The 144,179-nt window shown below is 39.8% G+C and overlaps 9 protein-coding genes, 2 long non-coding RNA genes and 1 pseudogene across 17 annotated transcripts in view; 2 read left to right on the top strand and 10 right to left on the bottom strand.

The window, feature by feature from the left end:
- Positions 1–24,701, bottom strand: part of LOC104424559 (transcription termination factor MTERF8, chloroplastic) — an 87,502-nt gene extending 62,801 nt beyond the window's left edge. Inside the window, exon 1 of one of the 2 annotated variants that reach the window (XM_039304797.1) lies at positions 24,019–24,701. In XM_039304797.1, coding sequence (XP_039160731.1) covers positions 24,019–24,168 — 150 coding nt within the window. In that variant the 5' untranslated portion in view covers positions 24,169–24,701. The remainder of the gene's footprint in view (positions 1–24,018) is intronic. The other variant, XM_039304798.1, reaches the window with a different exon arrangement.
- Positions 24,702–40,900: 16,199 nt separating this feature from the next.
- On the bottom strand, positions 40,901–42,158 carry LOC104427016 (rust resistance kinase Lr10). The gene is given in 4 exon segments (XM_039304700.1): positions 40,901–41,115; positions 41,118–41,159; positions 41,162–42,052; positions 42,131–42,158. Coding segments are annotated over 3 exon segments (1,116 nt in total). The 5' UTR covers positions 42,021–42,052; positions 42,131–42,158.
- A 19,517-nt stretch (positions 42,159–61,675) lies between these two features.
- LOC120289595 lies at positions 61,676–66,889 on the top strand (annotated as a pseudogene).
- A 306-nt stretch (positions 66,890–67,195) lies between these two features.
- On the bottom strand, positions 67,196–69,879 carry LOC120289624. Of its 3 annotated transcripts, XR_005547723.1 has the most exons (7): positions 69,557–69,879; positions 69,253–69,477; positions 69,065–69,170; positions 68,651–68,731; positions 68,275–68,403; positions 67,690–67,993; positions 67,196–67,468 (listed from the first exon to the last, which is right to left on the bottom strand). It is a non-coding gene; the product is annotated as an uncharacterized LOC120289624 (long non-coding RNA). The 3 variants fall into 3 exon arrangements; XR_005547722.1 differs by lacking the exon at positions 67,196–67,468 and having other exon boundaries at positions 67,564–67,993; positions 68,500–68,731; XR_005547721.1 differs by lacking the exon at positions 67,196–67,468 and having other exon boundaries at positions 67,564–67,993.
- Positions 69,880–71,339: 1,460 nt separating this feature from the next.
- LOC104428675 (E3 ubiquitin-protein ligase At1g63170) lies at positions 71,340–73,651 on the top strand. The gene is given in 11 exon segments (XM_039304800.1): positions 71,340–71,467; positions 71,736–72,013; positions 72,016–72,111; positions 72,114–72,143; positions 72,145–72,256; positions 72,259–72,362; positions 72,364–72,440; positions 72,604–72,683; positions 72,686–72,716; positions 72,782–73,073; positions 73,334–73,651. Coding segments are annotated over 10 exon segments (1,254 nt in total). The 5' UTR covers positions 71,340–71,467; positions 71,736–71,761; the 3' UTR covers positions 73,514–73,651.
- A 1,475-nt stretch (positions 73,652–75,126) lies between these two features.
- On the bottom strand, positions 75,127–78,663 carry LOC104429770. Its single transcript, XR_722475.3, has 8 exons — positions 77,729–78,663; positions 77,142–77,273; positions 76,867–76,923; positions 76,514–76,611; positions 76,360–76,418; positions 76,167–76,278; positions 75,955–76,055; positions 75,127–75,647 (listed from the first exon to the last, which is right to left on the bottom strand). It is a non-coding gene; the product is annotated as an uncharacterized LOC104429770 (long non-coding RNA).
- Positions 78,664–81,218: 2,555 nt separating this feature from the next.
- On the bottom strand, positions 81,219–82,371 carry LOC104427010 (rust resistance kinase Lr10). Its single transcript, XM_039304801.1, has 2 exons — positions 82,259–82,371; positions 81,219–82,225 (listed from the first exon to the last, which is right to left on the bottom strand). The coding sequence occupies exons 1-2, from the start codon at positions 82,366–82,368 to the stop codon at positions 81,247–81,249; spliced, it is 1,089 nt and encodes a 362-aa protein (XP_039160735.1). The 5' UTR covers positions 82,369–82,371; the 3' UTR covers positions 81,219–81,246.
- Positions 82,372–85,920: 3,549 nt separating this feature from the next.
- LOC120289623 (transcription termination factor MTERF8, chloroplastic-like) lies at positions 85,921–87,941 on the bottom strand. The gene is made up of 2 exons (XM_039304803.1): positions 87,813–87,941; positions 85,921–87,713 (listed from the first exon to the last, which is right to left on the bottom strand). Exon 2 carries the CDS (start codon positions 87,457–87,459, stop codon positions 86,848–86,850), a length of 612 nt encoding a protein of 203 aa, XP_039160737.1. The 5' UTR covers positions 87,460–87,713; positions 87,813–87,941; the 3' UTR covers positions 85,921–86,847.
- A 9,126-nt stretch (positions 87,942–97,067) lies between these two features.
- Positions 97,068–101,296, bottom strand: LOC104426907 (LEAF RUST 10 DISEASE-RESISTANCE LOCUS RECEPTOR-LIKE PROTEIN KINASE-like 2.1). Its single transcript, XM_039304699.1, is given in 5 exon segments — positions 97,068–97,251; positions 97,322–97,440; positions 98,529–99,211; positions 99,214–99,621; positions 100,546–101,296. Coding segments are annotated over 5 exon segments (2,145 nt in total).
- Positions 101,297–105,960: 4,664 nt separating this feature from the next.
- On the bottom strand, positions 105,961–111,126 carry LOC108956383 (transcription termination factor MTERF8, chloroplastic-like). Of its 4 annotated transcripts, XR_005547719.1 has the most exons (3): positions 108,579–111,126; positions 107,160–108,109; positions 105,961–107,078 (listed from the first exon to the last, which is right to left on the bottom strand). XR_005547719.1 is itself a non-coding variant. In XM_039304799.1 (2 exons), the coding sequence occupies exons 1-2, from the start codon at positions 110,982–110,984 to the stop codon at positions 109,425–109,427; spliced, it is 1,461 nt and encodes a 486-aa protein (XP_039160733.1). In that variant the 5' UTR covers positions 110,985–111,126; the 3' UTR covers positions 108,850–109,424. The 4 variants fall into 4 exon arrangements, 1 of the variants encoding a protein (XP_039160733.1); XR_005547718.1 differs by having other exon boundaries at positions 105,961–108,109; XR_005547720.1 differs by having other exon boundaries at positions 105,961–108,068.
- Positions 111,127–131,880: 20,754 nt separating this feature from the next.
- On the bottom strand, positions 131,881–133,201 carry LOC120289622 (rust resistance kinase Lr10-like). Its single transcript, XM_039304802.1, has one exon. It carries the CDS (start codon positions 132,823–132,825, stop codon positions 132,070–132,072), a length of 756 nt encoding a protein of 251 aa, XP_039160736.1. The 5' UTR covers positions 132,826–133,201; the 3' UTR covers positions 131,881–132,069.
- A 730-nt stretch (positions 133,202–133,931) lies between these two features.
- Positions 133,932–134,693, bottom strand: LOC120289594 (putative RING-H2 finger protein ATL21B). The gene has a single exon (XM_039304698.1). It carries the CDS (start codon positions 134,691–134,693, stop codon positions 133,932–133,934), a length of 762 nt encoding a protein of 253 aa, XP_039160632.1.
- Between the last annotated feature and the right edge of the window lie 9,486 nt (positions 134,694–144,179).

Raw genomic sequence — 144,179 nt, 5'->3', positions numbered from 1 at the left:
TGCAGAGCACCATTGGCAGGAACTAATCGCCTTAAAGAGATTCGGATATCCGTACCTCACCTCCATTATATTGATTTTCTGATTATAAGAAATAGTGTGTTTTCTCTAGATTAATTTCCAACAATCTTAAGGCGATTATATCACTTATTGTTTGTTGTTCTTGTCAGATTATTGAAATGGCTGAAAACAATCAAATGTCATTCAATGTCCAAAATGTTTCAAGAGACATTCCTATGATTGATTCGACTATTGCTATGGGAGATGTTCAACCCTCAGGGTCTGAATTGGTAGCAGTCAATTCTACGAGCCCTTGGGCCAACACCAATTCTGGTGATGCGGGTACAAGTCATATGATTGATATGCCTGGGACTATTTTTCAAAACGGTATAGGCCAAATGGCTTTTGGCTTCATTTCTGGAGCGATAGTTTGACGAACTTTGTCCACTGTGATGGCAACACCTCTAGTTATAGCTAATGAGAGACCGGAGAAATTCACCGGAGTCGTCTTTAAATAGTGACAACAGAAGATGTTCTTCTATCTTACCATGCTAAATTTGACAAAATATTTATCTGAGGTGTGCCCAGTAATTAGTCCAGATGAACACGATGTCATGACACTCGGTGCATTGGAGGTTTGGAAGCATGGGGACTTCTTATGCCAAAATTATATTAGTAACTGCTTAGTGAATTCTCTATATAATGTTATTGTAATATTGAATCTGCTAAATAGTTATGAGAGTTCTTATGTGACATCCTGATTTTTTAATTCTGTTTTTGATTGAATGAGTTGGGTTTTTCATCGACATGCCTATGGTTCTTTTCTCTAAGTTGATCACTCACGAGATAACTAGTCTATCAGATGAAGCCATTAAGGGATTTTAACACAATATACTTGAGAATTCGACTAGAAATCGACTGCTCGATCATGCTAATCTGTAAGGGTCAATACGACACTGTCAAAAGCGACCAAAGACTGGAGATAGGTTGATTCGACATAGGTATGTGATTAGAGTGTGGGTGATTCCACCTGATCGCAAAATTTCTGTCGAACGGCACTAAATCGATTTTTCTATCATTTATGTATCTTGTGCTTATATTTGAAACCTTGAGATTTTCACGACAACCGAGAGTCGCCAATGAGTCAAAGATGTATATGAGTCGAAGATGTACAGTGTGGCTCAAAAATAATCGATCACAAGTTAAATGCGCTAAAAATTCCTAAAAGTTATCCGATATGTTAGGTCACGCTAAAATTGCGTAAGGTTTAAATTGAATCTGATTTCAGAAATTGAAAATTCTGTCATGTCACAATTCTTTTAAGAACATCGACTCATCTTCCAGAGATTTTTCTGCAAACTTGAGATTTTGGCGAAAATTCAAATTTAGGCATTTTTGGACGGGGAAAATTAAAGGACCGTTTTTTAGCGCATTTTTTGCCATCAAATTGGTTCAATTGATGAGGAAAAATCATGAGATGGATGAGGGCACCTTGGCTGGTTTTATGGGGGCAAATTTGAGCTTAATTGGAGAAGAATGGAAGTAGAATTGGAGGGCAAGAGCTCAAAATGCGTAGGTCCATGTGGGGTGCAACATTTGGGGCCTCAATTAAGGCTTGTTGAGGAAGATTGAAGTGGATAATGGCTGAGGATGACAGCCATGAATGGCCGGGCATGAAACTTGAGTGTTTGGGATATTTGTGAGGGCATTGAAGGCTTGTGGACCCCCTCTTGCTGCAGCATCCATCTTCTTCCTTTTAGTAGCTCCCTTCCCTATTGTTGAAACCATTTGAGAGCTTAAGAGAACCAGAGAAAGCAAGCTGCAGCCCCCGACTGTTAATCGCTTCCCCTACCGTCGTCATGCGCCATCCAGCACCCACACGCCCGCCGGAGCCACTTGCTCACGCTGTGCGCTCGTCCCGTCATGCCTGTCATCCAAACCATCCGGGTTGTCGTCCTGAAGCACCTAACCACCGTCGCAATTCCCCTAGTTGCCGTCCAACCGCCGAAGCGAACACCATTTTCGGCTGTAACCACCTGGCCCACCTCCTCACTGTTTCCAGCCAAGATGAGCTTCGGTCCAACCTTTCTTAGCCCAAAGCAGAAGCCAAACTCCCACAGTGGGATATGGGCTTCGTGAGGCTTTTTTGGGCTCATCTGAACCTCTGTTGATGTCGCTGCAGGCTTGTTTGTCGCTTGCCTCCACGTCGCTATCGTCGTAGACTCACTAGCCCGCTAAACCGGTAAGTTTACTTGCTAAACTCTGCTTAAGGAGTTAATGATGTTTAGTAGATAATTAGTTTAGACTAAATATGAATTATGTGGTTGGTTAGTTTAGATTAGCGTTTTAATTACTTAATTATGCTTGTTAGGTGGTTAGAATAGATTGATTATGGGCTAAATAAAGTGTACTATTTATCTAGATAGGTGCATTAATTTTCTAGGCCCATTTAGGTAGTTAGATTAGCATTTCCAAACTAGGTTAGCATTTATTGGATTTAATTTGTGTTATTTAATTATTTTTGCTAATTATTTTATTATTTAATATTTTCCGGAAATTATCCCTGATAGCCAAGGACCGGAATTTCATGCTTTTTACAGTGGTGTGCTTAGTTTATACAATTGAGTGTTAATTTGTGCAAATTGAGTTGTGATTGTGATTTTGAGTATTTATTTCAAAATTACGAAATTTTGGTAATTAATTAGAAATTATTGGGTATCGATTTTTGCCACCGAAAATATTTTTAAATACTATATTAAATAGTGGGATTTTGAAAGGAATGATATCAATTTTTAAAGTTCGATTTGACCGTGTACCCACACACGATTATTTTCATCGGGTGATTTTAATACGAAGAAAATAGACCAAGTGCATTATCTTAATTGAGACATTTGAGTGCAATGCACGATGTCCTTAGCCGGAACTGAATGATCATGTGTTGGTTAAGGGAACCCATCCCCGATGTGCGTCGGGTGGACAATGCCCCTATATGAGATGCCCTAACAATGGATGCCATATCGCAATAGAGGCTAGACCGAAGTTCCTTCGGGAATGCCAACCCCGATGTGTGTTGGGTGGACGTTGCCGTACTTGAGAAATGAGATGAACCTTGGCTATGCCAGAGGACCAATGTGTGTCGAGTAAAACTGAGTGGTGTGCTTAGTTTATACAATTTAGTGTTAATTTGTACAAATTGAGTGGTGATTGTGATTTTGAGTATTTATTTCAAAATTACGAAATTTTGGTAATTAATTAGAAATGACTGGGTATCGATTTTTGCCACCGAAAATATTTTTAAGTACTATATTAAATAGTGGGATTTTAAAAGGAATGATATCAATTTTTAAAGTTTGATTTGACCGTGTACCCACACACAATTATTTTCATCGGGTGATTTTAATACGAAGAAAATAGACCAAGTGCATTATCTTAATTGAGACATTTGAGTGCAATGCACGGTGTCCTTAGCCAGAACTGAATGATCATGTGTTGGTTAAGGGAACCCATCCCCGATGTGTGTCGGGTGGACAATGCCCCTATATGGGATGCCCTAGCAATGGATGCCATATCACAGTAGAGGCTAGACCGAAGTTCCTTCGAGGTTCGGGAATGCCAACCCCGATGTGTGTTGGGTGGACGTTGCCGTACTTAAGGAATGAGACAAAGCCTGGCTATGCCAGAGGACCAATGTGTGTCGGGTAAAATTACATGTGCAAATAGTAATTAATTGGAACGTGTGATTGATTGAGATCGATGCGCCAAATAATAGGACGAAATTGTGTGGCACGGAATGGGATGTGATTTGGCCATATAATCAGGACCCCTATGATTGATTGAGAGGTGATTGAATGAGACGTTCCAATTGATGTGTGAAATTGCTATATGCATTGATTATACGAACTACACTAGCGTGCAGGAAGGAACTAAGGCAAGTAAGTCTCTGTGGTTATGTAGTTGTGTGGTTAGATTACCTCTTGGCGTATTTCCTTCTTAGTCGGGTTTAGGGGGTGAACTTGCTGAGACGTTGTCTCACCCCATCGTGGGCTCATTCCTTTCAGGTCCTTAGATGGCGATCCCTCCAGTGCGTTTTGGGAAGCCGAGGGGGAATACAGAGCAGAGTACTAACGTCCTTGTCCCCGAGAGTCCCTGGCTCCATGAACTCATAGTGGCCATTATCTTGGTCGATGAGGGCTGACCTCAGTTGGTATCTCATCGATTTAGGTCGTGGTTTCACCATTGGATCAGGGAAGATCCCCTGTCGGGTTCTAACATCCTTGTCGTTGCGATCAACACCATAGCAGGTGAGGGGGTAGCTGACCCTGGGGTTATGGAGGACTCGAAGTCCCTAGAGCTTATGGAGGTGGAGTCCGAAGGATCGACGAATATGTCCGACTAGTAGGTCGTAGGACAGCTTCTTTTTTAAAGCGGATCTTTTTGTAGACTTTTGTAAATAAACCTAGTGTGTTTATAAAAAGTGTTTTGTGAAAATTTTATATTTTCTATCCCATATTTGTGTTATTTGGGGATTTGTTTATTCGCTTCCGCATGTACAATAAAATGAATAGATCGGCGACGTGTCCTAGGACATCGCAATTTTATCGACTATCGAGGGATGTGCGCGCGCTCGAGATTTAAGGCATGACACCTTAGGGAAGAAATACAAGACTGAGGACGCTGGCACCAAGAAATTTACAGTTGCCAAATTCTTGGACTACAAGATGGTGGATTCTAAATCTGTCATGAGTTAGGTTCAAGAATTGCAATTAATTTTAAGTGACATCTCTGTTGAGGGAATGATACTTAGTGAATCATTCCAACATGATAGAAAAACTGCCTCCGAGCTGGTCAGACTTCAAAAATTATTTGAAGCACAAATAGAAAGAGATGAGCCTTGAAGATCTCATTTTGTGCCTCAGAATTAAGGAGGACAATAGAAGGAGTGTGAACCCTCCTTCTGAGCCAAAGGTCAACGTTGTGGAATCTTCCAACTCCAAGCAAGATAGAAAAAAGAATATGACTTTTCAAGGAAAAGGCAAGCATAAGGAATAGTTCCAAAAATTCCAAGGGACAGGTTTTATATGCAACAAGCTTGGCCATCATGCTAAGGATTACAAGAAGCACCCAAAAAAGGGTAAGAACAATGGTGCAGCCCAACAACTGAATTTGACAAAACATGATAATATTGAGAGACTGTCTGCTGTGATAATGTTTGAAGCATCTCTGGTGTTGAACACTAATGGCTGGTGGCTAGATATAGGTGCCACAAATCACATTTGTGTAGATAAACACATGTTCTCAACTTATGAGAAGGTTGAAGAAGATGAGAAGCTTTATATGGTTAACTCTGCATCCAAAGATTGCTAAAGAGGAAATGTGATCTTGAAGTTTACATCTGGCAATGAGTTCGCCCTGTTGAATTTGTTGCATGTACCAAAGATTCGGAAAAATCTAATTTCTAGCCTCATACTTGTTAAGAAGAGTTTCAAAGTTATATTTGAATATGACAAGTTTGTACTTTCAAAAGAAGAGATGTATGTGGGGAAAGAGTACTTTTGTAATGACCTATTTAAAGCCAACGTGGCTGTCATTGATATAAACTCGAATTATGTGTACCCAAAGACTATTAATAAAGAAAAGTCTTCAGTTTATATTGTTGTGTCTCATTATCTATGACATGGTAGATTAGGACATGTAAACTATGGTACAGTGAAGAGAATAGCAAACTTGGGGTTAATTCTAAGATTTGAGTTAGATGCTCGTTACAGGTGTGAGACTTGTGTTAATGCCAAGTTTGCCAAGAAACCTTTCAAATCTGTTGAAAGAACAAGTGAACCTCTACAATTAATCCATAGTAATCTATGTGATTTAAAGTTTGTAGAAAGTAGAGGTGGAAAGAAGTACTTCATCACATTTGTGGATGACCGTACTAGATTTTGCTATATTTATTTACTAACTAGCAAAGATGAGACTGTGAGCATATTTGTCAAGTATAAAAATGAAGTTAAAAACCAACTTGATAAACAAATCAAAGTGCTTAGGTTTGATAGAGGAAGAGAATACATTTCAATTAATTTCAAAGAGTTTTGTGCTAATTTTGGAATAATTCTCCAAATGATTGCACCTTATACTCCACAACAAAATGGAGTTGCTGAATGATTATGAGATGGCTAACGCCATGTGTTTGAGTTCAAGTTTACCTCAGAACTTGTGGGGGAGGCAATTTTAACTGCAAATTATATTCTTAATAAAATACCCTACAAAAAGACAGGTAAAACTCCATATGAGTTATGGAATGGAAAGTTGCCATCCTACAATTTTCTAAAAGTGTGGGGTTGCTCGGCCAAGGTGGCAATTCCTCCTCCTAAACAAACTCGGTTGGGACCTAAAACGGTGGATTGCATATTCATCGGTTATGCTCAAAATAGTAGCGCATATAGATTTTTGGTTCACAAATCTGACAAGGGATGCTGAATTTTTTGTGGATATATATCCTGCAAAAAGAAATGAAAGAGAACTTTCTCAGAAAAGGCTTAGAGAATCAGAATCACCAAGAACATTCTCAAAAAGAACTTTGAGATGAAAGGTTTAGGTGTAGCGGATATTATACTCGACATCAAAATTTTAAGGAATTCTGATGGCTTAGATTTAATACAATCTCATTACATTGAAAATGTAATTGAGAGATTTAAAGGATTCGGCATTAAAGATGCAAAGAATCATTTTCTTCCACACCTAACTTTAAGAAAGAACACTGGAAATAGTGTCAGACAGCTGGAATACTTTCAAGTAATCGGCATCATCATGTATATCACGAATTGCACTAGACCTGATATTGCGTACTCAGTAAGCAAACTGAGTAGATATACCAGTAACCTAGCTCACGAGCACTAGAATGATTTGATAAGAGTATTAGGATATTTGAAAATGACAAGAGACTATGTTCTACAATATGGAAAATATCCAGTTCTTTTGGAAGGTTATTGTGATGCTAACGAAATCGACTAGCGGATATGTGTTCATGCTAGGAGGTGATGCAGTGTCATGGAAATCCTCTAAACAAACTCTAATAATGCGCTCTACGATGGAATAAAGTTTGTTGCTTTGGATAAAGCTGCTGAAGAAGTAGAATGGCTTCGACATTTTTTAGAAGATGTTCCAGTGTGGCCAAAACCTATGCTTGCAATTTGCATATACTGTGACAACCAAGCAGCAATTGCAATGGCGCATAATGTGATTTATAACGGTAAGTCTAGACACATTCGTCATTGACACAATACCATAAGGTAGTTGCTCTCAAATGGAATATTTTCTTTAGACTTTGTAAAGTCAAACAAAAATATTGCGGATCCGCTGACAAAAGATTTGTCAAGAGAGCAGATAAACTGTACATAAAGGGGAATGGGTTTAAGAGCCTTAACCAAATAAAGAGATCCCAAGGTGGAAACCTAACTTATGTAATTGGAGATCCCATGGTCTAGGTTCAATATGACAACGCAAATTCTGAAAACTCTAGTGTAAGCACTGTCTCCCATTCCTACAATACAACAGTGCTTTCCTACAATGTTATTAAGGGTATGCTATGCGTTTAATGATTCCTCTAACTTGGAATGTAACATTCAAGTGAGATATGGTAGGATATCTTTAATAGGAATGCACCTATATGCATGGAGCTGGCTGACTCTATGAAAATCTTTAAAGGCTAGATTTTCTAAAGCATGCATGAATCCTGAGAGGTTCGAGGCCGAAAAAACGAACACAACCGATAACCAATCTTAAATTGGAAATACTCTGTGTGAGGTTTATTGTCTAGGCTTACACAAACAACTGACAATTCAAGACTTAGTCCATTGACTAGTTAAGTAAATCCGACAGGTTTTCACTAAAGAAGGTTCAAAGCGAAAGTTACCTATTTTGATGCAGTGTATTTCAACAGGCATGCTCAGATTCCTTCGAGTCAAAAATGTTTTGTTGATCCATTAATGTGGGGGATTGTTATAATTATGGTTAATGGATCAACAAAAGCCAATAAACTAATATACGTCTTTTTTCTGTTCACGTATCTATTGAATTCATGAATTTCCTAAACTTTTCTGTTCACATATCTATTGAATTCATGAATTTCCTAGATTCATGTATTTTTTAGTTTATGTATTTATTGAGTTCACGAATCTCTTGAATTTACATGTCTCTGAATTCATGAATCTCTTGGATTCATGTATCTTTTGATACATGAGTTTCGTGGATACATGCATCTATTTAATTCATGTATCTCTTATGTATACGAACTAAAAACTCTATAAATATATGAGAGCATAGAGCTTCAATAGAGTTTTGGTTTTTCCGACTTGATTTCATAAGAACTTTGATATACTTTTCTTCTTTTCTAATTTTTCTAAATGTTCTAGTTCAATTGAACAATTCGACTAAGTCCTATTTGCATAATGGTAATTCAAACAGGTTCGAGGTATTGTATCTTGAAAGGCATAATTCGTGAATCTACGAAACACCATTGGCAGGAACTAATCGCATTAAGGAGATTCAAATATCCGTACCTCACCTCCATTACATTGATTTTCTAATTACAACAGTGTGTTTTCTCTGGATTAATTTCCAACACTCTTGTGTGAGTTTCCTGACAGAGCCGCAGACCACATGATTGCAATGATGGTGAAATGTGCTTTTGTTATCTTTTTTTTTTTTTTTTTTTTTTTTTCTGTTTTTCCTTTTTCTTTTTAGAGAACATTATCTGCGTTACCCTTTATTCTTTTCTTTTCAAATTTGGTGTTTTGGATGGCTAATATTTTGAAAATTAGAATACTTTCTTATTAAGTGCTCGAGTTGAACCTGCGCAGATTTTCATAGATACATAAAAAGAAAAATTTACTAGATTGAAGAGAGTTATCCTTTTGAGGGAAACAAACTTAGGGGTCCTCGGATGGTTGATGAAATTTAATGGTTAACTCTATTTTACGAAAAGTAGTTTTGAAAAGATAAAAACATGCGATGAAATCGTGCTTGTTTTTACATATATATATATATATATTTATAAGTTGATATTTTATAAATTCTTGGTTCGGATCAATATAGCATTATTGCCCCTGTCCCATGCTCTCCCCGGTCGATTATAGTAGGGGTCGCAATCCCAACAATTTACGGAGAGAACCCATCCGAAAAGACGATTTCTGTCGGAGCTGATTCTAATGCAAATTCTATCCCCCTCGGTTTCCGGCTCTCCTTAGGCAGCAATAGAAAAGGGGAAGTATTACGAGACTCGTTTAAGAAAATCCTTAACAAGTTCCAAGAACATGAGTATCATCTCGAGATTGTGTTTCCACGAGATGGCACCAGAACATTGATGCAAAACTTAAGAATCACCGAACCAGCCAAAACTCTGCTACATGAATCAATCTGCATTACGGAATTCAGGTTAAGGCCAGGTCGGCCCACCGGTACTCGAATTAGCTCCTGTGAGAGGGAATTGAGGATCTCTGTTGCATAAGACGAGTAAGATTAGATAGAGCTCCTTACCTGAGGGAGCGTTTCATCTTATATAGGCGCTCCCCTTAGTGAGTTGTCAAGTCGTGGTTGATAGATTGCAGCTTTGGGTGACGAATGGCAATGTAGACGCACAAACATCCATTAGTAAAGACACTTGGTACTCCAACAATCTATAGTGTTCTCCAGTGGTAAAACTGATTTAAAGATTGATGCATGCTAGACTTTTAGTAAGTGGAGGCACAATGTGTCTATTGACTAGACAAGATTTAAGTATGTCTAATCTAAAGATACTTAGTATTCCAAGAATATAGTGGAAGCACATCTGTGTCTGTTTTCCATCTTTTAAATTTTCTTTTCTTTTCTTTCTCTATCTTCTTTTCCCCTTTCCCTTCTTCCTTTAGCTAGTGGCTAGGCCTCAATGACCAGCTAAAGGCAATGGCCGACGAGGTCGACTAGTGAGGCCTACTAGCAAGGCCGACCTCACCTAGCCAAATATGGTGAGGTTAACCTTGCCTAGCAACAATGAGGTGGAGCCATGCCAGAGTGGGTGAGGCTCACCTTCTCCAATGGCCAGTAAAGGTGAGCTTCAGAAGGAAAGGTTGATCTTGCTAATCCTTGCCTTTAATCAATTGCCAAGACCCGACAACTAACTAGAGGAAAAAGGGAAGACAAAGAATAAAAAAAAAATCGAAAAAATATTTAAATATTATTAAAATTATCCACATTAGCATCGATCATGCCACTTAGGACAATCGGTGTATATATAATGTTAACTAAAAGTTAGAATTTATTACATGAATAATAAGACGAAGAAAGAGATAACTCAATACAACTGTCTATACATTTAAGGTAAAGATGAGATTATGCCCTCATTTACATCTTTGCAATTGACAACTTTCCCATTGAATGCATTATATTGGAATTTACCTTAAGCAACCGACATGGATTTTGATATGCTTTTTTTAAAAAGAAAAAGTTGGAGCATGAAACTAAATATGAAATTAAATTCTATAGCACATATTTGTAATTTTTATTTTTGTGGGAAATTTTCAAATGTAGATCTAAAGTGTAAATATTTTCTTTTTAAAAAAAAGATCTAGATTGAATCTTGTTTTATATAAAGTCAAGAAATAACCAATTTAGTCTCAAAAATTTATTTGAACTCACTGTCTTGTTAAATGTTGGCATGGCAATTGTTTCCAAAGACTAGAACAGGGGCAATTTTATATTAAAGAAAATTGATTTTACTCTAGATCGTCATCTTGAAGAACAATTGCTAAACAAATTTTGTCCAAAATTTCCAACCCTGAGGTCTGTCCCGCCCATAACGAATCGCTTCTCACCCCTTTCAAGTTCTTCCTCGGAAGCTCCATCCTCCTCAGCTGGATGAAGGAGCGTTCGATTACATCTAAGGAGCTTAAAGAGGCCACGCTTCTTCGACTCTACTTCTTATTCTTCGGGTTTGCTCGATTCACTCGATTGGAAATGGAGGGTCGACAGTGTAGGTGTGGAAGTAGGGCAATTTGTTGGCGAGGTAGTTTTCACACACGTCCAAAAACTGGCGCAAGTTTTCTGATTTGTTAGAATTTCGTGCGCCCTCTTTGTTTGTTGATTGTGGATCCCTTGTGGAAATGATGGCTTCTCTCAAAGAACTCACGCTTAATGATACTGGAACAGAAGACGTACCTGATTCGGTGCGGTCATTGAGGAAACTTGAATTGTTGAGAACTATGAAGTGCGTCTCCCTGACTGAACTTCCTAAATTTGTTGGTGACTTAGAATTTCGAGGTGCGTCTCACTACCATGGTCCATTATGATATCGCAGAGCTTCCAGAATCAATAGGAAAATTGGAAAACATCGTTGTCGTGAGGCTCAACAAATTTAAGGAGCTCGAGTCTCTTCTGCCTCTTCCATCGAAATTGGTCGAGGTTAATATTGCAGACTGCATGGCAACAGAGACGGTCTTTGATCTGTCTGAATTGGAGAACTTGGAGGAGATGAACATGGTGAATTGCGAGAAAGCGGGGGATGTTCCAGGGCTTCAGTGCTCGAAATCCTTGAGAAGACTATACCTGACTGGATGCCACGTGTGTTCTTCAGTAATTAAGAAGATAATTTCTAAGGTTCTCTATCTCTCTCTCAAAAAGAGAAAAAAAGAATGCATCTACAAGTCCGAGAACTCTGGAAAAGGAAAATTTTATGCACAAAACCTCATTGCACGAAAAAGTGGTGAATCATGCCATGCCGGTATAGCAGTCACTTGTAATGCACGTTTTATATAGTAGTCATGACAATTTGATATTTTGCAGGTTTCTTTGAGGAATTATGCGTTCTTATTCTCAGTAAGCGAGGGAGTGAAATTTCAGATTCGCTAAATGAAGAGGAAGTGAGCTATGCGCTCCATGAAAACCCTGTTCGCATAGGTGAAGTCATCTTCATCGCCAGTGACTTTCCCAAAATATTTGAGAGATTATATTTCCACAGTTGTGGATAATCCAGGCAAAGGTACCTAAAATGAACATGCCTATCTCCAGCACTGCTTTGCCCTTGAAGGGAGTTCCGAAATTGGATGAAGATCAGGTTCAATTATGCCGGTTCTAGGATTTTCACCCGTTGATTTCCAAGCTGAAAGAAGGGCACAAAATTCAGGTGGCAAAGCAGAACCCACTCTTCATTCCCCAAATTCAGCTGAAGAAATGCGGGGCATGTCTCATTTTCGAGAAAGACAATGCCTTTAATGGAGATGAGCAGCAACAAGATGATGGCTGCCAGTCTTTATCCAAAAGCTTGCCTGGTTTTTAACTCTGCGTAGTTGTCACTTCAGTTCAGTTCATAGTAAGCCTCTGGAAAATAGAAGCAGAAAGGATCGAAGAGAAGGGAACAGGCTCGTGCCTATCAATTGAAATTTCATTCTTGAAATGGAATCTAAATATACCAGAAGCTCCCTTGTAAACTTGTAATGAAGATGAACTAGAGGATCCTTACATCTTGTTCAGTTGTTTTGAACTCTCTTCTTTTACCTAGAGTGCTCCATTATATACATATCCACCTTTCTTCTATTGCCAAGTACGAGCAGGTCTTTCTCAAATAGCTTTTATACTCGCTCTTTCTCAGTGGTTCTATCGATTATTCCCCTTAATACAAGCTCAGAAAGAACTCCGGAGAGGAGAAATCAAAACTCAGGCATAATTTGTTAACTGAACATGTGATGAAGAGAAGAAGAGCCAAATGATGATAAAAATTCTAACAACAGTATAACTAATGGCTTTCCAACAATTCTAACAGCAAGCATTAGTATGTGAAAACATCCATTGATCACAGCAAGCGTTTGGCCAAGTAACTGTTAATAACCATCATCACCAACTCATCATTAAAACAGCAAGTATTTGGCCAAGCAACCATCATCAACTTATCGTTAAACACTTGAATATTTTTATTAGAAAAAAAAATTGAGTTTACAAAAATTTTACCCCCAATGATCACATCCATTACTCACTACTGCAGTTTTTGAATGAGTAGTTACCGAAACTAGGATTACCAACCATGATTTCCACTACTGTAGTTGTATGCCAAACACCCAAAGCAGCTCGAACAGCGAAGGCCCTTAAAGGGCTCCACTTCCTTGGGTATTGATACGCTTTTTCGATCTCCATGGCCCAGAACACCAAAGGTGCCACCACCGAAAGCAAGTAACAGACCAGCAGAAGTGACAGCTACAGTGTGCCAAAGTCAACAGGAGAGGGATGTGGCATATACCTTCCCAAGGGTCCATTCACTCTTTTTGGTACCCAGTGGCTCACTTCATTCCCATGCCCGAGAAGACCAAAACTATAAGCTCCATACCCCCAGGTGTATAAATCACCAGAAAGACTTACCGCGCATGTATGATACTCGCTGCATATGTGTTGCTGAGAGATCTATTAGCTTTGGATGCAAAACATAAGAGTCCAGCCATGCCCAAGTCTCTCACCCAATCTCCCCTGGGAAAAGATCTCTCCTTGCTTGGTCAATAAAGCGGTACGTCATCCACCACAAGCAATATTCTGGCCATCAAGTACAACTGCAGACTCTATGGCCTTAGAAAGCGAGGAACCCATGCCTACTCCAACATTAGTTCGCAGTCCATGAAGTCCACCACCAAGAACACCATCACCCGTGCCTTCTCCCCAGATAGAAACGTCCACATAGCATCACCTTCATCATGATTCATGACCAGAACGAACTCCGGAAACTCAACTCATTCACGATCCCGCACCATCGCGCTCCCTCCGCACCTACGCTGTCGACCCTCCATTCCAATCGAGTGAACCCGAAAAACCAGAAAAACCAGAGGTAGAATCGAAGAATCCTAGCCTCTCTAAACTCCTTGGATGTAATCGACGCTCCTGCTCCTCCAGCTGGGGAAGGATCTTGGGAGGAAGAACTTGAAAGGTGTAAGGAGCGATTTGTTGTGGGCGGACAGAGATAAGGTAACGGGAAAATTTGTGACGAAAACTGTTCAGCAATTGTTCTTCAAGTCAACGATCCTCTAGTTCATACAGCTGTTCAGCATAAATATAGAGGTAAAATAAAAAATAAAAATTGGACGAAATTATCCACCGATTGGAAATTTGACCGGACGACGGTTCACTCATCTAAAATTATGTCGGCTACTCTGGGCTCTAATCTAAAACAAACTTCATTCTAGGCATTTTTGAAAAATTGCCCCCACTTTAGGTCCGTAATTAAAAAATTTCTTAATTTTTTTGGCAGGCAGGGGTTGCCACTCCTTCTCCCCCTTCCCTCCATGGCCGATATCCGGTATATAAGTCAAGTTGATGAATTTTCATTAAAGTGCCTTGAAATTTTTAAAACCTGTTAATTGAAGTCACTATAGTGGATGATATAAGAGAAAATTGTAATCTTTCAATATTATTACTCGTCGACAATTTCATGTCAACTTTAAAGCGGATTATGAGTTCTTTCATATATAAACTTCATCAAATTATTTCATCTGAAATCATTTTTTTTCCATTTTGATAAAAATTGTTTCTAGCATAGATAGATGGTGTCCACTTCATAAAACGTATAAATATATGTTCTTTGATGACGGATTCATAAGTCGAAATCAGTTGTTTTTTATATCGAGAAATCATATGGTGGCAGTGGTGCCAATAGGAGCGAGATCACGGGTTATCATTAGTTTTTTCATTAGCATTATCCAAAATCACGTAACAAGGTAGGACAATTCACAATAGCGGTCACCTTCCTCCTCTATTTGTGTACTTGCTTTTGGACCAATTCTTTGTCCTTTTAAGGTGCAAGAGAGTAAAACTAAATAAGCACGATCACACAACATTAATATAAGAGCCACAAGAAGACAATCTCAAAGTAATTAGGGTCGAGATAAACTAGCTCACGTCCCTCCCAACATAGTATTAGATTGTGGGAAAATATACGAAGCTTTTCCAACCAAATAGTGCATGGTTCTCTAAACAACATTGCTATCACTAAAAGGAAAATTAGATGAAACTACTGAAGCATTCGATGAAGTTGAGAGTGTTTCTAGTTCCATCTCGGATTTGTCCTTGTTAACTAACACATCTAGTGGGTAAATAAGCACTTTTGGAAGCATACCTAGTTTACCAATATCTCCTTCCAGCATTTCTAGGACTTTGTTCATTAGAGGGCGATGGTCAGAGTTTAATTGTATGTACGAAAGTGCAACTATTATCATTTTTTTATCACCTTCCTTTCCTCTTCTACAACTTCTTCCATTTCAACACTTGTACCATCACTAACTTGGTCATACACCCATAATGGAAAATAAATTTGGCTCGAGTGTCTTGCATTTACATTTATATTCTTCCTTCTACTTGCCATTTCCATGAGTTACATCCCAAAGCTATAGACATCCACTTTATAAGATACACCACCTATGTTTTTTGAAGAACTTAGGCGCCATGTATCCCAAGGTTCCTCTTGCAATAGTTAATGAAACTATGCTATGATCCGTGGGATAAAGTTTCGGGAGTCCAAAGTCAGAAATTTCTAGAGTGAAATTCTTGTCTAAAAGAATGTTATGAGACTTGATATCAAAGTGTGGTAGTTGCATGTCACACCCCCAATGTAAGTATTCAATCCCCCTCACCACCCCAAGAGCGATCTCATATATTTTTATGTAATCAAGAAACTTATCACCTTCTTGAGCAAAAAAGTGCTTATCCAAAGATTCATGTGTTATAAGATCATACACAAGAGCTTGTTTCGAGCCTTCAAAGTAAAAACCGATGAGTTGCACTACATTATCACGGTGAAGCCTTCCAATAGTAGCCACTTCACCAATAAAATCTTAGCTATTGGCCTTGGACTGCTTTAAAATCTTGATGGCCACTTCATTGTTGCTTCTAAGTACTCCTTTGTACACAAAACCATACCCCCTTCACCTAGTTTGTGTTTAAAGTTTTTGGTGATCTTCTTAATATTAGAGTAAGAGTAGCTTATATGCAAAAAGTTGTTGTGAGCTTGCAAAAATTCTTCAATATTCTTATCCATTGCTAGGTGCCTTCTTGTATACTTGCATATTAGAAATATCGTGACAGATAGCATCCTGATTACAAATTTCGCTATCCAAAAAAGCATTGAAGAAATTGTTATTGGCTTAGAATAAGTTATTTTTATAAGGAAATGAATTTATAAGTCAAAATCAGTTGTTTATTATATCAAGAAGTCATATGCAGGTATTAGCACGTTAAGGAGCAAGATCACGAGTTATTGTTGGGAATATCCAAAACCACACAAATAAGGAATTAAAATTCACAATGTCCATCACCTTCCTCCTCTATTCGATTCTTGCTATCTAACCAATTCTTTTTATTATTAAGGAGGATGAAAGAGAGTAAAACTGTACGAAATACAGTAATGCAACATTAAGCTAAGGACCACAAGAAGACCATATCAAAAGTAATTAGTGTCGAGCTAAACTAGCTCAAGTCCCTCCCAACATAATACTAGAATGCGGATAAATACACAACTTTTACAATCAAACTATGCATGGTTTCTCTAAACATCATTACTATCTCTAAAAAGGAAACCAGCTGAAATTACCGGAGAGCTCAATGACATTGAAAATGTTTCTAGTTCCATCTCGGTTTTGTCATTATTAATTGGCACATCGGGTGGGTAAATAAGCGGTTTTGGAGGCATTTGAAATTCCCTAATATCTCCTTCGAGCATTTCTAGGACTTTACTCATTGGTGGCCAATGGTCAGGATTTAATTGTATGCACCAAAGTGCTACTATTATCATCTTTTTTATGACCTTCCTTTCCTCTTCTACAAATTCTTCCATTTCAACATTGGTATCTTTAGTGACTTGGTCGTACACCCTTAAGGGAAAATAAATTTGGCTTGAGTGTTCTGCTTTTTCTTTTATATTCTTCCTTCTGCTTGCCATTTCCATGAGCAACATCCCGAAGCTGTAAACATCCACTTTATAAGACACCCCACCAATGTTTTTGTAGAACAACTCAGGCGCCATATATCCTAGTGTTCCTCTTGCAACAGTCAATGAAACTATGCTATGATCCGAAGGATAGAGTCTTGCAAGTCCAAAATCAGAAATTTTTGGAGTGAAATTCTCGTCTAAAAGAATATTATGGGGCTTGATATCAAAGTGTAGTGTTTGCATATCACACCCCCAATGTAAATATTCAATCCCTCGCCACCCCAAGAGCGATCTCATACAATTTCATGTAATCAAGAAACTTAGTACCTTCCTCAGGAAAATGTGTTTATCCAAAGATCCATTTATCATGAGATCATACACAAGAGCTTGTTTTGAGCCTTCAAAGCAAAAACCGATGAGTTGCACTACATTAACATGGTGAATTCTTCCAATTGTAGCCACTTCACTAATAAAATCTTCGCCATGGGACTTAGACTTCTTCAAAATCTTGATGGCCACTTCGTTGCCACTTCTGAGCATTCCTTTGTACACATAACCATACCCCCCTTCACCTAGTTTGTATTTGAAGTTTCCAGAGATCTTCTTAATATTCAAGTAAGAGTACCTTATGGGCAAAAAGTTATTATGAGCTTGCAAAAATTCTTCAACGTTCTTGTCCATTGCTAAATGTCTCCTTTTGTACGTGTAGATTAGAAATATTGCGACAAATGGCATCCCGATTACGAATTTCGCTGCACAGAAAAACACTAAAGAAAATTTTAATAGATTAACATATATTTGTTTTCAATTATTGTAAGAATAAATCATTGCGGCTTACCTAGTAGTACTATAAAATCTGCAGTTGTCCATATTGCAATATCATCGTGGACATCTGTGGAAGGAATGAATTTGTGTGAAAAGGAATTGAAGTAAAAGAAGTTTGGAACATAAAACTCATGATGAAACAGAATAGTAGTAACCTACTTTGTCCAGGAGAATATAAGAAGTGGGATGTGTGCATATGCAAATCGGTGAAACTAATAAGTTTCGTTTCACATAAATGATAGACGATAGAAGAAACTCCTTTCGCTTTGTTAGTGGTCAACAAATATAAAGAAACAATGATTTAATTAATAATTTTGTTCCTCCTATGGATGCATGAATACAATTTATTAAGGAATGTTAACGAGTGTCTCTCGTATTATTAGTTAAGTGACTAATTAAGAAAAAAAAAATGTAAACTCTAGGACAGCAAAAAACTAGTCATTGAATTGCTGGCACAATAATCTTTTTTTTTTATATAAATAAAATTGGAGTTCCGACCACCTTTTGTGAAAGGAATTATAATCTAGACGCATGTACATGTGCAGTCGATGTGGGTCTGTTTGGGGGTGGCTTTCTTCTATCACTTCTTCTTTTTCCTTGCCTCTTTCCACAAATCCTGCAACTCCTTTAATTCGATATTAATAAGTAATACCAACTTCCCAAAACCTTTCAAATACACAACGTTGATGTACACTATCTTGTATGTTTTGTCATAATTTTCTTGGATAATAAATATTCCTTTCATTTTCCGTTTTGAAGAGAAAGTAGCAAGGGAAAATGTGCAGAATCATGCAAAATTATGGTAAAATTATCTGGCATTTGGTGCTTACCGTTGAAGTAAAGCTTGGATCCGCAAACCTGACCTCCGTATAAGCTGTAAAGATGAAATCTATCGGAATGAAAGTAGTTACGGAGGTGAAAGTAGCCATAGAAATCAAAGTAGCAATAGGAAGTTTTCTTCGGTATACGACTAAAGGAGAGAGTGAATCCATCGGCCATGATGTTATGGATTAGCTCGTAGTTGTAGGAGCTCACATTAATCTGCTTGTAAGGCTCAAAGTCATGCGATACCCACGTCCAACCGCTAATGATGCAAAAATCCCTAACATCCAAAGTTTTTGGATTGATCAAAACATATAACTTCCAATTCAATGACGTGTTGGAGGAGTATGAACCCTTAATGCATGAACCGGTACCAATGTAAAATGGAGAACTAACCAGCTTTGAGCAATTCACCATGACCAATAACAGCATCAATGATGTAGTATGACCCGCCTTTAATTGTGTGGGACGAGATTTGACCGGAGTTTATGATCTCCCACACAAATGAATGACAGGGGAGAGATGAGCTATTATCCTTTTGTAGCCCATCATCGACCAATCTGATTTCACTAATGGAATAATCGATAGACTGCACATAGTATCAGCCATCATGGATGTATAGAAAAGTGCGATTATCTTCACAAGTCAGCTCATAATTCGAAATGCCACATCCCTTTGGATTGCTCTTCAGTTGAAACGGATAGTTTATATTGCTAATATCACCACAAGATGAAGTGCACCGTCGATTGCTTGGCCTAGCATTGCTAGTCATCACTTGCAATAGAAGAAGAATAAGTAGCAAGACTTGATAGATATTCATGGAGCTGAGAGCATTATTCATGTCTCTGTTTTTCTTTGGGCAAAGAGGAATTGGTAAAGAATTGCTTGGTGTATGTGGAGAGGCACCCTATGAGAAGAATGAAAAGAGTTTGGATGAACCTTGTTTGATTGAAGACTTGGAGTCACCTTGTCCTATAGAAAAGCTCAAGTCAGCCAATGGAAAAATTGCATCAGGTCAAGAAATCAAAGAGGTTGACCCAACCCAAAGTCAGTCTTGGGCATGGTGCGGCGGCTAACCTTGATGGAGACCCCCCTAACCATCCAAGACGAAGTCCCATTTGATCTTTCTTCCTCCACATAATTGTTGGGTCCACACCCCCTTCAACAAACAAGTCAACTAGAAAAAGGCAGCACAAGTATCATAAATTTCATACGACGTTCACTTGAGAATTATAACTTTTTTTGATCATTTAAGTGTAATAAAACTTTTTAATCATTTACTCGAGTCTCATAACTTTTAAAAAACGTTAACCACAAGTGCTTCGGATTTTTAGCACTTTGGTGAACTATTTAAAAAAATGGTCATTAATGATCTATTAAAAGTTATGGCACTCAAATAAATATTTTTTAAAATTATAATACTTAAGTGATCGGAAAAAAAATTACCACCCTTAAAAGAGCACCATACAAAATTTCTAACACTTGTGTTGTTTCTCCTCCCCCTCTTCTTTGTTTGTTATCTCCCCTTATTCTTCCCCAACTCCCTTCTTCACCACGCGAGTCACGATCATGGGAAAATTGATGCATTGTTTTGAGGAACAAGATCAAAACAAAACTAGTTTGCCTCATAACAACTTGTCCCCATGCCACGGTATAGTACATCAATTTTGACACAATAACTTGAAACCTGTTATATAAGTCCGCTCATCTACTCTTTTGAGGACAACGATAAGTCCATTGCTTGTTAGATAAGTCCAACAATCTGTTCTTGTCTACAATGATTTATTATGTTTTTTCAACACTTAAATAGATTAGAATGACAATGTGATAATATGCAGAAACATAACCATCACAGACTGAAATGCAATGAGAATTCATATTCAATTAGATTGGAAAATAGGCTATAATAAGGACTCACTAAATGGGCATCAAAGGATTCCCGCCCCATCTGTCATTGGGAAATATCAAGAAAGTTATACGGTTAATTTGACACTTTTACGCATGTGCAGGGCATACTACCTCAATGCTTTGTTTGGGAGAGGCAGAAGAGAGGAAAAAGGAGGTAGGTGAAGAAATTTTTTCTTTTTTCCTCCTATTCACTGTCATGGAATATTCAAAATTAGTTTTTTATGTCACGACAATAATTTTCATTTTTAATTATTTCTATTTTTTTATAGCACATTGATATGGCGTAGTACAATGAACCCATCTAAGCATACATCGAAATATTTTATTCTTATCTCTTCTCCAATGACATTTATTTATAGAATGTAGTAATGCAATGCGGGATTCCCAAACTTAAGATAATACTTAAACAAGAGGTCGTACACTAAGAATATCTATTAGGTTACATGTGCGAGTTGTATTAGAGAAAATCTCATAGGAAAATTTGTATAGTGTAAAGTACTTAATATATTTTAGTTAGCTCATAATTCATTAGCTTAAACTCGTAAAGAAAGATGGATCCAATTGGATATGCTAACTTGCTCGAATTTGAGCTCCCTCTTATCTATCTCCCTAAGTGAAATATCTCCCTAAGTGAAAGGTATTGAATTTTTACTACATACCCTCAACAATATCAATATCTAGAGGATAATTGATCCTCGGTTTTGTTGACAATGAATATATCCTAAAAGGTGACAACTGACAATGTGCATGGGATAGATGTCCATTATTGAAGACATTTGCAGTCCGACGGTATGTAGTGATCTACAATGATAAAATTGATATGAGGACTACATGCTAAACTTTTCAGTTAGTGGAGGCATAGCTGTGGCTATCAATTAAACGAGGTTTAAATAATGTCTAATTTATATTTGATACTGTCAACATTAGGAATGTTCAGCTTCGCGATGGTTTGATCATGAAAATCTTTTGAATTTTCGATGGGTGTAAATTTTCAAGATGTGCTATATAAGTAGGTGAAGTTTGGGTCCACCATTGAAAATTCAAATTTATAAGTGGACTCAAACCTCACCTACTAAATTTGAGTTTTTAATGGGTGGATTCAAACTTCACCCACTTACGTAAATTTGAATTTTCAATGGGTGGACCCAAACTTCACCTACTTATACAGTGCATTTTGAAAATTTGAAAATTTACACTCATTGAAAATTCAAAAAATTGAGGTTAAAAACTCAAATTTAGTAGGCGAGGTTTGAGTCCACCTGTAGAATTTAATTATTAAAGGGTGGACCCAAACTCCACCTACTTATACAACACATCTGGAAAATTAAAAAAAAAAAAAAATTGTTTCATATGAGATCTTTCTCCTCTTTCACCGGGTCCTTCCGCTTTTCCCGTGATTGTTGGTTCCACATCCCATCACCAAATAAATCAGTCTCGCTTCCACTCCCCCATCACTTGCTTCTCATACACTATCCTTTTTTTCTTATTTTCTTCTTCATTTTTTTCCTCCTCCCTTCTTCTACATCTGCTTTATTCACTGCACGAGTCACGATCATAGCATGATTGATGTACAGTTTGGAGGAACGAGATCAAAAATAAAAAAACCAGCTTGCCTCAAAACCTCTTATTCTCCATGTCATGAGATAGTATATCAGTTTTGACGCAATAACCATGAAACCATGTTATATGCCTCCAGTCATCCGTTCTTTTGAATGCAACAATAATTTTGTTGCTTGTTAGACAAGTCCAACAATTTGTTCTAGCCTGCAATAATTTCTTATGTCTTTTCCGTAAGACTAAATCTAAATAAAAAATGATGATCCTGATTTATAAATTCATACAAAATTTGGGGTTGATTTTTGGAAATATAATGATTGACGTACCTTCAACCATTGATGAAAATCTCCAAAGGAAGAAAAATCCTAAAACCTAAAACAGATGCATGAAGCGTGATCGATCCGCAAAAATGGAAACATCAAATCTCTATGTCCTGTTTCATTAGTCAATACTCCTCAAACATGATAGTGTGTTTTTTTCTATAATGATAAGATTTGGACTAAACGACTTGACGTTTTATTTCGTTTCTTATACGACCAATGTCTTCCATCAAGAGAATTATGATAATATATTAACAGGTAACTATCACGTAATAAACGTGGGTAATAAATTGGGTAATAAATCGAAATCAATTAGAAAAACAAAATTTGGATCACATTGAGAATAATAAAATATATTATAACATTCTCCTACTTAATCCCAATATTCCATCAAATGAAATATTAACCTAAACTCACTTAAAATTCATGCTAAAATAAAACACATGAATCATGATGATGAGTCCTCTTAAAGCAAATATTATCTTCCATATATCACAATGCATTTTACCAGCTCATATGTGATAACATAACTTAATGAATAAACATTATGTTTACTACAAGTCAAACATAATTGTTTCTCTCAGAATAATTGAATGTATACGATTGTATTGAGAAAAACATTACAAATGGATAGAAGTCTCACAAATTCTTCTATATAAAGAAAACTTTACATAATTGGACCAATGCCCATTCTGAATACATTATTCTTATAACTCAGTAGTGGCATGCCTTTAGTTAAAGAATCGGTTATCATTAATCCAGTACTTACATGTTTTATAACCACTTTATTCTCTTTAATATATTCGTTAATGGCTAAATACTTAATGTTGATATATTTGCTTGGACTATTATTTTTTTGGTTCTTAATCATGAAAACTACAGCTAAATTGTCACAAAATATTCTTAATGGCCGAGCAATGAAATCCACAACTCTACACCCCAATATGAAATTTTCAATCACATCATATGAGGTGGCCTCAAAATAGAAAATGAACTTTACTTCCGTAGTGGAAGTAACAACCAAGATCTATTTCGTACTTTTCTAGGATACAACTCCACCAGCAAATATAAAAATGTATTCCAATGTCAATTTACGGAATCAACCCAACCAAATTAACAAATTAACCTTTTCCTCGAATCCGACTGAGAAACGCGGCTCAGTTGACATAAAGAGACGCTTGAGCTGCGTCGGGTCGACCTTTCCATCTAAATTGTCACGCATGAAGAGTATAAAGGGATCGATTTCATCTGCTGCAAACACAGAAGGGCATTTCGCAACCAAATGGCAGAGCTCAAGGCTACTGAGTCCGACAGATTTCAAAGAGGCAACACGAGCCCTCAACGAACCGATTGACTTCAGCCTCAAATCCAAGTCTCAGGTCACGAGAGATTCGGTCTCTCTCTCTCTCTCGTGTAAAGACGAGTTCTCGAAATAATACATAGAACGCCCCCGAAAAGGAAAGACTTTAACAAGGAGTTCAATCAAATATTCAAATTGCATTCAAGGACACGAACTGTTTGACAATTTGTCTCTGTGAGTCATTCACCCGATTCGAACTAGACATTAGATGATGAGTTGACGATTAGATGATGAGTTGACGCGGCGGCAATCCGACGTGAAGTACGGTTGACTCTTCAGTCCGACCTGGGGGAATGGATGGAGCGAGGGACTGAAGCTGAAGATGGGGAGCGCTGCGAGTGGAGAAAGAAAGCGGGAGGTCGAGGGCTCACACCATTCCTCCCCGAGGAAAAGATCTCTCCTTGCTTGGTCATTAAAGCAGGCATGTCATCCACCACAAGTAATATTCTGGACATCAATTCCAACTGCAGACTCCAAGTCCTTAGAAAGCGAGGAACCCATTCCTACTCCAACATTAGTTCGCAGTCCATGAAGCCCACCACCGAGAACACCATCACCTGTGCCTTCTTCCCCCCAAACAAAAACGTCCCCATAGCATCACCTTCATCATGACCAGAACAGACACCGGAAACTAAACTCATTCACGATCCCGCACCATCACCTTCGCTCCACACCTACGCTGTCGACCCTCCATTCCAATCGAGTGAATCGAACGGGCCAGAAGAAGCAGAAGTAGAATCGAAGAATCCTAGCCTCTTTGAACTCCTTAGATGTAATCGACGCTCCTGCTCCTCCAGCTGGGGATGGAATACACGAGGAAGAACTTGAGAGGAGTAAGGAGCGATTTGTTGGGGGCGGACAGGCTTGAGGTAACGGGGAAATTTTGGACGAAAATTGTTCAGCGATTGTTCTTCAAGGTAACGATCCTCTAGTTCATACAGTTGTTCAGCATAAATCCGGAGGTAAAATCATAAATTTTGGATGAAATTATCCGCCGATTGAAAATTTGGCCGGACAACAGTTCACTCATTTGAAACTGTGTTGGCTACTCCGAATTCCTATTTAAAACAAACTTCATTCCGTTTTTTTTAAATGCATCTACTTCAGGTTGTAATTGAGATTTTCCTTAACGTTTTTTGGTGGGCAGGGGGTTGCACCTCCTTCTCCCCCTTTCCTCCAGCCGATATCGAGTATATAAGCCAGGTTGATGAATTTTCATTAAAATGCTTTGAAATTCTGAAAATCTGTTAATTGAAATCACCGTAACCGAGTGATATAAGAGAAAATTGTAATCTTTCGATATTATTACTTGCAAATAATTTCATGTCAACTTTAAAACGAATTATGAGTTCTTTCAAATATAAACTTCATTGAATTATTTCATTTAAGATCTTTTTCTTTTTTTTCCATTTTGATCAAAATTGTTTCTAGCATAGATAGACGGTGTATACGACATATATAAGCCAAAATCAGTTGTTTTTTATATCGACAAATCATATGGTGGCAAAGGCACATATAGGAGCAAGATGTTAGTTTTTACGTTGTCATTATCCAAATCACGTAATAAGGGAGGACAATTCACAATGGCTGAGGACAATTCATAAGTTGAAATCAATGGTTCTTGATATTGACAAATCATAAGTCGATAGTAACCCGTTAAGCAGCAAGATCGCATGTTATTATTAGCTTTTCAATTGAAATTTCCCTAATCACATAATGAGAGGAAAATTCTTGATGTCTATCACCTTCCATCACCGTTTTTGTCCTTGCTCTCTTACCAATTTATTTATCCTATTGGAGGATGCAAGAAGAAAAACCACAAGATATACAAGGACACAACATCAACCTAAGAGCTAGAAGAAGACAACCTCGAAAATAAGTCCCTCCCAACATGATACTAGGTTGCAGGCACAAACAACGAGTACATAAAAATCTTTTCCGATCAAACTGAGGATGGTTCTCTAAACATCATTGCTACCTCCAAATAGAAAATTAGTGAAAATTGTCAAGCGCTTAATGGAGTTGAGAATGTTTATAGAACCATCTTGGCTTTGTCATTGTTGGCTGGCTCATCCGGTGGGTAAATAAGCATTTTTGGAGGCATTTGAAGTTTACTAATATCTCCTTCAAGCATTTCTAGGACTTTGCTCATTGAGGGCCAATGGTCAAGGTTAATTGAATATACCAAAGTGCAACTATTGTCATCTTTTTTATCATCTTCCTTTCTTGTTTTGCAAATTCTTCCATTTCAAAACTTTTTCCTTCATTGACTGGTCCAACACCCACAACGAATTTGGCTTAAGTGTTCCACAATGGCATTTACATTTTTCCTTGAACCTTCCATTTCCATGAGCAACATCCCAAAGCTATAGACATTTGATTTATAAAATATGCGACCAATGTTTTTGTGGAACAACGTGAGCACCATCTATCCCAAGATTGCTCTTGCAGTAGTCAATGCTACTATGCTATTAGAAGTGGAGTAAAGTTTCGCAAGTCCAAAGTCAAAGACTTTTAGGGCGAAATTCTTGTCTAAAAGAATATTGTGAGGCTTGATATAAAAGTGTGGTATTTGTATGTCACACCCCTGATGTGGGTATTTAATCCCCCTCGCCACCCCAAGAGCAATCTAATATATTTTCATGTAATCAAGAAATCTCATATATTTCATGTTATAAAGAAACTTATCACCTTCCTTAGTGAAGATCCATTTGACATGAGATCATACACAGGAACCTATTTTGAGCCTTCATTCACTACATTAACATGGTGCATTCTTCCAATAGTAGCCACTTCACTAACAAAATCTTGACCATGAGCCTTGGACTATTTTAAAATCTTGATGGCGATTTCATTGCCGCTTCCAAGCATTCCTTTGTACATAGAACCATACCTCCCTTCATCTAGTTTGTCCTCAAAATTTCTAGTGATCTTCATGAATTTGAGTAAGAGTACCTTATGGGCAAAAAGTTGTTAGGAATGTGCAGAAATTAAGTTTTGTCCAAAAGAATATGAGTGCATGCGTGCATTTGCAAATAAATGGAAATAATAAACTCGTTTACATAGATGATAGACGATATAAGAAACTACCTTTGCTTTGTCAACAGTCAACAAATATTGAGAAACAGTAATTTTCATTATGAATTAATAATTTCGTTCCTACTGTCGTGACCCTCCAGCAAAGTCTCAGTAATTTGGCGTGACTACTGTCGTGACCCTCAGTGGCAGATTCACTCCGTGGGGGCAACCAGCATGTTACACCTCGGCAGTAACGATGGTTCAGCAATAGCAGCGATCATGCTTGATGAGGATTGAATGAAGGCGGTGAGAAGGGGATGACCACATCTTCAAGGGGGCAAGAAAACACCAGCAGAAGCATGAATGCCACCGTAGCTCTTATCTAATGTGGAATAGACAAACTGAATCCATCTTCTGTTGACCTGTACAATTAGAGAAACAAACTACTTAAACCCTTCGGGGACATCACCACATAACATGCTTGCTCTCTTGTAAAGCAACGACTTAGAAACTCGGCAAACCTATGAGCTCAAGCGGCCACCCGCCAGACAAATTCTACTCGCTCAAACCAAGGGCAGTTAGCTCGAAAAAAGATCACTCCAACCAACTGGAATTGGCTCCAAGAATCTATTTCCACTGAAGTCCAGAATGATCAAAGATGCTCATCTCCATTGTTTGCTCCAGCAAACTACCAATGAAGTTATTGCTTCTTAAATTTCAAAGCTTCAAGTCCCCATGAGAGATTACTGATACTTGCAGGAACTAAACTGGAGAAAAGATTACCTTCAAGAGACAAACAAATTCTCAAACCTCTGAATTCACCTAAGAATTAAGAAACCTTCCTGGTAATTCCATTCACTTCGAGATAAAGCATTTGCAAAGCACTGCAGTTTCGCATCTCAACAGAAATGGGCTCCACTAAAAAAGTCATTCCTCATACTCAGGTCCTTCAGTCCGTGTCTGCTCCGAGCGAAGCTATTCCTCTGAGGCATATCATCAAACAGTCACCGTGCAGTATCCATTTGGCCTCATTGGATCAATAGCTAAGAAAGCCTCCTCATACCTCATCACATAACAGAGAGAACAAGAACAATGTCTTCCCCTGAAGGAGGCATATAGATTCCTATAGTCGCGGTATAGACGTGCCCCGGTTCAATCAATAGAGCTGTACCCGTTTCGAATGTCCACAGCCGCTTCATTTGCCACTATAATAACTTCCGCCTGAAGGTTTGATAAGAATGGATAAATCATGCGATGGTAAGGATCATGGAGTTGTGAAGATCCAACCGTTCAGGTCACTTAATCATTTTTCGCCAATGCCAGAAGGCCGAACCCGCTGGCACAGAGTCGCGATGCCACGTCGGGCAACATCAGGCGCGTAAGAGGCGAAGGAGAATAAGGATATCGGCGGCTGGAACGCGAGAACGCTTGAGCGTGCGATGAGCGTGAGCCGCGGATCGTCAAATTCCTACCATTGAGCTCGAGAGCTTCGTCTATGGAGGCTGAGCTTGCTGAGGAGAAGATGACTTCTATAAAAAAGGAAATTTTCAGTCCTGTAACTGAAATCCGGCGATGGAGAGAGAGCTTGAGTTGGAGATGGTGGATGGTCGTCCTTGTCTGGGCTAGGGCTACTATGCTTAATGGGCTTAACGGAATTGGATCTCACCATCTGCGTTAAAGCCCAAATGGAATGAATGTGGCCGGACTCCATAAATGAATCGTTCCTTGAAAATGTATATTCGATTAGTTCGTAAAAATTCAGGTGTCAATACCTACTATAGTTACATAAATACTATTTTTCAAGGAAATTGTCAAAAGAGTGTCTCATGAATTATAAGTTGAGCGACTAGTTAAGGAACATATTAAGACAAAAGGAAAATCTAAACTCTATGCCAACATGAAAGTTGTCATGATTGCTCCCGCTGATGAAATACATTGCTCAGAAACAACATGACAGTTACAGTGCGCATTCTAGTCCACTACCTTCGGATTATATGCAGACGTTTGCTGAGTGAAAACTAGTGATGAAGACCTATTGCTTTCCCTGCTCTAACAAGTGCAATGCCGTATGAGGAGAAGCCTTGCAGAGGAACAATATGGAGCTAAGACGTACAGCAGGAACGATGCCCCATTTGACAGAAAACATCTTCCTAACCAAAAAGTCGATGCAATACTTGCGAATGCTTGATCATTGCATGAACTCCTCAAGGATCATGCCTCCTGGTTTCAAAACCGTTGTTTGCTCACGAAAGCTGCTCTTGTTTCTTCTCAATCACCAATTTATAAATTTATCCACTCCGCAACAGCCTGAGAAATGTTGAAGCAACATATGGCATGAACTCGCATGGTTGAACTTGACAATGTAAAAGCACAAGAAATGGCCACATCCAAAAATGTAGACTAACTATAAGTTGGAGGCATTACAAGCTAAATTGCCAAAACAAAAACCACACAGAATATTCAGCTAATGAATGAATTATGGGGCATCAGGACTGCATATCGGGAGCGCTCAGGATACAACAGAACAGACATATCTAGTGTCTAAAAACTGCACATTCCAGGAAAATCCAAAGGCAAAGCATGACTGTTTTCAATTCCATGAATCATATTGCTGAGATATTGCGAGCTTCATTTGAGGTCTTCTGCTTGGTATTCCAACAGTAGGAGTACCAAATCTATATACATTTCAGGACATGATATTTACATTGTTGGGCTTGCTAGGGAAATAATAGAATCCCAGTTCAAGTAACATAGGAACAAAGGAGAAAATCTAAAATGGAGATTCACTTTACACAATGAATGAGACAATTTAAGAAGCATCCTCTTCAGTAGTCATTGCACGAGCATGTTTAGTCCCTAAAATGGTGGAACTGGTTTGCATCCCTTAGGACCATACATCTTCTGGTTGCCAGGGAGACATACTTGATCGCAGAATGACAATCTCCGCAAATGCAGATATTCTTAAACACCCTAATGGATTTTGGACTGGAGTGCTTATAAAGCTAAAAACAACAACAATTTTTTCACTGTTCTGGAGCAAATATTGTTCCTTTTGTCCCTTCTCCACATCATGAAGAACAAATTCAGTAGTCAGAACATAAACCAGTTTCTTTATTCGACTAGCCAATCGGTTTTGTCATAAATCTCCTGTGCCTTTGGGCATGAAGCGTCACCCACGTATGTTACTTGTGAATATTATTTTTCACTTGAATCCAACTACAACTGGCTTCTTTTGTAAGATATTTCAGTTTCATCTTCTTTCTGATTGCTGCTGCATCTTCCCAAGACCAGCCGAGGCATAAATATTTGATAGCAAAACAGAAGCAGCAGGGTAGTCCCGTTCCTACTAAAATATCATTGCTGCAGCTTGTTTTGCAAGTTCATCATTGCCGTGAACTCAGCAAGCTCCAAAAAATGTACATCAGACCTGACTAGTGTATCTGCCCTGAAAGGCATTGAATTTATAATCTCTTGGGAAGGATTCCGATCAACCCAATAAGTCCACCATGCATGCATAGTGGTCAATTCTCTCATCTCACGGAAAACTTGAAAAGCAGCTTCTAGGTTTCCCCACCTTGAATGCGCAGTGATCAAAGCATTGGAAATGCACTGATTTGAGTCAAGCCCTGATTTTACCATCTCCCATGGATTTGCTCCCCTTCACCAATAGCACAGATACAGGCAGCTCCACCTAAAAGGGCTGGCAAATGTAGAAGCACCCGTTCTGATTCCTCTCTCCTCAATTTCATGTAGCAGTTCAAAGGCTTCATTGGACTCCAAGCCCTTGGCATAGGCATCCGCAAGGGCATTATAAGAAATTAAATTATTTTCAAATAGTGCATCAAAAGCTCTCTAAGTGTCTTCCATGTGGTGCGACTGAGAATATGTGCTAATAAGAGAATAACCCACGCAAGTATCACCAGCAAAGCCCAATCTTGTAGCTAGCGTGTATATTTGTATCCCCATATCTACATCACAAGTACTTCCACGTGCCTTGAGAACACTAGCAAATGCAAAATGGTTTGGCCTCATGGGACCTTTTATCATTTCCGAAAAGAGTTTGATACTTCCCGTGATTATCTCTGTCTAAGACATCACGTTATGATCTTGCACCCGATCAAACACCTTTCACCAATCATTAAGCAATCCACTAGCTACACACTTCACGTACAAGTCCACCGAGCTGCATCTAACACAGACATCCGAAGTGAATCCAGACTGTATAACCCAGCATTGCAACTGCAACCCCAGCGATTGCAACTTTAACTCCGAACTTGCTGACAAAACAGCTTCGAGTGTAGATCTATCTGCCACAGTCCCACTCACAAGCATATCGAGAAACAAATCAACAGCTTTCTTGGACAACCAACCAGAGTACATCTTGTCATCATCAAAGTCCAAGCAACCACACTCCTCTCGGGCCTTTTCTCGAACACCTTACGAGCTGAAACAAATCAGCACTACCCTTCGCAAACATGTCAATTAAAATGCACACCCAACGCACACATCATAATTTACGTAGCCGCTTTCGATTATAAACCCGAAAATTTTATCACCAACTGATGCATTCTCCGGAACTGAACAAGCCTGAATAACCGCCGTGAAACAATAATCGTTAGGTTAAAAAAACCATCTTCAAGCATATGAAGGAAAGTTTCGACCGCTTCAAACTCCAAGAAACCAAGTCCCTTTTCTGACCCATGTCCATAAATATCCTCTTAGAGACTAATGAGCGAGATGAGAATCCCCGAGTGGGCCTCGAGCTGCTACGGAGCCAGCGCGCGATGGACCCGCCTCCGAGAGCGAACAGACTTGAGGATGAGAGAGAAGGTGCGGAGGTCGGGATGGGACCCGTCACGGGACATGAGGTCGGGGTGGGAGATTGCTCCAGGGAGGTCGCTGCCACGGTGGTGGGGGTGATGAGGCTGCCGTCGAAGGGCGAGAGGGGGAGAGGTTTTGGCGGGAAGGAGGGAGCTTTGATATTGGACGGTGGAGGGAAGAGAGAAAGAGACGCATTGCTCCATGTCAAGAGAGCACACTCAGGAAACGAGAAATGTAAATAGATAGCCACGAAGGCCATTCTTCTGTAAAGTACAGGAATTAAGAAACTACGCTAAAGTCAATCCGTTTATTTTGCTTTTCATTCGTACGTGGAGAAAAAGAAAATCAATCAATGCATGATTTCGTCATTGTTAGGTGATGGTAGTGTTTTGTCATTCTTTTGATCGATCGATTCCACGAATTTAGTTCACAAAAAAATCAAGAGGAATGGCTTTCTGACGTCAAAAGTATAACTACCTGATGTTCTCAATAAAAATGCAATCCTCTTAAAATCTTAAAAAGAATAAATCAATCTTTAAAATTATCGAATTCGTATGTACATGTGGGCACCACATCATATGACTAACGAAAACTAAAAGGAAACAAAAAAGATAATCCAAAAAAAAAATGAAGAATGAAAAAAGTCAAAAATTAAAATGAAAAGGAAAAAGGAACATAGAGATAGTTGGAGAAGTCTTGAAGAGGCATCAAGCCCTAGAAAAGACTCCTACTCAACCAGAGGTCTGAGTTGTTGGTCATCACCAAGAGTAAGCGCTTAGATCGACGAGGGTCGGCCAACCCTAGCAAGGTGATCGCAAGGGCCAACCAATCCTCACACGATGGTAACGGAAGATGAGGTTTTTATGTTTTTCTTAGTCTGGCGCATGTAGCTTCTCCAATGTACCAAACCATTTTCAAGCCTATCCAACTAATCGTATGCCATCAGCGGGTTCCATGAGCAGGTCGGGTTTGGGTGCCATGCCACCAGTGGCGCTCACGGGCTTGCATTCCAATTCCCCTTCTCCCTCTGATGCAACCCAAACAGAAGAAGATATGTTTCCCTTCCCCAAGATCCATTTATCACGAGAACACCACCCCAAGATACACTGTGTGATTCACCCGTTGCATTTTTTCTTTTTTCAAAACCAACGTGTCATCGGTGTCACATTGATAAAATGGGAAGGATCATCCCCTAATTAAACTCAATCTCATCTTCACATTAGGATGAAGAAGAAATTATTGGAATACCGGATAAAGTTGACCAATTTTCCAATTCAATCAAGGTTTCACCTTTGTCATACGCAGGCATATGATGGCTTGGGTATTGAAGTGGCTTGGGAGGCATTCGCAGCTTAATGGAAGGATCATGCACACCAAGATACAAATTTTAAGACTTCCACGAACAAAATGAAAGTGTTAATACTCATATGCATTATGTTGATAATTTACAGGGCTTTTCTAAATAATTGTCCCATTTTCTTTTGATCGTTTAAAAAATTAGAGCTAATGTGACCTTCAAGACAATATGATTGTCCCATCACTATTAAGAATTTGATCAATTTTCGATCCATGTAAATGAATTGTGAAGAAAATAAAATTTTGTCGCAATTGGTGAATAAAGAATTTGAATCTGGGCGAGCCAAATGATGAGCGATTTCTAAATGCAATTACCACTAATAGAAACTACTCTACGACTTGAGCAATCAAGGAAAAAAGATTGATTTACACCGAGTCAAAAAGGACACTGTTTCACTAGCAAGTACATGTAAGATGGCACGTTTTGCAGCCCTCTTTAGCAAATATCCTATAGAAAATGAGTGACTTGGTTTATAGATGATTAACTGGATTAGCTAGAATTCACATTGGATGAACATATAGAATACGCTTCCCAAACATGGTTATTTTAAGAACTTAAACATACGTCCTGTGTATGAGATTGTATGGACCACACATTGTGAAACTATAAATGAAGTACAATAACACTTCGAGCAAAAAAAAGAAAAGTACAATAACGCAACAGAAACCTAAGAGCTAGAAAAGACAAAATGTGATCACCGGCAAACTAAACTAGCTAACCTCCCTCCCAAATAATACGGCAGAAGAACACCACAAGTGCCATAACTTGGCACGCCGGGACACTTAAGTGCCATAACTTCCAAACGGTACACTTAAGTGCCACTTTTTTTTTCAAGTGGGACACTTAAGTGCCACCTCCGGCGACCCTTGCCGGAAATCATACGTGGCACTATTTTATTACTATTTTTGCCAACGTGGCTCGCCGGAGAGCCGAGTCGGCGCTCGATCACCGAAACGACGTCGTCTCCATAATAAAAGCCCCAAATCTTCCAAAAACGACGTCGTCTCCCCAAATGCCCCAAATCTAAAACCCCAAATCGGCCAAAATCCCTATTGAAGTGCTCGAATTGAAGTCTCGAACCCTAATTTTCATTTGCCCAAAATTCCTTCGTCGAATCTTGGAAATGGAGAGCGGGACTCGCGACGGCGCCTCAATTTCCTCTCATCGAAGCGAAGGAGAAGGCCAGCGTTTCTGTTTTTGTGGGTTACCGAGTCCAAGAAGAACATCGTGGACTCAAATCAATCTGGGAGAAGATTTTATGGATGCGCCCGATATAAAGAAGCGTCGAAGTGCAAATACTTCAAATGGATTGATGAGAAGTTCTCGACCGAGCCACGAGGGTGATATTGGATCTACTTCATAAAAGACAGCAATCTTCATCTGTGTTCGTGGACGACTTGGACGATGTTGACTCAATGCAAGCTCAAGTGTCTTCAGTGAAACTTTCGAAGAATGAAGTGTCAATGCACGCTCAAGCATCTTCAACTAAACCTTTCAAGAATGAAGTCCCAATGATGAAGATTGAACGAAAGTGTTACCAAGCGTGTATTATGGTGTTGTTTTGTTGTCTATTGTACTTTATGATGAAATGTAAAGTACTTGAGAATGAGAAAAGTTTCTGCGATTTGCCATAGTTAAAAATGGTGTTGTTCCGGGATTAAACGTTGGGTTTTTTCTTTTTGAAAGATGCGAAGAAGTTTGTGTTGTGGAACAAGATCATTGTTGCTTTGTTGTCGTTTGTCTGTGGTATGGACTTGCCATAAGTTTACCATCATCTTCTCTGTTTTGATGCGAGTCATCTTCTCTTTTGCAATGCGGGAATCATGTTCTCTGTTTTGATGCGGACCGACATATACACAAGACAAACATGAGTCATTACCCGAGTGCCATAAGTTGTATTCGGTAATCACGTAAGTGCTAGTCGCGATGAAAAAGGATCACTTTAGTGTCAAGTTATTGTTAAAGTGATCGGTTAAGTGTCACTTGTAGTTAAAAGTGAACAGTTAAGTGCCAAGTTTTTTTAGAATAGGATCGGTTAAGTGCCAATTTTTTGTCGGTTTTCTGTAAAAATTGCGCCAGCCACTAGCACCGGCGACACCACCAACCATCACCACTATCCACACTACACACTAGGCGCTCCAGCCACCACCATGCTGGTGGTGTTGCTGCACAAGATACTAGTGCAAGGCTCAGCTTGCACTAGTTTGCACCAAGACACATGGTGTAAGATGTGCAACCGCACACTTGTACCCAGTGTAGGTGCAGCTGCTTAAGCCTATAACCCCCACCACAAACCAATAATCACCAGGCATCACCATCAGCCACACCAGCACCCCAGCCACGACATTAGCACCCCACCAACAAACTGACTACCACCTACCACCAAACATCACCATCCACCATCACTAGATACACCAGCACTCCAGCTATCACCACAGAACACCAACAGCAGCAGCAACAAGTAAAAGCCAGAATCCATGATAAACAACAACATAAATTGACAAGCAAGCACAAGATCATTTCATTGATATTAATATCATCAAGTCTCGAGTCGACAACATTCATTTCATTGATATTTCATCAAGTGTGAGTCTCGAGTCGACAACATCAATGAATGACAAACTAAAGAAAAAAACAAAAGATAACCATCGATGCATAGACTTTCTATATGCACGACAACATCATCGTTTACATAACTGTTTTTTACTCCTAAGCTCCACAAATCCTATCACATCTCATCTCATCAATCAATATGCACGACACCCCCTGTTCGTCCTCCTTTCGATGGGCCTTTCACTTGATTCATAATTCTGGCACTCTTTCTAACTGGACGTGCAACTTCTTCTTCAACCTTCTCAGTATCCACTGACTCAGATGGAGCTGCAAATGTCATAGGCCGAATTGAATCAAAAGGAGCTGGAGCTGGAGCTGGAGATGGAGCTGGAGCTCGAGCTCGAGCTGGGTTCTTTCTCTTATTTTTTTGGCACGCTTGATGTTGATGTTTTCTTCTTTTTTGTTGGTGCAGCCGTCGATTCTTGAGTTGGGCCTGAGATAAGAACTTCTGAACTTCTCCCAGGCTACAAAAAAACAATAAATTGTTAGCAAAAATCTACAGCATAAATTAAATTAAATGCAGCCAATAAAACTTACATTGAGAATGACTTCCGGTAGGCTCATTCGTATACGTGCCATAGCCATATTGTCGAACCTCTTCCCAAGTGCCCTCTTGTTTGAATAGGGGCGTCACTTTCTCAGGAACTTGTGATTTGTTGCCCCTTTGTCCCGCTTTCTTGGGCCCTTTAACTACAGCCCGAGGCTTGTTCGACCCATTGTGTTGGGCGTCTTCTAGATGGCCTTTGTGTACCCGCCCCTTCACCGGCCTTGTTCTAGTTGTCCTTCGTGTAGCCCTTCAACTTCAGGTGACACCTCCTTCGTTTGGCCTTCTCGTGGTACTGGTGGTGGTACTTGTGGTGCCCCTTGCGGTGATTCTTCCGGTGGCTCTGTGATGATCCTTGAGGTGGCTCTGTGATGATCCTTGAGGTGGCTCTGTGATGATCCTTGAGGTGGCTCCCGTGATGGCCCTTCGGTTGGCGTTGAGTTCGAACTTGCTTTCTTCGAACTCGAGAAAGAGGCGAAAAGATACCATAAATATAATATCGAGACATATAATAATAAAAACTGAATACAAATTGATTGAATTTAGCACTGGGTATTTCTTTATTTCTGAAGAACAATCGGCTACCTTTGGCCGTGATGCTGCTTGGGTCAATCCTTCAGCTGGCCGTGATGCTTTGCTTGGGTCAATCCTTCACCTGGCCGTGATGCTTGCCACTTGGGCCAATCCTTTACCTGGCTGTGTTCTACCTTGCCTTCTTCGAACAGGCTGTTCAGTTTCATGACTTACTGAGGTTCTTCTTGTGACCTAACAAACACATTACATACAAGGCCAAATAGGATATCATTATGTACATTTTTATGATAAACGACAAGAAAGCAACATAAACATAAAATAAATTTCATGACTTACCGGGGTTCTACTTGTTGACTCAAGAAGAAATCGACTCACTTGGCCCTGCTGTGTGCATTTCTCCAACTGTCTCTTCACTAGGCCCTTCACCTTGCCTCAACCGTTGTTGCTTCCTCAATTGACAACCTTTAATATTGTGGCCTGTTAGGCGACAATAAGAGCACGTGATCTTTGCACCCTCCCCCTGCTCATTCTTTGCTGACCCGAGACCTCTCCCTCCGCCATTCTTCGTCTTCGTTTTGTCCTTCCAATTGTCTTCTTCAGTGGCAAAGGTAGAGGTGCTTCACGATCCGTGGGCTCCCAAAACTTGCTACTTCTAATTGGCTGCATCATGAACGATAGGAAGCAAGATACTTTGATTTATGGTACCAATCATCGATGTAATCATCTATATTGTCGCCCTTCAACTGGATGGCACATATGGCATGTGCACATGGAATTCCACTTACTTGCCATGATCTACATGAACACTTCCTACTTCCTAGATTGACAACATACTTATCTGCACCCTTCATTATCTCATATCCGTCATCTCCATTCCAAATGGGATGACAATGCGTACTTGCAGCCAAGTTGTCATCCAATTTCTTCACAATCCTAGGACCATATTGTCTTGTCCACTTTGCAGCCTCATCTCTTTGTTTCTGCAGCCGAGTCATAACCGCAACTCGTATATCTTCAAGCATTGAGATGACTGGTTTGCATCTGGCATCTATTATCTTCGAATTAAATACTTCACAAATGTTGTTGTCGACGTTATCGCACTTGAACTCCTCATCAAGAATGCCCGCACCAATGCTTCGGTTCTAGTTGAAATAGGGTAGCACAACCTTCCTTTGTCAACCAAGACAGTCCTTCTTTGGCTATTCTAAAGTCAGCCATGTTTGCACTCTTTGCTAATTGCCAAAATTGCAATTGTAGCTTATCCCCTTTATAGTTCTTTGCCCAATTTCCGTATATGTGCCGCGCACATTCGATGTTCAGCATGGGGCAACAACTCGCTCGCCGGAACCAATCCCTGCAATAATTCAAAGTAAGAAATATTATAGCAAATTACATGTTCATATTACAAAGCAAAGCAAAGCAAACTATTGACTAAACTTTTCAAAAGCAAGCATTACCTTCATTTGGTCACTCGTGAATGCCCACCCTTCCCCGTTTGTTATCTCCAAGTCAGCCATCAGATTTTTCAAGAACCAAGACCAATTGTCCTTGTTCTCAATCTTTACAATAGCCCAAGCTAGTGGGAACATTTGGTTATTCGCATCTCTTCCAATCGCTGCCAACAATTCTCCCTTGCACAAGCCCTTCAAGAAACAGCCGTCCAATCCTATAATCCGTCTACAACCAGCTAAAAAACCTCGTCTCGCATGCATCAAAGCACACATAGAACTTATCGAACTTGGTCCCATGATCGGAAGTGGTCTCTCAATCACCTCTACATACACTCTACTTGTAAGGTTTTGCAGCCTACACTCCCAAGCATACTCCCACACCTCGCCCATATTCCTTAGCATACCGACCAATAAGTACCTTTATCACCTTTTGCTTTGCTCTTTTGCACTGATTCCTAGATACATTGATGCCTACACGCTCCTTCACCAAATCCTAAAGTTAGCAAGTTTCAAGTTGGGCATCACCTTGATCGATCGAAGAAGTGCTTCGACAACCATGAACTTGTTACCCTTTTGTTTTGAAAATTAATGGAACAAGTGTGTTCCTCTTGGTAGGCTCTAATCGAAAAGACCCACTCTTCTTAACAAACGCACCGTAAATCTTCCATGGACAGTTTTGCTGCGAACACCTAGCTCTTACAAATTTCTTGGTATTTCTAATGAAATCAATATTTCTTTGTGCAGCAATGGAAGAACTCAGTATAGCTTCCCTAAATTGTATCGCATCATGGAATTTCATACCTACGACAAAGTAGGAGATGCAACAGATGGATCATAGGAAGGAAACTTACTTTTCCTTCTACGCACAGCTCGTTGATCTTCTTCAACTTCGTCTACAGGGAAGTTGCGGTGTCGATGCTTTCTTCATAATCTGTCTCCGGGACCGGCCAGCAACACCAACATCTGCGGGGCCTTCGTCTCTGTTTGGATGAACAGCTACATGCAAAGTTGCAAATCTATCGACAAAAAGTCCCTTTGTTTTTCCTTTGACCGTAAGCTCCTCATCGTCGGCGTCACTTAAGATTAACAAATTTTCAGCTTCAAAGACCAACCCTTCATCGTCATCGTCACCCTCACCGGATTCAGCTACTTCCCAATCTAATTCGGTGATGGTGACATCACCCATGTCACAATCGCTTCCGGTGAACAGACATGCGCCCCTCTCCTCCCCATCCCGTCCATCATGACCTACTTCATCTCCTCCTTCTCCTACTTCGGTGGTATCCGTGTCATCATGTTCGTCCTCACTATTGTTTTCAACAAACACTTTCGCCTCTTCGCCATGAAGATAATGATATAAGACATCCCTAAAACCATTATCATCTTCCAAAACTCTCAAACCATCTCTCAAGCCTTTCCTGGAACACAAGACAAGAACTTTTGTACTCTACAAGGCAAAAATGTCACTATATCCCTAACAAATCCAATATAAGATGCCTTCTTTATATCTACAAAGATAGTACCCTCATTCCCCCTCATACTCCCACTCATCCTCCCCAATCACAAAATCTCCACCGTAGTAAACGATGACAAAGAACATAGTCTTTATGCGCCATTTCGCAACAAAAGAGGACAAATATACAATTAACTATTTTGGGACCACATTCACAAAGAACAGACAATTGCAAGTGGAGGTCCCCACACTCTTTATTAAAGAAAAGAAAAGAAAAGAAGAAGAGAGAGGGAAGATGCGGTCGTCGACACTGCAGCTTGAAAACAACGCCTCGGGACAAGGACAAATAAAAATTAAGATGGGACCCGACAACCGCTTTGATTATGCCGTCGCATTTCTTTAAAATATGGAGAGATTCCTCGGCATGGGTCCTCAACAATGCAATTTATTAAACAAATATCCAGAAGTCCCCATCCCCACAACCTTCGATTCTCACATGTGCAAAGTCCAATACTCGAACCCTAACAATCACCAATCATCGCACATTTCACATCCGACCACTACAAATTACTTTCGCACATCACAATTCAACACCCTGAATGAATCACACATCACAGTGGATGAGGCGACGTCGAGCCCTACACTGAGCCCTAATTTCCCCCCCCTCGAGCCCTACACCGAGCCTATATTTCAATGCCGCTCCTAAACTGTCAATTTGAACCCCCAATAGGATTGTAGCACTACATCTCAGCCATTAAATCTCACATCAAGCCTCGACCTTTCCCAAATGACCCCCAAATTTGAAGTCCGAGCCCTAATAAACGAGTCGGAGCCCTAATTTCACCACAGGGGAGAGGAAGAAGAGAAAAAACCTGAGCAAATCGACGACGGCGAGCGATGACGGCGCTCGACGACGGCGACCGACGACGCCGACCGACGACGGCGACCGACAAAGGCGGCGGCGACGGCGAGCGATCACCTGCGAACGGCGAGCCGTGAACGGCGATGGATGGATGGAGAGGACGTCGGACCTACGAACCGACAAAATGTTAAATTCCAAATAAACGAACGACGTCGTTTTGTTTGGCCAAGTGCACACAGTGGATGGGGCGACGTCGTTTTCCTCCTCCACGTCTGCTTTTTTAAAAAAAAAAAAAATTGCCACATCGGTTAAGCTTGTCGCCGGAAAATGCCACGTCTGCATTTTGGCCGGTTTTTACCGGATTGGCACTTAAGTGTCCCATTTTACTCCGATGATGGCACTTAAGTGTACCATTTTAAAGTTATGGCACTTAAGTGTCCCGGCGTGCCAAGTTATGGCACTCCAGGTGTCCCGACCTCCAAATAATACCATGTCGTGGGTAACAAAGCTTTGCCAATTAAACTAAGCAAGGTTCTAGACATCACTACTATCTCCAAATGGAAAACTAGTGGAAATTGTGAGAGCGCTTGATGAAGTTGAAAATGTTTCTAATTCCTTTTGGATTTTATCACCGTTGACTAGCTCACCTGGTGAATAAATAAGCAGTTTTGCAGGCATTTGAATATTACCAATATCTCCTTCAAGCATTTCTAAGACTTTGTTCATTGGAGGCCGATGGTCGGGTTTAATTGTACACACCAAAGTGCAACTATTATCATCTTCTTTATCACCTCCTTTCCTCTTCTATAACTTCGTCCATTTCAACACTTTCTCCTTTATTGATGTGGTCATACACCCACAGTGGAAAATAAATTTGACTTGAGTGTTCCACATTTGCATTTACATTTTTCCTTCTACCTGCCATTTCCATTAGCAACATCCCGAAGCTATAGACATCCACTTTATAGGATACACCACCAAGGTTTTTGTAGAACAACTCAGGCGCCATGTATCCCAAAGTTCCTCTTGCAGCAGTCATTGAGACTATGCTATGATCAATGGGATAAAGTTTCGCGAGTCCAAAATCAGAAACCTTTGGAGTGAAATTCTTGTTTAAAAGAATGTTGTGAGGCTTGATATCAAAGTGGAGTATTTGCCTATCACACCCTCGATGTAAATATGCAATCCCCCTCGCCACCCCAAGAGCGATCTCATATATTTTCTTGTAATCAAGAAACTTATCACCTTCCTTTGTGAAAATATGCTTATCCAAAGATCCATTTGACATGAAGTCATACACGAGAGCTTGTTTTGAGCCTTCAAAGCAGAAACCGATGAGTTGCACTATATTAACATGGTGAATTCTTCCAATAGTAGCTACTTCACTAATAAAATCTTGGCCATGGGCCTTGGATTGCTTTAAAATCTTGATGGCTACCTTGTTGCCACTTCTCAACGTTCCTTTGTACACAGAACCATAACCCCCTTCACCTAATTTGTGCTTAAAATTTTTGGTGATCTTCTTGATATTTGAGTAAGAGTACCTTATGGGCAAAAAGTTGTTATGAGCCTGCAAGAATTCTTCAATGTTCTTGTCCATTGCTATGTGCCTTCTTCTATACTTGTAGATCAAAAATATCGCAACAAATGGCATCCCGATTATGAATTTCACTACACAAAAAACAACTAAAGAAAAATTTGATAGGTTAGAATAGGGTTTTTTATATTTCATAATTATTGTAAGAATAAATCATTGCAGCTTACTTAATGGTACTAGTAAATCCCAAGTTGTCCAAAATGTAATATCATCCAAGACACCTGCGGAAGGAATGAATGATGTGAAAAAGAATTGAAGGAAAAAAAGTTTGGAAAGCAAAAGTCATGAGGAAACAGGATAGTAGCAAGCTACTTTGTATAAGTTGAATTTATTGTCTACAAATCAAGAAAAACATAGCTCTTCATTTTTAATGAATAATTTTGTTCCTCCTATCAAAACATGACTACAATTTTTTTTATGGATTATTAACGAGTGGCTCTTGGATTATTGATGAAATGACTAATTAAAGAACTAATTAAGAAAATTTAAACTAAAAATGTAAATTCTATGCCAACAAAAAACTACTCATGTGGTTGGTCGTGCAAGAATCCTTTCTCTTTTTTTTTTTTTTACAGTATAGATTTAGCCCTTCTGTGGAAGAAATTATAATCTAGACACATGTATACATTGACGTACACTGTCATGTGTATTTTGTCATAATTTTCTTGGATATTACATATTCCTTTCATTTTCCAGTTCCAAAGAGAAAGTAGCAAGTGAAAGAATGTACGAATCATGCGAAATTACAGTGAAATTTCAATGTCAATCAATACTTACCGCCACGATAGTACATGGATGTGCAAGCCTGACGTCCGTTAACGCTAGCAGATAGGCGCTTCGAATAAAAGTAACGACCAAGCCCAAAGTAGCCATAGATATCAAAGTAGCAAAAGAAAGTTGTCTTCCATGAAGATATATAATAGAGGAGATCGAATCCATCGGCCATGATGTTATGGATTTGCTTGTAGTTGAAAGAGCTATTATGAGCTAGGCCACCCCCAAAATCGCGTGACGCCCATGTCCAACTGCTAATGGTGCAAAAATCCCTAACATCCGATACATGTGGATTGACCAAAGCATACAAGTTCCAATTTGATAACGTGTTGGTAGAGTATGACCCCTCAATGCATGGATCGATACCGATGTAGAATGGAGAAGTAATCAGTTTTGAGCAGTTCACAATAACCAATATATCAAGGGTGTACAGGAAAAAGTATGGGAAGGACTGTCTATAGAAGTCAATCAGTGACCATGGATGATGGGGGAGAGATGAGCAATTATCCCTTTGCAGCCCGCTGTCAACCAATCTAATTTGTTGTCCTGTATAATTGATAAACTGCACATAATATTGACCATTAAGGAAGTTTAAAACAGTGTGATTATCTTCACAAGCCAGCTCGAATCTTGATACACCACATGCCAGCGGGTCGCTCTTCAGTTGAAATGGAAAGCTTATATTACGAACATCACCACAAGATGAAGGAACGCACTGTTGATTGCTCGACTCGACATTGCTTGTCATTTCTAGAAATAAGACGAGTGAGTAGCAACGCTCGATAGATATTCATAGAGCCGAGAGCATTAATCATGCCTCTGTCTCTAGGCAAAGAGAAATGGGTAAAGAATTGCTTGGTGTGTGTGGAGGAGGCGCAATATAAAAAGCTTGGACAATCTTTGTTAGATTTGGAGACTTGGGAGTCGCCTGGTCTTTATAGAAAAAGCCCAAGTCAGTCAATGGAACAAATGTAAAAAGTCAAGCAATTAAAGAGGTGGACCCAAACTGAAGTTACATTATTAGGGGTACTTGGATAACGGTTGATTGAGGGACCTCGTCGTAAGCGGTGCCACTGAGCAAAGGGCCTTTCACCCTCCCTAACTCATCTCAAGTATGAGAGGCTATTATACTTGCCTACCTGCCTAATGATAGCCAAAATCGAAGTCCCGATATAGTGTCTACCTTCACCACCCTGAGGCCCCCAAATTCCCTCTTGTTTCTTTGTCTTCCTCACGGGTAGAGAATACATGGGTGACATTATAGGGTCTCCCATCCTAGGATGGATCTCTGCCTACTTCTTCTCCTTGAGCTTTTTAAGAACTTGCTCATATCCAAAGTTTCATTATCAAGGTAACCTATTCAAAGGATCTTCTTATACATTTGATCTTTCCTTCTCCACTATCTCTACTTTGCTTCCACTTTCTCCGTGTGATTGTTGGGTCTACATCCCATCACTATCTTTCCACTTCTTCCCCACATTCTTAGAAATTATTACATTTCATCCCCGGTGCTTGATCACTTAGATATCTATTCCATATTCGCTAAATTAAGTCTTTTGATGTAATCCTAATTTCTTACAAGGTCGAATCATTTCATGAAATAAATGATCTCTATTAAAAAAAAAAAACATCTCATATATATATATATAGACAGCATCATCGACGACCTAGCCATGAACGAATGCATATTTGTAGATTGTAAGATCACTGTAGATCACTACATACCTATCGATATTAAATCTTAGATTATATTAAATCTTATCAAAAGATTGAGCGATGTAATTGTAGATTCCGTGCTCTTTCATCAGTTGCAGGACATATATTAGCCCCCTTGGAAGCAAAACTCTGTAGATGATTCCCGTCCAACTTTATTTTTGGGTGCTTTTCTTCCCTCAACTTATGACTCTTAAGGGAACGCCTTAAAAAAAAAAAAAAATCAAAAATTTTGAGAAGTCAGCGCGTTTGCTTTAACCTTCCCATCAAAAGTTAACGTACTACTCGAATAATTTAAGAAATATCATGAAATGATTATATATGAAATTACGTGTCAATGTTTGTATGCCATGAAAATTTAAGGTATTTAGAGTTTAAATAATTAAAACTAAGCGCACCGTAGAATTAGATTAAGTAACGTTATAGACATTTAGATATCTTGTAAAATGTAAAAGGTGTAAAGTTAATCTCCCTACTGCAATTATCTTGTGGCCAAACCAAAGAAGCACAAACCAGATATTTTCTTCTGCGATACGGCTTGTGAGTAGTTAAGGAAAAAACCGTTGGCCATCGCGTTAGGGAGTTGCTTGTTCGGTGCAAGCATACAATCATGACATGCCCATGTCGTCATGGGTGATGGTGTCAGATTCCTCAATAACCGATGAGTTTTCATCCATCACAGCCCATGAATACCCATTCATTTTAGATATGTTAGACGATACGTCCGAGGAGTATGCTCCTTCGATATATAAAGGAGAAAGCAACGGGTCTTCAGCACTTCACAAAGACCATTGAATCTACCAGAAACATGAAACTCTCGTAACTAAAGTTCGAGTTCGTTAACGAATAAGTAGGGAGGGAAGAGCAATTGGCCCTTTGCCATCCCACGCTAAACATGTAGATATCACCAAAATTGATGGTGTCATTACTTTTATAGATGGATGTGAAAAAATAGTTCGTATGATTATTTTCACATGCTAACTCAAGTCTTGAGTCGCCGCAACCTTTCACATCACTCTTCATTTGAAAGGGATAGGTCATCTTGGAAACTTCACTGCAGGAGAGGCTGAACAGGGTCATTCATTTGGGGCATTAATGTCCCCAGTAGCATGGCAAGAAAGACCAATGACACGAGGCACACAAGTCTGGAATTGCGAGGAAAAGTCTTGAGTCGCCACAACCTTTCATATCACTCTTCGTTTGAAAGGGACAAGTCATCTTGGAAACTTCACTGCAGGAGAGGCTGAACAGGGTCGTTCATTCGGGGCATCAGTGTCCCCAGTAGCACGGCAAGAAAGACCAATGACACGAGGAACACGGGTCTGGAATTGCGAGGAAAAGTCTTGAGTCACCACAACCCTTGAGTCGCCACAACCTTTCATATCACTCTTTGTTTGAAAGGGACAGGTCATCTTGGAAACTTCCTTTGCGAGAGGCTGAACAGGGTCGTTCATTCGGGGCATCGTGTCCCCGGTAGCACGGCAAGAAAGACCAATGACACGAGGCACACGGGTCTGGAATTGCGAGGAAAAGTCTTGAGTCACCACAACCCTTGAGTCGCCACAACCTTTCATATCACTCTTCGTTTGAAAGGGACAGGTCATCTTGGAAACTTCACTACAGGAGAGGCTGAACAGGGTCGTTCATTTAGGGCATTAGTGTCCCCAGTAGCATGGCAAGAAAGACCAATGACACGAGGCACATGGGTCTGGAATTGCGAGGAAAAGTCTTGAGTCGCCACAACCTTTCATATCACTCTTCGTTTGAAAGGGACAGGTCATATTGGAAACTTCACTGCAGGAGAGGCTAAACAGGCTCGTTTATTCGGGGCATTAGTGTCCCCAGTAGCACGGCAAGAAAGACCAATGACACGAGGCACATGGGTCTGGAATTGCGAGGAAAAGTCGTGTCGTTCTCAGCTCGTGGGCGATGGAAATTCGGGCAACAAAGATAAAAAGACGTCCATGTAATAATGGCGAATGAGAGAGACCGTAAATATGAAGACTGGGGATCTTCTATTAAAAAGCCCATGTCAACCAATAAAACAAAGTCAATCAAGTTGAGAATACTACAGGAGTAGCGAATAGGACCCAACACCATCACCATTTCTTTGTGGCAAGAAACCATCGTATTGACAACCCATAAATGTAGCCGTCCAACAATATTATTCATGTTTAGAGATTTTTGTTAGATAATTAAGTAATTTTAAATTGCCAAAGATATTTAGGATGTCAATGAGTTTCCTTTTTTCTAATATGACAAGAAAGCCGTCTTAGGATTCCATTGCAGACTTTGAATTGAAGTCAACGCAAATGAGTTAAGAATTGAGTGCATCCTGATAATTAAGGATTGCATAAATTCAATTCAAAGGAAAAAGAATGTTAAGAAATAAAAAGAATTATTCACTCTATTCTATTTTTATTGAAGAAAATTCTCCATAAGTTGTTAAAGTAACTTTATAGTTCCCTCACTATCTTTAGGGAGAAAATTTACCAAACGCATTTATGTTCTATTTTTGTTCCGGGGAACAAAAAAATAAAAACAAGTGTTCCCCGAACGATACCAAACAGCCCCCTTAGAAGACTTGAAAGTCACCAATAACAAAAGGTATTAGGGTTCTTTGGGAAATTCAAGTTCGACTTATTTTTACTCGAGAATTGTGTATAAAGCAACACTATATAAAGTGTATATGGTCATTAACAAGTTCAAGAAAATGCAAGGTCAATTCGAAATTTTGTAGGTTTTGTTCTTAATTCTTTATGATAACCTAAATCGGTATTGGGACAAGAGAATACTTGATGACGGTTGAAATTATGTCAAATCTTAAGTTTTTTCTTTTAGCTAGAACTTTTCCACTATAATTAAAGTTGGCTTCATCCATATTATATTTTTCTAAAAGATATAACTAAACAATGAATATTTTGCATACAAGGCGCATATATAGTGTTAATTAGAAATCACAATTTCTTAAACAAAAAATAATACGATGATGGAAATAATACAATGTCAATACATAAAAGCTGAGATGAGATTATATCATCGGTGGACATCTTTGCCCACTTAATCAATCGGCAAAAGAACGTTTCAAGTGCCAAAAGTTGGCACGGATGGACACTTAAGTGCCAGGAACTTACGAAAGTGACACTTAAATGCTACTTTTTATGAAAAATAGAACACTTGAATGCCACATTCGGCGAACTCCGCCGGAAATCCTACGTTTACATTTTTTTTTAATTAATTTTCTTGTTTACGTGGCTCGTCAGAAAACTAATTAAGCAAAACACACACAAAAATGACATCGCTTTGGTATAATTTGAATTTTAATATAAAATTAATTAAATTTAATTTAAAACATAATAATTATAATTATAATTATAATTATAATTATAATTGTAATTGTAATTATAATTATAATTTTTTTTTTTAAAAGGTGGAGGGAGGCGGGCGAGGTCGAGCCCTCGTCCTCGCCTCTCAGGAAGGGTCGGCGAAGGAAGGGAGAGGGTCGGCGGGGTCGCCGGGCCACGGCCAAGGGCCGGGGACCTCGATTGATCAGCAACGAGGGCCCGCGAGCCCTCACCCCAATGCTGGGCAAGGGTCACGACCCTTGCCCGGATCCAACGAGGGTTGCAGCCCTCACCTAAATCTAGCGGGGTCACGGCCCTCACCCCGGTTCGACAAGGGTTGCAACCCTCACCACCGATCGGCCGGGGTTGCCAGCCCAGGCCAAGGCCCGGCGACCACGGCCGACCCTCCCCCTCCATCGATAGCCCTTTTCGGCGGCGGCGAGGGCTCAACCCTCAACCGCCTCCCTCCCTTTTTTAAATTTTTTTAAAATTTTTTATTTTTAAATGTTTTAAATAAACTTAGTTTTAATTTTAATTTAATTAAATTTTATATTAATTTTTTGCCACTTCAGCACCAAAACAACATCATTTTTGCATTGTTTAGCCACGTTAGCGTGCAAAACGACTCAATTTTGCACTTACTTCGCCGGAAAATCACCACGTCAGTATTTTGACTGGATCTTGGCCGGATTAGCACTTAGGTGATCCATTTTGCTCTGATTTTGGTACTTGAGTGTCACTTTCGTAACTTTGGGTACTTAAGTGTCCCTTCATGCGAACTTTTGGCACTCCAGAAGTCTGGGTGTCGAATACAACGATAGTGATCTACCTTAAGCAAACTTATAGGGGTTTTGATAGAAATTTCTGAAAAAAAAAAAAAGTTTGAGCATCAAAATGAAGATGACATTAATAACAGTTTCTTACATGGAAAAGTCGCGTCACTCTCAGCCAACGAGCAGTGGAAATTTGGGGCTTGATATGTGGTGGAGGATCAACAAGGATAAAATGAAGACTAGGGGTCGTCTATTGAAATGCTCCTATCAACCGATAAAACAAAGTCAATCAAGTCGAGATTGTTACAGAAGTAAACATGACAATTGACAACCCATACATTTAGCTGTCCAATGACACCATTTCATTGTAGGACCCAACATCATCCCCAATTTTTCTTGCAAGAAAACGTCACAGTTAACAACCCATATATTTAGCTGTGCAATGATACAATTTCATAGTTTTGGAGATTTTTCTTAGATAAGTTATTTCAAATTCCTTGAGATATTTATGCTATTGATGAGTTTTCTATTTTCTAATATGACAAGAAAGTCATCTTAAGATTAGATAGTAGACTTTGATCTGATTTGGTGGGTGGAATAATTGATAGACTGCACGAAGTATCAACCATCACACAAATATAGAAGTATGCAATTATCTTCACAAGCCAGCTCATTCTTCTGCTCACCACACCCCTTCGATTCATTCTTCAATCGAAATGAGTAACTTATATTGCGAATGTCACCATAGTATGAAGCGACGTACTGCGAATTACTTGGAGTGGCACTGCTAGTCATGGCATGCAACAGAACAAGGAGGAGCAGCAACGCTATATAGACATCAGTGGAGCTAAGAGAATTAATCAGGTCTTTGTTTGTCTTTGGGCAAAGCAAAATTCTTAAAGAACTGCTTGGGGTATGTGGAGATGGCACCATATGAAAAGATTGAAAGAAAATTGGATGAATCTTGTTCGATTGGGGACTTTGGAGTCACCTTGTTCAATAAAAAAGACCAAGTCAGTCAACGGATCAGGTCAAAAAATTGAAGCCGAAGTTAATATTACTAGTGGAATAATGGGCACGGTCCGGCGGCCAACCTTGATTGAGACCCCCCCCCAATTACTTTCTAAGCAATAGTCTTTACATTTTCTATAAAAAATAATGAATAATAATAATCATAATTAATTAACCTAATGATTGACGGGCACGATACGGAATATGTCTTTCTTAGCTAGAATCAAAAGGGACCCATACTTTTAGAATTATTGACGACAAAAGCAACGATAATCGTGTTTGATGTGGATTGGAGATTTGTGCGTGCAATTGGTGCAATCACTTCAAACTATTGATATCACTTTTGGTCTCCACTTCCATTTAACTATGGTGGATTGATATAATGAACCAATTTTGTTTCAAAAAGCTATATAGATGCAGAATAAAAAAACCCAGGTTTGGCTATTAAATAAAATTTGATAGGGATAATTTACTTTGCGCAAAAAAAGTGGTTCAAAGGTAAGAAAACAAGAAGAATTGACAGACTTGCTTTTTGGAAGCTCTCGTGAATCATGCTTTCTCACTTTTAGATATAAGTAGTCACAAGACTCTTGCCGTGTCTTATGTTGCGTTCCCTTTGCGCTAAGAAAAAGATGACATTGAAAGAATCATATAAGTGCATTCTTGACACTTGCTAGAAATGTTGAAAAAGCAACTATACTTTATGTACAAAGTACATGTTGTAAATTGATCAAAAAATGGGACATATATATGTTCCTATTAGCACATAACCGAACTATTACCTTATTCGAACAGGCTCATACAATTAATAAATCCTAATCGATACATTCTAAGAAACTTTTAACATTTACCATACGAAATTATACTGATCTATATTGGCTATTCACTAAAATAGTAGTTGGAGACTCTTTTGGGTTTTGAGCATCATTTTTGTTAGAGTTATTTAGGAAAATTAGGATGGTTTTTGTATCTTTCAAGATTATGTAAATATCCTCTATGATTTTACGTATCTTAATTGATATGTTATCTTGTTTCGTCTTTCATAAAACCTACAAAAAGGCTAATAATCCTCATTATGAATATATCAAAATATATAGAAAATTCCTTATTTCTCTCTTTCGCATTTTTCTTAACTTTTTTTTATGCTTTGAGGCACGGTGGCCTGAGTGGCAAATCTGTTTCGAATATGATAAGTGTGTTGTTGTTGGCATTATATTGATTTGCTGAATTTCATCTCGAATTATGGGTGTTCATAACGATAGACCATTTGCATCTCTAATTACAGTGGCTAAAGCGCTTTAGCAGAATATGGCGAAGAAGCTGCAGACTGAAACGGCTGCTCGCGTCGACGCTGATACGGTGGCAAAAAGCGCTGTTGAGGAATTCAGCCAGTCGGTTCGTTTTCAGGAACTCTTGTATGAGATTTTTCTGACAAAGCCACAGACCAGATGATTGCAATGACGGTGAAGATGTGCTTTTTGTTATCTTCTTTTTCTGTTTTTCTTTTCTTTTTAAAATACATTTTCTGTATTACCCTTTATTCTTTTCTTTTTCAAGTTGGGTGTTATGGATGGCTGATAGTTTGGAAATTAGAATACTTCCTTATAAAGTGCTGGAGTTGAGCCAGCGCAGGATTTCATAGATACATAAAAACAAAAAAATTACTAGATTGAAGAGAGTTATCGTTTTGAGTGAAACAAACTTGGGGGTCCTCGGGTGGTTCATGAAATTTAATGGTTAACTCTATTTTACGAAATCGTGCTTGTTTTTACATATGTAAATTGATATTTTATAAACTCTTGGGTCAGATCAATATAGCATTATTGCCCCCATCATTGCTCTCCCCGGTCGATTGTAGTTGGGTGCAATCCCAACAATTTACGAAGAGAACCCATCCGAAAAGACGATTTCCATCGGAGCTGATTCTAATGCAAATTCTATCCCCCTTGGTTTCCTGCTCTCCTTAGGCAGCAATAGAAAAGGGGAATTATTACGAGACTCGTTTCAGAAAATCCTTAACAAGTTCCAAGAACACGAGTATCATCTCAAGATTGAGTTTCCACAAAACGGCACCAAAACTTTGATGCACAACTTAAGAATCACCGAATCAACCAAAACTCTGCTGCATAAATCAATCTGCATCACGGAATTCAGGTTAAGGCCAGATCGCCCATCGGTACTCGAATTAGTTCCCACAAGAGGGAATTGAGGATCTTAATTGCACAAGAAGAGCAAGATTAGATAGTGAGGGAGGTTTCATCTTATATAGGCGTTCCCCTTAGTGAGTTGTCAAGTCGTGGTTGATAGATTGCAGCTTTGGGTGACGAATGGCAATGTAGATGCACAAACGTCCATTAGTAAAGACACTTGGTACTCCAGCAATATATAGTATTCTCCAGTGGTAAAATTGATTTAAGGATTGATGCACGATAGACTTTTAGTAAGTGGAGGCACAACTGTGTCTCTTGACTAGACAAGATTTAAGTATGTCTAATCTAAAGACACTTGGTATTCTAGAATATAGTATCGCGGCACCACTATGTCTGTTTTCCATTTTTTTTTTAAATTCTTTTCTTTCTCTCTCTCTCCTTTTTTTCCTTCCCTTCTTCCTATAGCTAGTCGCCAAGCCTCAACGACCAATTAAAGGCGAGGGCCGACGAGGTCGACTAGCAAGGCTGACTAGCAAGGCCAACCTCACCTAGCCAAATATGGCGAGGTTAACTTTGCCTAGCAACAACGAGGCGGAGCCATGCCAGGAGCGGGCAAGGCTCACTTCACTAGTGGCTAGCAAAGGTGAGCTTCAGACAGAAAGGTTGATCTCGCCCGTCCTGGCCTTTGATCAATTGCCAAGACCCAACAACTGACTAGAGGAACAAGGGAGGACAAAGAATAGAAAAAAAATAATAAAAAAAAAAATATTTAAATATTATTAAAATTGTTTACGTTAGCACCGAACACATCACTTAGGACGATCGGTGTATATATAATGTTACCTAAAAGTTAGAATTTATTACATGAATAATAATACGAAGAAAGAGATAACTCGATACAACTGTCTTCGTTTACATCTTTGCAATTCACATCTTTCCCATTGAATGCATTATATTGGAATTTACCTTCAGCAAACTGACATGGATTTTGATATGCTTTTTTTTCTAAAGAAAAAGTTTGAGCATAAAATTAAATATGAGATTAAATTCTCTATTAGTAGATATTCGCAATTTTTATTTTTGTGGGAAAATTTCAAATATAGATCTAAAGTGTAAATATTTTCTTTTAAAAAAATCTAGATTGATCCTTGTTTTAAATAAAGTCATGAGGTAACTAATTTAATCTCAAATAATGATTTGAAATCACTCTCTTGTTAAATGTTGGAATGGCAACTGTTTCCAAAGACTAAAACAGGGGTATATATATATATTTAAGTTGACTTTACTCTAGATCGTCATCTTGAAGAACAATTGCTAAACAAATTTCGTCCAAAATTTTCCCGCCCTCAGGTCTGTCCCGCCTATAACGAATCGCTTCTCACCCCTTTCAAGTTCTTCCTTGGAAGCTCCATCCTCCTCAGCTGGATGAAGAAGCGTTCGATTACATCTAAGGAGCTTAAAAAGGCTAGGATTCTTCGCCTCTACTTCTGATTCTTCGGGTTTGCTCGATTCACTCGATTGGAAATGGAGGGTCGACAGTGTAGGTGTGGAAGTAGGGCAATTTGTTGGCGAGGTAGTTTTCACACATGTCCAAAAACCGGCGCAAGTTTTCTGATTTGTTAGAATTTCGTGCGCCTTCTTTCTTTGTTGATTGTGGATCCCTTGTGGGAATGATGGCTTCTCTCAAAGAACTCACGCTTAATGATACTGGAACAGAGGACCTACTTGATTCGGTGCGGTCATTGAGGAAACTCGAATTGTTGAGTATCATGAAGTGCGTCTCCCCGACTGAACTTCCTGAATTTGTTGGTGACCTAATATTTCGAGGTGCTTCTCACTACCATGATCCATTATGATATCGCAGAGCTTCCAGAATTGATAGGAAAATTGGAAAACATCGTCTTCATGAGGCTTAACAAATTTAAGGAGCTCGAGTCTCTTCCGCCTCTTCCATTGAGTTTGGTAGAGGTTAATATTGCAGACTGCATGGCAACGGAGACGGTCTCTGATCTGTCTGAATTGGAGAACTTGGAGGAGCTGAACATGGTGAATTGCGAGAAAGTGGGGGATGTTCCAGGACTCCAGAGCTTGAAATCCTTGAGAAGGCTATACCTGACTGGATGCCACTAGCGTTCTTCGGTAGTTAAGACGATAATTTCTAAGGCTCTCTCTCTCTCTCAAAGAGAACAAAAGAATGCATCCACATGTCCGAAACCTCTGGAAAAGGAAAATTTTATGCGTCAAAACCTCATTGCACGAAAAAGTGGAGAATCATGCCATGCGGGTATAGCAGTCAATTGTAAATTGTAATGCTCGTTTATATAGCAGTCATGACAGTTTGATATTTTGCAGGTTTCTTTGAGGAATTTATGCGTTCCCAGTCTGCGAGGGAGTGAAACTCCAGATTCACCAAATCAAGAGGAAGTGAGCTATGCGGTCCACAAAAACCCTGTTCACAGAGGTGTAATCTTCTTCATCACCAGCGACTTTCCCAGAATATTTGAGAGATCATATTCTCACAATTGTGGATAATCCAGGCAAAGATACTTAAAATGAACACACCTATCTCCAGCACTGCTTTGCCCTAGAAGGGAGTTTCGAAATTGGACGAAGATCAGGTTCACTCATGCCAGTTCTCAGATTTCTACCCGTTGCTTTCCAAGTTGAAAGAGAAGGGCACAAAATTCAGGTGGCAAAGCAGAACCCACCGTTTATTGCTGGAATTCAGCTGAAGTAACGTGGGGCACATTCGATTTTCCAGAGAAACGATGACTTTGATGGAGATAAGCAGCAACAAGATGATGGCTAATGGTCTTTATCGAAAAAGCTTGCCCAGTTTTTAAATCTCTGTAGTTGTCGCTTCAATTTGGTCTATAGTAAGCCCCTGGAAAATAGAAGCAGAAAAGATTGAAGAGAAGGGAACAGGCTTGTGCCTATCAATTGAAATTTGATTCCTGGAAACGAAATCTGAATATACCAGAAGCTCCCTTGTAAACTTGTAATGACATGAACTAGAGGATCCTGAGCTCTTGTTCAGTTGTTTCAAACTCTGTTATTACCCAGAGTGCTCCATTCTATACATATCCACCTTTATTCTATTGCAAAGTGTGAGCAGTTCTTTCTCAAATGGCTTTTCATGCTGATGGATGTATAGAACTCGCTCTTTCTCAATGGTACTATCGAATATTCCCCTTAATACAAGCACAAAGACAGAACTCCGGGAAAGGAGAAATCAAAACCAGGCATAATTTGTTAACTGAACATGTGAGAGCCAAAAGATGATTGAAAATGCTAACAACAGTATAGCTAATGGCTTTCCAACAATTCTAACAGCAAGCATTTGGCCAAGTGATTGTTAATAATCATCATTATCACCTCATCATAAAATAGCAAGTGGTTGGCCAAGCAACCATCATCAACTATCATTAAACACTTGGATTTCATTAAACTTGAATATTTACATTAAAAAAAAAACGGAAATGAGTTTACAAAAAAATTAAACCGCCACCGATCACATCCATTTGTCACTACTGCAGTTTTTGAATGAGCAGTTACCAAAAGTAGGACTACCAACCATGACTTCCACCACTGCAGTTGTATGCCAAACACCACAAGCAGCTCGAACAGTGCGAAGCCCTTTCAAGGGATCCACTTCCTTGGGTATTGATACACTTTTCCAATCTCCATGGCCCAGAACACCGGAGGCGCCATCACTGGAAGCAAGTAACTAGCCAGCAGAAGTGACAACTACAGCATGCCAAATTCAACAGGAGAGGGATGAGACATCACATATACACCTTCCAAGGGTCCACTCGCTCTTTTTGATACCCAGTGGCTCACTTCATTCCCATGCCCAAGAAGACCAAAACTATAAGCTCCATCACCCCCGAGTGTATAAATCACCAGAACATGTATGATACTCGCTTCATATATGTATTGCTGAGAGCATCTATTAGCTTTCGATGCAAGACATAAGAGTCCAGCCATGCCCCAGTCTCTCACCCCATCTCTCCCCTACGAAAAGCTATCTCCTTGCTTGGACTTTAAAGCAGCATGTCATCCACCACAAGCAATATTCTGGACATCAAGTCCGACTGCAGACTCCAAGTCCTTAAAAAGCGAGGAACCCATTTCTACTCCAACATTAGCTCGCAGTCCATGAAGCCCATCACCAAGAACACCATCACCTGTGCCTTCTTCCCCCCCAAATAGAAACTTCCACCATAGCAACACCTTCATCCTGACCAGAACAAACACCCGAAACTAAACTCATTCACAATCCCACACCATCGCCCTCCCTCCATGCCCACACTGTCCACCCTCCAATCCAATCGAGTGAATCGAACGAACCAAGAAGAACCAGGAGTAGAATCAAAAAATCCTAGACTCTTTAAACTCTGTCCCGACCTACTTTGCCTAAAGAACGGCCTATGACCCATGATTAGGCGTAGACTCTTCCAAGCTCATACCTCACGTGACGTTGGGGTATTTTTAAGAATTTTGCAAAAAGGAATCGCCACTAGCCTATTGGGGTCGGCGAAAAACCAAGTGAATAGTATCCTACACTTTCTACGCAAAATCTAGGTCAGGGACTTGATTATACTAATTAACCAATTAGTGCCCTTTCGATATCTAATTTTGTTCATTTTAGAAAAAATGATTTTTTTCAAGTAGTTTGAATTGATTTTATACCTATCCACTAACATGCGAGGTGATTATGCGAGTACACAACCATTAAAATAACAATTAACAATCAAGGAAAATGTTTAAATAAATTGCATGGGAGAGCAAATATTTAACATTAAGGAAAAGATAAATGCCAATCTTAATTGGATTAAAGGGATCAAAACAGTAAAAGTATGCAAACAAGGGTAATTATCTATGAGAACAATTGAAACCCTAAGGTAAAATCCTAAGGGTTTACTCAATCTTTTAGCATAATTTTAGAGTTAAGAAACTTCTAATTTTTGAGAAAATAGCTCATCAAGTCTTTTTGTAAAAATTTTCAAAAGAAAATTTGAATTTCCTGACATTTTTCAATTTTCAATTTTTTTATTTTTCTAATTTTTATCATTTTTTATTTTTTTATTTTTTATTAAAAAACTGGAATTTTCAATATTTTCTAAAAACAATTTCAATTTTTAATGTTTTCTTAAAGTTATTGACCTTTCCGAAAATTTTGAATTTATATTTTTTTTCCGATTTTTTTAATTTTAAATTTTAAATTTTAAATTTTTTAATTATTTTTTTCGTTTGTCCTTTCCTCTTTTGTCCTATTCACTGCAGTCTCCCGCCCTTTTCAGCGACTCCTATTCCCGAAGCCACTTCTTCTTCTTTTTTTCCTTTTTTTTTTATTTCTTTTCTTTTCTTTTATTTTCCTTTTATTTTTCTTTTGCCTTTTGGAATTCTTCTTCTTCGTGCGTTCTCTGCACGCCGGACGCTACTTCTATGCCTTCCCCCAAACTTCACCCAGACAGCAAAACCAGCATAGCAACTAGCGACCCTTCCACCGCCGAACCGCCAATATCTATCGGTTGTCCACTCCGACCGGCGACGACCACCATCAGCCACAAACGCCGGCGGCCAAACCATTTTCGAGCACAAAAAACCCCTTCGGCTCAAGAATACACAATTGCTCCACGAAAATCGTATGAAATCGCAATGGAAACATAAAAGGCAGGCACGGTCCGACGTATATAAGAGCAAGCACGAACCAAACCGAGATTCAACATGGTTGCTTCGCAGTTCTCTCTGGGACATTTTGTCAAACACGAGGTACGCTACTATAACGAGGGGTTTTGGGCTCAACGAAGCTCGAACCATAACGGGATCTTCGACACACGACAAACAAGACATCAGAAACAAAAAGTAAGGCGATGCAGGCCGGAGCTCGCGTGAACTGAACGGCCACGAGCCTCGGTCTGGTATACCCGAGAAAGAGAGCACACACAAAGACCCAGGGGACTTACCTGATTCGGGTGGGCCGCGGTGGCGGACGGCGGCTCTCGGGCGGACGACTGACGATGGCGAAGCTTTCCTTCGAGATCTCTCTCTCCCTTCGAGTCGTCCTCTCCTCTCTCGCTCTCCCTCCCTCCCTCTCGGTTTCTCTCTGGTTCCTCTCGGCTCACATTAAGAGTATAACACAAGATATGGGTCTTTGATAGAAACAGAGGAAAGAAGAAAGAAGACTTCAAGAACGAGAGGAAAGGAAGAAGGTGAAAGTGAGTTCGGTAGCGGCAATAAGAAAGCTGATAAAAACGGAGAAGTTAACAACAAAGATTACAGAATTCGTGAAATTGATTTACCTTTGAGAAATCGGTTTCAATTTTCAATTTGTAAAGTCAAACTCTTTCTTTAATTCGATTAGTTTGTTAGTACTTGTTAAGCTAGTTAGTTTTCATTCGGTTTAGAGCATTTCAGCGGATATAAAAGCTGATAAGAGAAAGGCAAGAGTATGTACTTTCTTATTCATTGAAACAGGCACTCGGTTGAATAATAGACGATTTTTACTCTCGAATCATCTTTCCTTCTTGCTTCCATTCATTGTTCTGTTCATCAAAATCCTTCATGGTATCGGAGCAGTCTTCCCGAGTATGAATCCACCTTCTTCTCAATGAAAAGATGATGAATCTACAGCGAGATTGAAGCTTCATCGATTGCTGTCTTCTGGTGTTGATGGTGAGCATCTTCACGAGAGTATGAATCCACCTTCTTCTCAATGAAAAGATGATGAATCTACAGCGGATTGAAGCTTCATCGATTGCTGTCTTCTGGTGTTGATGGTGGTATGTACTCGTCATTTGAGGATCTGGAAATCGGTTTTCAATACTAAAGAAGAACAATGAGTTGTTTCTTCTTCTAAATCAAGTTCTTATCATCATTGGTAATAGAATCACAACTCTGTTCTCTGTTATGCAAAATCAGTAGGGGATTAGTTTCAGTAATAAAGAATCCTCAAGAATCTGAATGTGAAAATGGCAGCAAGGGTGCAGAAGTATCCATTCCCTATTCATGTTAACATCTCAAACTTTGTTACCATCAAATTAGCCGAAGAAAATTTTCTTCTTTGGCAAGCTCAGTTTCATAGGTTTTTAAGAAGTCAAGATCTGTTCGGTTTTGTTAGTGGAGAAAGTCCACCACCTGCCAAATCATTGCAAATTGAAGGAGAAGAACAGTACTGAAATTATAAACCCTGATTACAATGATTGGATTAAGACAGATCAACTTGTGTCGTCATGGATTAGTGGTGCTGTCTTAGAGAACATACTTAGCCTAATAATTGGTTTAGATCTTTGCGTTTGAAGTTTGCGAGACACTACTTAACCGATTCACACAAAAGTCTGTGGCCAGAGAATTTGAGTTAAGAGGGAAGTTGCAAGGATGTCAGAAACGTGATCGAGCTTTGGCTATATATCTTAGGGAATACAAGTCTATCTGTGATCAACTCAAGGCCATAGGGAAACCTATTGATGAAATAACAAAATTGTTTGGAGTTTTGGAAGGTTTAGGTCAGTATGAAAGTTTTAAGACCACAATATATTGCTTAAAACCACAACCTGAATATGATGAGGTGATATCACATTTGGAGAGATTTGAAGCAAGATTACGAACTACTCGTCAAATCGGTTCGGTCTAATCTAGCCTATTATGGCCAAAGGAAAACTGAACTTCTACAAAGAGAAGTTTTTGACGAGAACCAGCACAAATGTCGGTTTTGGAGAACCAAGAGGATATATTCGTGGAGGCAGGAGTTATGGAAGAGGACGTCCATTTAATAATCGATATCGCAGCTATGGATATTCTGGTAGAAGTATAAGCTACAGACAGAATAATCCAAGTTATGATCAAGGGGAACAACAGTTCAAGCAATTCAACACTATCCCTGGCATTGGTTCTGGTCAAGGTTTTAGACCGTATGCTGGTTCCACACAAAGAAATCCAGATATCAAGACATATCCCTCTAACTCATCAAATCCAAACCCTTCATAAAAATCTGCGGGAAAATAGAGTGACGAAAACACTCGATTAGAGTGTCGAGATCGCAAACGTCCTGGACATGATGCTCTTCCTTTGTTGGTATAGATTCGACAACTCTTATCAAGGCGAGGAAATACCAACAGCACTAGCAGAAATGCATCTTGAAGAACCAGTGGCAATGAATGGTATCCGGACACCGGCGCAACAGCTTCACATCACCGCTAATGCTGGTATTCTTCACAATTCCTCTAAACACATTGGTAATGATACTATTATGATTGGTAATGGCTTATGCTTACCTATTACTCATATTGGTGATGCCTTCCTACCTACTATAGTGGATACTTTACCTTTGAATGATGTGTTAATTGTTCCAGAAATTAAGAAAAATCTTCTGTTAGTCTCAAAATTAACTGATGATTATCCTTGCTCATTTGTCTTTGACAAAATCGGTGTATATATAAAGGATCACTCATCCAGCAGAATCAAGATGCTCGGAAGGAAAGTTAATGGACTCTACCGAGTAGACCCGCGTGTTACAGAAGTCCTCTTTACTCAAAAACACAGGACAGTTGGAGAAGATGTGTGGCACCAACGTTTAGCCCACACAAACTTGAAGGTCTTGGAGTACATGAAGAATCAGCAGTTCATTCACTTTTGCAATACAAAGCTGCGCCTATATGCGGGAGTTGTAAAATAGCTAAAACCTTTGCTTTACCCTTCCCATTATCGAGACTCGTAGCTTCTAGACCCTTAGAACAGATTCATTGTGACATCTCGGGACCTTCTCCGAGTTAATTCATTTCAGCACTTCAAGTATTATGTGATTTTTGTGGACAACTTCTCTCGATTTAGCTGGCTTTATCCGCTGAAACTAAAGTCAGATTTCTATAATGTCTTTCTCATGTTTCGAAGTTAGTAGAAAATCGGTTTGATTGTAGAATCAAGGTCTTCCAATGTGATGGTGGAGGAGAATTCATCAGCCACAAATTCAAGTCTCATCTACAGAATTGTGGAATTCAACAACGTCTGTCCTGTCCTTACACACTTGAACAGAATGGCATATCCGAAAGAAAACATCGACACATTATTGAGATTGGTCTGGCTATGCTTTATCATGCAAGACTTCCTTTAAAGTTTTGGGTTGATGCATTTATAACAGCAAACTACTTGGTTAATCTACTTCCCACTCCAAAGTTACAAATGAAGTCGCCCTACACTATGCTATATCAGCAACAACCAAGTTATGATCATCTCAGGATCTTTGGGTGTGCATGCTATCCATGTCTCAGACCCTATGCACAAAACAAGTTTGATCCAAGATCTCTTACTTGTGTATTCTTAGGTTACAGTGATCGCCATAAGGGATATCGGTGTCTTATTCCCACCACTTTGGTCATATATACATTAGTCGCCATGTTGTATTTGATGAAAGTTTCTTTCCATTCACTCGAAACCGACGGCGACTATCCTCATCATACAAAACTATATCAACGTGGACAAAGGAAGCTCAATTCTTCAACTCTCCAAATGAAGAAGGCAAACAATCCACATTATACGAACATACAAACCATTTACGAACAACAACATCATCACCGCAGCTCACTTACGGGACTCTCCTAGTTCGAATCACATTCAGCCTTGTCTTCATCTCCATTGCCCATAACATCTGCTGATTCTTTAAATTCAGCATCCTCCTCAACCTCTTCTTTGGATCATTTGTCTCGAACTAACTCTGTTAATCGGGAGCTCCTATCTCCACCACCGAATCACCCGGTGATCCTACATTGCTCGAACTTCTTCTTCCCCAATTATCTCATCACACATATCATCTACTCATCCTATGCAAACTAGATCCAAATCGGCATTGTAAAGATCAATCCTCGATATGCCCGCTTAGCTGAATATCAAGTGCCTCTGAGCCACGCTCACTTAAATCTGCACTAGCGAGATCAAGGCTGTATAGAGCCATGAAAGATGAAATGGATGCATTAGATGAAAATCAGACTTGGATACTAGTTCCTCGCACTAGCCAGATGAATGTTATTGGCTGCAAGTGGGTATACAAGACAAAACTTGCACCAAATGGCAGTCTTGATCGTCTAAAGGCTCGGTTAGTAGCCAAGGGCTTTCATCAGGAAGAAGGAGTGGATTTTACAGAAACATTTAGCCCTGTTGTCAAGCATGCCACTATCCGTGTTGTGCTCTCGGTTGCAATAGTACGAGTGGCGAGATCCATCAACTTGATGTGAAAAATGCATTTCTTCATGGCAACTTGAATGAAACAGTCTATATGCGGCGACCTCGGCTTTGTTCATCCACACAAATCTCGGCATGTCTGTCTTCTTAAGAAGTCCCTTTATGGGCTTCGCCAAGCACCACATGCCTGGTTCGATAAGTTCAGCAACTTCCTCCTTGAAGTTGGTTTCTTAAATAGTACCACGATCCATCTCTCTTTATATTGAGAAATGGCCAAGAGATAGTCCTGCTGCTATTATATGTGGACGACATTATCTTGGCCCAGCGGCTCGGACACATTACTACATAGTACGATTCGGTCTCTCGGTCTTCACTTTCATATGAAAGATCTTGGCCATCTTCACTACTTCTTAGGAATTGAAGCAAAACGTACCACTACAGAATTGTTTTTGTGTCAAACTAAATATGCTCTTGACCTACTCAAACGAGCACACATGGTCGACTATAAACCAATCTCCACTCCCTTGTCCACCAACCGGTTATCCTCAAAACCGATCACACCCTTCTCTCCAATCCAGTTGAATATCGAAGTTTAGTTGGTGGATTACAATATTTGACTATAACACGTCATGATCTTGCTTTTGCCACAAATCTATTATGCCAGAAAATGCAACAGCCTACTGTAGGCGATCTTCATCGATTCAAAAGGGTCCTTCGGTATGTTAAAGGCACAATTCATCTTGGCCTCTTCATTCGTTCCCACGGCTCTATGCATTTATATGGCTTCTCGATGCGGGCGGGCTGGGCGTTGTGTAGAGACCAGGACGATCAACAAGCGGTTCTTGTACCTTTCTTGGATCAAATCTCATTTCATGGGCAGCTAAGAAACAATCTCACGTCTCTCGCTCCTCCACGAAGCCGAATATAGAGCACTTGCCTCGGCTACTGTGTTCTAACTTGGATTAGTTTTGTTCTCCGTGATATTGGCCAACCTTTGCATTCTCCAACTCTTCTCTTACGTGACAATCGATCTGCTATCTCACTCACAGACAAATCTTGTTCTCCATGCTCGCACCAAACATATTGAAGTCGACTTCCACTTTGTCCGTGAGAAAGTTTCTTCTAGTTCTCTTCGAGTTCAATATGTTCCGAGCAAATGTCAACTTGCTGACATTTTCACTAAAGCCTTAACACGGCTCACACATTCTACTCTACGGATCAAATTGGGTATCGGTATACTACCTCCTACCAATTTGAGGGGGGATGTTAAGAGTATAACACAAGATATGGGTGCTGATAGAAACAGAGGAAAGAAGAAAGAAGACTTCAAGAATAGAGGAAAGGAAGAAGGTGAAAGTGAGTTCGTAGCAGCAATAAGAAAGCTGATAAAAACAGAAGTTAACAACGAGATTATAGAATTCGTGAAATTGATTTACCTTTGAGAAATCGGTTTTCAATTTTCAATTTGTAAAGTCAAACTCTGTTCTTTAATTCAATTAGTTTGTTAGTACTGTTAAGCTAGTTAGTTTTCATTCAGTTTAGAGCATTTCAGCAGATATAAAAGCTGATAAGAGAAAGGCAAGAGTATGTACTTTCTTATTCATTGAAACAGAGCACTCAGTTGAATAATAGACGATTTTTACTCTCTGAATCATCTTTCCTTCTTGCTTCCATTCATTGTTCTATTCATCAAAATCCTTCAAGCTCCTCCTCAGCTCTCTCGGTTTCTCACAGTTGCAGAAGAAGGGCGTCGGGGAGCCGGATTCCGTGCACGGTCGAGCCTCTCTTTGGCTCTCCACCCTCTCTCAAGTACTTCTCTCGCTCTAGCTCTCACTCTCGAGCACCTCTCTCGCTCAAGCTCTCTCCGTCTCTTCGGCCCCCTTCTCTGCTCTCTCTCCGTTCTCTCCCACCGTGCTTCTGTTCTCACCCTTTTTTTGTTCTTCCCGTTCTGCTTTTTCCTTGCCCGATGCCCCCCTCTGCCGAGAAAATATTGGGTGGTCCGGGAGCTCCACGTCAGCGTGGTCCCCGGCCACTCACGAGGTGCCATGTGGAGGGATGGGCCCATTTGGTGTCTTCTGCGTCTTCTGCCTTCTTCCCCTCTCTCTCTCCCTCTTCCTAGCTTGCCGAGCCCTCTCTCCTCCTCCTAGCCTGCATACTCTCTCTCCTGTCGAGCATTTATTGCGGTTTAAGCTTTTGTCTTTCCTTCTCAAACGAAGGAAAGAGAAGCTCCGTTCGTTCCTCTGTCCCTCTCCATTTTTTTCCTTTCGAAAATTTGAATCTGAAAATCTCTCTCTCCGCGCTCGTTTCTGCTCCGCCGTGCATCAAGCGGCCGTTCTCCTGCCGTCGCCGACGAACCACATTACGGCCGCCCCAACCCCGGTGCTCGCTCGCTTCTCTCTTCGGGCTCGTTGCTGCTCCGTCGTGTTCGTTCCGGCGTTCCCGGGATCGCAGATGCAGCACGCGGAGGAGAAGCAGGCCTCTTCGAGCTCCCCTCAACGTCGGCGAGCATCGCCCACCGAGCGAGACCCCCACACACCGGAAGGCTCGGAGGCGAGGTTGCTGGAGAAGAAAGGTTGAGCCCCTCCGCCTCCGCTGGTTGCTTCCATCGCTCCCCACCCTGACGCCGACGCCGCCGACGCTCCTCCGCCTCCCTCTCGCGACGTCCGCTCTGCTCTCTCTTTCCCCCTCCGCGAAGTCGTGCCTCTCTTCCAGCGAAACGCGACGCCGACGGCCCTCCACCTCCGCCTCCGCCGGTTCACTCCGTCGCCCTCGACTCCGACGCCGCCTCCTCCCCTGAACCCGACTCTGACGCCGACGCCCCTCCGCCTCCCTCTTGCGACCTCTAGTCCGAAGAAAAGCCGACTAGAGGTCGTGAGAGAAGGCAAACAAGCTCAAGTGGGAAATGTCGCTGGAAATCATTCCAGACGCCAACCGAGTGCCTGTCAATGCCAAGATACCAGCTGAGCTCTACAGTTTGACTAAAGGTACCACAGATTATGCGTGGTTTACGAAAAGGTTAGCATTGATGACTTTTCTTCGGTCAAGAGAGCAAAATTTTGGTAATAGCAATTTACTGAAGCAAAAATTTGGAATGCTGCACCGACTCATTGCAGCTTAGATTTGGGAGTCCGTGATCTGCCAATGCGAAAAGACATAAAGCCAATTCTCCGCGTAGCCAGTCTCGGTCATGCAAATGCTTGCATTTGTAAATGGAGAGTTCATCGGTAAGCAATCTCACTCTTAGAATAACAACTGACTTATTAGGCACTCAAAACAGAGAATGGCAACCGCTAGCCAATTATTAAGCAAATTAATAGAGCGTGTTGATGATATTGTTCAGGATCTGCCCATGGCAGTCACGTCGACAAGAGCTTTGTCCTGCAAAAGCCTATCGACTTGAAGCCTGGAGTGAACCATATTTCTCTGTTGGGTTCAACAGTGGGTCTCCCGGTAAGAAGCTCTAATCGATTCCATTTGTGCTTTTTCCTCTAACTCGAGAACTAGGCTGATGAATCTTGCCCAGTCGTGTAGGACAGCGGAGCCTACATGGAGCACCGATATGCAGGGCCTCGTCTAGTGATGATCCTAGGTTTGAACACCGGGACACTGGATTTGACACTTAATGGCTGGGGTCATCAGGTACAGATAGATGACTCGAGAAAGGAACATTGGCTGTGGCCGAAAGTAGACAAACCATCCTGTTTTCGTAAATAATATTGATCAAAATGAAATTGGATTTGTGATGCAGGTGGGCTTGGATGGAGAGAAGGTCCGAGTGTACACACAGTCAGGGTCGTACCGAGTGCAATGGATGGAAGCTACTAAGGGAGTTGGGCGTGCTCTTACATGGTACAAGGTAAGGCATAAATGATCTCTCTTTAACAACATACCATGATATGGCATCCTGAATTTTCGCACTTCAGGTCATCGTGAGATTGGAATTTACTAGTAAAATGCAGAGAATATGACAATAGATCCAACATTAGCATCCCATCAACACTTGGCTAGTTTCTGAATTCCTGAGGAGAGGCCCCATGAGAATTCAGTGTAAATTTGACTAGCTACATCTTTTCGAATCGTCTGAAAACTCGATTGTCATGTATAAGACTGTCTAAATGCAATCGCCTACTGATCATTGCTTTTGCAGACATACTTCGATGCTCCAGAAGGAGATCAACCCGTCGCCATTCGCTTGCCTCAAATGACCAAGGGAATGGTTTGGGTCAATGGCAAGAGCATTGGCCAATACTGGTACACTTACCTTTCCCCGAACTCAGTCGGAGTAAGTACCTGCAAAAGTTCACCCAAGAAAGATACCGCCAAGTAAAATGTAACGCAATTTTGATTTATCCGGTTTTCCCTTCGCTTTATCAGGTACCATATCCCAAGATCCTTCATAAACTCAACCGACAATCTACTCGTTGTGCTGGACGAAGACGGAGGCAACCCTGAATCAATAGAGATCCTCAGTGTCGACAGGGACACGATCTGCAGTTACATCACCGAGAACCATCCCCCCAGTGTGAAGTCATGGGCAAGAAAGAACAGCCACTTCCGCACGGTCTTGGACGAAGTGAAAACAGCAGCACACCTGAAATGCGCCAACCACAAGAAGATTGTGGCCATCGAGTTTGCGAGCTTTGGCGACCCTTACGGCATCTGCGGGAACTTCAACTACGGAAAGTGCACATCACCCATTTCCAAGGACGTCGTCGAGAAACATTGCCTGGGAAAAACTAGCTGCACGGTTCCGATTGAGCAAGGGCTCTTCGACAAGGGCAATGATGGCTGTCCCGGTATAATGAAGACATTAGCTATCCAGGCCAAGTGCTCCCACTAGAAGCACAGGGTGGCCTATAATTTTCCTCTACAGATGGTTTTAAAAGCATTACTTAGCTAACATTTGTAATTCTTCACGACACATGAATAAAATTTTCATCCTCTACAGGGTGACCTTCCTTCAAAGGCCTACCATCTACGATGAACTTATGAACCCTATGCTGACAATATCCTAATGCGAACATGTTCAAGCACAACACCACAAAGTCCCTTTAAAGACTAGGTCTTCTGGCTCATCGGAGGGGTTACGAGCAGCTTATTCTCTTCATTACCATGAAAGCATCTCGGAAAAGAACAGTCGGCACAAGGATCAAACTCATCCACAGTACATTTTTTGAACATGAATTGGCAAAACATCCAACATAATTAGCACGGATGGTTCCACCAAACTAGATATTCTTTCTGCATTAGAAACCACAAATGCAGACGCCACACATCCACGAGCAAACCAATTGAACGAAATCGCTTCCATTCGATTATGCAATAATAGAATAAACATCGAAAGTAGGTATAGAAGAGGATAAAGCTATTTTTGTCGTTTCTTACTCCCTTCAAATCCATCTTTTATGACATACATGTATGATAGTTAAATAGAGCAAGTTGAAATGGAAAGGGGGCAAAAACAAATGGGCACTATTTATTTACACGCTCTAGTAGGCTGCAAGGGTAGGCTTCAAATTCTCTCATTACAGCTCCGGGCTTCCTGAATAAAATCCAATCAAAATCTGAAAGAAGAAGATGCAAAGGCTTAGCAACAGTTGTCAAGAAAAACAGAAGCTGCCAACAAACCAAGACTGCAAAACCTTACATGGGAGACATTTGGATTGCCTATATTTAGGACAAAAAATGATGCCATTTCTTGGGAAATCTGCAGAACATGATGCTACTTCCAACACCAAGATCATCAAAGACCAGATATTGACCCCATCTTCTAATTTACACAGACCTTTTTGTTAGTCTTAAAATCTCACGATAAATCAAAAGATCCTTGCCCTTCATTGATAGCGTAAAGCAATTTCTTGTACGTAATCTCCTGTTTAAGTTGCAGCAAATAGTTAGCGATAGATGCAAATGACTAATGACAGTGAACAGACAGAATAATGAACTTCTACAATTATATATGGTACCTTTGAAGAATATGGGGGAAGTTTTAAGTAATTAGCACAAGTCATCACGCTTGGCAAGTCGTCATCTGCCGACTCTGAAGGACCAGTTCCATTAGTTGGTACAGTACTGGCAGTAGAAGAATGCTGCACAAATGAGAACAAAATTATTACGGCTTGAATTACTTTGGTGATCCACAACTAAATCAGCACATGCAGCTAGATCTTCATAAAAATGAGTGATCGAAAAAGCATGCACATAAAATTCCAAATGACACTGTATCCACATGAGCTAGGAGCCTAATTACACCAAATGCTACAGTGTACTTGTAAATCCATATCTGATGCTACTTGGCAAGTTCACGAAGTAATGCAAAGATCAAGAGTGCCCCTTCGATATGGATCCATGTTATCTAATCATTTCATACCTTCCGCACAATTGTCAGCTTTGGATTCAGTACAGCCAGACCACCTGGAGGAAGTCTTGGAGCCCCGGTAACAAACTGGCAGAAGGCCCGCTGCTGCTCAGGTGTGAACTATCCCATGATCTCAAGTAACTATTGTTAAAAAAAAAAAAAAAAAAAATCTGTGAGCTTTTAAGAAGCCAATAACCACAACCAAAACAGAGCTCCAGATCTACTGAAGAAACACACATATAAAATTGCTGGGCTCTTAGCAGTGTAGCCATGATCAAATTTTATGTGCTCCGCAAGTGTCTCTTCCTGGGAAAATTTCTATGGACAACTAAAATACATTTGCCGAGTGTCTGGTAAAGCTTGATGACAATGCCAATGCCAAATTTACCTCCCACATCTCTCTACAGCCACAGGGTAGATAGTCCAGTGCATGTGGAGTAAATATTTGTAGAGATGAGATGTCAAAAACCTGACCAACATATACCGCAAATCAGGTACAATTCTAAAGCGAGAAAAGAGAATCACGCTCACCATTATATTTTTAGTTTTAAAGCATGAGTTAACTGAGCTGCCATGCAAGAATAAAGCCATGACAGAATCATCAAATCAAGATGTTTGGTATAACTGCACAATACTTTATGCCATTCTTATCAAAGCTGTATGGCCTAAAGCCCTCTTGTTTTCATATCACACATTTTTTTAATAGAGGATTATCCCTTTCAGGCAACAAAGTTGGCGAAGTTATCACAATGGTTTCATAGCACACGAACTTATTTCATCAAAGACCATGAAGGCACTTAACCTGATTGAACCCTGCTCTGAATGCCTCCCATCTGTCGAGCAATTCCCGTTTTGACAGTCGCATCAACCACCAAGGATAAGAATTCCTCCAGGTTATTTATGTCAACCTGAAAAATAACAAGGAAATAAATTCCAAATAAAAAACAAAAGCTCTAGACGCAATTAGTAATGTAAGTCACAAAGCCATACAGTTTCGTCCCCTGACTTCAGGACATAGTTCGGATAACCAGGAAGTATAAAATCGAAACAGAGATCTTCAATTCAGGCCCCGCGAAAATGTAAATCAGCAATTGCATCACGATTGTCGTCACTGCTTGATTCCAGAAATCGTTTATGGCAAACAAGAGCATGCAACTCTTCCTATACCTTCCCAACCTCGGCATCAAAAGAGATGATATCATGCAAATCAAGCTCCTGGATCAAATGAAGTAGAGTTATATCACTTTATGCAAAATGCAGCTTTCACAAAAGAGATCATGAGGAAGGTGCCTACTTGTCCAAGCACAAGCTTATAGAACGTTGGAGACATTGGCAGGTCCAAAAGCCGTCCATCTTGAAGAGCTTTAGCCATTACATGTCCCACCAACCGGAAATACTCAACTACCTTGGAGAACTTACTGCTATTGGAAACATCAGCATTTGGAGGCCAAGGGCGAGGGAACAAGAAGAAAAGGGGACTAGAGGTCGCGAGAGGGAGGCGGAGGGGCGTTGGCGTCAGAGTCGGGTTCAGGGGAGGAGGCGGCGTCGGAGTCGAGGGCGACGGAGTGAACCGGCGGAGGCGGAGGTGGAGGGCCGTCGGCGTTGCGTTTCGCTGGAAGAGAGGCACGACCGCGAGAGAGAGAGAGAGCAAAGCGGACGTCGCGAGAGGGAGGCGGAGGAGCGTCGGCGGCGTCGGCGTCAGGGTGGGGGGCGATGGAAGCAACCAGCGGAGGCGGAGGGGCTCAACCTTTCTTCTCCAGCAACCTCGCCTCCGAGCCTTCCGGTGTGTGGGGGTCTCGCTCGGCGGGCGACGCTCGCCGACGTTGAGGGGAGCTCGAAGAGGCCTGCTTCTCCTCCGTGTGCTGCATCTGCGATCCCGGGAACGCCGGAACGAACACGACAGAGCAGCAACGAGCCCGAAGAGAGAAGCGAGCGAGCACCGGAGTTGGGGCAGCCGTAATGTGGTTCGTCGACGACGGCGGGAGAATGGCCGCTTGATGCATGGCGGAGCAGAAACGAGCGCGGAGAGAGATTTTCAAATTCAAATTTTCGAAAGGAAAAAATGGAGAGGGACAGAGGAGAGAAAATATTGGGTACGTCTTATGTAGACAGCCTGGCAAACAAGAAGGCGGTGGGAGCGCGACACGTGTCCTCGTGAGACCCATAAGGTCGGGCGCCATCTTCCTCTCCTCGATCTCGACTCGGCGCTTCTTTCTCTCTCTCTCTCTCTCTCTTCCAAATAACTCGGCTGTTGGCTCGGCTCGGCTCGACTCGGTTGGCGTAAGAAAGGACGGGTAATAAATGCGCAACACTCCCGCTTAAATTTTCTCTCTCTTGCTTGAATTTTTTGATTTTGTCTCTCTTTCGTGGAAGAGCGAGACGGAGCGAGCTGCACTTATTTCCTCCGTTTCCTTCTCGGCGCATCCCACCCCCTCCGCCTCCGCCTCTCAAAAAGCCTCGCCGATCATCTACCTCGTCACGTCGCCTCCTCCAAGAGCCCCGCCGTGTCGCAACTGGTTTCTCAAACCTTCGCCTCCAAGCTGTTTCCAACGTGGAGATCGAGGTTTGTGCTGCGTGGTCTCTCGGCAACTCACGGGCCTCCCGTCCGGTGCCTCCCTCCGACGAACTCGTCATCAACTCCGACTCCGAGCCGCCGCCGCGCCGATGGCGTCCTCCGTCTCTGGTATCTACTCGTCCTCCCCCTCCCTCGGGCCGAAGACGTCGCCCGCCTCCGCCGCGAAGCCGTCGGCCTCCCGGCGGAGGGAGGCGGCCTCGGTCTCGTTCCGGCGGCGCCCGGGCTCCCGTCGTCGGCCGGGTGTTGTCCTGTCGGCCGCTGCCCGATCGGTCGCGAGGGGGATCTCGGTGGACCTAGGTAGGGCCGACGGCGTGGCGAAGAAGGAGAGCGCGGGCTAGAGGGCCGGGAGGATTTGCGCTCGCGTGGACGAGTACGTGGACTGGCTACACCGGCCACCGGAGCTAGGGCTTTTCCTTGGACGTGAGCCAAGTCGGGTCACGGACGAGTTCGTGGAGGAGATAGAGCCTTGGTTCCGAGGCGCGTTCAAGGCGATGGAGGAGGAAGGGCGCGATCGCGAACCTGGCCCAGACGAGGGCCGCATGGTCGGGCACTACTAGTTGAGGAAGTCGGAACTCGCGCCGGCCGGGTTCCTGAAGGCGCATATTGAGAGCACGCTTGACGCGGTCTGCGGTCTGCAATTTCCCCCTATTCTTCTTTAATTGTTGTTTCCTGAGTTTAATGAGCTCGTGGTAATGATAATAATGATATCTATTGCTCCTATTCTAGAGGATTCTTAGAAGAGAAGCTTGACGATCGGTTTATTTGTTGACATTTGCTGAATGCCAAGTGTCGGGAGTTCTGTTGAAAGATGATAAAATTTTATTCATTGGAGCAAGTTCTCAATAAGACAGGAAGCTTGTGACTTTTAACTTACAATGTTGGACACTCTGTCATATAGGTTTGTCTTTCGGTCGACTTAGATGGATGTTAGAGCTCCCGAACGACAGAGATAGTCAGATAGATCGGTATCCTTTGCTAATGGAACAAGTGGAGAGTAGTAGTGGTCATCAGCACATAATTGATGTAGAGAGAAATGGGGACGCCTCATTGACAGCATCTCATGGTGATCAGCAACGTAGGGTAGACTCGACAGAGGATGAGGATGGACTTTCGCCTATCATGCCAGCCCTTGCGGATCAAACAACTGTAAATTCATCAAACAGATTGAACTGCAGAATTCCTCTAGCACGAGAAGAAGGAGTGATGATTACCACCAGCATCAAACAAGTCCATTGAATTTTGGACTATGGATTTCAGTGGAGTTAGTTGTCACTTTGTGGGTCAAATTATAGCATCCATAGTGGTTTTTGTCATTGTCAAGACATGAAAATCCAGAGGCTCCACTATTTGCATGGGTTGTAGGTTATGCATCTGGTTGTGTGGCAACACTTTGCCTATTCTTTCTTTGGCGTTATCATTCGGCAACCGTAGTAGTGATCAGCAGTCCGGTCGATCCCATCGAGGGACTTCTCATAGTAGTCAATCGAGCCTAGCTCTTATACAGCTATCTGTCACACAGTCCACGAGATGAGGGCAATCAACATTCTGAAGAATTGGCATCATGGAATGGCCAAATTGCGAGACACTCTCGAGTTCACGGTAAGTTCAATCGTTTCTTATGCTTCTCATGGATGATGATTGCTTCTCATCTATTCAAATTGAATTTCAATTTGCGTTGTGGGATTGTTGGCATCATTCAGAATAACCTAGTCTATACAATCTATGATAGATGGAATCAACAGCTAATTTCGTTTTTGTAGAATTAGTGGGCTGGTGGACCATTTCAAGATGGCCTTAGACTGTTTTTTTGCTGTATGGTTTGTTGTCGGCTATGTGTGGATTTTTGGATTCACTCTTCACCTTCTGATACTCCGAAACTGTTCTGTTCTGTCTATACATGTAATTGCTGTGCTTGATGAAATATGTGTTGTGGCCCTTTTGCAGGTTATGTATAGCATTTCTAACTTTTAGCTGTATTGGATATGCCATGCCTTTTATACTATGTGCAACAATTTGTTGCTGCCTACCTTGCATAATATCTGTTCTGGGCATCCAAGAAGACTTTTCGCAGACAAGAGGAGCCACCTCAGAAACCATCAATGCTCCTCCTATCTACAAATTCAAGGTGAAGCAAGACTTAAATGCTGACGGTGAGGAATTTAACACAGGAGGAAGTGAAGGCGGGGTCTTGGCTCCAGGGACAGAAAAGGAGTGTTTCTTGTCAGGAGAAGATGCGGTAAGCATAAAATCCACTTATGTCCTCCCATTCCAATTCTGGAGTTCAAGCACCCTCCTGCTGAATTTTGACCTATAATGTAGGGCTAGCATTTGATTTCGCGTCCTAAAAAGAAAGGCCTCGCCTCACATCTGCTTGTACGTTCCTTAACATGGTGAAACTATCATGATAGCAGCAAGTCGCAAATGCTTACTATCGGCAGCTAGGCATGATATTTATCTTCAAGCAGACAAAGTGATGTTGCCATTGTATTTGTGCAGGTTTGCTGTATTTGCTTGTCAAGATATGAAGATAACGATGAACTTAAAGAGCTACCTTGTCACCATGTCTTCCACGTTGAGTGCATTGATAAATGGTTAAAGATCAATGCCTCATGCCCCCTCTGTAAAAGTGAGATTAGCGAGAGCAGTGGGCTTTCGCAATCTGACAGAGACAGCTAGAACTGAGGACGAGTTTCAAGTAGCTCAAGAATTTGCATAAGGGAGCTGCCCATGAATGTGCCAACTACAATGTTTGCTCATCGGACTTACGATGAAACAGGGCCTCTTCGCAGATACGTGTATTGACTTGGCACAGGTAGCAGAGGTTATATCTGCAAAGAGGTTCTCTTGTGACGCATCGGATGATTTACCATTGCTACACTACACTATGTAGAAGTGAATCTCTTGCTTGGGAGTGGTCCCACCTTCTCAGGACATGTAAATGTGAGGTCGAAGTTGAATGGTCGGCTCATACGCCGGGTCCCGTGAAACGATCTGGGGTGCTGCAATGGCAAAGGAATCTTTGCGCACAGATCCTATCTCGGGATAATGGTAATGATGTATATAGCTTGTTCGAAAATACAGCACATGGTGTATTCAATCATGTAAATTGCGATAAACTGTAACTATTCATCGTGTCATGTTCTCCTATTTTAGAGCCCTAGAGTGGGCATGCTTAAGATAAATGGAGGACCTCAGTACTATTGCTGTTACAGACAGTTACCAAAGGCTGATCAAGAAATAGCTAGCATAGTGCGTAATCAAAGTTGTAGCAATATGCTAAAAAATTGCTGATATTTGCAGAGAACAACTTTAGTTTTATCTTTCCTCTTTTAAATAAAAAGATTGAAGACAGATGAGCAATAGAATTTGGAAGAACGTGATGGACAAAAACTGATCATGGATAGAGCAATAGCAATTTAGTCTTTGGTTTTGTTTTAGATTCTATTTGTTTCATAGATTTGGAAAATATTTTTTTAATATTAATCACTTAGATCAAATTCAACTAATTAGTTCATGAAAAGTTCTCTCCATCCCTTGCAATTATGTATGTCTAAATATTTTTATGAACGTTAAAAATATCTTATTCATTAATTTTTTATAGGCAATACAAGTAATATTCATTTTTAAAAGTGATACAAATGCATAATTTTTAAGATACACTGTACACAGTATCAAAGATCATTCCACACCATCCCTCACAAGATATGAGAGCATTGCGCAAGTGATCGGTTTGGGACTCAGAAAAGAAGAAAAATGGCTTTTTCTTGAACTTACATATTTCGTGCCATTCATATTACTATTCTGGTTGTGGTCTCAGAAGGGAGATGAGGCTACATAATTTCAACCTCCTTATTTTGGTGCGAAAACAGCAAAAATGGCATACCGTTATTTTCGCATTTTCTAAATTTATTTTTAGAGTTTCAGACGACTTAAAAGCAGGAGAAATTGCCAAAGGCCTCAAGAGATAATTTCTTTGAAGGTTGTTTCAGGGAAAACTAGAAGAAAAGAAAAAGAAAATTAAACATTTTCCCTACAATCTAGGGAAATTTCCGTAACAGAAAAAGATAAAGTCCAGCAAAACATATGGCTCCTCTACAACAACAACCCATTAGGAGACCACTTGTCTTCATCCATTTCATTAGTGATACGAAAAAATCAAAGAAGATAAATTAGAAGATAAATTAGGAGGTTCATATTAGCAAGGATAACATAGAGCCAAGGCCCGAATCACTCACTTGCATACCAAAAAATAGAAAACTTTCATGACCTGAAACTAGAAAACGAAGAACAAAAACCAACCCAGGAGAGCATGTCTTATTGATGCAAAATCTATCATTTGTAACATCTCATTCCAAAATTTTTCACAGAACGCAATGTTTATACAAAGGAAAAACAATGGTGGACATAAATAAGGGAAGTACAACATGTCTCCAGAAGTAAGTTTGCAGAGGCCACTTGTTCTTAAGGCTGATGAAGCATCCGTTCTTCAAAATTTCTCCTATGGCTCCACCTCAGGATGTCCTATAGATTGTAAAACTAACAATGCAAAAAGGGAAACCTTAGCTTAATGCATATTCCCATTGCCCAAAATGAGCTTTCAACTCCACTTGTTAGATAGAGAGGTCCTTAAAAGCTTCCAGTTTTCCATTTGACGCAAGAGAATCCATGCTTATGCCACCCGCAGGATGGTTGACTCCATTTTCAGGATTACTAGAAATCTGGTTGTACGAGGACTTTAGAACTGCAGAACTGCGACTTCCTTCAAAATATGTGGAGTGCGGGAAGTATTCAGCACAACGTAATTTCCATCCTGTTGAAGATGTATTTTACAAGTGTCAGAGACACCATCTCAAAAGTCAAATCTAGCTTTATCCAATCATAATATCCCATCTTTGTATTCAGTAAAATGAGTAGTCCAATAAGGAAGTAGGGATAGAAGAATGGTCATCAGTAACGAAATTCACCGACGAGATCCCTCCCTGACTCTCACACCCCAACACACACCCACCCAGCCACCCACTTGCTACCCTATACTGCTGCTACTCCAATTATTTCAACAGATACTCCACATTTTAAGCATAACTTTACCAAAAACAGTTGATGAGATCAAAACTTACTTGATGCAGCATCCATATCAACCACTGCTGAGGAGAGTAGCTTGTGAACCGCAATACAATCCTTGAGTTTCCATTCCTTAACTGATCTGAGTGCTCCATTTCTATGCAACATAACGTGGACATGCTCAACAGATTATCAAGGGGATGGCAGCGTAAAACGGTCCAAAACAAATGAAATGAAGACGGTAGACCTTCGTTGCACCAAACAGTACCTTTGCACCAAGTTGTTGCTTGAATCCTCAATTAATTTCACAGCCTTGCCCTTATTGCTGGGTTCCAAAAGATACAGCATTTCTGCAGCAGCTGCCTTGTGCATCAAGGAATCTGCACACACAAAAAAAAAGACCAAGCACACTTAGAACCTGTTATAACACACATAAGAAAATTGTCTGATGTTGAGGATACCTTTATGCTTATTGAGGAATGACTCATTTGCCTCTAACAGAGACTTCCCATGCAAATGACTGCAAGATGAACAATTGTATGTGTTAAAAGACTGCCATATTGAAAAAACAAACAAGAAAGATATAGCAAGTCCAAAAGACAGGTTGTAAAGAACCTGATTTATGGTCGTTCAGCTTCTAATACAGTGCAAATAAGTTTCTCAGAGTCAGTAGCTGGGGCAGCCATGGAACTAACTACGTGGAAAAACTTTAACTGCAGCATAAGAAGCACCCATCAGGAACAACACCAAGCCGTCAAAATCTCTAGCAACCGGGGAAACAATATAGACCACCACTGAAAAGAATTGAGGAAAAAGCAGCAGCAACACAGATCAACATACTATGACTTGCATCAAAATTTACAGACACCCAAAAGATGCAACAAATATATCAACAGCTCAACCCAAGGAGTTAAGAGGACATATGAGAATGATAAAATATCTCGAGTGCAAACTAGAGAGGAACTAACCAGGCACCTATGTGTGTCAGGGCTTTCTGCGTCCAACCGGAGCAGCTGCTTCACCGCCTGGGTTTATGAAAAGAGCAGCATATAAAGATGCATATATTAAAATGGAGGTAAGTAGAAAATTAAATTGCAAGCAGCACATATATAGGAAAAAGAAACAGAACATTTATCAGCTTGTCATTAAGTTACTCCGAACAATATGTTTCAAGAAGTTTCAAGAGTAAGAAAGTCACTGGACAAAAGAAAAAAGAAGCAAAGTAACCCCCAGGCAAAATTACCTGAAAAGCAAGCAAAGTTTTCCACTTTCTCATATTTACTTCAAACGAAAGAATGTGTGTTTCCAAAGAATCAGGTGAGCTCCTTTGAAGCCGCTTCAATTACTTTGTTGCCTCTGATAGTGGATCCTCGACCTACCACCACATATACATAATGGAATCCTGGTCACAGCAGCAACTTTTAATCAAAAGGAAGTTACATAATATATGAAGCCAAAAAAGAAGATTGCGCAGGAATATTACATACACTAATTTATCAGGAAGAAGCTGCTCATTGGTACATATCATGCTCTCTCTAGAAACGATAAAGCACATTTTTTGGCAAAAGGAATGTAATCACCAATTCCAATATTAGTATTTTCATGTGCTATTCAGAATCAAAATGGGCAGGCATTCGCGTTTATGACAGAATGCCTATCCCCCCTCCTTTACGAGACACTTTTTTTTTAATCGTAGCCTAACTATTTCCCATTTCATAGATGGATATCTAGGGACTCAAGTCTAAATAAAATTGATTGTACACAATTGTAATTTGCACCAGACATATTTTACTTGAGTAATTATGAAAATTGAATCTGACAAGAAGATACCTGGTAAGTCCAGCTAACTTGGTGCTATAATTTGACCCACGGTGACAACTAACTCCACTGAAATCCATAGTCCAGAATTCAATGGACTTGTTCGATGCTGGTGGTAATCATCACTCCTTCTTCTCGTGCTAGAGGAATTCACGGAGTTCAATTTGTTTGATGAATTTACAGTTGTTTGATCCGCAGGGGCTGGCATGATAGGCGAAAGTCCATCCTCATCCTCTGTCGAGTCTACCCTGCGTTGCTGATCACCATGAGATGTTGTCAATGAGGCGTCCCCATTTCTCTCTACATCAATTATGTGTTGATGACCACTACTACTCTCCACTTGTTCCATTAGCAAAGGATACCGATCTATCTGACTATCTCTGTCATTTGGGAGCTCCAACATCCATCTAAGTCGACCGAAAGACAAACCTATATGACAGGAGTGTCCAACATTGTAAGTTAAAAGTCACGAGCTTCCTGTCTTATTGAGAACTTGCTCCAATGAATAAAATTTTATCATCTTTCAACAGAACTCCCGACACTTGGCATTCAGCAAATGTCAACAAATAAACCGATCGTCAAGCTTCTCTTCTAAGAATCCTCTAGAATAGGAGCAATAGATATCATTATTATCATTACCACGAGCTCATTAAACTCAGGAAACAACAATTAAAGAAGAACATGGGGAAATTGCAGACCGCAGACCGCGTCAAGCGTGCTCTCAATATGCGCCTTCAGGAACCCGGCCGGCACGAGTTCCGACTTCCTCAACCAGTAGTGCCCGACCATGCGGCCCTCATCTGGGCCAGGTTCGCGATCGCGCCCTTCCCCAGCTCCTCCATCGCCTTGAACGCGGCCTGGAACCGAGGCTCTATCTCCTCCACGAACTCGTCCGTGGACCCGACTCGGCTCACGTCCAAGGAAAAGCCCTAGCTCCGATGCTGGTGTAGCCAGTCCACGTACCTCATCCACAGCGAGCGGGAATCCTCCCCAGCCCTTTAGCCCGCGCCTCTCCTTCTTCGCCACGCCGTCGGCCCTACCTAGGTCCACCGAGATCCCCCTCGCGATCGATCGGGCCAGCGACAGGGACAACACCCGGTCGACGACGAGGAGCCCGGCGCCGCTCGGGAACGAGACCGAGGCCGCCTCCCTCCTGCCGGAGGCCGACGGCTTCGCGGCGGAGGCGGGCGGCGTCTTCGGCCTGAGGGAGGGGGAGGACGAGCAGATACAGAGACGGAGGACGCCATCGGCGGCGGCGGCTCGGAGTCAGAGTTGATGACGAGTTCGTCGGAGGGAGGCAATCGGACGGAGGCCCGGGAGTTGCCGAGAGACCAACGCGAGCACAAACCTCGATCTCCACGTTGGAAACATCGGCGAAGGTTTGAGAAACCAGCTGCGACCGGCGGGGCTCTTGGAGGAGGCGACGTGATAGAGGTAGATGATCGGCGAGGCTTTTTGGAGAGGCGGAGGCGGAGGGGGTGGGATGCGCTGAGAAGGAAACGGAGGAAATAAGTGCAACTCGTTCGTCCGCTCTTCCACGAAAGAGACAAAACCAAAATCGTTCCGTCTTGCTCTTCCACGAAAGAGAGACAAAATCAAAAAAATTCAAGCGAGGAGAGAGAAAATTTAAGCGGGAGTGTTGCGCATTTATTACTGTCCTTTCTTCTGCCAGCCGAGTCGAGCCAAGCCGAGCCAACAGCCGAGTTATTTGGGAGAGGAGAGAGAGAGAGAGAGAGAAAGAAGCGATGAGTTGAGATCAAGGAGAGGAAGATGGGGCCTGACCTTATGGGTCCCACGAGGACACGTGTCACGCTCCCACCGCCTTCTTGTTTGCCAGGCTGTCTACATAAGACGTACCCAATATTTTCTCGAACAGAGGAACGAACGAAGCTTCTCTTTCCTTCGTTTGAGAAGGAAAGACAAAAGCTTAAACCGCAATAAATGCTCTGACAGGAGAGAGAGTGTGCAGGCTAGGAGGAGAGAGGGCTCGGCAAGCTAGGAAGAGGAGAGAGAGAGGGGAAGAAGGCAGAAGACGCAGAGGACACCAAATGGGCCCACCCCTCCACATGGCACCTCGTGAGTGGCCGGGGACCACGCTGACGTGGAGCTCCCGGACCACCCAATATTTTCTGCCCCTCTCTGCTCTAACCTCTGCTGCCTTTTGCCCTTTTTTGCAGGTTTTGCGCGCGCGAGTTGGAGGAGGGAGAGGCTAGCGTGGGCCGGGCCGAAAGGGAAACGGGCTGGGCGCGCGAGGAAAGAGAAGCGGGCGGTGGGCCGAGGCCAATGCCGAGATCCGGCCCCAACTCGACCTCAAGGCGTTTTTTTTTGTTTTTCTATTTTTTGTTGTTTTGTTGTTTTGTTTTTCTTTTTTTCTCTTTTTTTTAGTGAGTAATTCCTAATTTTGTACACGATTAAATCTTAAATAAAATCGTAAAATTTAGATGTCAACAAACTCCTTAGATGTAATCGACGCTCCTGCTCCTCCAACTAGGGATGGAGCTCGTGGGTTAGAACTTGAAAGGTGTAAGGAGCGATTTGTTTTCGGCGGACAGCCTTGTGGTAACAGGGAAATTTTGGTCAAAAATTGTTCAGCGATTGTTCTCCAAGGTAATGATCCTCTAGTTCATACACCCATTCATCATAAATCTAGAGGTAAAATCATGAAATTTTGGATGAGATTATCCGCCGATTGAAAATTTGGCTGGACATCAGTTTACTCATTTGCAATTACGATGGTTACTCAAAGTTCTTATTTAAAACAAACTTCATTTCCCTCATTTTTTATAAATAAATAAATAAATAAAGGCCTACTTCAAATTCGTAATTGAAAATTTTGTTAATTTTTTTGGCAGGTAGAGGGTTGCCTCTCCTTCTCCCCCTTCCCTCCATGGCCAATATCGGGTATAGATGAATTTTCATTTATTGAAATCACCTTAACTGAGTGATCTAAGAGAAAATTGTAATCTTTAGATGTTATTACTTGTTGATAATTTCATGTCAACTTTAAAAAGGATTATGAGTTCTTTCAAAAATAAGCTTCATTGAGTTGTTTCATTCAAGATTATTTCTTTTCCATTTTGATAAAAAAAAAATTAGCATAGATCGATGGTGTCCACTCTACAATGTATACATATATGTTTTCTTTGATAATGAATTTATAAGTCCAAATTAGTTATTTTCTATATCAAGAAATCATACGGTGGCAATGGAGCATATAGGAGTAAGATCCTAGGTTATCGTTAGTTTTTTCGTTGGCATTATCCAAAATCACGTAACGAGGGAAGACAATTCACAATGGCCATCACCTTCCTCCTCTATTTTTGTCCTGGCTTTTTGACAAAATTTTTGTCCTTATGAAGGTGCAAGAAAGTAAAACGATATGTACAATAACACAACATTAATATAAGAGCCAAAAGAAGACAATCTCAAAGTAATTAGGGTCAAGATAAACTAGCTCAACTCCCTCCCAACATAATACTAGATTGTGGGCAAACATACAAAGCTTTTCCAATGAAACAGCACAGGCTTCTCTAAACAACATTGTTATCTCTAAAAGGAGAACTAGTTGAAATTACCGAAGCACACGGTGAAGTAGAGAGTATTTCTAGTTCCATCTCGAATTTGTCATTGTTAACTGACACATCTAGTGGGTAGATAAGCGGTTTTGGAGGCATATGAAGTTTACCAATATCTCCTTCCAGCATTTCTAGGACTTTGTTCATTGGAGGGCGATGGTCAGGGTTTAATTGTATGCACCAAAGTGCAACTATTATCATTTTTTTTATCACCTTCCTTTCCTCTTCCACAACTTCTTCCATTTCAAGACTTGTACCTTCACCGAATTGGTCATACACCCACAACGGAAAATAAATTTGGCTTGAGCGTTCTACATTTGCATTTATATTACTCCTTCTACTTGCCATTTCCATGAGCAACATTCCGAAGCTGTAGACATCCGCTTTATAAGATACGCCACCAATGCTTTTGTAAAACAACTCAGGTGCCAAATATCCCAAGGTTCCTCTTGCAGCAGTTAATGAAACTATGCTATGATCCGTGGGATAAAGTTTCGCAATTCCAAAGTCAGAAACTTTCGGAATAAAATTCTTATCTAAAAGAATATTATGAGGCTTGATATCGAAGTGTAGTATTTGCATGTCACACCCCCGATGTAAATATTCAATCCCCCTTGCGATCCCAAGAGCGATCTCATATATTTTCATGTAATCAAGAAACTTATCACTTTCCTTAGCAAAAATGTGCTTATCTAGAGACCCATTTGTCATGAGATCATACATGAGAGCTTGTTTCGAGCCTTCAAAGCAAAAACTGATGAGTTGCACTACATTAATATGGTGAATTCTTCCAATAGTAGCCACTTCACTAATAAAATCTTGGCCATGGGCCTTGGATTGCTTCAAAATCTTTATGGCTACTTCATTTCCATTTTTGAGTGTTCCTTTGTACACGGAACCATACCCTCCTTCACCTAGTTTGTGCTTAAAATTTCTAGTGATCTTCTTGATGTTCATGTAAGAATACCTTATGGGAAAAAAGTGGCTATGAGCTTGCAAGAATTCTTCGACATTCTTATCCATTGCTAAGTGCCTTCTTCTGTACTTGTAGATCAAAAATATCACGACAAATGGCATCCCGATTACAAATTTCGCTGCACGGAAAAACATTGAGGAAAATTTTGATAGGTTAGAATAAGTTCTTTTTTTAATTATTTTAAGAACGGATCACTGTAGCTTACCTAGTAAGGCTGTAAACTCTATAGTTGTCCAAAATGCAAAAAAGTTGACACCTGTGAAAGGAAGGAATTATCTGAAAAAGGAATTGAAGAAATATAGTTTGGAAAACAAAAATCACTAGGAATCATAGTAGCAAGATACACTGTATAAGTTGAATTTTGTCCTAAAGAATATGAGAAGTGGGATACGTGCATTTTCACATAAATGGAAATAATAAGCGTCATTTCCCATAGATAATAGCTGGTAAAAGAAACTCCATTTCTTTGTTAGCAGTGAACAATCATAGAGAAAGTGATTTTCATTTTTAATTAATAATTTTCTTCCTCATATTGATACATGAATATAGTTTTTTAAGGACTTTATTAACGAGCGTCTCTTGAATTATTAGTTAAGTGACTAATTAAGGAACGAATTAAGAAAATGAGAAAATATGAACCCTATACCAACGAAAAACTAGTCATATAGCTGTTCGCACAATCCAGGCACATGTGTATGTGCAGCTGATAATGGGTCTTTTCGGGATGTCTTCTACAGTCACTTGTTTACATTTTGGCGAATCTAACAACTCCTATATTCCGATTTTAAAATGTAACGCAAAGCTCCTAAAACCTTTCAAATACGCAAATGTTGATACTATAACATGTAAATTCTGTCATTATTTTCTTGGACTTTAAATATTTCTTTCATTTTCCAGTTAAGAAGATAAAGTAGCAAGTGAAAGAGCATCCAGAATCATGCAAAATTGTGGTAAAATTTCATTGTCAACCGATGCTTACCACCAGTGTAGAGAAAGGATCTGCAACCCTGATGGCCTTTGTAGATGCTATAGAAATCAAAGAAGCAAAAGAAAGTTGGCTTCCAAATTGCATTTCGAAAAGTTCGACCAAAGTAGACATCAAATCCATCGGCCATGATGTTATGGATGCGCTCATAGTTGTAGGAGCTACTATTAATTTGCTCTTTATCCCCAAAATCAATTGATACCCATGTCCATCTACTAATGGTGCAAAAATCCTTGACATCTAATACTTTTGGATTGATCAAAGCATACAAGTACCAATTCGATGATGTGTTGAAAGAGTTCGACCCCTCAATACATGGAGCGGTGGCAATGTAGAGTAGAGAGCTAACTGGCTTTGAGCAATTCACAATGATCAATAAACCACTGCGGGCCATGTAGTATGGGCGGGCCATGTAGTATGGGTTGTTTGGATCAGAAAAGATCTTAGAATTGTACAACGCCCATGAAGCCTGTGAATGACTGGGGAGAGACGAGCAATTATCCTTTTGCAACCCCATGTCGATTAATCTGATTTGGTGGGTGGAATAATTGATAGATTGCACATAGTATCGACCATCACGGAAGTGTAGAACAGTGTGATTATCTTCACAAGTCAGCTTATACTTCGAGTCACCACACCTCTTTGGATCGCTCCTCAATCGAAACAGATATCTTATATTGTGAATATCACCACAAGATGAAGTACATTGTCGATCACTCGGCTCGACATTGCTAGTCATAGCCAAAAATAGAACAAGAATGAGCAGCAACACTTGATAGATACTCATGAAGTTGAGAGCATTAACATGACTCTTTTCGACTTTTGGGAAAGGAGAAATTGGTGAAGAATTGTTTGATGTGAGTGGAGGCACAATATGAAGCGAATGAAGAAGGATTGGATGAATCTCGCTTGATTAGAGAATTGGAGTCGCGCCGTCCTATAAAGAGAAGCCCAAGTCAGTAAACTGAACAAATGCATGGAAAGTCCAGAAATTAAAGAGGTGGACCCAAACCAAAGTTCAACCACCCATATATAGAACGCATCTTGGAAATTTACACCCAGTGAAAATTCAAAAGTTCCGTTTGTCACGGGGGATTTTCTTTCTCCTCTCTCTCCCTCCCCTTCCACTTTTTCTCCCCGCAATTGTTCGTTCCACACCCCGTCAACAAACAAACCCATCTCTCTCCCTTTATCCCTCTCTCTCCCATTAATTCCCCTCTGACACACGGTCTTTCTTCTCATTTTTCTCTTATCTTTTGCCTCCGCCCTTCTTCTTCTCCATCTTCTTTCTTCACCGCACGAGTCATGACCATAGGAAAATTGATTTACAGCTTCGAGGAACAAAATCAAAAATAAACACCAGCTTGCCTCGAAACTTCTTATCCTATATCAGTTTTGACACGGCAACCACCAAAACTGTATTACATGCGTCCACTCCTCTATTGCTTGTTAGACAAGTCCAACAATCTATTCTTGTCCGCGATGATTTCTTATGTTTTTGGGCACTCAAATAGATTAAAATCAAACTAGTACATTGCGCAAGGGAGGCCAACTGCATAATGGACTGGGTTATTAAAGCCCAATGTCTTAAGATTTTACCATGTAATTGGATCTCTAAGCCTCCTCAAACCTTGTGTGACCTTTTATGTTCGAAGTCCATCTTTCTTTTCATTCAGTTTTTACTTATAAGTAATGAAAGCTAATTTTTTTCCAACAAAAAAAAAAGGATTAAAATTACAATTCAATAATCTACAGAAATATAACTATCGCAGACTGAAGTACGATAAAAATTCTTATATGGTTAAGAGTAGAAAATAGGGCAGTATAAGGACTCATTAAATGGGCATAGGAGGATTCACACACCCCATCTGTTATCTGGAAACATCAAGAAAGATATACGGTTATTTTTTAACTTTCACACATGAGCGGGACATGATCTTTTGATCCTACTTTAATGCTTTGTTTGGAAGAGGGAGGAAAGAGGAAAAAGGAGGTGGGTGAAGCAAATTTTTCATTTTTCCCCCAATTCACTGTCACATGATATTCAAATTTTTTAAAAATTAGTATTTCATCATGTCACGACATAGTACATCAATTTTGACAATACCATGAAACCATGTCACCATGCATCGGAAAATTTTGTTCTTATTTCTTCTGCAATGACATTTATTTATAATATGCAGAAACGAAATGCAGGATTACCAAACATAGGATAATACTTAAGAAACACAGTAAAAGGAGGCCATGCGCTAAGAATAATCAATGTGCAGACCTGAATATGATGAGTTTGCATAACTCAATGACCATTGCAATATCGCAGATATAGGAATTCTTACCTTGCCATGGTTATATTCCACCATCAAAGCATTATGCCTACATCTTAAGATGTCTTGGAATTCGACATTCCAAAGCCGAACCTGTGTCAACTTACGTTGCATGGGAGAAAGAATGGAGTTGCCAATGGCACCTTTTATGCATAAATGCCTCACCTTTGCAGATCTCGAGGATAATAGATCCTCGGTTCTGTTGATGATCAAAATGTCCTGTGAGGTAATCCTGAACTCACAATCGTAATGTTTCATGGAATGTAATTTAATAAAAGAACAGACTGGATTAGAACAGAATTAACACTCAATTATATGTTGTAGTGAAATGACTCTCCTGATCATAGATGCCTTGCAATCATGTTGACTTATTGATTCTGACCATCACAGTTAGAAAATCTATCTGAATTGCATAACAAAGGTAACGATGTCTTGATTCATGCACACTGACAGGATTATTTTCAATATCAGATCACTTTTTTCAAGATTTCAGGACTAAGAACAGAAAAACGTGCGAGCAACCAAGGAAACATTGCTATCGACTCAAGGTGGATTCCTTTGTAATGGACGGTTACACAAATACAAAGATCAGCCACTTTTCTTCTTGCTTTAACCTTAAAATGGAGCATACTCAGTCATTTCATTCAACTGGGCATTGACCATTTTCTTCGAACTTAAAAATGGCTTTGCAGGTTTAGGGATGAAAAATATGACTTTCTATCTACACCTAAGGAAGTCAAGCTAGAATTTTGCCTGAAAAAACCAAAAGCCTTCAACTGATGAAGCTTTGAGAATACTCGGTAACTATGCAATTTCCATCAATTTTGCCATGAACTTCTGCTGATGAAATTGAGCAACCCCTAATTTTCAGGCTTTGTGCACCAACTTTTCTACCTTCTTCTTTGCAAATCTCTCAGACGAAACATTAAGCAGCTTGTTGATTGACATCCCTTCACCTATAATCTTCTTCTTCACCTCGTACCTATGCTTTATTCTACTGTTGAGTTTGTAACCAAGAAATGCAGGGAAATCCAATAGCTCATCAACGTCACGTCCCATCTCCCCTACCAAATATTCCACTTTTTCCTCCAGAGAATCAGGATTGTATTTAAGTATCTGAGGATGCTTCTTACTCATGAGAAGCACGTCTTCACAAGAAAACCCATAACTCAATAAGAGCTCAATCACCTTCTGCATATTCTCACAACTTGTCCTAGTCACAGCGCCTATTGCAACCGCGAATTCCTTCGTTCTGTACTTGTAACCAATCTTCACCAAAAACCCAGCTTATAAGCAATGTTCCCCTCAAAAGATAGACCCAAAAACAAAGGGGCTTTTGTCAAGAACTTGAAAATCTCATTGGAGTTGAGTCCACATTCTTTGAGAAAACTAATTCTGGGATGCAATTTCCTCTCCCTACTCGCGCTAACAATGTTAGGAAACACAAGAATGATCCTGAATATTTCTTGATCATCTAATCCCGCAAATGACCTCAAGAACTCTACATGGCTTTCCAAGTGTTCCATGCGGTATTTCAAAAAGGTAGGCAGTTTGCGCAACACTGCCCCCGTTGCATCCTCATCTCCTCCACTAAGTTCTAGAAGAAACTCCACTCTCGGAATCAATTGGGTATCCATATCAAAGTTAAGAATGGGGGGATGCCTCACAATCAAATCAACCCCACCATAGCGGCTCAAGAAATTAAGGAGCCTTTCAATCTCTTCAAACGGCTTAAGAGACAAAGCCTTCGTTAAATTCACATTGTTGAGAACATGAACAATCTTTTCTCTAGGAATCCCACTGCCGGTCAGCAAATTAACCTTTTCCTCAAATCCAGCTAGGAATCGCGGCTCAGTTGACATAAAGAGACGCTTAAGCTGCATCGGCTCAACCTTTCCATCTAATTTGTCGCGCACAAAAAGTATAAAGGGATCGATTTCACCTGCTGCCAACACAGAAGGGCATTTCGCAACCAAATGGCAGAGCTCGAGGCCACTGATTCCGACCGATTTTAAAGAGGCAACGCGAGCCTGCAACGAACCGATAGACTTCAGCCTCAAATCCGGGTCCCTGGTCAAGAGAGATTCAGTCTCTCTCTCGTTGAGCCCGAGTTCTTGAAATAACACATTCAGCGCCCCTGAAAAGGCAAGACTTTCAACGAGGAGTTCGATCAAACATTTCAAATTGCGTTCAAGGACCTCAACCATTTGACGAATTGTCTCTGAGAGCCACTCACCCGGTTCGAACTCGACATTAGGTGACGAGATGACGCGGCGGCATTGCACGTGAAGCGATGGCGCCCTCAATCCGATTCCGGACGGTTGACTCGAATCCAGCAAAGGGGACGACTTGGGGGAAGAGAAGGTGGCGGTAATAGGCTAGTCAACTACAAACTTTCAGCCCAGGTGGTGCAAAATAATTGTCCCTCAAAATCAAACACTTCATAATGGATGTGGAAACTATTATAGCAACGTCTAGAGGGAGTTGCTGCATTGGTTACTCCTTTTGTCTTGACTGTTTAAGCATAGGAGTGAGGTATCAATAGTTCCTAAACTTTTATAGAATGTCAATCGTTGCATTTACTTGATAATTATAAATGTTAAAAAAATGTATCACGAGATAAATATTTTTAAGATATCAAGAAAAGCAAATGTTTTGAAACCACATAAACAAAGAGAGATTGGCGAGGTAAAGGTGCTGTCGTGGCGGATGTGGTGCCTCCGGCACCTAACTGGGTGAGGGGCTGACGATCACAATGCACCCCAGCCGCCACCTTCTGTCGAACACGAACGCACATAAACTTGACGGCTATCGAATGCCTCTTTTGGAATTCGATATTAATATATCAAAGGTCTAGATGTTAGAAAAGCTCGTGAATATTCTTCTGACCCTAGTTCTATGGGTTTTCAACGATGCACCCGTCATTAGAACCGACCACTGGCACCATTCACCACTATGAACAAACCCACTAGCTCCCAACTTTCCAAGCGCCACCGTTATGGCGGCAGCCGCACCGAGTTAGCCTAAGGTCGACAAGGGATGCTTGGCCCCTCGCCAATTCATGGGTGGCGCCACCAGCATCGCCCAGCATCGCCCAGCTTCGCCCTTGACTCGCTTCTCTTGTCTTTCTCTCTCTAGGGTTCCTAAACTTTCACTATAATTTTCTTTCCTTACATCCATACTCAACAAATAATCTAGTCGGTGGTCCAAAAAATATATAGTCATATATGATGCATCAGCTATGCAATTTGTACCGTCTGTATTTCTTTCCAGTAAGACTAACTTCAACAAAAATCATATAATTCAAGGATCAAATTTGGAAAAAAAAAAAAAAAAAAAAATTGGGACTTGACTGAACATTGAACTGAAGGCGCATTTATCCCTTCAAACATGAACCACAAGCCTAATTTTCAAGGAATGTGAACATCGAAATGCAATGTTGAAAACATACTTACTGATTAAAATAACAACCTTGTGGACATGAGAACCGCTTGTCTTTGCTAGTCTATCTGAAGGGAGTTGGTGAATAATAATACAAAGAAAGAGATAACTCAATACAACTATCTATACATTTAATGTAAATAGGAGATTATTTATTTGTTTACATTTTTGCAATTGACATCTTTCCCATTGAATGCATTATATTGGAATTTTCCTTAAGCAAACTGACATGGATTTCGATATGCTTTTTTTTCTACAGAAAAAGTGTGAGCATGAAACTAAATATGAGATTAAATTCTCTATAGCAGATATTTGTAATTTTTATTTTTGTGGGAAAATTTCAAATATAGATCTAAAGTATAAATATTTTCTTTTAAAAAAAGATATGGATTGAACCTTCTTTTAAATAAAGTCATGAAATAACCAATTTAATTTCAAATAATGATTTGAACTCATTGTCTTGTTAAAAGTTGGCATGGCAACTGTTTCCAAAGACTAAAAAAGGGGCAATTTTATTTTATTTTATTTTATAAATTGACTTTACTCTAGATCGTCATCTAGAAGAACTGTTGCTAAATAAATTTCGTCCAAAATTTTCCCGCCCTCAGGTCTGTCCCGCCCATAACGAATCTCTTCTCACCCCTTTCAAGTTCTTCCTCGGAAGCTCCATCCTCCTCAGCTCGATGAAGGAGCATCCGATTACATCTAAGGAGCTTAAAGAGGCTACGATTCTTCGACTCTACTTCTGATTCTTCGGGTTTGCTCGATTCACTCGATTGGAAATGGATGGTCGATGGTGTAGGTGTGGAAGTAGGGCAATTTGTTGGCGAGGTAGTTTTCACACATGTCCAAAAACCGGCGCAAGTGTTCTGATTTGTTAGAATTTCTTTGTTGATTGTGGATCCCTTGTGGGAATGATGGCTTCTCTCAAAGAACTCACGCTTAATGATACTGGAACAGAGGACCTACCTGATTCGGTGTGGTCATTGAGGAAACTTGAATTGTTGAGTACTATGAGGTGCGTCTCCCTGACTGAACTTCCTAAATTTGTTGATGACCTAGAATTTCGAGGTGCGTCTCACTACCAGGGTCCATTATGATGTCGCAGAGCTTCCAGAATTGATAGGAAAATTGGAAAACATCGTCTTCATGAGGCTTAACAAATTTAAGGAGCTCGAGTCTCTTCCGCCTCTTCCATTGAGTTGGTAGAGGTTAACATTGCAGGCTGCATGGCAACGGAGACGGTCCCTGATCTGTCTGAATTGGAGAACTTGGAGGAGCTGAACGTGGTGAATTGCGAGAAAGCGGGGGATGTTCCAGGACTCCAGTGCTTGCAATCCTTGAGAAGGCTATACCTGACTGGATGCCACTAGCGTTCTTCAGTAGTTAAGACGATAATTTGTAAGGTTCTCTCTCTTGAAAAGAGAACAAAAGAATGCATCTACAGGTCCGAAAACTCTGGAAAAGGAATATTTTATGCGTCAAAACCTCATTGCACGAAAAAGTGGCAAATCATGCCATGCGGGTGTAGCAGTCAATTGTAATGCTCGTTTATATAGCAGTCATGACAGTTTGATATTTTGCAGGTTTCTTTGAGGAATTTACGCATTTCCCAGTATGCAAGGGAGTGAAATTCCAGATTCACTAAATGAAGAGGAAGTGAGCTATGCGGTCCACGAAAACCCTGTTCACAGAGTTGTAGTCTTCCTCATCACCAGCGACTTTCCCAGAATATTTGAGAGATCATGTTCTCACAATTGTGGATAATCCAGGCAAAGATACTTAAAATGAACACACCTATCCCCAGCACTGTTTTGCCCTAGAAGGAAGTTTCGAAATTGGTTAAAGATCAGGTTCACTCATGCCAGTTCTCGGATTTCTACCCCTTGCTTTCCAAGTTGAAAGAGAAGGGCACAAAATTCAGGTGGCAAAGCAGAACCCACCATTTATTGCTGGAATTCAACTGAAGTAACGTGGGGCACGTTCGATTTTCCAGAGAAACGATGACTTTGATGGAGATAAGCAGCAACGAGAGGATGGCTAACGGTCTTTATCAAAAAAGCTTGCCCAGTTTTTAACTCTCTGGTTGTCGCTTCAATTTGGTTTATAGTAAGCCCCGGGAAAATAGAAGCAGAAAAGATTGAAGAGAAGGGAACAGGCTTGTGCCTATCAATTGAAATTTGATTCCAGGAAACGAAATCTGAATATACCAGAAGCTCCCTTGTAAACTTGTAATGAAGATGAACTAGAGGATCCTTATCTCTTGTTCAGTAGTTTCGAACTCTGTTATTTTGCCCAGAGTGGTCCATTATATACATATCCACCTTTATTCTATTGCAAAGTGTGAGCAGGTCTTCCTCAAATGGCTTTTTATGCTAATGGATGTGTAGAACTCGCTCTTTCTCAGTGGTACTATCGAGCATTCCCCTTAATACAAGCTCAAAGACAGAACTCCGGGAAAGGAGAAATCAAAACTCAGGCATAATTTGTTGACTGAACATGTGATAAAAAAGAGAAGAACAGCCAAAAGATGTTTGAAAATGCTAACAACAGTATAACTAATGGCTTTCCAACAATTCTAACAACAAGCATTTGGCCAACAAGAGTATATGAAACATCTATGATCACAGCAAGCATTTGGCCAAGTGATTGTTAATAATCATCATTACCAACTCATCATAAAACAGCAAGTAATTGGCCAAGCAACCATCATCAACTTATTATTAGACACTTGAATTTCATTAAACTTGAATATTTGCATTAACAAAAAAGGGAAATGAGTTTACAAAAAAACTAAACCGCCCACTGGTCACATCCATTAGTCACTACTGCAGTTTTCGAATGAGCAGTTACCAAAAGTAGGATTACCAACCATGACTTCCACTACTGCAGTTGTATGCCAAACACCACAAGCAGCTCGAACAGTGCGAAGCCCTTTCAAGGGCTCCACTTCCTTGGGTTATCGATACACCTTTCCGATCTCCATGGCCTAGAACACCGAAGGCGCCATCTGTTGGAATTATCTCAGCTGCTGTTTTTCAGTCATATTTCCTCTGTTTTTTTTTTTTTTTATATAAAAACAGCCAAGTAAATTAAGTTATGCAGTTAGTGTTTTTGCTATTTTCTAGGAAGTTAATAGCACGTTTGTGTGCAGTTATATGTTGCACGTATGTGAGCAGTTTCTACTTTGTATTTAGTTGTTGTACTCGACAGTTTTTTCCTTTGCACAAGACGTATGAAGTGCTATGCTCTGTTTTTTTTTATTATTATTATCTTTTCTCTCTCTCAAGCAACAGAAATTTTTCTATTTTGATTGTTGCTTTATGAGCTTTAACATTGGTATCAGAGTGTTTGTGGGATCTTAAGGGACTGTGAAGTGAGGGTAAGTGAATGAAGATTGCTTCCAATCTGCAAAGAAAAAGCTGATGGAGGCAGGATCGAGTGGATTCTCTACAATGGCTGCTCCAATCTTTATTGGGGAAAATTATTAGGCTTGGGCTGTCAAGATGACGGCATTCTTGGAGGGTCATGATTTATGGGAGGCTATGGAGAATGATTATGAGGTTGCTCCACTTCCAGACAATCCGACTTTGAATAAGATAAAGTACCATAAAGAGAGAATCACAAGGAAGGCCAAGGCAAAGTCTTGCCTGTATGCTGCTATTTCACCCACTATCTTCACAAGGATCATGAGATGTGATTCTGCAAAGGCAATATGGGATTTCTTGAAAGATGAATATGAGGGAGATGAGAAGATAAGAGGCATGAAGGTGCTGAATCTCTTGAGGGAGTTTGAGAGACAAAGCGAGATGAAGGATTCGAGTCGGTGAAGGAGTACTGATAGGTTGGTTGGGATAGCTGAAAAATCAGAGTTTTAGGTTGAAGGATGAAAGGCTTGTTCAAAGATCCTGGTGTCTCTTCCAAAATACAAGAAAATACAAGAGACTTAGCTGATATAAAGCTTGCAGAATTGTTAAATGCTCTGCAGCACGGAGCACGAAGACTAATGAGAAGAGAAGAGTTTGTAGATGGTGCGCTGCAAGCTAAAGTGAAGTCAAATGATGGAGGCAAAGGGAAGAAATGGATTCAGTCCAAAGAAAATGCTGGTGACTCAGTTTGTAGCAAAAGAAGAAAATTCTGGTGGGTCTAGCAAATGGAAGAAGAACAAAAAGCCTTGTCAATGCTGTGGTGGAACTAATCATAAGTTTTTTAGATGTTGGAGAAAACCTTATTCTAGATGCAGAAGATGTCACAAGTTGGGTCACATGGAAGCCATCTGCAAAGAAAAAAATTACCAGCAAGCAGGAAAATCACAGGTAGCAGTGAATGAAACTGAGGAAGAGCACTTGTTTATAGCTTCTTTTTCTGAATCTTCTATTGGGAATGATGCATGGCTGGTGGATAGTGGCTATACCAATCATATGACTGGCCATTCGAAGCTATTTAGGAGTCTAGACAGGTCAGTCGGGTTCAGAGTCAGAATTGGCAACGGACAGTATATCGAAGTGCAAGGGAAGGGCACAGTGGCTATTGAAGGAAATCAGGATGTGAAGTTGATCAGTGATATTCTTTTTGTGCCAAACATTGACCAGAATCTGTTAAGTGTTGGTCAATTAGTTGAGAAGGGCTATAAAGTGAAGTTCGAAGGGAATGAATGTCTTATTAATAATGCATATAGCAAATAAGTGCTAAGAATGCCCATGAGGGACAAGAGTTTCATGTTCAAGCCACAAGAGATGCAACAAATGGCTTTAAAGTGCAAAGAAGAAAATGCAGAGCTATGGCATAAAAGACTTGGTCATGTTCACAAGAAGAGCATGTCGTTTATGCAGAGAAATAGCTTGGCAAATGACTTGCCAAGTTTAGAGGAGGAATTTCCATAGTGCAGAACTTGTCTTCTTAGCAAGCAAGCCAGATTTCCTTTCAAAGGAGGAGGCTGGAGAGCATGTGAGAAGCTGCAATTAGTCCACACAGATCTATGTGGACCTATGTCTGAGTCTTCTCTCAATGGTAGCAGGTATTTCATTACCTTCACTAATGATATGACTAGGATGAGTTGAATTTATTTTCTGCGAGCCAAGTCTGAAGTTGCTAATGTGTTTGTGAAGTTTAAAGCCTTAGTTGAGAATCGTAGTGGGAAGAAAATTAAAATACTCGGTGTCCGATAATGGTTATGAGTATACTACTTACAAGTTTAAGTTGAATTGTGAGTAAGATGGAATTGTGCAGCAGTTCATTACTCCCTATTCACCTCAACAGAATGGGGTCAGTGAGAGGGAAAACAGAAGCATTATGGAGATGGCTAGATGTATGATACAGGAGAAGAAGTTACCTAAGAAGTTCTGGGCTAAAGCAGCTAATACTGCAGTGTTCCTGTTGAACAGATTGCCCACAAAGGCCTTAGAGAGGTCAATACCTTTTAAAGTCTGGTATGGTGTTAAACCTTCTGTAAAAAAATTTGAAGGTTTTTGGGTGTTTGTGTTACACTCATGTTCTTGAGGTCAAGAGGGACAAGCTGGATAAGAAAGCAGAGCTTGGAATCTTCATTGGGTATAGTCTCCAATCAAAGGCTTACAGAATTTTTCACCCTATGACAGGGAAGGTGACTATAAGTAGAGATGTTGTTTTTCTAGAGGAAGATGAGTGGAATTGGATGGAGGGAAAGAGTGCAAAACAACAGCAGTTCGAAAAACAACCTGCAACAGATGTATAGATTGATGAAGTTATAGATGGATTGGAAGACAGTGTGGATGATTTACCAATGAGAGGCACAAGGTCACTTGCTGAAATCTATGAAAGAAGCAATGTGGCAATGCTTGAACCATCTAACTTTGTGGAAGCTAAGGAGGATCAGAGGTAGATTACAGCAATGCATGAGGAGATTGCAATGATCCCAAAAAACCACACATAGGAGCTTGTTGACAGACCATCTGATAAGAATGTGATTGGGGATAAGTGGGTGTTTAGAACAAAACTTAATCCTGATGGTTCTGTCAATAAACACAAAGCTAGACTGGTGGTGAAAGGCTATGCACAAATATGGGGAGTAGACTATTCTGAAACATTTGCTCTTGTTGCACGACTTGATACAATAAGGCTACTATTAGCTATTGCAGCAGAGAATGGGTGGCCTATATTTCAGTTAGATGTCAAGTCTGCATTCCTGAATGGAGAGCTTGAGAATGAGATTTTTGTTGAACAACCTGAAGGCTTCAGTATCAAAGGCCAAGAAGAGAGTGTATACAGGTTAAGGAAAGCTCTATATGGACTAAAGCAAGCTCCAAGAGCTTGGTATGAGAAGATAGATCGATATTTGCAGGATTTTGGCTTTGTAAAAAGCTTAAGTGAGTTCACTCTTTATGTCAAGAAGGTGAATCATAGTGTTGTAATTCTGTCACTTTATGTAGATGATCTATTAGTGACAGAGAATAATATGGAATTGATAGAGAAGGTGAAGCAAGATCTATTTGCAGTTTTTGAGATGTCATACTTGGGAAAGATGGCTTATTTTTTAGGTCTATAAGTCAAACAGGCTTCATATGAGATCTTCATCTATCAGAAAAAATACATGAAGGAAATTCTAAAGAAATTTCAAATGGAAGATTGTCGAAGTGTAAGCACTCATATGGCTGCTAAAGAGAAGCTGCAGAAGAATGATGGAACAAATGCAGTAGATGCTTCTATGTATAGAAGTCTCGATTGGGTGTCTCATGTATCTTACAGCAAACCAACTGACCGGATATTCTATTTGCTTTGTGAGTGTTTTATCCAGGTTTATGAGTAGGCCTAGTCAGTTACATTTGATTGCAGCAAAAAGGGTATTGAGATATCTCAAAAGAACATTGTTCTTTGGTGTGAAGTTTAATAAAAAAAAAAAAGGTCATAATTTAATTTGCAAGGATTTTCTAATAGTGACTAGGCTGTTTCAGTAGATGACATGAAGAGTAAGTCTGGATATTGTTTCAGTTTTGGTTCTGCTTGTTTCTCCTAGTGTTCTAAAAAGCAAGAAATTGTAACTCAGTCTACTGCAGAGGCTGAGTTTATAGCAGAACTGCAGCTGCAAATCAAGCTTTGTGGCTGAAGAAGATAATGAAGAATCTGTGGTTGAATTCTAGTGATTGCATTGAAGTTAATGTGGATAATCGACTGCTTTAGAAATATCACGAATCCAGTTTTCCATGGCAAAACCAAGCATTTCAAAGTCAAATTTTTCTTTCTGCGTGAGGTGCAACAAAGTGATGAAGTTAAGTTGGTCTATTACAAATCTGAAGATCAACTTGCAGATATTTTCACAAAACCACTTCAGGTTGGAAGATTTGAGCTGTTAAGAGAGAAAATAGGAATCTGCAGCAGCAACTGATCCAAGAAGGAGTTTGTTGGAATTATCTCAGCTGCTGTTTTTCAGTCATATTTCCTCTGTTTTCCTCTGTTTTTTTAATTATAAAAAAACAGCCAAGTAAATTAAGTTATGCAGTTAGTGTTTTTGCTATTTTCTAGGAAGTTAATAGCACGTTTGTGTGCAGTTATGTGTTGCACATATGTGAGTAGTTTCTACTTTGTATTTAGTTGTTGTACTCGACAGTTTTTTCCTTTGCACAAGACGTATGAAGTGCTATGCTCTGTTTTTTTTTTTTTTTTAAATCTTTTCTCTCTCTCAAACAACAGAAATTTTTTTCTGTTTTGATTGTTGCTTTATGAGCTTTAACACCATCACCAGAAGCAAGTAACTGGCCAGCAGAAGTGACAACTACAGCGTGCCAAATTCAACAGGAGAAGGATGAGACATATACACCTTCCAAGGTTCCACTCACTCTTTTCGATACCCAGTGGCTCACTTCATTCCCATGCCCGAGAAGACCAAAACTATGAGCTCCATCACCCCCGAGTGTATAAATCACCAGAACATGTATGATACTCGCTTCATATATGTATTGCTGAGAGCATCTATTAGCTTTCGATGCTAGACATAAGAGTCCAGCCATGCCCAGTCTCTTACCCCATCTCTCCCCTAGGAAAAGCTATCTCCTTGCTTGGACTTTAAAGCCGCATGTCATCCACCGCAAGCAATATTCTGGACATCAAGTCCAACTGCAAACTCCAAGTCCTTAGAAAGCCAGGAACCCATTTCTACTCCAACATTAGCTCGCAGTCCATGAAGCCCACCACCAAGAACACCATCACCTGTGCCTTCTTCCCCTCCAAATAGAAACTTTCGCCATAGCAACACCTTCATCCTGACCAGAACAAACACCGGAAGCTAAACTCATTAACAATCCCGCACCATCGCCCTCCCTCCACGCCTACACTGTCGACCCTCCAATCCAATCGAGTGAATCGAACAAACCAGAAGAAGCAGAAGTAGAATCGAAAAATCCTAGCCTCTTTGAACTCCTTAGATGTAATCGACGCTCCTGCTCCTCCAGCTAGGGATGGAGCTCGCAGGTTAGAACTTGAAAGGTGTAAGGAGCGATTTGTTTTCGGCGGACAGCCTTGTGGTAACGGGGAAATTTTGGACGAAAATTGTTCAGTGATTGTTCTTCAAGGTAACGATCCTCTAGTTCATACACCTGTTCAGCATAAATCTAGAGGTAAAATCATAGAATTTTGGATGAAATTATCCGCCGATTGAAAATTTGGCTGGACATCAGTTCACCCATTTGAAATTACGATGGTTACTCATAGTTCTTATTTAAAACAAACTTCATTCCCCTCATTTTTTTATTTAAAAAAAATGCCCACTTCATATTCGTAATTGAAAATTTTGTTAACTTTTTTGGCAGGTAGAGGGTTGCCTCTCCTTCTCCCCCTTCCCTCCATGGCCAATATCGGGTATAGATGAATTTTCATTTATTGAAATCACCATAACTGAGTGATCTAAGAGAAAATTATAATCTTTAGATATTATTACTCATCAATAGTCATGTCAACTTTAAAACGGATTATGAGTTCTTTCAAATATAAACTTCATTGAGTTTGTTTCATTTAAGATCATTTCTTTTCCATTTTGATAAAAATTGTTTCTAGCATAGATAGATGGTGTCCACTTTGCAAAACGTATACATGTACATTTTTTTTTTTTTTATATAATGAATTCATAAGTCGAAATCAGTTATTTTCTATATTGAGAAATCATACGGTGGCAATGGAGCATATAGGAGTAAGATCGCAGGTTATTGTTAGTTTTTTCATTGGCATATCCAAAATCACGTAACGAGGGAAGACAATTCACAATGGCCGTCACCTTCCTCCTCTGTTTTTGTCTTGGCTTTTTGACAAATTTTTTTTCCTTATGAAGGTGCAAGAGAGTAAAACTATATGTACAATAACACAACATTAATATAAGAGCCACAAGAAGACAATCTCAAAGTAATTAGGGTCGAGATAAACTAGCTCAACTCCCTCCCAACATAATACTAGATTGTGGGCAAACATATAAAGCTTTTCCAATGAAACAGCACAAGCTTCACTAAACAACATTGTTATCTTTAAAAGGAGAACTAGTTGAAATTACCAAAGCACTTGGTGAAGTAGAGAGTGTTTCTAGTTCCATCTCAAATTTTTCATCGTTAATTGACACATCTGGTGGGTAGATAAGCGGTTTTGGAGGCATATGAAGTTTACCAATATCTCCTTCCAGCATTTCTATTACTTTGTTCATTGGAGGGCGGTGATCAGGGTTTAATTGTATGCACCAAAGTGCAACTATTATCATTTTTTTTATCACCTTCCTTTCCTCTTCTGCAACTTCTTCCATTTCAACACTTGTACCTTCACTGACTTGGTCATACACCCACAATGAAAAATAAATTTGGCTTGAGCATTCTGCATTTGCATTTATATTCTTCCTTCTACTTGCCATTTCCATGAGCAACATCCCAAAGCTGTAGACATCCGCTTTATAAGATACCCCGCCAATGTTTTTGTAAAACAATTCAGGCGCCATATATCCTAAGGTTCCTCTTGCAGCAGTTAATGAAACTATGCTATGATCCGTGGGACAAAGTTTCGCAAGCCCAAAATCAGAAACTTTTGGGATGAAATTCTTGTCTAAAAGAATGTTATGAGGCTTGATATCAAAGTGTAGTATTTGCATGTCACACCCCCGATGTAAGTATCCAATCCCCCTCGCCACCCCAAGAGTGATCTCAAATATTTTCATGTAGTCAAGAAACTTATTTGCTTCCTCCGCAAAATGTGCTTATCCAAAGACCCATTTGTCATTAGATCATACACGAGAGCTTGTTTTGAGCCTTCAAAGCAAAAACCGATGAGTTGCACTACATTAACATGGTGAATTCTTCCAATAGTAGCCACTTCACTGATAAAATCTTGGCCATGGGCCTTGGATTGCTTCAAAATCTTGATGGCCACTTCATTGCCGCTTCTAAGCATTCCTTTGTACACAGAACCATACCCCCCTTCACCTAGTTTGTGCTTAAAGTTTTTGGTGATCTTCTTAATATTAGAGTAAGAGTATCTTATGGGCAAAAAGTTGTTTTGAGCTTGCAAAAATTCTTCAATATTCTTGTCCATTGCTAGGTGCCTTCTTCTATACTTGCAGATCATAAATATTTTGACAAATGGCATTCCAATTACGAATTTCGCTACACAAAAAAGCACTGAAGAGATTTTTATTGGGTTAGAATATGTTATTTTTATAATTATTGAAAGAACAAATCATTGCGCTTACCTAGTAGTACTATAAAATTTCCAGTAGTCCAAATTGCAATATTTTCTAGCACACCTGTGGAAGGAATGATTGGTGTGAAAAGGAATTGAAGGAAAAGAAGTTTGGAAAACAAAACTCACAAGGAAATAGAGTAGTAGCCCGTCACTTTGTATAAGTTGACTTTTGTCCAAAAGAATATGAGTAGTGGCACGCGTGAATTGACAAATAAATGAAAATAATGAGCTTCATACATAGATGGTAGGCAATACAAAAAACTCATTTCACTTTGTTAGATGTTAACAAATCTAGAGAAACAGTGATTTCCATGTTTAATTAATAATTTTGTTCCTCCTAGTGGTGCATGACTACAATCTTTTTTAAGGAATGTTAAGTAGCGTCTCCCGGATTATTACTTAAGTGACTAATTAAAGAACTAATTAAGAAATTAAGAAAATGTGTATTCTATGCCAACAAAAGCTAGTCATGTGGTTGCTCGCACAAGCGTCTTCTTTCTTTTTTACAGTGGGAGTTCTAGCCCTTCTCTGGAAAGGAATTATAATCTAGACACTTGTACATGTGCAGCTAATCTGAGTCTGTTTGGGGGTGGCTTCTACCGTCACTTTTCATTTTGTTTCGCGAATCTTGCAACTCCTTCAACTTAGAATTTATAAGTAATACGATCCTCCCAAAAAATTTCAAATACACATAGTTGACGTACACTATCTTGTATATTTATCGTAAGTTTCATGGATATTACATGTTTCTTTCATAATCCAGTTTTGAAGAGAAAGTGGGAAGTGAAACATTGTACAGAATCATGCAAAATTATGGTAAAATTCATTGCTGACCAAATACTTACCGCCCTCGTAGTACTTGTATCCGCAAACTTGACCTTTGTAGGCGCCATACATGTCCAATTTACCAGAATAAATGGAGATATAGAAAAGAAAGTAGCTGTACAGATCAAAGTAGCAAAAGAAATTTTTTGCCATCCTGGATGCACCAAAGTAGAGACTAAATCCATCAGCCATGATGTTATGGATTAGCTCATAGTTGTAGAAGCTACTATTGATCTGCTCATAACTCCTAAAATCTGATAATATTGTCCAGCTGCTAATGGTGCAAAAGTCCCTAACATCCGATGCCGATGGATTGAGCAAAGCATACAAGCTCCAATTCGATGATGTGTCGGAAGAGTACAAACCCTTAATGCATGGACTCGTAGCAATGTAGATAGGAAAGTTAATTGCCTTCGAGCAGTTCACAATGACCAGTATGCCTCCATACATGTAGTATGAATTATTTGGATCAGAATAGTTCTGGAAGTTATAGAATGCCCGTGAATGACGAGGGAGAGATGAGCAGTTATCCTTTTTCAACCCATCATCAACCAATCTGATTTTGAAGCTGGAATAGTTGATAGACTGTACATAAAATCGGCCATCATGGAAATAGAGAACAGTACGATTATCTTCACAGGCCAGCTCCTTTTTTGGATCACCACATCCCTTTGGGTCACTCTTCAGTCGAAACGGGTGACTTATATTGCGAATATCACCACAGGATGAAGCAGCGCATCGTGGATTACTTGGCCCAGCTTTGCTAGTCATGGCTTGCGATAGAACAAGAATGAGCAACAACACTAGAGAGATATTCATGGAGCTGAGAGCATGAAACATGTCTCTATTTGTCTTTGGGCAAAGAGAAATTGGTAAGGAATGGCTTGGTCTGCGTGGGGGAGAGGCGCAATATGAAAAGATTCAGAAGAGATTGGGTGATCCTAATCTGAATGGAGGCTTGCGGTCGCCTGGCCTATAGAGAAGCCCCGGTCAGTTAACGGAAAAATGCAAGCAAGTCAAGAAGTTAGAGGAGGTGGACCCAAGTTGAAGCTCCATAATTAGTGGATTCATGTCTAACTTTTTCACATCTCTCTCTCTCCCCGTCACTTCCTTCTGACACATTCTTCGTTTTTTATCATTTATCTTTTTCCTCCTCCCTTCTCCTCCACCTTTGAATTTTTTTTTTCCGTTCCTTTACTCTTAGGGCGCACATTATAAAATTTATGTTTTTCTACTTCTTTATTTTTATGTTCCTCGAAACAATTTGGAATATAAATCCGTTTGATAACGTAATTTCATTTTTCTATTTCTGAAAAAAAAATTATTCCAAAATAAATTTGGAGTATAAATCAAAAGTTAAAATTTTTAACTTTTCTATTTCTTGAACAAAGATAAGAAATCAAAATTTTTCTCATCGTTCACTCTCGTCACCGCCCATCGCCCACTTGCCGCCCGTGGTATGCCTGACGCCCGCCGCCGACCACCCATCGCCAATTGCCGATCGCCGGATGCCAAACGCCACCAATCATTGGCCACTCATCGCCAATCATTGAATACCAAAGGCTCACCACCAACCACCGGGTGTTCGTCGCTGACTATCCGTTGCTCGCCACCAGCCGCCGGAATATCGGTTACCTACCACCCACCGCCGGACTCCTTTCACAACGGTCACTAGCCACTCGCCGCCGACCTCCTATCATTAGACTCCGAATGTCGACATCAAAACTCTGGATGTTCAACGCCGCTGCCGGTGTCGTCGGACTCCGTGTCGACTCGGACTTTCGCCGCCCGCCACCGATGCCAAATGCCAAACGTTGGATTTTGGACTTCGGCCACTTGCCGCCAGTCATCGGATGCCGAACACCGGCCACTGAACATCAGACTCCGGCCACCGAACGCTGGTTGTTGTCACTCTTAGAAATATAAATTTTATTTTGTTATAAAACGAATTTTTATTTCAGAAATAGAAATTTTAAATTGTTATCAAACGCGTTTCTTTACTCAAAAACTCGTCCATGGAATAGAAATTGAAAAATCAATTTCTGGCCAGAAATTTTATCATACACACCTTAATCACTTGATATTTATTCCATTTTTGCTAAATTAAGTCTCAAAGATTAGTCATCATTCAATTTGTTACATAGTTGATCAGTCTTCTTTTAAAAAAGTTATCTTATATGATAATGAGATATTGCACATCGTTGACCTAGCTATGAACGATTACATATTTTATCAAGTAAATTTGAGAAAATCCTTATCTAAAGTTAAAATGTATAAATTTGCAATAGCTTATGTGTGTAGCGTTACATAAAATACCCTCTCCCCTCCTATATTTCGCCTGAAACCAAAATCATATATATATCCACCCTATTATTGTATTATTGCTATGCACGTAGCTAGAATTACTATAGTTGCTTAAGTAAAAATTTAGCTAGCACAGCTGTATAAATAAGGGATCCATGTGGGGACAACTCGAGTCCATAGTGGGTCCTCATGAATTTCTCTATCATATGGTCTTCACATTTTTTTATAGAAAATTTTGTCCCCCTAATAATTGACGGGGCGCGATATAGGGAATATTATTCTTGGCAAGAATCATAAGGAGACATCTTTCAAGAATTATTGAAGACAAGCAAACTCAATAGCCTTTCACGTGGATTGGAGATTGGTCTATATCAATGGGGCAATCACTTCAAACTAGTGACATCTCTTTTTCACCTCCACTTCTGATTTACTCTGGTCGATTGATACAGCAAACAAATTTTGTTCAAAAAGCCGTATAGATATGGAAGAAGACTTTGGTTTGGCTATTAAAATAAGATTTGATTAGGGGTGTGAGGTTGATGAAGTTATGACGTGAGGAGATTTGTTGTCATGTAGCAAGAGAGTGCAGAAGTAAGAAAACATGAGGAATCTACAGACTTGCTTTTTGAAGCCCACGAGAAACATCTTTTGTCGCGTTCAAATTTAATTAGTTACACTATTTTTGTTGTGTCTTATGTAGCCATTACTTTTAAGCTAAGAAAGGGGCATAACATCGATAGAATCACATTAGTGCGTCCTTCGTGACAGTCGTGAAGAATGCTAATAAATGATAACTACACTTTAGCAAGATATATATAGTTGAAAGATATGTAATAAATCCTAATCAATACATTCTTATAAACTTATTAATATTTACCTTATGAGACTGTATAGATAAATTGGATATTCGCCTAAACGATAATTAGAGGTTATATTACCCTTTTGAGTCTTGAGCATCTCTTTGATGCTTTGAGGCATGGCGCATCAAGTGATAAATCCATTTTAAATGTGATAAGGCTGTTATTATTGTTAGCTTTATATTGATTTTCCAGCAATAAAAAGATCAATTTTTGGGTATTTATCACTAGAAGCACTCACGACAGGTAGCCTATCAAAACTTGGCCATTCGACCCGAATACCAAGAACATAATTGATGCAGCTTGATGGGCAATACAAGTTCAACGCATACAATGAAGCAAGCTCTGGCCTGACAAAGCCATATTGGACCCAACGGATCTTTAGGTTTAGGAACTTGAAAAAGAATATTACAGATTGGGAAGCAAAGACATTTGAAATTAGGAGAGCTTCCCTCTTTTGTTCTAACTTTTTACTGGTTGAGTTTATTGAGCCCCTTAATCAACAAAAGCTGGCTGACGCCCATTTACTTTGTTAATGATTAACAAAACTTAAGGGGTCTCCTATGTTTGATTGCAACAAGAGAAGAAACAACAACAACAACAACAACAAACTTTTAAGTTGGATTGGATTTTCAGGAAATAACTTTGTGGTGAGTGACGATGAGGATATGAACACCATGTTGATGTGGCTCATTGCTATGGTTGGACCCCTAAATTTTTAGCCTATGGGCAGTGCATAACCAAGAAAACATTCCCATCCAGCAAGTTTTGAATCTTCAGATTGAAAAAAATAATGCAAATTCATGCATTACATCGCTTGCAAATAGAACAAGAAAGACCAGCAATACTAGAGAGATATTCATGGAGCTGAGAGTATTAATTATGTCTCTGATTGTCTTTGGGAAAAAAGAAATTGGTAAAGAATTGGATGGTGTGTGGACAAAAGGATGCCCAACATTAAATGAGTGAAAAAGGATTGGACAAACCTCATTAGATTGGAGACTTAGGAGTTGCTTTGACCGATAGAAATGCCCAAGTCAGTCAACATAACAAAAGCATGCAAGTCAAGAAATTAAAAAGGGGGACCCAAACTAAAGTTCCATTATTAGTGGAGTCACGTCCAATCCTTGGAAATTTTACACCCATTGAAAATTCAAAAGTTTCCTCCAGAACTCTCTTCACATGATTGTTGGCTCCACATTCCGTCAACAAACAAATCCATCTCCCTCCCCCGTCACTTTCTTCTGATACACAATCTTTATTTTCTTATAGCATGTTCCCCCACCATCTTTGAAGAGAATCTTATACCGTGTTCAACAGTTTGGCATAATTATAAGACCTCTATTTTATTAAAGTGATGCTATATAGTGTGTACATAAGTCATTAATAAGTTCGAAAAATACAAGTTCCAATTCGATAATGTGTTGGAAGATTACACCCACTCAATACATGGACCGGTGGTGATGTAGAATGGAGAGCTAATTGGCTTCAAGCAGTTCACAATGACCAATAGACCATCACGAGGTTGTTTGGGTCAATACGGTGCTTGAAGTTATACACTACCCATGAATGAAAAGGGAGAGACGAGCAGTCGACTAATCTAATTTGGTGGATGGAATAATTGATAGACCGCATCTAGTATCGGTCATCACATAAGTATAAAATTGTGCAATTATCTTCACAAGCCAACTCATTCTCCTGCTCACTACACCTCTTCGATTCAATCTTCAATTAAAATGAGAACCTTATATTGGGAATCTCACCACAAAATGAAGCGACGTACTACGAATTACTCGGAGCCGCATTGCTAGTCATCGCATGCAACAGAACAAGGAAGAGCAACAACACTGCAAAGACATCGGCAAAGCTGAAAGCATTAATCAGGTCTTTGTTTGTCTTTGGGCAAAGTGAAATTGTTAAAGAACTACTTGGGGTATGTGGAGATGGCACCATATGAAAAGATTGAAAAGAGATTGGATGAACCTTGTTCGATTGGAGACTTTGGAGTCGCCTTGTCCTATAGGAAAGACTAAGTTAGTCAACGGATCAGGTCAAGAAATTAAAGCTAAAATTAACATTATTAGTGGAGTAATGGGCACGGCGAGACGACCAACCCTGATTAAGACCCCTCGTAATCACCTACGTAAAAATTTCTGAACATCGTTTAATACATTTGATTGATTTTTCTTCTCCACGAAATTGTTGGGCCCACATCCCATCAACAAACAAATCTCTCTCTCTCTCTCTCTCTCTCTCTCTAGTCTCCATCACTACCATCTTTTTTCTTATCTTCTTCTTCATTTGTTTCCTTCTCCCTTCTTCTCCGACTCCCTCCTTCACCGCTCGAGTCACAATCATAAGAAAATTGACATATAGTTTCGAGGAACAAGATCAAAAACAAAAACTAGCCTACCTCAAAACAACTTCTTCTCCATGTCATGACATAGCACATCAATTTTGATACAATACCACGAAACCGTGTTACATAGGTCCACTCGTGTGTTCTTTCGAGTGCAACAATAACTCCATTGCTTGTTATATAAGTTCAATGATCTGTTCTTGTCTGCAGTGATTTCTTATGTTTTTTCAACACTTGCAATACAATCATCTGCAAAAATATAACTAGGACAGAGTAAAATAAAATGAGAATTTGTAGACAGTTAAAAGTATAAAATAGGTTAGCATAAGGACTCACTGAATGGGCATAAAAGAATTCACACCCTATATGTTATCTGGAAATTTCAAGAAAGTTATCTGGTTAATTTGGCACTTCTACACTTTAGCGGGGCATGATCTTTTGATACTATTTTAATGCTTCATTTGGGAGAGGCAGGAAAGAGGAAAAAGGAGGTGGGTGAAGAAATTTTTTTCCTTTTTCCTCCAATTCACTCTGGCAGAACATTCAAACTTTTCTAAATTAATTTTTCTTCATGTCAATACATAGTATATCAGTCTTGACGCAACACCACGAGACTATGTCAGCATGTATCAGAATATATTTTTTTTCTTATTTCTTCTCCCAGGACATGCAATTCAGGATTACCAAACATAGGATCATTCTTAACAAATGCAGTGGACTGAGGTCACGCACTAAGAATATCAATGTGCAAAACTGCATATGATGAGTTTGCATAACTCAGTTATCGTTGCAATCTCACTGATACCGGATTTCTTACCTTGCATGGTTATATTCCACCACCAAGCACTATGGCTACTTCAACTTAAGGCGTCTTTCAATTCGTTAATCCAAAGACTAACCTGTGTTGAAGTCACATAGGAGAAAGAATGGACTTGCCAATGGTATCTATTATGTATAAATGCCACGCCTTTGAAGATATCTTGAGGATAATTGATTCTCAGTGTTGTTGATGATGATATGTCCAGAGGTAATCCTGAAATCACAGTTGTAACGTTTATGGAAATAATGTAATTTAATCAAATAACAGATCAGAGAGAACTGTATTAACACTTACATATTGTAATTTCTATTGGTAAAATGACTCTCTTGATCATAGATTTCTTTCAATCAAGTTAACTCACTGATTCTGGCCATCCCTGTTCAATAAGTAGGAAGTCTATCCTGAATTGCATAACAAAGGCAACCATGTCTTGACGCCTCATGCACATTGACAAGATTCTCTTCCATTTCGAGTCACATTTTTCAAGATTTCAGGACTAAGAACAGAAAAATGTGAGAACAACCAAAGAAATATTGCCATCAATTAAAAGGTGGATTCCATTAGAATCGACAATTACACAAATACAAAGATGAGCCACTTTTCTTGTTGCTTAACATTCAAATTGAGAATACTCAGTCATTTCTAACAACTGGGTATCAACCATGATGGCTTTGCAAGTTTAGGGATGAAATAATGACTTTCTATCTTCACCTAAGGAAGTCCCAGCCAGAATTTTACCCTGGGAAAAATAAAACAGCAAAACCTTGAAATTGTAAAGCTTTGAGAAAATTCAGTACAATTTCCATCACTTTGGCCATGAACTTCTGCGGATGAAACTTAGCAACCTTTTACTTTTTAGGCTTTGTGCGCCAGCTCTTCAAGTTTCTCTGCAAATCTCTCAGATGAAACACAAAGCAGCTTGTTGAGTGACATTCCTTCACCTTACCTATAATCTTCTTCTTCCCCTGGTACCTGTGCTTAATTCCACTGTCGAGTTTGTGATCAAGGAATGCAGGGAAATCTAATTGCTCGTCAAGGCCGTGTCCAATCCACCCTACCAAGTACTGCACTTACTCCTCCAGAGAATCAGGATTGTATTGAAGTATCTGAGGATGCTTCTTACTCATGAGAAGCACGTCTTCATAGGAAAACTCATAACTCTAGAAGAGCTCAATCACCTTCTGCATATTCTCACAACTTGTCCTAGTCACAGTGCCATGAGCATAAAAGGATTCACACCCCATCTATTATCCAGAAATTTCAAGTAAGTTATCTGATCAATTTGACTTTTTTACACATGAGTGGGTCATGATCTTTTGATACTATTTTAATGCTTTGTTTGGGAGAGGGAGGAAAGAGGAAAAAGGAGGTGGGTGAAGAAATTTTTTTCCTTTTTCCTCCAATTCACTCTCACAGAAAATTCAAACTTTTCAAAATTAGTTTTTGTTCATATCAGGAAATAATGTATTAGTTTTGACGTGATACCATGAAACCTTGTCAGCATCTATGGGAATAGTTTGTTCATATTTCTTCTCCATTGACATTTATTTATAGAATGTGGAAATTCAATGCAGGATTACCAAACATAGGATAAAACTTAAGAAACGCCATAGAATGAGGCCACATACTAAGAATACCAATGTTCAGACCTGAATATGATGAATTTGCATAACTCAATGATTACTACAATCTCGCAGATATAGGAATTCTTACCTTGCCATGGTTATATTCCACCATCGAAGCAGTATGGCTATTCATCTTAAGGTGTCTTGGAATTCACCATTCCAAAGTGTAACCTCATGTTGCATGGGAGAAAGAATGAAGTTGCCAATGGCACCTATTATGCATAAATGCCACAACTTTGCAGATCTCTTGAGGATAATAGATCCTCGGTTTTGTTGATGATCATAAAGTCCTGTGAGATAATCCTGAACTAACAGTCGTAATAATTTACAGAATGTAATTTAATCAAAGCACAAACAGAGACAACAGAATTAACACTCAATTATTTGTTGCAATTTCTACAGGTGAAATGACTGTCCTCATCAAAGATGCCTTGCAATCAAGTTAACTTATTGATTTTGACAATCCCGATTAGGAAATCTATTGCATAACAAGGGCAACCATGTCTTGATGCCTCATGCACATTGACAAGATTATTTTCAATGTCAAATCACGTTTTTAAAGATTTCAGGACTAAGAACAGAAAAATGTGGGAGCAACCAAAGAAACATTGCGATCAAAAGGGTGATTCCTTTGTAAATGACAGTTACACAAATACAAAGATCAGCCACTTTTCTTGTTGCTTTAACCTTAAAATAAAGCATACTCAGTCATTTCATTCAACTGGGTATCGACCATTTTCTTCGAACTTAATAATGGCTTTGCAGGTTTAGGGATGAAAAATATGACTTTCTATCTTCACCTAAGGAAGTCAAAGCCAGAATTTCGCCTGAAAAAACCAAAAGCCTTCGACTAATGAAGCTTTGAGAATACTCAGTAACTATGCAATTTCCATCAATTTTGCCATGAACTTCTGCTGATGAAATTGAGCAACCCCTAATTTTTAGGTTTGTGCACCAACTTTTCTACCTTCTTCTTTGCAAATCTCTCAAACGAAACATTAAGCAGCTTGTTGATCGACATCCCTTCACCTATAATCTTCTTCTTCACCTCATACCTATGCTTGATTCTACTGTCGAGTTTGTAACCAAGAAATGCAGGGAAATCCAATAGCTTTTCAAGGTCACGTCCCATCTCCCCCACCAAATATTCCACTTTCTCCTCCAGAGAATCAGGATTGTATTGAAGTATCTGAGGATGCTTCCTACTCATGAGAAGCACATCTTCACAAGAAAACCCATAACTCAAGAAGAGCTCAATCACCTTCTGCATATTCTCACAACTTGCCCTAGTCACAGCGCCTATTGCAACTGCAAATTCCTTTGTTCTGTACTTGTAACCAATCTTCACCAAAAAACCCAGCTTATAAGCAATGTTGCCCTCAAAAGATAGACCCAAAAACAAAGGAGCTTTTGTCAAGAACTTGAAAATCTCATTGGAGTTGAGTCCACATTCTTTGAGAAAGCTAATTCTGGGACGCAATTTCCTCTCCCTGCTCGCACTAACAATGTTAGGAAACACAAGAATGATCCTGAATATTTCTTGATCATCTAATCCCGCAAATGACCTCAAGAACTCTACATGGCTTTCCAAGTGTTCCACACGGTATTTCAAAAAGGTAGGCAGTTTGCGCAACACTGCCCCGGTTGCATCCTCATCTCCTCCGCTAAGTTCTAGGAGAAACTCCACTCTCGGAATCAAATGGGTATCCATATCGAAGTTAAGAATGGGGGGATGCCTCACGATCAAATCAACCCCACCATAGCGGCTCAAGAAATTAAGGAGCCTTTCAATTTCTTCAAACGGCTTAAGAGACAAAGCCTTCGTTAAATTCACATTGTTGAGAACATGAACAATCTTTTCTCTAGGAATCCCACTGTCAGTCAGCAAATTAACTTTTTCCTCAAATCCAGCTAGGAATCGCGGCTCAGTTGACATAAAGAGACGCTTAAGCTGCATTGGGTCAACCTTTCCATCTAATTGGTCGCGCACGAAGAGTATAAAGGGATCGATTTCACCTGCTGCCAACACAGAAGGGCATTTCACAACCAAATGGCAGAGCTCAAGGCCACTGATTCCGACCGATTTCAAAGAGGCGACGCGAGCCCGCAACGAACCGATAGACTTCAGCCTCAAATCCGGGTCCCTGGTCAAGAGAGATTCGGTCTCTCTCTCGTTGAGCCCGAGTTCTTGAAACAACACATCCAACGCCCCTGAAAAGGCAAGACTTTTAACGAGGAGTTCGATCAAATATTTCAAATTGCGTTCATGGACATCAACCGTTTGATGAATTGTCTCTGAGAGCCACTCACCCGGTTCGAACTCGACGTTAGGTGACGAGATGACGCGGCGGCATTGCACGTGAAGAGATGGCGCCCTCAATCCGATTCCCGACGGTTCACTCGAAGCCAGCAAAGGGGACGACTTGGGGGAAGAGAAGGTGGCGGAGCGCTGCGAGTGGAGAAAGAAAGCGGGAGGTCGAGGGCTCGTCAACATCAGCTCGAGCGAGAGAGAAGAGAGAGAGAGCAGTCGATTACAGCTCTCTGCACAGTGCGTTTCCCGGTAGCAGAATGAAGGATGGATGGAGATGATGAGAGGCGTAGAGCTAATGGCGCTTTTTTTCTTTTTTTTTTTTTTTTCCAGAACTTTGAGCGGGACCTTTTTCTCCGACCATCAACGTGGTCTCATCGTATCGCACCTAAATAAAATGACGAAAATAATTATATCCCTTGAAAAAAAAATTTAATAAAAAATATTCATTTTTGATAATAATGTATATCTATACATTTTGCAAGGATATAAACAATCATTTTTCAAGAATATATTTTTACAATTTATTTATTTTTCACGAAACAAACGAAATACTAATTTAATATTTGTACATGATCAATAACTTACCCATATGAATACTACACTGTTTATATAAATGACTAGCTTTATTCATAATTACGATAATGATTTTAATTTTATAATAAATAGCATTTTTCCATTGAAGTAATTGACATAATGATAACGGAGACATTTATCTTTTACGAGGTCATAATCGCAATTCTCGTCGTAGGCAAACCTCTAAACGAAAGAGATTTTTTAACTACTAGCATCTTGGTGAGACTACACTGACAGGTTTGTCAACCGTACACTTTCAGGCCAAGTGGTGCAAAATAACCATGCCTCTAAATCAAACACTACATAGTGGACATAAAATTGTTATAGTAACATTTAGAGGGAGTCACTACATTGATCACTCATTTTCTCTTGACCGTTTAAGCATAGGAGTGAGACACTAATACTTCTTAAACTTTTACATAATGTCAATCAAATGTTGCATTTGCATTTACTTGGTAATTACAAAAGTTAAAAAAATACGTATCACAAGATAAATATTTTTAAGATATCAATAAAAGTAAATGTTATGAAACCACATAAACAAAGAGAGAGTGGCGAGAGAAAGATGCTTACTAATACTACTTTGTCGAGACTCAGCACATGATGACCATTTGCAAAAGCAACGTAAGAAAGTATAAACAATGGTGAACACAGAGGCTAAAATCCCAACACATTACCTCACCCAATTCACCAACCTCAGAACCCGAAACCTTGAGTTTCTTCTTCCCACCCACAATCCTTCTCAATTCCACCCCCTAATTTCCTCTTCTTCCTCCCAGTGCTGCTCCTCACCTGCCCCTTCCTGTTCCCGATCTTCCACACATTCTGAAAATAATGACTATACTTTATGCACAATATGCATGATGCGAATTGAACAGAAAATAGGACTTATACATGTTCCTATTAGAATGTAACCAAAGTATTACCTTAATCAAACGGGCTATTTTTCCATTTATGAAAGATAATTAGTAAATCCTAATCAATCCTTTCTTAGAAAATTTTTAGCAACATATACTATATTAGGGTATACTAATACATTGACTATTCAGCAAAACGATAGTTAGAGGCTATCTTACCCCTTTAAGTCTTAAGCATATTTGAGGCATGGCGGCTCAAGCAGTAAATCTGTAGTAAATTTGATAAGTGGGTTTATTATTAGAAGCATCGTGCCTGGGACACAGTAGACAACGTGCTAAAGCTCAGCCATTAGATAACCAATGCGGTTCGAGGGGTGACACAAGTCAATCCCAAGTCAACCATTTCAATTCTTACAATCAAGCAATTTTGGCTTGACAAAGCCATATTGGATCAAACAAATCTTCAGGTTCAGGATCTTGAAAAGGATATTATAGACTGGGAAGCAAAGACATTTAAAATTAGGGAAGTTTCCCCCCCTTTTTTTTTGTTGCTCTTGAGACTTTTTGCGTTTATCGGGCCCTTGATCAACAAAAGCTGGTTGACCCCATTTACTTTATTAATGATCTCTCATCTTCTCCTTTTTTTTTTTTTAAAAAAAAATTATTTTTCTCTCTCTTTAGTCCATTAGATTTTGCTTTGAGGCCAAATAAAAGGTCTCCTATGTTTGATTGCAACAGGGGAATAAATACAATAAGCTTTATAGTTTGATTGGATTTTGAGGAGATGACTTTGTGGTGAGTAGTGATGAGGATATGAAAAACACGTTGATGTGCTCTTCGTCTTTAGCCCAGTGGGGCAGCTCATAATTTGCTATGGTTAGCTTCTCAGATATTTAGTCAACAGACAGTGCAAAACCAAAAAAGATACCTGCGCATTCAATGAGTCAGTATGCTAGCCTATATTCTACTCTAGTTGTACGTGAACTCTCATGGTATTTCAGTCTGTGATAATTACATTTCTATAGATTATTGCATTATGATTTTAATCTATTTGAGCGTCGCAGAAATATAAGCAATGATTGCAGACAAGAAGGAGAAATTTTTTCCATTCTCGACATTTGTTTATACCCATGAAGAACAAATCAGTGGATTTATTCAACAAGCAACGAGATTATTGCTCCTTTCTATTTTTCACCTTCAAGAACTTGCAAGTAGCAAAGAACACGCAATTCCGCGAAAGCGCATGATGACGCAAACAATTGTAGACATCCTTTGATTCGACCAAAAGCACAACACAGAGAAGAGAGGACATCACCTGTACACGAATTGTTTTGTAGCCGATGAATTTTTGTCATGTCCAAGGATCTCATGTCCTATTGCCTTAGAATGGTAACTGTTCTTTTCCAAAGCCAATGCATGACTGACAAGATGAAATTGAAGTTTAAATCCGCGTCACTTGGAGTTATCATCACCGGTCACGCCCTCTTAAGTGAACACTTAAAAAAGAAAAAATCTCTTAATGATTAGAATTGTATTAAAACATAGGTATTGTGTATAGATATCATCAATAAATAGCAACACTCTATTCCTTGCTAATTCTGATGGCATTTTGAACAGGCAATGTCCCAATTTATTTGAAAGATCTCTATCTCCAAAAGGAAATGAAACTCAATATCGAGTATAAACTTAAGATTTTATGATTTGTATCCAGTGAGATAGCATTGTTACAGCAGATAATTTGGAGACATGTTTCAGCTGTCTTTCAATTAAGGTTTATGCTGCACATGATATCATACACAAACCACTGAGAAGGTTAGTTTGTAACCTGTATTCATCATTTTGCTGAGCATATTGTTCCATCATCTTCAGATAAATTCTAAAATGGCCTTTGTGAAAATATGTATTCCTCACAGCTCACTGACAAACTAAAAATTTCAATCGATATGAGTAACAGTCAGGCAGAGAAATGAGCTTAAAAGTACAAGCACTCCCTAATATTCCCATAACTTATCAGTCCTTGTGAAAGTTCTTCGTCTGTTACTGTGCTAACCGTTGAACATGTTGAATTAACATCAATTAACCATGCCTTTACTCGAACAACTGCAGAACTATGTAAGAAAACACAAAGAACAAAAAAGAATCCCAAAGCTCTAGACATTATATGACCAGGAAAATCCAGGGAGAACAGGTTTGTCCACAGAGCAGAAAATTGTTGCAAAATTAAAGAATAAGCAGAGATACTTCATATCTAGCATTGTAGCTTGTTCAATATAAGGAAAAACAAAGAGATCTTGCATAGAATTTGTACCTGTATTTACATCATTGTGATGGAGAAAGTTCAAGATGATGGGGAGCGATCTGTGCCACATGACCTCAAATTAAGTTCATCGCTGTGTCAATATGCAGTTCTTCAGTGAGCAGGATCCGCAATTTATGCCCAAATTGTCCTTTACACACCTTTTAATTGGGGACATTTTTCCATGAATCTCTTCTTGCTCCTGGATCCTCTTCCATGATAATGATCAGTTTTATATTGTTAAGACAACTCAAAGAGATCTCACAACCATGCTTAAAACTTGGTGGATATGATGTAAATGACTAAGGATATAAGAGATCTTTAGCCCCTAAATTGTGGAGTCTCATATCGAGGACTGAAATTAATCTTTCCAAGGCGCTTTTATAGTAATAGATTTATAGAGCAACTGGGATAAGATTTTTGATGGAATGTTCAGAAAGATTCATCTCTAATGACAGAAATATTTTCTTGCGCCATGTTCTAGTGAAGAAATGATATACTTTACAAGTCAGTGTCTATCAGAGACGCTCCAATTATGTCAGTAGCTTCCTTACAAGATAAATTGTTACATTCCAATCTAAACAATCCTCAGTAGCAACATTTCTATTTCCTTCCTACATGTCAGGACTGACTTCCTTGCTAAAAGGAAGAGTACCGTATAGTCCAGAGCAGTCAAATGCTAGTCCTGCTTTTTAAGACCACTGATTAAATTCAGATGCTAGCGGGCAGGACACGCAGGATGATACCAAATTGTACTAGTCTCAGGTCGTATATTATCAACTGCTATATCTCGCATGGACTGGGTGTGCTCCTTATCATTTTTGCAACTTAATATCAAAACAACAGTTTTTCTCCATGTTACCACATAGTACATCAGTTTTGGCATAGCATCATGAAACCATGTTAGCATGCATCAGAATTCTGTTCTTACTTCTCCTCCTATGACATATATTTACAGAATGTAGAGATGCAAGGCTGGGTCACTAAACATAGGGTTATACTCAAGAAATGTTATATAATGAGGCCACGCACTAAGAATATCAATGTTCAGACCTTACTACAATGAGTTTTCATAACTCAATGATCACTGCAATCTCGCAGAGCATTTATTAGCTTGCAGTGGTTATTTTCCACCATCAAAGCATTACGGCTACTCCATCTTAAGGTATCTTGCAACACACCTTTCCAAAGCCTAACCCGTGTCAAGTCATTAAGAGAAAGAATGAAGTTGCCAATGGCACCTGTTATGCATATATCCATGCCTTATGCAGATCCCTTGATGATAATCAATCTTCAGTATTTTTTTACAATGGATATGTCCTTTGTGGTTATCCTAATCATAACATTTGTGGAAATGATGTAATTCAATCAAAGAACGAACCAAAGAGAGCTGAATCTCAGTTATTATGTGTTGTGTTTTTTATTGGTGAAATGATTTTCCTGACCAATTAATTCACTGATTCTGGCCATTCCTGTTCAATAAGTAGGAAATCATCTTGATTTGCACAACGGGCAATAAGGTCTTCATGCCTCATGGACATTGACAGGATTATTTTCTGAGATTTCAGGTCAAAGAACAGAAAAATATGAGAGCAACCGAAGAAACTTTGCCATCGATTCAAGGTGGATTCCTTTGTAATCAAGTCATACAGATGCATAAAGATATGAGCCACTTTTCTTGTTGCTTTAACATTGAAGCGGGAATACTCGGTCATTTCATTCAACTGGGTGTCGACCATTTCCTTCAAACTTCAAGCTAAGGAATAGAACAAAATGACTTTGTCTCTTCACTTAAGGAAGCCGGCGCCAGAATCCCTCCTGTAAAAGGGCATACCTTGAACTCATAAAGCTTAGGGGAAGACACTTTCATGGCAGGTGCCATGCCGCTGCAGCCCAACCAAGGCCCCTCATTGGGCTTAGCAAGCGCAATGGGACCCAACTAATTGCCCAAGCGTTGGGCTTGGCTAGCGGAACGTGTCTCTGGGTCCTGGGCGCCATAAAAGCCTTGACAGGAGCACTCTGCAGGGTGTCCAATGTCGGTGCGTTCGTCTGGAGAGCCAGGTGGCCGCATTGAAAAAGACTAAAGCTGCATTTGGTCGTTCAAATTTCTAAACAACCCCAAACTCAAGCCAGGGCTGTAAATGTCAGCTGAAAGGGAAGCTTTTGGGCACATGGCCCACTCCAAATAGGAGGTCCGTCGGCTCAACGCCTTGTCGACAGTTGCAAGCGCTTTAGCAGAAGACGGCAAAGGAGCTACACACTGAAACGGCAGCTCGCTTCAACGCTTCTAAGAAGGCAACAAGCGCTGTTGAGGAATTCAGCCGGTAGTTTTTGATGGTTTTATTTAATGTGATGGGCCTAAATTGGCCCGTCTGCCCATGTTTGGCCTAAAAGCCCGGCCCACAAGATTAGGGCCCATGGATGGAGGATATGATGAAGGGGCACGTTCCTTTTTTGGAGGGAACATATAAAAGGAGAAAGAGAGAGGAGTAACGTACCTTTTGGCATATTACGTACGTTCCTTCCTCCCTCTCTCCCTCCAAAAAGAAAACAGTGACCAAAAGGCGAATCCATCTTCCCTTCAAGGCCAATTGACGTCATCGGATTGAACATGATCGGTTTTCTCTTCTTCATATCGGCGTCGGTGTTTAATCTGTGGCTAACAAGATACGCTCGATTTCGTGGTGTGCTTTAGGATCGGTGATACATGTGAATTTCCCGGGCTTGTCTTCCGCATTCGTTTTAGGGGTTCGATTTAGTGTCGAAACCGGTTTTTGGGAATCCGACAAATCCCAACATTGGTATCAGAGCCCTAGTTCATGTTTTCCCGACCCCTTTCATGTTTATGAATGATTTTTAATTGGTTTTTCGCGAAATTAATCGGCCAACACCGATCGGGGCGAAAAATCTCGACACCCGAGCACTGTTCATCCCTTTTTTTGAGTTTCCGTAACTCAAAATTAATTTCTGATGGCGTTGGATGGAAGGGCTCGTTGAGACGATCGCGATGAGTGGTGGAACGCCGCCGGTCGCGCCCCCACGCGCAGCCGGAACGAATCGGCGTCTTCAGCGCGTGCAACGCACACGCGCCGGTCGGTCGGTTCGACTAGTCCAACCGGTCCAACGACCCGGCGACCCGACCGTTGACTTTGACCGTTGACCGTTGAATTCGATCGTTGACCGTTGACAAAAAAAAAGGGAAAAGAATGTGTTTCTTTTTCAATTAAGTCTATATGGATCATATGTGATCCCTTATTTGTTCTGCATTTGTTGCAGAAACAATGCCTCCCCTAAAGTTGCGCACACCTATTCGCACAATTACCGATGAACAAAAGAAAAGGCTTTCTAAGTTGATAGCTGAGCTGATTGATCATCGATGGGAGAGTTGTGACTTAATTGATCACGTCCTTGAAGTCAACGAGAAAATTCAAAAGATCATATTGAATGGTCGTCCTATGCCACAGTCTGAGATTGTGCAATTTTTCATGAACACCCTTCCACTAGAATGGCAAGGAGTGTTGAATCGCATATGAGATGTCAACAGAGCCGCTTCATATAGGAAAATTGTGATAGATTTTATAGATAATTATTATTAGATTGTTACAAGGGAAAATATCAAGAAATTGAACAAAAGAGGATCTTTCCCAGTTTGTGTACTAACTTGGTGTTAGATGTAGAGGCTGATCTTTGTTAAATGTGCTTTGTGAACGTCTTATGTAATGTTTACTACCTGATTGTTGTTGATGTAGCAACTGATATGTTAGTTGTATTATGTGAAAGCATTATTATTCTATTGGATGTCAAATATTATTTGCTTTCTGTTATTGTTGGTTGCTGTGGGTAGTTCATAGAAGTTTTTGTAGCTTCATGGAATTTATTTTGCATAAGACAATTATATTAATGATAGTTTTAAGTTAGGATTTTTGGAGGATGATTGGAAACATAGTGACATTTTGATTCTGAAACCTTACTTGAAATTATTCATTAATATGATGGGTCTGTGCAAAATGGATGCATAAATGATAGGCATTAATAATTCGTGCATATATATCTTATGTGTTCAGATCAATGGCTTCGGCCACAAAGAGCATAGTTGCCGAGCTGAACAAAGGTGAAAAGCTCAATAGCGATAATTATGAAATACGGCACATGAAAATCCAATATGTGCTGGAAGAGCAAGAGGCACTAGAAGCTCTTAACTCGACCATGGTAGAACCTGAAGAAGGAAACACTACACAGCACAAGAGAGATAATGAAGCATTTGCTACATGGAAAAGAAAGAACTCTCTTGCTCGCATTACGTTGCTGAGTAGCATGGAAAATGACGTCATGCGAGAGTTTAGGCGTTTTGAGAACGCCAAGGAAATGTGGGAAGCATTGGCAGCAAGATTTGGTCATACTTCGGTGACCAGACTGAGACAGCTCACTATTAGGTTTGACTCTTATAAGAAGTCTCATGGTCAGACCATGAAGCAACATCTTAGAAAGATGTCAAACATGATAAATGAGCTGAAAGATGCTGGCCATGTCCTGATAGATGAGCAGCAAGTGCAAGTAGTGATTCGTTCATTGCCTCAGAGTTAGGAGCATATGAAGGTGCACCTAACCTATAATGAAAATATCAAAACATTTAAGGATGCAATGCGTCATCTTGAGCTGGAAGAGGACCGCCTCTTGGCGGCTAAGCCGGAAGCTGAAATTTATCATGTTGGTTCTAGCTCACATGGAGCTTCGAGCTCCAAGCGCAAACGTCCTAACTGGTTTGATAAAGGGAAATGCAAGGAAGTAGGTCATTCAGAGAAGAAGCCTAAGCTTAACCAACATGAAAGAGGAAAGCGTTCTCGAATGAAGAAACTTACAAGGGTGAAATGTTACAACTATGACAATAATGGTCACTATGCTCGCGATTGTCGTGAGCCAAAGAAGATATACACCCCTTGTACTTTTCAGAACTTTGCTTTTGTGTCAAGTTCTGTATTCTTGACTGAGTCTAATCATTTGTAGACTGTAGATTCAGGAGCGACAGACCATGTAGCGAAGGAGAGAGGATCTTTCGTGGAATTCCGACGAGTACCAACTGGAACTAAGTGGATCTATGTGGGAAACAACTCCAGAGCTGAAGTGAAAGGAATTTGCACATGCTAACTGAACATGCGTGGTGGACGCACTTTATTCCTACATGATGTATTGTATGCTCCGGAGATTCGTCGGAATTTAGTGTCTGTTTTAGTGTTGGTTAAATTAGGTTTTAATATGAACTTCCATAATAGAGGTGTGGATTTGTTTTGGATACAAATTACTATGGTTGTGGTTATTTTCTAGGGATAAGTGTTTGAAGTCCTACAACTTGTCATGAAAATGCATTTTAGTTCTAAAACTTGTCAAATTATTTCAAACGAGTCCTAAGATCGAAGCCGTTAGCATTTTCCGTTAAAAATGCTGACGTGGCATTTTAAATAATTTTTATTTTCCACGTGAATTTTTTAATTATTTTTAAAAAATTAGATTTAAAAACTAAAAATCAAATTTATTCATTTTATCTTATTTTCACCAATTTTCTTTTAAAAAGTTAAAATATTTATTAAAAAATTTAATTAAAAATAAAATTTTTTTAGTTAAAATATTTATAAAAAAACATATTTAAAAAGTTAACTTTATTTTTAAATTTTATTTTTTAAAATTTTAAAAATAAAATTTTTAACTTTTCTTTTTAGTTTTTGTTGAAAATAAGATAAGAATAAATTTAATTTTTTAGTTTTTAAATCTAATTTTTTTTTAAATGGATAAAAATTAATTAAAAAATAAACCTGGAAAATAAAAATTATTTAAAATGCCACATCAGCATTTTTAACGGAAAAGGCTAACGGTGTCGATCTTAGGACTCATTTAAAACAATTTGACAAGTTTTAGGACTTAAATGCACTTTTGCAAGTTTTAACCGAAATGCATTTTCGTGACAAGTTATAGGACTTCGGAACACTTATCCATATTTTCTAAATGGTTTCATTGTATTAGATATTGACTATGTTAATGCAATATTTGTTATTCCCTTCTCACGTCTCCTAATACATATGATAATGACGTGAATGTGTGGCATGCTAGACTTGATCATATTTGCCAACAACGTATGAATAGACTATCCAAAGAGGGCTTGTTAGGCAACATTGAAAGAGTTGATTTGCCTATATGTGAGCATTGCCTAGTAGGGAAAACGACAAGGAAACCATTTGGAAAAGGTAAAAGAGTTGAATTTCCTCTGCACTTAATCCATTATGACGTCTGTGGTCCAATGAATGTGAGAGGAAGGCATGGGGCTATTTATTTCATTACTTTTATAGATGATTATACTCGATTCGGATATGTCTATTTGATTTCTCATAAATCTAAAGCATTAAGTTGTTTCAAAAGGTTTATGAACTTGGTAGAAAATCAATTAGACAAGAAAATAAAAGTATTAAGATCTGATCGAGGTCGAGAATATTTATCTGATGAGTTCAGAAAATTATGTTATGAGAAAGAAATAGAAAGACAGTTGTCTATTCCATATACTCCTCAACAAAATGGTGTTGTGGAAAGAAGAAACATAACCCTACTGGAAATTGCTAGGTCCATGATAGCGCATGCTAACTTACCAATCACTTTTTGGAGTGATGCGTTGTTAACTGCTGCCTATATACTTAACCGGGTGCCTTCCAAATCAGTTACTTCCACTCCATATGAGTTATGGACAGGTAGAAAACCGGACTTAAGTTGTCTTAAGCCATGGGGTTGTGCTGCCTATACTCATAAGTCCTCTCACAAGTTTGGGAAATTATGTCCCAGAGAAAAGAAGAGTATTTTCATAAGGTACTCCGAACACTCGAAAGGGTATGTGTTCATAGGTGAGCAGGAAAGTGGGAGTATAACTGAATTTGAATCACGAGATGTCACATTCTTAGAGGATGAATTTCCTAAGAATGGCGAAATAGGGAAAGATTACTCCCTATTTAAAATCTTGGATCAAGATAATGATACTAGTGGAGTTCGTCCAAGTGGGAGTTATATGAGAAATGACGAATTAAATTCAACTCATTCTCAATTGCAACCACATGATGAAACGACGTTATCATTATCTAATCCTAGTAGGAGCATAATGGGGAATGATGTGCAAAGTGTACAATCTCCCATACGGCGAACAAGTCGCCAAAGTATTCCCCGTCGACGTTTTGACATTGAAGGGGAAACTTTTATGATTGCTCCGCAAGATGAGGATGAGCCAAGAAATATTAATGAGGCTTTTAATTGCCCTAGTAAGGAAAAATGGATACATGCAATGGAAGAGGAGATTGAGTCAATGAAGTCAAACCAAGTTTGGGAACTGGTTGATCTTCCAAAATGATGCAAAGCTATTGGGAACAAGTGAGTTCTCAAAATAAAGTGAAAAGCTGATGGCTCGATAGAAAGGCATAAGGCTCGCCTTGTGGCGAAGGGGTATAATCAACAGGAATGAATTGATTATGAAGAAACATTTTTTCCTATAGTAAGATTTACCTCGATTCGCATTATTCTGGCAATAGTAGCTAGTATGAATCTTGAGTTACATCAAATGGATGTTAAGACTGTTTTCCTCAATGGAGAATTAGAGGAAAAAATATATATGGAACAACTTGCTGGTTTCATTAAAGAATGTCAAGAAGAAAATGTATATCGACTTTTGAAATCGATATATGGCCTTAAGCAGTCGTCAAGACAATGATATATACGTTTTCATAATACCATAATAGCATATGATTTTACAATGATAAATGAGGATCATTGTGTATATATCAAAAGATCCAAAGATCAATTTGTGATCATATCATTATATGTTGATGATATACTAATTGCCGGAAGTAATATGGAGTTTGTTAACACCGTCAAGAGTTGGTTGTCTTCCAACTTTGAAAGGAAGGATATGGGTGAAGCTGCATACATTCTTGAAGTTAAGATTTCAAGAGATCGTTCGAAGAGATCGTTATCTCTTTCCCAAGAAGCATATATAAATAAGGTTGTTGAACGATTTCGTATGCAAGATTGTAAACCCATAGACACTCCTATTGCAAAAGGTGAAGGATTGAGCCATAGACTGTGTCCAAGGACTCCACAAGAGAAAGAACAAATGAAACATGTTCCTTATGCTAGTGCCGTTGGGAGCTTGATGTACGCTATGATGTGTACAAGACCTGACATATGTTTTGCAATTGGAATGGTGAGTAGATACCAATCCAACCTAGGTCAAGCACATTAGAAGGCCATTAAGAGAATACTGAGGTATCTGAAGGGAACTGCTGATTACAAGTTGAATTACCAAGGAAATGATCTGCAACTTGAAGGCTATTCAGATGCTCATTGGGGAGGAGATTTAGATGAAAGAAAATCTACCTCTGGATTTGCTTTCTTACTGAACAATGGCACCATATCATGGAGCAGTAAAAAGCAAACGTGTATAGCCTTGTCCACGATGGAAGCTGAGTTCGTGGCATTATCAGCAGTGGTACAAGAAGGAGTTTGGCTTAAAAGATTTTTGAATCATTTAAGTGTTATTGAGAAAGCTGCAAATCCATTATTGGTTAACTGTGATAGCTAAGCAGCTATAGCGTACACCAAAGATCCAAAATATCATGGCAAGACCAAACATATAGATACCAAATATAACTTTGTCAAAGATATAGTTGCACGAAAGGATGTAAACTTACGGTACATATCTACGCATAGAATGGTAGCATATCCAATGACAAAGCCAATACCTAGAGATGTGTTTTGTGGTAATGTGAAATCTCTAGGATTGCGTAGAGTCTGATATACTGGTTTGTAATTTCCCTGAGTTGTTCACATTTATGAACTAGTGTTTTTTCATTATTAATGCCTATGAATCTTTATTTGATCTTTATGCATCTTAATGTTTAGTACATTACTTTAAGTTAAGAAAGTATGTCGGATAGATATAAGATTGGCCCACTCACACGGGTAATCGTCTCTATTTACTGTGTGATAAATAGAGATGAGACGGTTTTTAAGCTTATTATCTAGGTGATAATTGAGAGATCAAGCTTAAAATATATATGTTGCATTAACTAAGTGTTAAGATGATGACATAATATTTACTATGTCCGAAAGTAAAATAACCCACATATTTTACTTTATTTATCTATGATGCCAGATGTGAGTTCTGATGAATTTTTTTGTGAATGAGTAGATACATGAACTCAAGTTAGACATTGGGTATGTCTGAACTATCATCTGTACGGTATTGAAGGAAAAGACATACGCTCCATGGGAAATGAGTTAATACCGTAATACGTATTTCATACTACGTATGCATGAGACGACCAATAAGAGTGGCAAAAATTTGATCTCAACTTTTATGCCGTGTGAGACTCTTGAGGAAATGAGTTCCTCAATTATAGTGTCCTCATGACTTTTACTTATTCTCAAGATTTCTATTTAGTATTTGCTATCTTAGGATGTTGCCAATGGTCATGAGTTGATTCAATCTAATGGGACATTTCTAGAAAAGCAAGCTAAACTAAAATTGAGAGTTTGAAGGAAAGAGGAAGATCGAATTTGGAGAATCACATTATAGTTTTGTGTTCACTGGTCAACCAATTATGACTGTCTTTGGGATAATCATAATTATGAATACAATATATATATATATATATATATATATATATATATATATATATATCACTGTTTAAAAGAGATCAAGAGAGATATAAATGTGATCGATCGATCTAGGGTACTGCATACTAAAACTACTCAGAGTGTGATGCCCATTACGAACTGTTATATATTCCTAACAGATGTTTAGCAACGAGCTCTCAAAGTATGCTGGTCGCACGGATTATTCACCGGTATGAATGTTGAAGAGAGGTAAAGAGAATCATGTCTGGCCCATCATATGTGAGTGGGAGATGATGGTTTTATTTAATGTGATGGGCCTAAGTTGGCCCGTCCGCCCATGTTGGGCCTAAAAGCCCGGCCCACAAGATTAGGGCCCATGGATGGAGGGATATGATGAAGGGGTACGTTCCTTTTTTGGAGGGAACGTATAAAAGGAGAAAGAGAGAGGGAGTAACGTACCTTTTGGCATATTACGTACGTTCCTCCCTCCCTCTCTCCCTCCAAAAAGAAAACAGTGACCAAAAGGCGAATCCATCTTCCCTTCAAGGCCAATTGATGCCATCGGATTGAACATGATTGGTTTTCTCTTCCTCATATCGGCGTCGGTGTTTAATCTGTGGCTAACAAGGTATGCTCGATTCCGTGGTGTGCTTTAGGATCGGTGATACATGTGAATTTCCCGGGCTCGTCTTCCGCATTCGTTTTAGGGGTTCGATTTAATGTCGAAACCGGTTTTTGGGAATTCGACAAATCCCAACAGTTTTTTTTCTGACAAAGCCGCAGACCAGATGATTGCAATAACGGCGAAGATGTGCTTTTTGTTGTCTTCTTTTTTCTGTTTTTCTTTTATTTTAAAAATACATCATCTGTATTTCCCTTCATTCTTTTCTTTTCAAATTGGGTGTTACGTATGGCTAATAGTTTGGAATTTAGAATACTTCTCTATTACGTGCTGGAGTTGAGCCAGCACAGAATTTCATAGATATGTAAAAAGAAAATTTTTAGATAAAATAGAGTTATCCTTTTTTGCAGCAAACTTGGGACTGCTCGGATGGTTCATGAAATTTTGATGGTTAACTCTATTTTACAAAAGTAGTTTTCGAAGGATAAAAAATGTGAAGATATCGTGCTCGTTTTTTCGTGTATAAGTTGATATTTTAAAAATTCTTGGTTCGGCTCAATATAGCATTATTGCCCCCGTCCCATGCCCTCCCCGGTCGATTGTAGTAAGGGTGCAATCCCACCAATTTACGAAGAGAACCCATCCGAAAAAAGACGATTTCCATCGACCTGATTCTAATGCAAATTCTATCCCCCTCGGTTTCCGGCTCTGCTTAGGCAGCAATAGAAAAGGGGAATTGTTAGGAGACTCTTTTCAGAAAATCCTTAGCAACTTCCAAGAACATAAGTATCATCTCAAGATCGTGTTTCCACAAAACGGCATCAAAACTTTGATCCATCTTCCTTTGAACTGTACAATTAGAGAAACAAACTACTTAAACCCTTCGGGGACATCACCACATAACATGCTTGCTCTCTTGTAAAGCAACGACTTACAGACTCGGCAAACCTATGAGCTCAAGTGGCCACTCACCAGACAAATTCTACTTGCTCAAACCAAGGGCAGTTAGCTTGAAAAAAGATCACTCCAACCAACTGGAATTTGGTCCAAGAATCTATTTCCACTGAAGTCCAGAATGATCAAAGATGCTCATCTCCATCGTTTTCTCCGGCAAACTTCCAATGAAGCTATTGCTTCTTAAATTTCAAAGCTTCAAGTCCCCATGAGAGATTACTGATACTTGCAGGAACTAAACTCGAGAAAAAATTACCTCCAAGAGACAAAAAAATTCTCTAACCTCTGAATTCACCTGAGAATTAAAGAAACCTTCCTGGTAATTCCATTCACTTCGAGATAAAGCTTTTGCAAAGCACTGCAGTTTCGCATCTCAGCGGAAATGGGCTCCACTAAAATAGTCATTCCTCATACTCAGGTCCTTCAGTCCGTGTCTGCTCCGAGCGAAGCTATTCCTCCGAGGCATATCATCAGACAGTCACCGTGAAGTGCCCATTTGGCCTCGTTGGATCAATAGCTAAGAAAGCTTCCTCATACCTCATGACAGAGAGAACAAGAACAATGTCTTCCCCTGAAGGAGGCATCTGGATTCCTATTAGTCGCGGTAGATAGACGTGCCCCGGTTCAATCAATAGAGCTGTACCCGTTTCGAATGTCCACAGCCGCTTCATTTGCCACTATAATAACTTCCGCCTGAAGATTTGATCAGAATGGATAAATCATGCGATGGTAAGGATCATGGGGTTGTGAAGATCCAACCGTTCAGGTCACTTAATCATTTTTCGCCAATGCCAGAAGGCCGAACCCGCTGGCACAGAGTCGCGATGCCACGTCGCGCAGCATCAGGCGCGTAAGAGGCGAAGGAGAAGAAGGATATCGGCGGCTGGAACGCGAGAACGCTTGAGCTTGCGATGAGCGTGAGCCGCGGATCGTCAAATTCCTACCATTGAGCTCGAGAGCTTCGTCTATGGAGGCTGAGCTTGCTGAGGAGAATTCCTGTAACTGAAATCCGGCGATGGAGAGAGAGCTTGAGTTGGAGATGGTGGATGGTGGTCGTTGTCTGGGCTAGGGCTACTGTGCTTGATGGGCTTAACGGAATTGGATCTCTCACCATTTGCGTTAAAGCCCAAATGGAATGAATGTGGCTGGACTCCATAGATGGATCCTCCCTTGAAATTGCATGTTTGATCAGCCCGTAAGAAATTCAGGTTGTCAACACCTACTATAGTTATATAAATACTATTGTTCAAGGAAATTGTCAAAAGATTGTCTCGTGAACTATTAGTTAAGTGACTAATTAAGGAACATATTAAGACAAAAGGAAAATCTAAACTCTATGCCAACATGAAAGTAGTCATGATTGTTACCGCTGATGAAGTACATTGTTCGGAAACAACATGACAGTTACAGTGCGCATTCTAGTCCACTACCTTCAGATTATATGCAGCTGTTTGCTGAGTGAAAACTAGTGACGAAGACCTATTGCTTTCCCTGCTCAGACAAGTGCAATGCCGTGCCTTGCAGAGGAAATATATGGAGCTAAGATGTACAGCAAGAACGATGCCCCATTTGACAAAAAACATTTTCCTCACCAAAAAGTCGATGCAATACTTGCGAATGCTTGATCATTGCATGAACTCCTCAAGGATCATGCCTCCTGGTTTCAAACCGTTGTTTGCTCACGAAAGCTGCTCTTGTTTCTTCTCAATCACCAATTTCCTAAATATATCCACTCTGCAACAGTCTGGGAAATGTTGAAGCAACATCTGGCATGAACTTGCATAGTTGAACTTGACGATGTAAAAGCACACGAAATTGCCATGTAAAAGCACAAGAAATTGCCACATCCAAAAATGTAGACTAACTATTAGTCGGAGGCACTACAAGCAAAATTTCCAAAACAAAAACCATACAGAATATTCAGCTAATGAATCTTCTGCTTGGTATTCCGATGGTAGGAGTACCAAATCTATATACATTTCAGGACATGATATTTACATTGTTGGGCTTGCTAGGGAAATAATAGAATCCCAGTTCAAGTAACATAGGAACAAAGGAGATAATCTAAAATGGAGATTCAATTTACACAATGAATGAGGCAATTTAAGAAGCATTGTCGTCAGTAGTCATTGCATGAGCATGTTTAGTCCGTAAAATGGTGGAACTGGTTTGCATCCCTTACGACCATACATCTTCTGGTTGCCATGGAGATATACTTGATCGCAGAATGACAATCTTTGCAAATGTGGAGATTCTTAAACACCCTGATAGATTTTGGACTGGAGTGCTTATAAGGCTAAAAACAACAGCAATTTTTTCACTGTTCTGGAGCAAATATTGTTCCTTTTGTCCCTCCTCCTTATCATGAAGAACAAATTCAGTAGTCAGAACATACCCAGTTTCTTTATTCGACTAGCCAATCGGCCTTGTCATAAATCTCCTGTGCCTTTGGGCATGAAGCGTCACCCGCGTATGTCACTTGTGAACATTATTTTTTATTTGAATCCAACTACAATTGGCTTCTTTTGTAAGATATTTCAGTTTCATCTTCTTTCTGATTGCTGCTACATCTTCCCAAGACCAGCCGCAGCAGGGTAGTCCGGTTCCTACTAAAATATCATTGCTGCTGCTTGTTTTGCAAGTTCACCATTGCCGTGAACTCGGCAAGCTCCAAAAATTGTACGCCAGACCTGACTAGTGTATCTGCCCTGAAAGGCATTGAATTTGTAATCTCATGGGAAGGATTCCGATCCACCCAATAAGTCCACCTTGCATGCATAGTGGTCAATTCTTTCATCTCACGGAAAACTTGAAAAGCAGCTTCTAGGTTTCCCCACTTTGAATACACAGTGATCAATGCATTGGAAATGCACTGATTTGAGTCCAGTCCTGATTTTATCATCTCCCATGGATTTGCTGCCCTTCACCAATAGCACTGATACAGGTGGCTGGCAAATGTAGAAGCACTCGTTCTGATTCCTCTCTCCTCAATTTCATGTAGCAGTTCAAAGGCTTATTGGACTCCAAGCTCTTGGCATAGGCATCCACAAGGGCATTATAAGAAATTAAATTCTTTTCAAATAGTGTATCAAAAGCTCTCTAAGTGTCTTCCATGTGATGTGACTGAGAATATGTGCTAATAAGAGAATAACCCACGCAAGTATCACCAGCAAAGCCCAATCTTGTAGCTAGCGTGTATATTTGTATCCCCATATCTACATCACAAGTACTTCCACATGCCTTGAGAACACTAGCAAATGCGAAATGGTTCAGCCTCATGGGACCTTTTATCATTTTCAAAAAGAGTTTGATACTTCCCAGGATTATCGCTGTCTAAGACATCACGTTATGATCTTGCACCCAATCAAACACCTCTCTTCAATCATGAAGCGATCCACTAGCTACACACTTCAGGTACATGTCCACCGAGCTGCATCTAACATAGACATCCGAAGCCAATCCAGACTGTATAACCCAGCATTGCAACTGCAACCCCAGCGATTGCAACTCCAACTCCGAACTTGCTGACAAAACAGCTTCGAGTGTAGATCTATCTGCCACAGTCCCACTCACAAGCATATCGAGAAACAAATCAACAGCTCTCTTGGACAACCCACCAGAGTACATCTTGTCATCATCAAAGTCCAAGCAACCACACTCCTCTCGGGCCTTTTCTCGAACACCTTACGAGCTGAAACAAAATCAGCACTACCCTTTGCAAACATGTCAATTAAAATGCACACCCAACGCACACATCATAATTTACGTAGCCGCTTTTGATTATAAACCCGAAAATTGTATCATCAATTGATGCATTCTCCGGAACTGAACAAGCCCGAATAACCGCCGCGAAACAATAATCGTTACGTAAAAAAAGCCATCTTAAGCACATGAAGGAAAGTTTCAACCGCTTCAAACTCCCATGTGATTATTGGCAGAGCAGGAGATCATGGAACTCCAAGAAACCAAAACCTTTTCTGACCCATGTCCATAAATATCCTCTCGGCCTCGGCCCAGTCATTGCATTTCGAGAAGAGACTGATGAGCGAGTTGAGAATCCCCGAAGTGGGCCTCGAGCTGGCACCGACCCAGCGAGCGATGGACCCGCCTCCGAGAGCGAACAGACTTGAGGAGGAGAGAGAAGGTGAGGAGGTCGGGATGGGACCCGTCACGGGACATGAGGTCGGGGTGGGAGATTGATCCAGGGAGGTCGCCGCCACGGTGGTGGGGGTGATGAGGCGGCGGTCGAGGGGCGAGAGGAGGAGAGGTTTTGGCGGGAAGGAGGGAGTTTTGATATTGGACGGTGGAGGGAAGAGAGAAAGAGACGCATTGCTCCATGTCAAGAGAGCACACTCAGGAAACGAGAAATGTAAATAGATAGCCACGAAGGCAATTCTTCTGCAAAATACAGGAATTAACAAACTACGCTAAAATCAATCCGGTCATTTTGCTTTTCATTCGTACGTGGAGAAAAAGAAAATCAGTCAATGCATGATTTCGTCATTGTTAGGTGATGGTAATGTTTCGTCATTCTTTTGTTTTATCGATTCCACAAATTTAATTCTCGAAAAGATAAAGAGGAATGGCTTTCTCCTGTTAAAAGTATGACTACTTGGTGTTCTCAATTAAAATGCAATCAACTCTTAATATCTTCAAAAAGAACAAATCAATCCTTAAAATTATCGAATTCGTATGCACATATGGGCACCACATCATATGACGAACCAAAACTAAAAAGAAACAAGAAAGATAATCCAAAAGAAAAATGAAGAAGAAAAAAAGTCAAAAATGAAAAAGAAAAAGAAAAAAGGGAACACAGAGATAGTTGGAGAAGTCTTGAAGAGGCGCCGAGCCCTGAGAACGTCTCCTACTCAACCAGAGGTCTGAGTTGTTGGTCATCACCATGAGTAGGCACTTAGATCCACAAGCATCGGCCAACCCTAGCAGGGTGGTCACAAGGGCCAATCAACCCTCACATGATGGTAACTAGAGATGAGGTCTGTATAGTTTTCTTAGTCTGACGCATGTAGCTTCTCCAATGTACCAAACCATCTTCAAGCCTATCCAGCTAATCGTATGCCATCAGCGGGTTCCACAAGTCGGGCGGGTTTGGGTGCCATGCCACCAGTGGCGCTCACGGGCTTGCATTCCAATTCCCTGACTCCCTCTGATGCAACCCAAACAGAAGAAGATAGGTTTACCTTCCCCAAGATCCATGTATTACGAGAACACCACCCCAAGATCCATGTATTACGAGAACACCACCCCAAGATACATTATGTGTGATTCACCTGTTGCATTTTTTTATTTTTTTTTCAAAACCAACGTGTCATCGGTGTCACATTGATTAATTGGGAAGGATCATCCTTACTTAAACTCAATCTCATCTTCACATTGGGATGAAGAAGAAAGTAGTGGAACACCGGATGAAGTTGACCAATTTTCCAATTCAATCAAGGTTTCACCTTTGTCATACGCAGGCACATGATGGCTTGGGTATTGAAGTGGTTTGGGAGGCATTCGCAGCTTAACGGAAGGATCATGAGCACCAAGTTACAAATTTTAAGACTTAGATGAATAAAATGAAAGTTTTAAAACTCAAATGCATTATGTTGATAAGTTACAGGACTTTTCTGAATAATTGTCTCATTTTTTTTTATCGTTTAAAAATTAGGGCTAATGTGACCTTCAAGATAATATGATTGTCTCCCATCGCTATTTTCTCAAGAATTTGATCAATTTTCGATCCATGTAAATGAATTGTGAAGAAAATAAAATTTTGTCGCAATTGGTGAATAAAGAAATTGAATTTGGGTGAGCCAAATGCTGAGCGATTTCTAAATGCAATTACCACAAATAAAAACTACTCTACGACCTGAGCAATCGAGGAAAAAAGATTGATTTACACCGAGTCAAAGAGGACCCTGGGCCACTAGCAAGTACATGTAAGATGGCACGTTTTGCAGCCCTCTTTAGCGAATATCCTATAGAAAACGAGTGATTTGGTTTATAGATGATTAACTGGATTAGCTAGAATTCACATTGGATTGGATGAACATATAGAGTACGCTTCCCAAACACGGTTATTTTAAGAACTTAAACATATGTCCTGCGTATGAGATTGTATGGACCACACATTGTGAAACTATAAATGAAGTACAATAACACTTCGAGCCAAAAAAGAAAAGTACAATAACGCAACAGTAACCTAAGAGCTAGAAGAAGACAAAATGTAATCACTGGCAAACGAAACTAGCTAGCCTCCCTCCCAAATAATACTACGTTGTGGGGAGCAAAGCTTTTCCAATTAAACTGAGCAAGGTTCTAGACACCACTACTATCTCCAAATGGAAAACTAGTGGAAATTGTGAGAGCGCTTGATGAAGTTGGAAATGTTTCTAATTCCATTTCAATTTTATGATCGTTGACTAGCTCACCTGGTGGATAAATAAGCGGTTTTGCAGGCATTTGAATATTACCAATATCTCTTTCAAGCATTTCTAAGACTTTGTTCATTGGAGGCCGATGGTCAGGGTTTAATTGTACACACCAAAGTGCAACTATTATCATCTTCTTTATCACCTCCCTTTCCTCTTCTATAACTTCGTCCATTTCAACACTTTCTCCTTTATTGATGTGGTCATACACCCACAGCGGAAAATAAATTTGGCTTGAGTGTTCCGCATTTGCATTTACATTTTTCCTTCTACCTGCCATTTCCATTAGCAACATCCCGAAGCTATAGACATCCGCTTTATAAGAAACACCCCCAAGGTTTTTGTAGAACAACTCAGGTGCCATATATCCCAAAGTTCCTCTTGCAGCAGTCATTGAGACTATGCTATGATCAATGGGATAAAGTTTCGCGAGTCCAAAATCAGAAACTTTTGGAGTGAAATTCTTGTTTAAAAGAATGTTGTGAGGCTTGATATCAAAGTGGAGTATTTGCTTGTCACACCCTCGATGTAAATATGCAATTCCCGTTGCCACCCCAAGAGCGATCTCATATATTTTCTTGTAATCAAGAAACTTATCACCTTCTTTTGCGAAAATATGCTTATCCAAAGATCCATTTGACATGAAGTCATACACGAGAGCCTGTTTCGAGCCTTCAAAGCAAAAACCGATGAGTTGCACTATATTAACATGGTGAATTCTTCCAATAGTAGCTACTTCACTAATAAAATCTTGGCCATGGGCCTTAGATTGCTTTAAAATCTTGATGGCTACCTCATTGCCGCTTTTGAGTGTTCCTTTGTATACAGAACCATAACCCCTTCACCTAATTTGTGCTTAAAATTTTGGTGATCTTCTTGATATTTGAGTAAGAGTACCTTATGGGCAAAAAGTTGTTATGAGCCTGCAAGAATTCTTCAATGTTCTTGTCCATTGCTATGTGCCTTCTTCTATACTTGTAGATAAGAAATATCGCAACAAATGGCATCCCGATTATGAATTTCACTACACAAAAGAAACTAAAGAAAATTTTGATAGGTTAGAATAGGGTTTTTTTTTTCATAATTATTGTAAGAATAAATTTAGAATAGTTTTTTTTTTCATAAATATTGTAAGAATAAATCATTGCAGCTTACTTAATGGTACTAGTAAATCCCAAGTTGTCCAAAATGCAATATCATCTAGGACACCTGTGGAAGGAATGAATGATGTGAAAAAGAATTGAAGGAAAAAAAGTTTGGAAAGCAAAAGTCATGAGGAAACAGGATAGTAGCAAGCTACTTTATATAAGTTGAATTTATTGTCTACAAATCAAGAAAAACAGAGCTTTTCATTTTTAATGAATAATTTTGTTCCTCCTATCGAAACATGACTACAGTTTTTTTATGGATTGTTAACGAGTGGCTCGTGGATTATTAGTGAAATGACTCATTAAAGAACTAATTAAGAAATTAAAAAAAATGTAAATTCTATGCCAACAAAAAACTACTCATGTTGTTGGTCGCGCAAGAATCCTTTTTCTTTTCTTTTTTTTACAGTACAGATTTAGCCCTTCTATGGAAAGAAATTATAATCTAGACACACGTACACATTGACGTACACTATCATGTATATTTTGTCATAATTTTCTTGGATATTAGATATTCCTTTCATTTTCCAGTTTCAAAGAGAAAGTAGCAAGTGAAAGAATGCACGAATCCAGCAAAATTATAGTGAAATTTCAATGTCGATCAATACTTACCGCCATGATAGTACATGGATGTGCAAGCCTGACCTCCGATGCTGCCAACACTTAAGCGCTCGGAATAAAAGTAACGACCGAGCCGAAAGTAGCCATAGATATCAAAGTAGCAAAAGAAAGTTTTCTTCCATGAAGATATTAAATAGTGGAGAAGGAATCCATCGGCCATGATGTTATGGATTTGCTTGTAGTTGAAAGAGCTATTATGAGCCTGCTCATCCCCAAAATCATGTGACGCCCATGTCCAACCGCTAATGGTGCAAAAATCCCTAACATCCGATACCTTTGGATTGACCAAAGCATACAAGTTCCAATTCGATGACATGTTGGTAGAGTATGACCCCTTAATGCATGGATTGGTGGCAATGTAGAATGGAGAACTAACAGGTTTTGAGCAGTTCACAATGACCAATATACTATTTGTACTTTTGTTGTACAGGCCGCTATATGGGGCCAATATATAGGAACTCATATTGAAGTCATGAAAATGGGGGAGAGACGAGCAGTTATCCCTTTGCAGCCCGCCATCAACCAATCTAATTTGTTCTTTGGTATAATCGATAAACTGCACATAGTACTTACCATTAAGGAAGTTCAGAACAGTGCGATTATCTTTACAAGCCAGCTCGAATCTTGATACACCACATGCCGGCGGGTCACTCTTCAGTCGAAATGGGAAGCTTATATTACGAACGTCACCACAGGATGAAGGAACACACTGTTGATTGCTCGACTCGATATTGCTCGTCATTGCTAGAAATAAGACAAGAGTGAGTAGCAACACTCGACAAATATTCGTAGAGCCGAGAGTAGTAATCATGCCTTTGTATCTAGGCAAAGAGAAGTTGGTAAAGAATTGATTGGTGTGTGTGGAGGAGGCGCAATATAAAATGCTTAGACGTTCATTGTTAGATTTGGAGACTTGGGAGTCATCTGGTCTTTATAGAAAAAGCCCAAGTCAGTCAACGGAACAAATGTAAAAGGTCAAGCAATTAAAGGGGTGGACCCAAACTGAAGTTACATTATTAGGGGTACTTGGATAGCGGTTAATTGAGGGATCTTGCCGTAAGGGGTGCCACCGAGTAGAGGGCCTTTAACCCTCCCTCACTCATCCCAGGTGTGGGAAGCTATTTTACTTGCCTACCTACTTGACGATAGCTAAAATCAAAGTCCCGATATTGTGTCTACTTTCACTACCCCGAGGCCCCCAAATTTCCTCATGTTTCTTTGTCTTCCTCACAGGTAGGGAATACATGGGTGACATTATAGGGTCTCCCGGGTCTCCCGTCCTAGAATGGATCTCCCACCTACTTCTCCTTAAACCTTTTAAAAACTTGCTCAAATCCAAAGTTTCATTATCAGGGGAACCTATTCAAAGGATCTTCTTATACATTTGATCTTTCCTTCTTTGCTATCTCTACTTTGCTTCCACTTTCTCCAGGTGATTGTTGGGTCTACATCCCATCACTATCTTTCCACTTCTTCCCCCACATTCTTAGAAATTTTTATATTCCATCCTTGGTGCTTGATCACTTCGATATCTATTCCATATTTGCTAAATTAAGTCACAAACTTTTGATGTAATCCCAATTTCTTACAAGGTCAAATCATTTCATGAAATAAATTATCTTTATTTAAAAAAAAAACACAGCGTCATCGTCGACCTAGCCATGAACGAATGCATATTTGTCACACAAATCTAAAAAAAAAATCCTTATATGAAGCTAAAATGTATAAATTATAGTAGTTAAATAAAATACCCTCTCTTATACACCGCTTAACAGCATAGTAATATATATCCATGCTATAATAGTATTCTTGCAATGCACATGGCAAGAATGACAGTAAATGGACCCACGTAGGGACAATTCGAAGCAATAGTGGGTGGTAATGACTTTTTTCATCACACAGACTTTACATCTTTATTGAAAATTTTCTCACCCTAATGATGGACGTGGCAGATAAAGGGGATATAATTGTTAGCCAGGATCATAAGGGAGACATGCTTCAAGAATTATTGAAGACAAAAACAACCCCAATAGCCTTTGATGTGGATTGGACATTAGTGCGTGCAATTGGTGCAATCATTTCAAACGAGTGATCTCTTTTGATCTCCACTTCTATTTAACCCTGATGATTGATACAATGAACAAAATCAGCCTTGTGGGTACGGAAGAAAACTTCAGTTTGACTATTAAATAAGAATTGATTAGCGGTGGAAGGTGAGTTATTTTATTGAACTTTGCAAAAAAAAGGAGTTTTTTTTTTTTTTGTTCAAAAGTAATAAAGCGAAAGAATCGACAAACTGACTTTTTTTAAAGCCCACGAGCATCATGCTTTCTCTCTTTTAGTTATAATTAGTTATATATCGAAAACTTTTATCTTGTCATATGTAGCCGTTACTTTTAGCTAAAAAAAGGGTGTAATATTTGATAGAATCACATTAGTGCGTCCTGACACTCGTTAAGAATGTTGAAAATAATGATTATACTTTATATACGAAATGCAAGTTGTAAATTGAACAGAAAATAGGAATTATATATTCCTATCAGCATGTAACCAAATTTTTAGCTTAATCAAATCAATTGTTTTCTAAGTCTTGATAGGTAATCAGTAAATCCAAATCAATCTATTTTGAGAAACTTTTTAACAACATTGTTACATGAGACTATACTAATATATTGACTATTCACCGAAATGGTATATTTTTACCCAAAAGAACAAATCAGTGGGTTTATTCAACTAGTAAATTCTTGCTCCATTCAATTTTTCACCTTCAATAACTAGCGATTAGCAAAGAAACATGCGATTCCATGAAAGCACAATGATGATGCAAATAATGGTAGACATCCTTTGATTCGACAAGACCACAACACGGGAAGAGTGGGCGTCAGCTGTACACGAATTGTTTTATAGCGAATGGATTTTCGTCATGTCCAGGATCTCATGTTCTATTACCATGAATGGTACCTGTTCTTTTCGAGAGCCAATGCGTGACTGACAAGATGATGGAGTTGACGTGAATCTTTACCACCCCAGTCACACCCTCTTAAGAGAACACTTAAATAGAATTAGTCTATCACTGGAATTGCTTTAAAACAGAGGTTTTATGTATAAATGTCATCATCAAAGCCTAAATTAAGTCACAAACTTTATACGTAATTCCAATTTTTTACATGATTGAATCATTTCATGAAATAAATAATTGCTTTAAGAAAAGTCTCTCATATTTAAGAAAAGTATCTCATATGACTGATATATCGCACAGGGTCATCGTCGACCTAGTCATGAATGACTACGTATTTTGTCGTGCAAATCTGAAAAAAAAAAAAAAATCATTATATTTATTTTGTACAAAAAGAAGTTACATAAAGATCCTCTCCTATGCTCTGTTGAAAAGCAAAATCATGTACTATAATTGTATTATTGCAATGCACTTGGCAACAATAACTATAGTGCTTTAGAATAAATTTAAGCTAGTACAGCTATATAAAGATGGGATTTATGTAGGACAAGTTTGAAGCAACAGTGGGTCCTAAATGACTTTATTGACAATTTCATCTCCCCATTGACGGGGCATGATACTTTCAGTTGCAAAAAGCCCAAGTCAAGCACGTAACAAATGCATGCAAGTCAAGCAATTAAAGGTGGTGGAAGCAAAACTGAAATTCCATTCCATTATTAGTGGAGTCATGTCACAACCCTTCTCAATTGATGACCCCCTTCATTGACCTAGACATATAGCACGTCTCGGAAATTTCCACCCATTGAAAATTCAAAAGATTTTGCTTCACATAAAATCTTTCTTTCTCCACGTTTCTTCCACTCTCTCCACGTGAACGTTATTTCCACGTTCCGTCAACGAACAAATCCACCCTCTCCCCATCAATTCCTTCTGATACCTCTCTTTCTTCTTGTTCTCTTCTTCATGTTTTTTTCCTCCTCCTTCTTCATCTCCATCTTCTTTCTTCACCCCATGAGTCACGATCATAGGAAAATTGATTTATATTTTCAAGGAACAATATCATGAATAAAATCTAGCTATCCTCAAAACTACTCTTTCTCCATGTCACCACACAGACATAAATTTTGATGCAGTAGCATGAAACCATGTTATACAGGTCCACTGATCTCTTCTTTTGGATTGAACAATATTTCCATTGATTGTTTAATAAGTCCAAGGATTTTTCTTGTGTGCAATGATTTCTTATATTTTTTGGACACTCATGATACAATAATTGCAAAACTATACTATCATAGAATGAAATAAAACCAGAATTCATATACAGTTAGAGCAGAAAATAGGCTAGCATAAGGACTCACTAAGGGCGTGTTTGGTAATGATTCTATTCCTCGGAATAATTTTTTATTAGAAATGATTTTCTCTGTTTCTATTCCCAATAATAATTTCTGAGTAAAAGAACACGCTTGGAAATTGCACAAAATTTCTATTCCCGGGATAGAAATGTGTTTGGTAAAATTGTATAATTTTGTTGTTTCTTTTAAATTTTTAATTTTTTTATTTTTCTTTTCTTTTCTCCTCCTTCCACAACCAGTTGGGCGAGGTTTGGCAAGCTCGCCAAAGCCTCACCAGCCGGGCGAGGTCAACATGCTCACCAAAGGCTCACCGGTGGCCAAGCGAGCCTCGCCCAAGCTACCCCGGCCACCAGCAAGGCTCTACCTCGCTTAAGTGGCGCAAGGTCAACCTCACCTTGACATGGTGAGGCCAAGCCTCACGTCGACTGGCCAGGCTCAGCCTCGCCCAGCCACGGCAAGGCTCGGGCCGGCGACCGGCCAAAAGGAAGAATAAGGAAAGGAAAGGGAAGAAGAGAAAGAGAAGAAAAGAGGAGAAAAGAAGAGAAAGAAAAAATTGTTCCCGAAAATAAGAAGTTACTTTTTTATACTTCTTGTTTCTGTTCCAAATCTATTCGCTTAACAAAATTGTTATCAAAAATAAAAATTTTACCAAAGATGTTTTTATTCTTTTTTCGTTTCCTAGAACAAAGAACAGAAATAGTTATTACCGGGAACAGAAATTGTTTCTACCAAACAGGCCTTAAATGGGCATAAAGGTTTCGCAACCTAGCTGCTATTTGAAAAATATCAAGAACATTATACGGTTAATTAAGAACTTCTACACATGAGCGGGGCATGATCTTTCGATACTATTTCAAGCTTTGTTTGGGAGAGGGAGGAAAGAGGAAAAAAAAGACGGGGGTGAAGAAAAATTTTCCTTTTTCCTCCAACTCACTCTGGGAAAATTTAGACATTTCAAAATTAATTATTCTTCATGTCACTACATAGTACATCAGACTTGACATGATACCATAAAAACATGTCAGCATGCATCCAAATAGTTTGTTCTAATTTCTTCTCCAACGACATTTATTTATAGAATGAAAAATTCCATGTAGGATTACTGAATATATACATAGTGGAAAGATGTTTAATAAATCCTAATCAATACATTCTCATAAACTTCTTAATATTTACTATATGAAACTGTATCTTGCTATTGGCCTAGAAAATAATTATAGGTTATATTATCCTTATATGTCTTGAGCATCTCTTTGATGCTTTCAGGCATGGCACTCAAGTGGTAAATCCATCTCAAATGTGATAAGGCTGTTATTGTTGTTAGTTTATATTGATTTGCCAACAATAAAAAGATCGATTTTTGGGTATTTATCACTAGAAGAACTATGCCCAGCACACGATAGGTAACCCGTTGAAACTTGAACATTCGACTCAAATACCAGGAACATAATTGATGTTCGATGGGCAATAAAAGTCAATCCCAAGTCAACCATTTCAATGCATACAATGAAGCAAGCTCTAACTTGACAAAGCCATATTGGACCCAACAAATCCTTAGGTTTAGGAACTTGAAAAGAATATTCCAGATTGGGAAGCAGAGACGTTTGAAATTAGCGGAGCTTCCCTATTTTGTTCGAACTTTTTACTTTTTGAGTTTACTGAGCCCCTTTAATCAACAAAAGCTGGCTGACCCCCAATTACATTGTTAATGATCTCTTCCTTCACCTTTTGTTTTTGTGTCTTCTTGCTCTTTTCGTCCATTAGATTTTGCTTTGGCACCAAATAAAGGGTCTCCTACATTTGATTGCAACAGGGGAAGGAACACAAAAAACTTTTTAGTTGGATTGGATTTTTAAAAGATGACTTTCTGGTGAGTGGCGATGAGGATGTGAACACCATGTTGATGTGGCTCATTGCTATGGTTGGACTCCTAAATCTGTAGCCTATGGGCAGTGCATAACCAAGAAAAAATTCCCATCCAGCAAGTTTTCAATCTTGAGATTGAAAAAAAAATATAATGCAAATTCATGCATTACATCGCTTGCAAATAGAACAAGAAAGACTAGCAACACTAGAGGGATATTCATGGAGCTAAGAGTATTAATTACGTCTCCGAATGTCTTTGGGAAAAGAGAAATTGGTAAAGAATTGGTTGGTGTGTGTGGGGGACAAAAGGAGGCACAACATTAAATGATTGAAAAAGGATTGGACGAACCTCGTTAGATTGGAGACTTTGGAGTCGCCTCGACTGATAGAAATGCCGAAGTCAGTCAACGTGACAAAAGCATGCAAGTCAAAAAATGAAAAGGGGGGACCCAAACTAAAGTAACATTATTAGTGTAGTCACGTCCAACCCTTGGAAATTTTACACCCATTGAAAATTCAAAAGTTTCTTCCAAACTCTCTTCACGTGATTGTTGGCTCCACATTCCGTCAACAAACAAATCCATCTCTCTCCCCCATCACTTCCTTCTTATACACAATCTTTATTTCTTATAGCGTGTTCCCTCACCATCTTTGAAGAGAATCTTATAGCGTGTTCAACAATTTGGCATAATTAGAAGCCTTCTATTTTATTGAAGTGACACTATATAGAGTGCACATCAATCATCAATAAGTTCGAGAAAATACGAGTTCCAATTCAATAATGTGTTGGAAGATTACAACCCCTCAATACATGGATTGGTGGCGATGTAGAATGGAGAACTAATTGGCTTCAAGGTGTTCACAGACCAATGGACCATCATGGTCCATTTTGTATGGGTTGTTTAGGTCAATATGGTGCTTGAAGTTATACACCACCCATGAATGACAAGGATGAGAGAAGCAGTAATCCTTTCGCAACCCACCATCGACTAATCTGATTTGGTGGGTGGAGTAATTGATAGACTGCACGAAGTATTGGCCATCACACAGTATAGAACTGCACGATTATCTTTACAAGCCAGCTCATTCTCTTGTTCACTACACCCCTTCGATTCATTCTTCAATCGAAATCAATAACTTATATTGCAAATGTCACCACAATATAAAGTGATGTACTACGAATTACTTGAAGCGGCATTGCTAGGCATAGCATGCAACAGAATAAGGAGGAGCGGCAACACTACATAGACATCGGTGGAGCTAGGAGCATTAATTAGATCTCTGTTTGTCTTTGGGCAAAGCGAAATTATTAAAGAATTGCTTGGGGTATGTGGAGATGGCATCATATGAAAGATTGAAAAGAGATTGGATGAACCTTGTTTGATTGGAGACTTTGGAATCACCTTGTCCTATAGAAAAGACTAAGTTAGTCAACAAATCAGGTCAAGAAATTAAAGTCGAAGTTAACATTATTAGTGGAGTAACGGAACGACCGAGGCCAACCCTGATTGCAACCCCTAATTACTTTCTAAGCAATAATCTTTACATTTTCTATAAAAAATTAATTAACCTAATGATTGGACAGGCACCATACGGAATATTTAGCTAGAATCAAAGGAACCCATACTTCTAGAATTGTTGACAACAAAAGCAACCACAATCGTGTTGATGTGGATTGGAGATTTGTGTGTGCAATTGGTGCAATCACTTCAAACTATTAGTTATTCTTTGATCTCCACTTTATTTAACTATGACGGATTGATATTAAAAGAAACAAATTTGTAAAATTTGTAAGCTATATAGGTGCAGAATAAAAACCCCGATTTGGGCTCTTAAGTGGGATTTGATAGGGTTGATTTACTTTGCTAAAAAAAAGGAGTTCAAAATTAAGAAAACAAGAAGAATTGACAGACTTGCTTCTTGGAAGCTCACATGGATCATGCTTTTTGATGCAAGCCATGGGTAGGCTTTCTCAAACAGTAGGATCGGGAGAGTGACTCACACACGGGAAACAAGATGAACAGAATTTCAGCACTGCACAAACTCAGGAGAACAGTCGTATCTTTGTCGATACAGATCGGGATCGACCTGATTCCAAAGCCAAATGAACAAAGACTTCTGATCTACAATTTCTCTGTTTTGGGTTTTCTAAAATAAGCACTGTAGAACGGTCGAATTTGGGTTGGAAATAACGAACAGAACAGGAAAAGATAGAAACTCGTTGGTTGCTCTTCTAGGCCTTCAAGAAAGCAGAGGGAATCGATTCTTCTAGATGGATGACTGCAACCTTTCAAGATGCAGATTTCGAAAAGCTCTGACTCTTTCAACGACGGAGTGAAAACTCTTCTAGGGTTTTCAAGGGTATGAACTTCTGCAAAGTTCACCTTGCTTGAAAGCAAAAGTTTTCATTCATCAAAAGTTCTCTTGTACAAGGAATTGGATGGCTTATATCGTCAAAGAAATAAAGACAGAGCATTGAAAGTAGGAAAACCGAGAAACTTGAAAGCATTAAAGAACTCTTGGAAACTAGAAAAAAATAGTAAAGAGCATAGAAACTAGAAACTAGTAAAAAGCATAACGTCTTCGTGGCTCCCATGGTGTCTTCTTTCAAGCTTCCGGATGGGACTCAAGATATCGATATGGCTTCTGCTGAATCAACAACTTCATCGAACTTCATCAACAATCGACAACTTCATCAATAAGAGGTTTCGTTGAGCTTGAATGCGGGTCTTATCTTGGTCGAGAGAGCTGGTCTTCACGCGGGCTGCATCATCCTCCCATCTTTAATAGAATTCGTCCTCGCCCGCCATCATCATCGTAAGAATTCTCCCCACATAAGGTGTTAAATGCCGAACGTTGAAGACGCGTGAATCTTCATATGAGAAGGAAGATTTAATCGATACGCATTAGGATTGATGCGCTCAAGAATCCGAGAGGTCCAAGCGATCACCAAGCTTGTTATAACTTCCGACGGATGCCGTTCGGGTGGCAAATAAGCCCAAACAAAAATCTCCAAACCAAAGATAACTTCACGTCGCGTTGTCGATGCTCCTGCTTTATAGATTCAGTTTTGTTCTCTAGTCTTTGGCGCATCTTCATGAATTGTCCTCATTTGAGAAACAATATTGTCGACTTTGCTGCTCGACCAGCAAAAGGAATTGGTGCAAGATCAAGAGCGTGCTCGGTTGTCGACCATATACAATCATAAATGGACTCTATCCAAGTGCTACGGTGCTCAGCACAATTATATGCAAATTCTACAAGTGACAATCGCGTCTACCAAGAACGGATTATTATCGATCAAAGTCCTTAATAGATTTCCCAATGTTCAATTGACAACCCGCTTGTCCATCCGGTTGGGATGAAACACAAGTACTATATTGTAGTTTAGTACCGACATTCTTCCTACGCTGTCGCCAAAATGACTAAGAAATTTTGTATCCCGATCCAAAGTAATGGTCTTCGAATGCCATGCAACTTATAGACTTCCTTGAAAATAAGTCGGCACACGTGAAGCATCCATAGTTTTTTGACATGGAATAAAAATGTGCCATTTTTTTAAAATCAATCAACAAGAATAAAGATCGAATCCATGCCTTTGTTTGTGCGTGGTAGTCCAAGGATCAAAGTCCATAGAGATATCCTCCATGGGGCATGTGGAATCGGCAAGGGCAAATAAAGGCCAGCATGAATAGCTTGTCCCTTCACTTGGCAACATCGACACCTCATCACATGTCGATGTACATCACGTTTCAATGAGGCCAAAAGTATTTGGTTGAGACAAGTTGTACAATTTGTCGCACCAAAATGTCCTTCACAAGGAACTTCATCGATCACCCTTGCTGAAGAGAATAGTCTAGCACATATAAACGTGCTTCTTTTTGAAAAGAAAACCATCACATACAGTAAAATCAGCAAGCTTTTTTTCATGTGCATCAAGAATGATCTTGAAAAGTAGGGGTCTTCTTGATATAACTCCTGAAAAGAATCGGAATCCAAGAACAATAGAATGCATTGTAGAGAGCAAGCTCTTCTTTCGACTAAGGGCATCAGC

The sequence above is a fragment of the Eucalyptus grandis genome, chromosome 11, assembly GCF_016545825.1.
Source record: "Eucalyptus grandis isolate ANBG69807.140 chromosome 11, ASM1654582v1, whole genome shotgun sequence".
In the NCBI taxonomy this organism is placed as follows: Eukaryota; Viridiplantae; Streptophyta; class Magnoliopsida; order Myrtales; family Myrtaceae; genus Eucalyptus; species Eucalyptus grandis.
The sequence above is the reverse complement of the archived record's forward strand: the minus strand, read 5'-3'. Positions and strand labels throughout refer to the sequence as shown.

What these genes read in the sequence shown, in the direction of transcription:
- LOC108956383 (XM_039304799.1), bottom strand. Translation starts at nt 110,984, where the DNA reads ATGTTGACGAGCCCTCGACCTCCCGCTTTCTTTCTCCACTCGCAGCGC. An exon ending in TAACGTCGAGTTCGAACCGG is followed by an intron (nt 110,702 to 110,800) that starts GTGAGTGGCTCT and finishes TTGCCTTTTCAG; the next exon opens with GGGCGTTGGATGTGTTGTTT.
- LOC104427010 (XM_039304801.1), bottom strand. Translation starts at nt 82,368, where the DNA reads ATGCCATTTGTCGTGATATTTTTGATCTACAAGTACAGAAGAAGGCAC. An exon ending in AGCCACTTTTTTCCCATAAG is followed by an intron (nt 82,226 to 82,258) that starts GTATTCTTACAT and finishes GAAGATCACTAG; the next exon opens with AAATTTTAAGCACAAACTAG.
- LOC120289594 (XM_039304698.1), bottom strand. Translation starts at nt 134,693, where the DNA reads ATGACGAGCAATATCGAGTCGAGCAATCAACAGTGTGTTCCTTCATCC.
- LOC120289622 (XM_039304802.1), bottom strand. Translation starts at nt 132,825, where the DNA reads ATGTCAAATGGATCTTTGGATAAGCATATTTTCGCAAAAGAAGGTGAT.
- LOC120289623 (XM_039304803.1), bottom strand. Translation starts at nt 87,459, where the DNA reads ATGCAGCTTAAGCGTCTCTTTATGTCAACTGAGCCGCGATTCCTAGCT.